We start from the raw sequence: 144,179 nt of genomic DNA on the forward strand, positions 1-144,179 counted from the left end.
CTTTACTAGTAGGTAGGCACCTTTATTTGGGCTTGCTCTTAAACCTCTTCTAGTTGGTTAAAGTTTGCTCTGAGTTCTTCACCATTTCTTCCTTTTCGAGGTTAGCATAAATGTATATGAACTTTCAATTATTGAATTAATTTCTATTGTTTGTAATTAAGGTCTGAGGTAAACCTAGTGAAAAATAATGCTCTCTAAAAAAAACTTTGAATGTTTTACCTTTGTTCTTTGTCAAGGGTTCAGATCAACCACTTTGTGAAATAGCCAATGGACATAATCAAAAAAGCTTTTTCTAAATTGAAGCTGCTGGAAAGAATGCAAGGATGCCCATTCCCCATTGAGTATAAGTCCATAAACTACTAATAAAATTGAAGGAAGTTGTAGTCTAGTATAGCACATTGGCATGCCATTGACATTGGTCACACTTGTAGACAAGCCTCATTGTGCCTTCCTTCATAGTGGGTAAAAAATAGCCTTGCCACAGATGCCTTCATATATCTCCCTGCGGATGTAGTCTCCCTCCTTAGGCCTTAAACATCTCAAGTAGGGCAGTGTGAAAGATTTTCTATATTATTTGTCATCTATCAATACCTACCTTGTTGACTTGCATACAACCTTTTGATCTTCGACTTTGTTCACAGGCAGGTGATCATGGTGTAAGTACTTTAGTACAAGATCCATCTAGCTTGGATAGGCTCATATTAGACAGATAATTCAATTCGATGCTCTTATGTTGGGGTAGGTAAAATCTTCCACTTAAACCTACATGATGACTTTACCCAAGTTTTGTTGGGTTTCACCTTATTCTTTATACCCTCTTTTTAGACTCCAAAACTTGAAAACATAACTAAATTAACTTCAGATTTGTTAAAACCTAAAATTTCCTTTTTTTCGACATAATCCACATGTCAAATGCTTGACTAAATTAGACTAATAAACTTATCCTCTAGTTCACTAGAATATTGATATCAACATCTAACACTACACAGGCTTTAGTACCCTTATCAAACACAATCCTTAGACATAGAAAACTAAAACTTAGTTGTACATTAAATTTCATGACCAAACTTCAAAGATCTAACGATCATACCAACTTTCTTTTTAACAGTCACAATCTATGTTCAAACCTTGACTTCACAAAATCAAATCTAGCACATCCATTGCCTCAAGGATAATAAGACATGATCAACACCCCAATGCTTACCCACCAAATTGCATCCTATGATTCTCTCATTTGACCCACTTTCAAGCCAAGATTCTATTTTAACAAATCTCATTAATTAAATCATATCAGTCATAAATCTTCACCATTGAAGCCTTATTTAACCAATAAGACCTCACCACCATGATCAAAGACCCAAAAAAATAGTATGTCAAATTTCAAATCTAATTCACTCATTTGACCATTAAACTAAAAAGATTTTGTTTCGATGCATTAGATTAAATTTCCCCTTCCTATGTTCCATTTTAAGATCTCAAGAGGGTGAGGAGTGATGTTAGACCTCCACTTGACCCCCAATTTACTTGGACTAGTAAAAACCCAAAAACCCATAGATACCCCATACTTAAAGGTAGAAAAAGACATAATGACATTTATAGTTGACCTATATTTACATTTTGTACCATTGAAAGCCCCAAATTCGAATAAGAAATGCCTAGAATGCCCTAAACTGCCATTGGATACACAAAACCCCTTGAAATCAACCCTAAATTGAGGAGAAATGTTGCATTTTTAAGGAAAGTTGACTGAAAACTCACCATTTGAAAATTTCTTACCTTTTTCATGAAAATGCTTTCTTGAAACCCAAACCTTGTAATTGGATGCGTTTTAGATCTGTTTCCTCTTATCTCTTCAGAAGAACCCAAATCGAGCCCAAAAGGAGAGGGAGATGAGTAGGAAGCATTTTTGAACCATTGGAGAGATTTCATTTTCATTTCTTACAAGAAACTCCTAAGTCTTGAACCCTTAAGCTTCCAATCTTCCCCAAAAGTCAAGGCTACATCTAAGAAGTTTCTTAACTTTTTTTTTTTGTAATTTGTTTTAGTTCATTCCATATTTTATTTATGCTTGAAGAATGAGGTAGAGAAGCAAGGGATTTGGAGAAAGTAGTACCCAACTCCTGATAACATCACCTCAAACTAAGTCTAAAGGAAGTTTGGAATCTTCTCCTAATGTTTTGGTGTTTTGACCTCTTTTTTCTTGAAGCTAATCCTTGGAATAATATGCCTGAACAACTCTTATATTGGGCTACTATAGTAGCTTGAAGAGAGGAGTGCTTAACACCTTTCTTCTCCTAATCCATTTGGATCTAATTTTGAAGTTGAAATGGGAGCCCATTTCCTCTAAAATAAAATAAAATTTTGAAGTTGAAATGAGGGTTCATTTTCTCTAAAATGGGTAGTGATTTTTTTTCTTGAGCTAGCCATGACTCATGAGCTTCTAGAGATCGCATTGATTGAGACATAAACCTACTCAACACTGCAACTTGGCTTGTAAATCTTTGTACTTCCTTGATTAACCTCAAAGGTTCCATTGAGGATTACTCGAACCTTCTTGTGGTTAGGCTCTATACTTCACCATGCTACCATGAAGTCAAGGAATTTTCCTAAGGTCACCCCAAAAGCATACTTTTTGGCATTTATCCTCATCCTATATCTCCATAGGATGTTGAAGGCTTCATCGAGATTAGCCATGTACAAGTAGGCTCTTGCAAGCTCTTTACAAATGCCTTGATGTTGTGACTGGTCTATTCTTTGAAGACCATGTTAATTAACTAACCTTTGGTATGTAGTTGTAGCACTCTTCAACTCAAATGGCATGACCTTGTAATAGTAGAATCCGTACTCCTTATTGTCTTAATGCATTTGGTTTTGGTTGTAGTCAGAGAAGGCATCCATAAAACTCATTTGTGGTCAAATTTTTGGTTTATGGATCTATTGTGACAACCATGTGATTGCAGAGGGTATGATTGTTATTACTCTTCTTTTTCAAGTTGCTCACAAAGAACTACTAACAGTATATATATTGAACCTTCAGTTTTGCAAGCCAACAAGGCCCAATGACCTTAACCTCTATGCACGGAGATGGTGATATGATTTTGGGGTTCTTTGCGACTTTAGAATGAGACCAACAAGATAAGGGGGGAAGAAGAAGGTAAGATGCACCTTCAAGGCAATGAAACTCAAGCTACATTCAATCTTTAAAAGTTGTTATAAAGCTCAACTTAGCTTATATAATGTTGAGAGAAATAAGATATTATAATTTTGGTGCCTAAAATTTACTACCAAAGTGACTAAACAAAAGGGTAGTTAGAATAATTAAACACTCATAAGACAAAAATGGAAATTAGCAGCTAATGGAATTTGACGTGCTATTGATTCTAGGGAGAATGACCGATCAGCCCATATCAGAATTTTATAGCCCCATAGTATAGGGGGAATGCATCTTGATCGTGAATTGATGCCAAATTCATGGGCAAGATGTGGTTTATAAGGGGGAGAGGGCTAGTAGTAGGGAGGGCTGGAATTCAGAATTCTGCATCGGGTGTACCCGTACTTCTCCGTTGATTCTATGACTGTTACGTACTAGAAACTAACTTCAGAACCTTGGTAGTTGGCAAGTAAGTATGTTGACCTAAACATTAAATCTTGTTAGGTGTAATGATGAGCTGTCATAGGGTCCTAGTGAGCCAGTTAGTGCGATGAGTAGGTTGTGTTCATTGCAACCTAAGCATGTGTCATGTGATCGAATGACAATGTGATTTCATAGCTTAATCTGATGTGTCTTGTCTCATCATTCATTACTTGTTTCACGCTTGAATCTTGTCCATGTCACATTTTAGCAAATCTTCTCATCATCGCTAGATGCTTCATTGCATATGGTCTCATTGCAGCCAGGTTCCTTCTCATCACAGTTGTGGGAGCCTCGTGCTGCATGACTCATCCAATGAGAACCAAAATTTTGAATTTGGGAGCTAAGGTCCATTGCGGAAAGGTGTTGGCACCCTATAAACATTGATCATTTAATTCGGCCTTCTACTTTGTTGGGCTTTGAGTTCAAGTTTCTACTAATTTGGGGCTATAAATGACACTAAGGTGGCATTTGATCACACTTTTCAGACCTTTAAATTTTGAAAATGTTGTTTTTAAGACGCCAAAGATGTTTATCACTGTATCTGAATTTGGGTTTGAAAATTATTTTCAAATATAAAATAATAAGACCTAGGCCAGCCACTAAATGCGTTCAGATGCATTTTAAACCTGGCAAAAAGTCCAAAATACCCTTTAATTAAATACATGCTTGTGTTTCTCCCTCCCACCATTCATCTTCTCCACTTGACACACTAGCGAACCAGTGACGATGAGTGACTCCGGCCTTCTCTCTCTCTCTCTCTTTCTCTCTCTCCCTCTCTCTCTCTCACTCTCTTTTTCTTCTTCTTCTTCCTCTGTGGTCTTGCAACTTCCATCATTCGTTTTTCATTTTCGATTGCCACTGCAACTCTTGACATCCGTTGCAACTCTCTACAGCGGCAGTCTCTCACCGCTACAACTCTCAACAACGGCAATCTCTCACAGTTGCAACTCTCAACAGTGGCAATCTTTTGCCGCTGTAACTCTTAACAGTCATTGAAACTCTCAACAGTAAAGACAACGTGGGATCGTAGGCAGGCAAAACCGGAATTGTCACTTCAACTTTAACAACAGTAGTTTAATAGAGTACTGATGACTATTGAGAATCCATCTTCATTGTTGTTGTAGTTACACTATTTACCGTATTCATCTTTCTTCTTCACTGAATATATTTTATTTGTATTAATTATTTTAGTTTTTATTAATTATTAAATACTTTAATAGTTTTAAGATATTATTTTTCTAATCATTAAATATTTTTGCATTGCTTCATGGACTTTATTACTATTTTCATTATTATTTTAACTTTTAATAATTTATTTTTAATTTATAAATTTATATGTATTTTCAATTTTTTCTTATTTTAATAAATTATTTTTTTATGAAATAGTACAAATTGAATCCCTAATTCCCTACCCTCCATTGGGAATGAGTTGGGCGACATGGGATCTCCTGCCCATGAGAACTCTACCCACATTTACTCACAACACACTACCCCGTGAATTGGGAATATCTTCCCCTGCAGAGGATGAGATATTCTCCATATGTGGCTGCAATGTTATGTGGGCAAATGTGGGCAGAGTTCTCATGGAAAGTAAGTGTAAAGCTTGTTCAAACAACCATCATAGCCTTGTGATGAAGGATGATTTGACCCGACCTATGAAATGATGACATGTGGACCTGACTCAGTGCGAGCAACAACTCAACATCATAGCCTGGAAACGACTAAGTAACGAGCCTATAGAGCAGCTTGCTATATCATAGCTCGCTGAAGGGAGAGCTCGCTACAACACGAGCTCCGGGTTCCCCGAGCTACCCCGAAGGGGATATTCCGAGGCTACTTCAGCTCGGGAGCTAAGGAAACCAGCTCGCTCCAACATCTAAGCAGATAAGTCATCCCAAGAGACTAACCTTAATAAGGGTAACCCCGAAGTATTCTCAAGCTCCCTACAAAGTAGCTCGCGAGTGAGCGGCGCGGACGTTTCTCGGGAAGCTTCTACTTGACAAACCGTACTGATCAGTCTGCGCCACGTCTCTAGACTAATGGCGCAGTCCCTGTCCTTTCAACAGTCTGCACCCACGTCTCTCAGCAGGCGGAGGCGTGCATGCCCCTTTTAAGACGTGTCACTCATCCAAGCAAGAGGTACGTTACAACGATCACCTGCGCAGCCCTGGTAGGTAACGGCTGCGGCAGGGACCCAGTGGCGGTTACACCCGATTTGACAGTAGCTCCCCTATAAAAGCCTCTGAGGCAAAGGAGAAGGACACTCTCAGACTTTTGAATACTTCTACACTCTCATACCCTCAACTTGAGTCTTTACTTGCTCGCGAGCTCATCTCTCGAGCAAAGTGATAAAGCGTGACCTACACTCTTAGCTTCTACACTCTCTCTTTTCTCCTTCTCCAACGTTCTGACTTAAGCTTTGGAGTATTCCCACCAGGTAAATCCCCGAGACTCCTTCTTTCCATCTTCTCAGGTGTCGTCCGTTGCCAACAAGAAGCCAGTCAACAGCCAGCTAGGAGTGCCCGGATCGTGCTGCATCATTTGGCGTTGTCTGTGGGAAACACTTCTAAAAGCCTTCCTCCAAGCTTTTACAACACTTCTCTTCAAAAAAAACTTAGCATTCTTCATGGCTTCTTCCAACAATGTCGGACATGGCAATAGCCAGAACGCTAGCAGGGAGCAACCCAAGCTTCCTACTGTCTGCATTGGACAATTTACCATCCCCCTCACCGTGGACGGAGTCCCCAGTCTGAATGTGCCTTTTACGGTGGCACCTGCCATTGCTCCGCTCCCTTCTATTGTAGGAGCGATCCCTACTGAACCCTCGGTTGTGCCCCCAGTGGCCAACCCGAACCAACTAGAGGACTTGGTGCAATGCATGCGGGCCATGCAGGCTCAAATGCATCAGTTCCAACAGTTTCAACTCTACCAACAACAAGTGTTGCACCAGGTCTCCCAGTACCAGTACCAGCAACAGTTTTCCTCTCTACCTTAGGTCCAGGTGTTGCTTTCGCCTTGGCACCCACCCACAAAGTACGCCAAACCAACCCGCCGGAGTGAGCGGCCTCGTCGGGAAGAAGCCTCTCAGGTCTAGGATCCAGTGAAGAGCCACGCCTCTTCCCATGGCAAGAAAGAGAGGCCGGCCGCCATCTCGAAACCCGCCTCGCAACCTGTGGGCGGGTCAGGGGCCTCTCATCCAACAAAGCCCGTGTCACCATAACCTTTGCAGTTCGAGCTCCCGTTAGCAGACAATCCGTTTGAGGTCCTAGCAGTGGGCTACAGACAGGGCCCTTCGGTCCAGATCCATCGCTAGCAGTCCGAGCCCATTGAGCTCGGCAACACCGAGGCATCGAGCACCAACGTCGAACCAACAAAGCAACAGCGAAGGCGTCGGTGAGCTCACCAAACTGCTTCCAGAGCCTCTCCCGAGCTCAAAGGAAAGGAGGAGGTGTGCTCGGCTGAAGTAAAAACTACCCCCCTCCTCTCGGTTCCTTCCCCATTATCTCTAAAACTCCTTGTTGTCCCCATGCCAAAGGATTTCAAGCTCCCTCCTCTAGACAAGTACGATGGGTCATTCGATCCAAACGACCATGTGGACGCCTTCCAGTCCCAGATGCATCTGGCCAGAGCTAGCGAGTCCTGCATGTGCGTGGCCTTCTCCACCACCTTCAAGGGAGTCGCCCGCACCTGGTACCGAAACCTCACGCCCGACTCATTAAGAAGTTGGGCGCAATTTGTGCAAATTTTCACTTCTCACTTCGTCACCAGCAAGAGGTGCCCGCGAACCCAATAGAGCCTCCTTAGCATAGTGCAGAAAGAGGGGGAGTCCATCCGGAGCTACATCAAGCGGTTCAATGATGCTTGTTTGCAGATACCTGACCTGGACCCTGCGGTTCGCCTCACAGCAGGCAAGCGAGGTATCACCCATAAGGAGTTCAAGTGGCACGTAGTTGTCAATCAACCCAAAACCGTAACCGAGTTCTTTAAGCTCGCGGATAGTTTATTGGGACGGGGGAGGAGATCAACCAGAAGGGCGAACAGGCGCCAGAAAAAAGAAAGAGGGAACTGGAACCCCCGTCTCAAGGCGACAATATGAAGAGGAAGGACATAGCTCGGGGGGCGAGGCCAGTCCAACCCTCCCGAGCCTTAGTAGTAGGAAGGGACTACACGCCCCTCAATACAAAACGGGCCAAGATCCTCATGGCGATCGAGGATGCCCCATATGTGAAGTGGCCACCTCGACTGAAGGCCGACCCTAGCACCCGGAACAAAAATTTGTATTGTAGTTTTCATAAAGATCACGGTCATAGTACCGAGAGTTGTAAAACCTCTGCGATGAGATAGAAGAACTCATCCGTCGCGGATATTTACAAAATTTTGTACAAAATAATAATAGTAATAATAATAATAATAAAGCAGGTCAACAGGGGGAGCAAGGCAGAGACGGCCCCGAATCCATCCGACAAGCGGAGCAACTGCAAAAGCGGCCCCCCTGAAGAGAGACCAGTTCGGGGAATCATCCACGTCATAGTCGAAGGATCGATTGTCGCGGGTTGCACTTCAGACCAGCTTGCGCGTCAGCTCGTGAATCCAGTAGGGAAGAGCAGAACCCTCCAAAACGGCCTAGGAAAGAAGACTCCATCTTCTTCACAGAGAACGATGCGCAAGGGGTGCACTACCGTCACGACGACGTGCTCGTCATAAAGATGAGGGTCCACTACCTTCTCTCTCGGCCTCCACCATGTTGTCGAAGTTCCGAGTTCGGTTCAAAAGAGTGGACTCCAAGTCCCAAACCTGTTGGCGAAGAAGCTCCCTCTCCGTCGCCACCCATGACGACTCCTCCCTGTAGCGTACGCTCTCTTTAGAGAGCTTGGCAATCTGCGCCTCCTGGTCTCGGACGAGCAGCTCTTGGGACTCGCTCTCCTTACGAGTGTGAAGGAGCTCGCCCTGAGTTCAGTCGAGCTCGCCCTGATGCTTTTGAATGTTGACCTTCTGGTTACGAGCGTCACAGGAGTGGACATGCGTTTGGAGGGCCATGGGCTGTATGGCGGTGTTTACCTGCCAACAAGAGACTAGAGTCAAAAGATAGCAAAAAAGGAAGGACGGACGAAGGAGAAAAGAAAGACCACTTACCACCATACAGTGAAAGGCGGCAAGCGCGACAAGATCCCCAGGCTCCATCGCTCCCCACTTAGCAACCTCCTCGTTGCAGATCGCTCTTTGGCTCCTCCGATGAGCCACAACGAAGTCGTTTATGCCCTCCCAGTTCCCCACTGGGAGCCGCAGATAGGGAAATGACCGAGGACCCGGGGGGAGTTCCTCTTGCTGCGGGAGCTCACCCTCCTCGAGGCTGGCCCCGCTGGCACCTTCTTCGGATGGGGGTGGTGGAACTTCGGGCGGTGGAGAGGTGAAGCCTGACTCAGCAGACCCGAACTCAGTACCCCCGGAGGGAGTAGTCTGGTCGGGGCGCGACCTCTTCACTTTGCGCCTCTGGTTGTTTGAAAGAAGACGGCGTGAGTCGACACCAGACATGATGGTTGCCAAGAAGAAACCATAAGGTATTAGTTCGGTAAGAACAAAGTATATGTATATACACAACATTATGACAAGGTACTATGCGACCTAAAGAGGCAACCTACCCGGGCTCAGGCCGGCCTACACGAGCTTCTCCTCGGTCAAGTAACCCGAACAGAGAAAGCCAACTGATGCCTAGGATAGCATTGTTTTTTGAGTATCAGGGTCCAACTCGACCCCGGAGTCCTGGATGGCGCCCCTCCAAGAAGTAGGGAAAGGCTACCCTTCAGGGTTGCGGACCAAAAAATAATCCCGCTTCCAGGCGGGAATTTTATTCGGAAGCTCGTATAAGAGCTTGTAGCCTCGACGGGGAGAGAAGTAGTAGAGACGCTTCTCCGGTGGAGCCCCGGGAGTGGCATTTTTTATACAGAGGATAGCAGAAAAAATGTCGAGGTTCAAAGGAAGACAGTATTCACAGCACAAGGGTATAGTCCCAACCATGTTCCGAATGGCGTTGGGATGAAGCTGATCGATAGTGACGTTGAAGTGGTTTAGCACCTCCACTATCAAGGGGTGCAGGGGGAGACACAGGCCAGCCTCGAGCTGCTCCTGATAGATAACTATCTTGTTGGGACCATGCTCCCACGAAAAGTTACCGGTGGGAAGGCAGTAAACAAGGTCCCCGGGGAGGTGGAAATAGCTGATTAAAGACCTAAGCTTCCCCTTGATCATAGAGGAAGAGCCGAAAGTATCGGGTTCCCTTCCCCGGGAAGTGGAGGCTCCGTCGTCGGAGGTTTCCCGGGCCCCCGGGACCTGTTCCCAAGCTCCCCCTGAACTCGGGGGAGCATCATCATCCTGGCCACCGCACCGGTGGCGACTATGGTACGAGTACCCAGACATGACTAATAGTAATCGAGACTCACCGAAAAGGGCAAGACGAAGTGAGGGACTCGAGTAGACTTGACAGATGCACGACCTCAGAATCCGAAGACAGCAAGATGGCGTGAGAGAAAATGAGACCCAAAGGGCCCTCCTATTTATAGTCTTCCACGCCTTCGAATCAACGACCCAGATTAAGGCAGATCCAACGGTTCGCAAGTGTACTGTCCGCACACCTCCTGAAACCGAAAAGCGATTGGCTGCACGTCTCCCATGATTGAGGTAATGATGGCTGCACGACATCCGGAGTTAAGAGCCACTCCAGCACGTTTCCGGAATCCGGAAAGTCAGAAAATCTCCTAATTCCCACGAATGCATTTAATGTGCGCAATCAATCAAGTTTGAATCTCGGTCAAATCAGTCCATCATACTTCATGAACTCCTTGCGCTAAGGCAATGCTCTCAGCTCAAGGAGTGGGGGGCAATTGATGGAGGATGATTTGACCCAACCTATGAAATGATGACATGTGGACCTGACTCAGCGCGGGCAACAACTCAACATCATAGCTTGGCAACGACTAAGTAACGAGCCTATACAGCAGCTCGCTGAAGGGAGAGCTCGCTACAACACGAGCTCCGGGTTCCCCGAGCTACCCCGAAGGGGATATTCCGAGGCTACTGCATCTCGGGAGCTAGGGAAACCTGCTCACTCCAGCATCTAAGCAGATAAGTCATCCCAAGAGACTAACCTTAATAAGGGTAACCCCGAAGTATTCTCATGCTCGCTACAAAGTAGCTCGTGAGTGAGCGGCGCAGACATTTCTCGGGAAGCTTCTACCTGACAAACCATACCGATCAGTCTACACCACGTCTCTGGACTAACTGCGCAGTTCCTGTCCTTTCGACAGTCTGCACCCACGTCTCTCAGCAGGCGGAGGCGTGTCTACCCCTTTTAAGACGTGTCACTCATCCAAGCAAGAGGTACGTTACAACGATCACCTGCGCAGCCCTGGCAGGTAACGGCTGCGGTAGGGACCCAGTGGCGGTTACACCCGATTTGATAGTAGCTCCCCTATAAAAGCCTCTGAGGCAAAGGAGAAGGACGCTCCCAGACTTTTGAATACTTCCACACTCTCATACCCTCAACCTGAGTCTTTACTTGCTCGCGAGCTCATCTCTCGAGCAAAGTGATAAAGCGTGACCTATACTCTTAGCTTCTGCACTCTCTTTTTTCTCCTTCTCCAACGTTATGACTTAAGTTTCGGAGTATTCCCACTGGGTAAATCCCCGGGAATTATTTTTTTCCATTTTCTCTGGTGCCGTACATTGCCAACAAAGAGCCAGTCAGCAACCAGTTAGGAGTGCTCGGATTGTATCGTATCACCTTGCATTGGGAATATCTCCACATGAAATAAAATACAGAAGTACGGAGATATTCCCGATACAAAGTTGTGAAGGCTGTTCGAACATTGTTCAAACGGGCCTTGCACTGACTGAAGCCGATCTCCCCGAATTGGGCGGTGTAGGGGGACTTTGTGGCAGGGACAGATATTGCATTCATCGTTGATACACATCAATTTGCCTTTGATTTGTAAATGTAAGTTAATGCAAATCTATTTGCATTGACAAATGGACCTAAAACTAGTGAGCGAGAGCTAGTTTCACAACTTTCACTATCATTGATAAAGAATCAGTCTGTGGTGATTTGTCAATTTAAATTAATTCAAATCAATTTGGATTGACAAATAGTGGGCCTAAAACGAGAGCGAGACAGAGAGAGAGAGAGAGAGAGCAGCTTTTTCTTCTTGTCCAAGTTCCAAGTTTGTTCCTACTTCAACAGAATAATGTATTCCTTGATAAGCCGCCCCTTTTTTTATACCTGGGATCAGAGAAACTGCTGCGTTTGTTGATTTGTCTGGGTTGTTGAATTAAAGTTTTTGAACGTATTTTATTTGTTTAGCCAAAGAAAATCCACAACCCTAAAACGACTGGTCTGTTGTCTTACTGCTCCAGACGAATTCTGACCCGCCAGCAGTTTCTATCTTCAGCCACGTAAAGAATTCTTGACGGTCAAATAAGGTTGGCTCTGCTTATTGGGCCATATCTGCACACGACGTAGTCACCAAAATATAAGCGTTTCAGACTCTCTCTCTTCTCTCCTCCATCATGGCTCGTTCTTGGTTTCTTCATTACTATTTCTCTCGCTCCGGCCATCTCTCAGACCCATTCAGACGCCTTATCTTCATACCAACATGGTTAGCTTTTCTAACTTCTCTTTTCATTATTGTCTACATCTCTTCGACCTCAAAGCTTTTCATGCATCACCACCACCATGATCATCTTCTGCTCAAATCATCAATTGGGTCTTCGAGAATCTCTCAACAAAGTGCCTTTGATATGCCCCCTAAATCGGTTGGGGTCAGTGCATGGACCTACATTCATGAAGATCGAGACCCACCAGTCTGGAACCACACTACTGTTCGTCAAGGAATTGAGATTCGTCAGCCTGTGGAGAGTCATCAATCCAGTGATTCAAATGGTATGTGGATTTCATGATCTTGCTTTTCGCCGGTGTGTCTTACTGAGGATTCTGGACTTCAGACAGAGAGTCATCACTCTTACTGAGGATTCTGGACTTCAAATTGTCATACTCTTTATTCCATTGAATTAAAATCTACCGAATTGAATTCCATGAATTCAAAACTTTTTTATTGCTAGCTGTAGACTGTAGTGCTGTCTTCCTGTCATCACCTACTACAAGCGGCAGTTCTAGCCCGGCTTGGCCTGGTCATCAGCAGGAATTCAGTTCAGGGCTGCACTGGACCTGGTCTTTCAGATTTAATTTCTTGCGCTAGATTTCTCAGTCCTCATTCATATAGCTTTTGCTCCATTTGTGTATGTATGTATATATGTTTATGTATTTATGTATATACGTACATATACATATAAGAATGTAAACATATATGAGCATATTTGTAAATGATTACATAGGAGATGTACCCAATTAACTTAGTTATTACTGAGCCTTGATGACATACCTGGGCCAGCCTAGCTTAGCCTAGGCTTTACAGGTAAGCCAGATCATGGTTTTGAAAACTGGACCAAAAATGGAGCTGCTGGGTCAACTGATCCACTGTCCGATCCAATCCGATTTTCAAAACAATGAGCCAGATCATATAAACAGGACCCATATGGCTGTTGCCACCAACTATTTGAAAAAATTAATTAAGGCTCAGTTTGAAAGGACTACAAATGCAAATATGTAGAGTGCAAAACCTTGTATTTTGTATTATTTTGTTTGCATTTGTACCATACATATTTGCATTTGTACTCCTTTCAAACTAAGCTTAAGATTCCTTTTTAAGCTTGTAGACTTGTGCTTTTAAAACCCAAAAGCACAAAACATTAAAAATTGTGCTTTGGGATTTGTGCTGTGGGGGCTTATGAGTGTTCTTGCTGTAGATTATAACATTTTTAAAAGCAATTTCTATCAAAGCCCAAAAACACTTTTTACTCAAATCTAGTTTTCCAAAAATCAGAGATTTTAATCTTAATAACAAGAATATTGGAAATTCTTCAGGAAACCAAGTGAAGGACGAGGTTTTCCATGGGAAAGACATCTTTCTGCAAGACTACAAAGAGATGAATAGAAGCTTTAAGATATATGTTTATCCCCACAGAAAGGATGATCCCTTTGCAAACGCCCTCTTGCCAGTGCATTCAGAACCAGGGGGAAATTACGCCAGTGAAGCCTACTTCAAGAAGGCTCTTATGAAGAGCCACTTCATCACAAAGGACCCTTCAGAGGCAGATCTCTTCTATATGCCCTTCTCTATTGCAGCACTGCGACATGACAAGAGAGTGAATGTTGGAGGAATCCCAGATTTTGTGAAAGCTTACATTTATGATATCAGCCATGCTTATCCCTACTGGAATCGCAGTGGAGGGGCTGACCATTTTTATGTTGCTTGCCATTCCATTGGAAGCACAGCCACCAGGAAAGCAGAAGAAGTGAAGCTGAAAGCTATTCAGGTTGTTTGCTCTTCAAGCTATTTCCTAACTGCTTATGTTTCTCACAAGGATGCATCAGTGCCACAGATTTGGCCAAGACATGGTGATCCACCCAACCTTTCTGCATCAAATAGGTATTTCTTATTTCTCTCTTTCAATTACCATCTATTGTGCAATAGGCTCAGTTTGTTTGCAGTGTGGAATTCATTTGTGCTGGTGTAAATGCATGGGAGTGCAAATAGGATGTGGGTAGACTATGGTTTATTTTTGCTTCAGATTTGATTTTGTCTTATTTGTTTGGGAGAAGTAAAATAGGAGGTGATGTAGTTCTCCACTGTATAGGAAAAAAACAGTGGTAGGATGTGAAGGGATGAGAGATCCATCGTATGGATGGCCGAACCCTGTAGGTAGGTTGGGCGAAATTTCAAAAATTTCTCTCCCATGTGGGAATCACATTTCCTATTTTAGAAAACTGCATTTCTAAGGATCAATCTTGAACCTAAACCAAACCAGATCTGAAACCAAAAGGTAGGAAAGAGATATACCTGATAAGGAGTAGTAGTAACTCTCAACAAACGTGTTCATGCGCAAGGAGATTACCAAAGACTGCTCCCACTGAAAATGACACAGCGTAGGGTGGAACAGAATCAGCAACATGGCTCTTCAGCAAGAACTTGATTCTTCACCAAGAATCTGATGGAAGGCGAGTAAGCACGACTTCAGATCACCTTTTCTACCAAAATATTATATCAAGAATGCTTCTTGATTTCTCCTACAGGTGGAGATCGAACTGGCAATGGCGGCAATAGCAGGAGAAGGCAAGAGCAGAAGATGGTGTTAGTCCAACTATATGCTGTCTTCTCTCTTGTATCAGTAAAACTAAAGGGTGATTTTGGGGTTCGCCCTCCTCCTCTATTTATTGCCTTAAAGAGAGGTTCTCCTAATCCCATTAGAAGTTTTCTAATCCAAATCTTGTATTTGGATATTGACTCTCTTTAAGAGATAAGGATAATCCCTTATCTTATTTGCAGAAAAAGATCAGCCATCGTAATCTAATTAGGAATTTTCAGTTCTAAATCTTTATTTGGATCTGGACTCTCTGAGTGGATAGGGACAATCCCTTATCCTATCTGCTGATCTAAATCCTAGAACCACCCCTCTTTAATTAATCTAATTAAGCCAGTTCGAATTGGGCTTTAGGCCCATTAAGTCCATGTGCTCACTTATCCTCCAAACTGTTACCCAATTGGATATTCTTGTATAGCGTGGGACCCAAATATTGATCTACACATCAGCCACATGGGTTCAGCTCAACCTCTGTTACAAGGCCTGGCCGAATTCATTGTAGGAGACAGTGAATCCCTGAGTCCATCACCATGGGCTCTTAATGGGCCCAACATTTACACTAAATGGTCATTGGGTCAAACCCCCTTATAAAACCCAAGAACTGTGGGCAGATGCAAGATTAGCCCATCATATATTACCCTCAATAGTCTTACACTTAACCTCTCAGCCCATAATGATCAAACACTACCCGACAAGAGAGGACCTCTCCCTCGGCTGCAAGGTACAGTGCTGCACTTTCTATATAAATACATTTTGCAAAACAAATTTCAACGTTTGAAATCAACTGCCGATAGTTTTGGTTTCCATCAGAGAGAGTGCATCCCCGACTATTCTCTTTGTCCGACAAAAGGGCTGATCCTGTCACTATGATCACCCACTCAGATGAATTCTCGGACTGTCCCAACATACCTAGGTTTTGATCCTGTCTAAGGATCTCATTGATTGGCATATCAAAGACAATCCAATCCAACACCTAGTGCAGTATCATAATCGAGTCTAGGGGTCAGGTGTAACATTCCAGTTTTGCCCATCTATCTCCAAGGTCCAGGGCAATACTGAAATTCTGGTTCGGTTCAGGGTTTCAAGAAAACCCACACTGCATGTACCTCAGGTCTCACCCTGGCAGCTGAGACAAGCCACCCCAACCAACTTTGCAGCACATCAGTTTCAGCCTTAGCTGGATAAATCTCCCTAGATCTATCCAACGACTGTGAAGATTCTAAACTAACACGAGTCTCATGTGTCCAGTTTAAGGGTATTACACAGAAATACACCATGATAACATGAATCAAATATGTACTTTATTCATTTACATTAAATATCATAATGTACATCATTCTGATTGGAGCTAAGGGCATGCATTGTTTAACAGGATGAGGGTTATTTGTTTGGGAGGGAAGAAGCAAGTTGGTGTGGCCCCAACCTTACGTGAGTGCAAATTGAAGTAGGAAGAAGGTGGTGCAAAATTTGCACTGTTAATGAGTGCAAATGAGACAGAAAGTACGGATTTTGTATTAGGTAAGGGTGCAAATCTTGGTTACAAACAAATGAATGCAAAATTCAACCAGGTGCAAAATTTGTATTTGGTTTGGATTTGAACTGCAAATTGTAATGTGAATTTCATTTGTGCTGATATAAGCATGGGGGTGCGAATAGGCTGAGTGTAAATTGTGATTTGGTTTTTCTTCAATTTTGACTTAATAGGAAGTGGATGAGGGTTAATAGCGGTAGGATGAGGGTTATTTGTTTTGGAGTGAGGAAGCAAGCTGATGTGGTCCCCACCTTTTATCAGTGCAAATTGAAGTAGGAAGAAAGTGGTACAAAGTTTGCATTGTCGTTAGTAAGTGTAAATGAGACGAAAAGTACAAATTTTGTATTAGGTAAGGGTGCAAATCATGGTTTCAAACAAATGATTGCAAAGCTCAATCGGATGCAAAATTTGTATCTGGTTTAGATTTGCACTGAAAATTGTAGTGTGAATTTCATTTGTGCTAATATAAGCTTGGAGGTGCAAAAAGGCTGAGTGTAAATTGTGATTTGCTTTTGCTTCAATTTTGACTTTGTCGGATTGTGAGAATTAAAATGGTGTGGTCCCACCATATAAGAATGAGAGTGGAAGTAAGAAGAGGGTTATTTGCTTGGAAGTGAGGTACGAAGAAAAATGAAATGATCCCCACTCTATATGAGAAAGAATTGAGGTAAAGGAAAGGTGATGCAAATTTCGGCATGCATCAATTTTGTAAAAGCAAAATATGTACTGACAATAAGTGCAAATGAAAAAAATGTACAAATTTTTATCAAAGGTTGGAATGCAAATCATAGTAATAAAACAAATGATGCAAAACTGAACTGATTTCAGAGATTTGCACCGTAAATAAACAAAGCTTTTAAGTATTTGAATTATTGCAACATGCAATATGACATTTGATAACTTCCACCCCTAGATATTGACAACAGCAGCCAGTCTAGAAGATTGACTAAATTGTCTTAAGTATATCTAAATTTCCCCTTGGAAAATTATGCATTTGACTCAAACTTATGGCCCTCGTTATAGTCTGACTGTTAGGAATGTTAACTGCTATAATCCACATATTTTCGGATCATGAGGCATGCCATGTAGACTTGTAGGAGACGGGATCTGCTCTTCACACAGGGCGCCTCACACCCACCTCATAGGTGCATCCCATCGTGTATTGGGAATATTTCTTGTACTTATGTGTTATTATTTACGGGAGATGTTCTCAATGCACGGTGGGATGTGCCCGTGAGGCACCCTGTGTGAGGAGCAGATCTAGAGGGATTTTGAAGTTGATCTGGACCATTAATCATCATATGCCCCACCTTTGTATTATTGGGTCTTACACACTAAGGTCCGTTTGGTTTGTGGGAATAGGGGTTTGGAATTGGAATTGGAATGTGCTATTCTTATTCCAACTGTTTGGTTGGGAGGAATCGAAATTCCATTCCCATTCTTGCTGGAATGGCATTCTCCCATTTGAGGGAATGGCTATTCCCTGCCCCTCCCTTGGGAATGAAATCCCATTCCTAGTGATTCCAATTCCCATTTCTATTCCTGTCTGAACCAAACAAACTATGGGAATAGACTATTTTGATTCCGATTCTAAAGGATTTTGATTTCGACTACGAGTCAAATGGACCCTAAAGTTTTTTATTGTTGTTGAAACTTCCTTTGAAGTTTGGTAATTGCAAATTTGCAATCACCTCGAACTTTCTAACACAACTGCAAGTAGACCCTTTTTGTTAGAATCCTCTAACAAGAGGCATAAAAATATCCAAAATACCCATGCATTTACTTATTGAGTCTCGTTTTATAGAAAAAATACAAACTTTATAAACAACAAAATAAATGAGTTTAAAGTTGTAGCTTTACCTTTGAGCAATTGATAAGAAGGGCAAGTTTGGCAACTAAATCAATTTTGGAAAAGTGATTGGAAGAGTTTGGGGTAACAATTGATATGAAGAGAAAATTAATTTGGAAACTAAATCAATTTTGGAAAAAGATTGAAAGAGTTTAGGGTAAAAATTGGTATGAAGAGAAAATTTGGGAAATAAACATTTTGGTCAAAAGTAACTACATTGGTATTTTGGGCATTTTTATGCCTCTTATTAGAGGATTATAACAAAGGGGGTCTACTTGCAAATGTGTTAAAAATTCAGGGGAGATTATTACAGTTACCATACTTCAAGGAATGTTTCAACAATGGTCAGAAACTTCAGGGGAGGTTTCAGCAATTTACCCAACAAATCGAACTCAATCACCTATGGATATCAAATCAAACTCAATCACCTATATTGTTATCAATTTGGATTTGAATATTTAAGGGATGAGATATCCATCGTATGGACGCCCGAATCTTGCGGAATAGAATGGGCGAATTTCAAAAATTTCTCTCCATCCTATTAGGAATCGTATTCCTTATTTTAGAAAAATCATATTTTTCAAGGATCAATCTTGAACCAAGAACCGAACCAAATCTGAACAGAAGTAGTAGGAGAGGGATATACTTGATACGGAGAAACAATATCTCCCAATGGAGGTGTTCACGCCCAAGGAAGGAACCAAAAACTGCTCCCACTGAAGATGGCGTAGTGTAGGGTGGAGCTGAGTCATCAGTGTTCTTCCCAAGGACCCGATCCTTCGCAAGAATCAATTGGACGACACGTGAGCACAACTTCCTATCAGTCTCTTCACAAGCAACTGATATCAAGATCCAATCTTGATTTCTCCCACTTAACTGGAGATCGAATTGGCAGGTGAGGCGGCAGCAAGAAGGAGGCGACAAGAAAGAATTTCACAGGGTTGCTAAATCCTTCTTTCTGTGATTTCAACTCTGGAGAGGATGTGAATATGAGTCTTCTAAAGGCTACTGCCCCCTCCTCCTTTTATAAGCTTAAAAGGATCAACTCCTAATCCCATTAAGAGTTGCTGATCCAAATCATATTTGGATCAGAATTCCCCTTAAGTGATAAGGGTAAATCCTTATCTTATCTACAGATTAGATCATCCCTCTTCTAATCCTGTTAGGAGGTTACATTCAGATCTAGACTCTCTGAGTGGATAGGGTTAAGACCCAATCCTATCTGCTAATGTGCTTTAGGCCCAATAAGGTCATGTGCTCACTTAACCTTCCAAACACCTGCCCAGTTGGGCTTCCTTGTATGGCGTGGGACCCAAACATTGATCTACACAACAACCACATGGGTTCAGCCTAGCCTTTGCTACAAGGCCTGGCCGAATACACTGTTATGGACAGTGCACCCCCTGAAACCCATCACATGGGCTCTATGGGCCCAACACTTACCCTAAGTGGTCTCTGGGCCAAGCTACCTTGTAACACCCAGGGACTATGGGCAGATGCAAGATTAGCCCATCAGGTATTACCCTCAATGGTCTTACACTTAACCTCTCAACCCATAATGATCAAACACTGCCCGACAAGAGATGACCTTTCCCTCGGCTGCAACGAACAGTGTTGCACTCTCTACTCACATGGATCCCAGGAATTAAAACATTTTTCAAACGTTTAGAAACCGTAATATATATATATATACTCTTATATCTCATATAAAATATATTTTGCAAAACAAATCTCAACGATTGAAATCGGCTACCGGTAGTCTTGGTTTCCATCAGAGAGAGTGCATCCCCGATCATTGCTTTTATCCGACAAAGGGGCTGATCCTGTCACTATGATCACCCACTTAGATGATTTCTCAGACTGTCTCAACATACCTAGGTTTTGACCCCGCTAAGGATCTCACTGATTAGCATATCAAAGATAGTCAAATCCAACACTTAGTGCAGTATCATAATCGAGTCTAGGGGTCAGGTGTAACTTTCCAGTTTTGCCCATCAATCTCCAACGTCCTGGGCAATGCTGGAAATCTGGTCCGGTTCAAAGATTTAATTAATCCTACACTGCATGTACCTCGGGTCTCACCCTGGTGGTAGAGACAGGTCACCCCAACCGATTTGACGGCGCATTAGTGTTAGCCTTGTCAGGATAGGTCTCTTCAAACCGACCCACTAGCTGTGAACGTTCTAAACCAATACAAGTTTTGTAAGTGTCCGATTTAAGGTTATTACACAGAAACATACCACAGGAACATGAATCAAATATGTACTTTATTCATTTACAATAAATGTCATAAGTACATCAAAGTGATTGGAGCTAAGGGCATACAAAACTGTCTAACAAATATACCCATATTTGAATTTAACCTACTTTGTTTGAAATTAAGGCCTTAGAGGTGTAAATTGGGCCAGGTTAGGTCAGTTTAGATCAATCCTATCACAACCCGAGGTTGGGTTTTGAAACCCTACGCCTAATCAAAACTTAAACCCCTCAACCCAAATCCAATCTAACCCAACTGAACTCAATGGTGAAGTCAGATTGGATTAGTCTTAGGTTGTGAAAGAATGGTAGGATCCATCGTATGGACGCCAAAAAGGTTGTGGAATGGGTGGGCGAATTTTCAAAAATTTCCTACATTTCTTCCAATTGGGAATCACATTCCCTTATTTTAGAATCAAATATTCAAGGATCTACTCGAACCAAACCAGACCAGATCTGAACCAAAGATCAGGGGAAGGGTTATACCTGATACGGAGAATCAAAATCTCCCAACATCGGTGTTCACGTCCAAAGAAAGATTCAAGATCTGCTCCCGCTGAAGATGGCATAGCGATTGTGGAGCAGAACCAACAGTGTACGTCTCACGTACCGAACTCTTCACAAGAACTCGTTGGAGGCTTAGAGCACCGAACCAAATCAGCATTTCAGTAAAGACTGATATCAAGAACATTTTTCTTGATTTTCCCTTCAATGGAGTTTGAATTATACAGCAAGGTGGCGGCGGTTAGAGGAGATCCCTAAGGCTGAAAAAGGCGTGAATGTTGTTTTCAGCTTAGGGGAAGTGAGATCCTATTTTAGATTGTAGAGAGTGTTATTGCAAAACCCTACGTTGAATTCTTGTAATTCTCTGTTAGGGTTTTCTCCTTTCTTAGTGATTAAGAAACCTCCTAATCTCATTAGGAGTTATCCCAATCCAAATCTGTATTTGGATACGGGATAATCTTAATCCTATCTGCAAATTAGATAAGCCCATTCTTGATCTCATAAGGAGGTTAATCCTATCTATAGATTCACCCCCCTTAAGTGGGTGATCATATCAGCCCAGTTCGAAATGGGCTTTTAGGCCCAATAAGTAATTAGTGCTCAATAAGTTTCCAAACTGTTGCCCAGTTGGGCTTCTTTATATGGCGTGGGACCCAAGCATTGATCTCCACATCAGCCACATGGGTTCGGCCCAGCCTTTGTTACAAGGCTTAGCCAAATTCACTAGAAAACCCAGTAAACCCCTTGAGCCCATCACATGGACCCAATGGGTTCAACACTTACACTAAGTGGTCCCTGGGCCAAGCCATCTTATAAAAACCTAGGGGACTGTGGGCAGATGCAAGATTAGCCCATCAGGTATTATCTTAAATGGCCTTACACTTAACCTCTCAGCCCATAATGATCAAGCACTGCCCAACAAGAGAGGACCTCTCCCTCGGTTGCAAGGAACAGTGCTGCATTCTCTACTCACATGGATCTCGGGAATTAAAACCATTTGCAAACATTTTGAAACCGTACATAAATATATATCATATATATAAATTTTTCAAAACAAAATTCCAACGATTGAAATCAACTGCCGGCACTTTGGTTTCCATCAGAGAGGGTGCATCCCCGATCATTACCTTTGTCCGACAAAGGGGCTGATCCCGTCACTATGATCACCCACTCAGATGAATTCTCAAACAGTCCCAACATACCCAGGTTTTGACCCCGACTAAGGATCTCACTGATTGGCATATCAAAGACAGTCCAATCTGACATCTAGCGCAACACCATAATCGGGTCTTAGGGTCAGGTGTAACTTTCCAGTTTTGCCCATGTATATCCAAGGTCCAGGGCAATACTGGAAATCTGGTCCGGTTCAAGGGTTCAAGTAATCCTACACTGCGTGTGCCTTGGGTCTCACCCTGGTGGCTGAGACAAGCCACCCCAACAGTTGGCAGCACACCAGTGTCAGCCTTGGCAGGATAAATCTCCACAGACTTATCCAACGACTGTGAACATTTAAAATTAACACAAGTCTCATTAAGTGTCCAGTTTTAGGGTATTACACAGAAGCATACCACACAACATGAATCAAACATGTACTTTATTTATTTACATTAAATATCAAAAGTACATCAAAATTGATTGGAGCTACGGGCATACAAAACTGTCTAACAGGTTGGACCCAACCCAACCTTTTTCCATAAAATCTCTCAAATTCTTTTAGGTGATGTTTGGCATTGATGATGATTTCTCTTTGCTGATTATCCAGAAATGACCAATTTCTGGAATTAGTGATTTTTTAAAAATTGTTGTTTTGGTATCATTTATGCCATGTAAGCTGATTTTTGAGAAATTGGCTTTTAGTCTATTTGGTACTGATTTTCAAGGGTCGATTATTTTTGTATTATCAAAGTTATTATTCAATTTCATATCATCCTCAGAAAATCGGGATTAATTAAAAATAAGGAAATCACCAAAAAAAGGTGATCCCTGAAAGGGACTGATTTCAATGATCGAATTTTTGGCTGATTTCTAGGAAATCATCATCTATGCCAAACATCATCTTATTGATGACTAACCTCCCCCCCCCAATACACGACTGGGATGTGCTATGGGACGTTGTGGGGCACCTCCTTGTGGGGGTACTGATGTAAACTCCTTTCTTCCAAATTTCTCTGATATTAACAAACTCCTCATTCTCTTCCATTTGTTTGAGAAATAAATGTAGGAAAAAGCTGGCCTTTTTTGCTGGAGCCATGAATTCACGGGTACGTAAAGAGGTTCTGAAAACATGGAAAGACGACTCTGAGATTTTTGTCAACTCTGGACGCCTCAAGACTCCATACTCGGATGCACTACTGGGGAGCAAGTTCTGCCTCCATCTCAAGGGCTTCGAAGTGAACACTGCACGTATAGGAGATGCCATGTTCTATGGTTGTGTTCCTGTGATTATTGCAGACTACTATGATCTACCCTTCACAGACATACTGGATTGGAAGAGCTTCTCACTCGTTGTTCCCTCCTTGGATATTCCTTTGCTCAAGAGAATCCTTACTGGGATAAGCTCCGACCAGTATTCAGCATTACAAAGGAATGTAATAGCAGCGAGGCAGCATTTCAAATGGCACCCTTTTCCGGTAGACTATGATGCATTCCACATGGTGATGTATGAGTTGTGGCTGCGACGAGGATCTATTAAGGTCCCTTTGCATGGATAGGGTACCCTAAACTGCTGTAAAATTTTGATTTGTATGATATGCTTAATAGAGTGTAAAATCTTGTATTTTGTACTATTTTGTATGCATTTGCATTGTACATATTTGTATTTGTACTCCTTCCAAACTGAGCCTAAAAAAAAATTGCGACAAGAGCCTTGTGATAATATCAATTGGGCCAAGTGGTGTGTTAATCTTTATTACATTTTATTAAGGGAAAATTTTCGATTAGTACCCTGTACTTTGTGCCTAGTGTCACTTTGGTCCCCCAAACTTTAAAATGCGACAATTCAGTACCCGAACTTTCAAAATGTAACAATCTACTACCTGCCATTAATCAGGAGTTAACCTGTCGTTAAGCGACATTTGAAAATGACATAATTGCCCTTTGAGTGTCATTTGATTTTCTTTATCAACCATCTAAACGTTGGCAAAAAAATTAATAGCTCAAAATCCTTGCTTCTTCCATTCAAGAAAGTTGGGGTTACGTTTAAGTGGACATTCTAGTGATCCCAACTTTCTTGAATAAAAGAGGCAAGGATTTGAGACTATTAATTTTTTTTTTGTCAATGTTTGGATAGTTGATAAAGAAAATGAGATGACGCTCAAAGGGCATTTATGTCTTTTTAAAATGTCACTTAACGACTGATTAACAGCTAGTTAGTGGCAAGCACTGGATTGTCACATTTTGAAAGTTCGGGTACTGAATTATCGCATTTTAAAGTTTGGGGACCAAAATGACATTTAGATAGGAGTCTTGGGACATTTCTAATAGGACCAAGCTATCCATCTTAGCATTATTCTTGATCGAGTAATGTGTGATCTAATAAATTAAAAAAACAAAAATCTAGAAGGGATTAATGAGAGGGAGATTTGCTTTTTTATTAAGTTAAATTAAAAAATATATATATATTTTATTGATTTTAATTAAATTACATTTTTATTAATTTGTACCAATTTTAACTTATAAAATACTTTTTGCTTATGTTAGCAATTGTTTGTTGTTTTTAATTATGTTAATTTTTTATTAATTATGTAAATTTTAATTAAAACAAATTAATTTTACTAATTTTAGAGTAAGTTAATAAAACTAATTATTATTTAATTTATTTTAATTAATAAGTTAATTGAGTAAAGTAAGTTGTTGATTTTTAATTTTCCCTTATTTGCATTTTCTATTAATTTTTCATTTTTAATATTTTATCAAAGAATATTACTTTTAATCTATTAAACAATATTTGTTATTTTTAGTGAATCTATTTTTCTTATTTTATTAAGTTACTTTTAATCTATTAAACAATATCCATTTTAGAAAAAATGTCCTTATTTTATCACTTTTTCCAATTAATTAACAAAGTTGTTAATAATTTTGTTTCTGTTATCTTCCCTTACTTTTCTGTTTTTTTTTTTTTCTTTTACATTTTCTAACTAATAAAATTATTTTTAGTGACATCTCTTATTTACTCTTTTTATTTTCAAAGTTGCATAACCGGTTGAACCGATCAAACTAGATCAGTCTAGCTCAATAAGAATTGATAATTGAAGCTAGCAGGTTAGACGGTTTTTAGGTATTCAAATAACAAACCCATGAACTTGATGTTCTTGATATGTCGCGATTTTTAGGCCTGGTTCATTTGTTCTTGTTTCTTTTTCTCCTAGGAAATTAGGAAATTATAGGCAAAGCTGGGGAAGCAACTTAATCAATTTGATCTACCACTCAATACTTGAAAAACTTAATCGTGCCGCACCAAAGCTATAAGACACAGGGTAGAAAATTGGTAGTTAAATTTTTGCATAATTTATAAAGAAAATTTTAGTGAATTTTTTAAAAAATATATATATAATAGAAAAATGTTTATTCAAAACTTAATTAATATTTTAACAATACATGTTAATTAATAGTGTTTTTAATATTAATTTTCAAGACATATTTTCTAAAAGTTTATATAGCAGATTTGATAGACTGAACTAGATCAATCATAGGGAAGGAAATTTTCTCCATTGAACCGATTTCTTGCCCCACCCTAAATAGGGTGGATTTTCCCTAGGAATGGCAATGGGACGAGCTTGGGGTACGGCACCCCATCCCCCATCCCTACTTCATAGCCAAAATCCCCTACTCCATCCCCAAGATCGTCTTGCCTTGTCCCTGGTGGATGGCAGGTTCAGGGTGAGACACCCCTCCTCTTGGAGACAAGGAATACCAAACTTTTCCTTGCCCCAAGGCAATCACTTAAACAAGATTATTGGATCCTAGTGTTTTGGAAATTTAAGAGAATTCAAGGGTAATTTAGAAATTAATATTAAACTTAGGGATGTTTTAATAATTTATCACCAAGTTTGAGGAATTATATGCAAACCTTGTCCTTGTCCTATTCCCGATTTGAGGTAAGGATATTTTCCTTGTCCCCGTTTAAGATCAGGGAAAACCTACCCCATTTAGGGTGGGGCAACGCCCCCGTTTTATAGGGAAAGTTGCCATACATAATTTTCCTTGATCTTATATAGAGATAGGGTGGGGACTGGGGTGAGCAATCAGTTTATTTGGTTAAAAATCGAACCGACTAAACTGAAATTTAAAGGCCAAACTAAAAAATAAAAACCAAAACTAAATTACAGAAAAATTGAAATAACCGATACCAAATTTGGTTATTTCGGTTAAAACCAAATTCTCTCTATATAAATTATAACATTTATTATATATTATATATAATAATAGAAAGTTTGGTTAAATTGGTTAACCGAATTTCTAATTATAAAAACCGAAACTAAATTGGTCAACACACATGTTCACTGTGGGTCCCCACAAACCATAGAATCCGGGAAATGGGAAAAATTGCCAATGTTAATGATTAGTCAGTGTGAACACTTTTTGTTTTCACTTGTTTTGTTTCCAAAAAAGATCATGTTTTTGAAACCATCAAAATTATGTATTTTCTAAAACAAAAACTGATGTTGGTTGCCTCAAAGTAGGGAAAATTTGGAGATTCCCTAACGGTGACCTACCCCGAACCTACCCTGCCATTGGGGATGGGGTAGGGTATTTTATATACAAGGAAGGGATGGGGAGGGGGTGCTCCGCCCCATTTGCATTCTTAAATCAATCAAAATCTGTTCAAATTGTTAGCTAAAAATTTATATTTTCTTGACTTATCTTCTTGTTATAGTTTTTGCCAGATTTCAACATCAATACAAATAGTGATGTGCGGGGCCCAAACATGCCATGGAGAGAGAGAGGTTTTATAATGACAATATTAAAACATTATTTATAATTATAAAAAGATTTTTAATTAATTATTAAATTTTATTAATTTACTTTTATTATTTGTCTTATTATATTATCTATTTTTTCTCTTGTTAATTAGTATTTTAGATATTTTTGCTCATATATATTATTTTAATATTTGTTTTAATAACTTAAATTGTTTCAAAAAAGTCTTATTTAAACATTAATATATATATATATATATATATATATATATATATATATATTTATATATATATAACACCAATCTTACTAAACAAAGTAAGTTGCGGCCCCAAAAGGGGGCGGCCATGGCCACAACTTATGGTGGCATTGGCTATTCTGCTTGTAGCAGGCAATGGAGGATTAATTTCTGCTGAATATGGGTCATCATCACCACCTTATGTCTACAAGTCACCACCACCCCCTTCTCCTTCACCACCACCACATCTCCACCACCACCGGTTAAATCGCCTCCACCACCTTATCACTATGAGTCTCCTCCACCACCAGTTAAATCTCCGTCTCCACCAGTCTACTATTACAAATCTCCACCACCACCACCACCAACTTACCACTACAAATCTCCACCACCTCCTCCCCCAGAATATCATTACAAATCTCCACCCCCATCACCACCTTACCACTACAAATCTCCACCACCTCCTCCCCCAGAATACTATTATAAATCTCCACCCCCACCACCACCTTACCACTACAAATCTCCATCACCTTACCATTACAAATCTCCACCACCTCCTCCCCCAGAATATTACTATAAATCTCCACCCCCACCACCACCCTACCACTACAAATCACCACCTCCTCCTCCACCAGAATACTACTACAAATCTCCACCACCTTATCACTACAAATCTCCACCACCTCCCCCACCAAAATACTACAAGTCCCCACCACCACCACCACCTTATCACTACAAATCACCACCTCCTCCTCCACGAGAATACTACAACAAATCTCCACCACCACCACCACCTTATCACTACAAATCACCACCTCCTCCTCCACCAGAATACTACTACAAATCTCCACCACCACCCCCACCAAAATATTACTACAAATCCCCACCACCACCTCCACCAACTTATTACTACAAATCTCCACCTCCACCACCTTCCTACCACTACAAATCGCCTCCTCCTCCACCAAAATACTACTACAAATCCCCACCCCCACCACCACCCTATTACTACAAGTCTCCACCTCCTCCCCCACCAAAATACTACTATAAATCCCCACCCCCGCCACTACCTTACTACTACAAATCTCCACCACCACCTCCACCAAAATACTACTACAAATTTCCACCACCACCTTCACATCCATCTCCATCACCTTAACAAATCCCCACCACCACCATACCATCCGACACCATACCACTACACTTCGCCACCGCCACCAAAGCCTCACCCTTACCCTCATCACCACCCACTCATTGTCAAGGTTGTTGGAAAAGTCTACTGCGAGAAGTGCCATGATTGGGCATACCCCGCCAAATCTCACGGCAAGAAACACCTCAAAGGTTGGATTCTATTAAAATTTATAGAGTTTTATCTATTCTCATTATTAACAAATATCATGCAATTAATTCTCTTCTACAAAAGCAAAGAGTTATTTTTGCTATTTTTCTTGCAAGGATAAAGCCATTTATACTTCTTTTCTAAAATAGAATACTTTTTTCTCTTTTCTTATTCTTAATAATGTTATCTATACATGGTTTCCACCAGATGAAACACCAAGTAAAATTAGAACTTATGACTTCTTCGACAATGAGTTAATTAGAATGTATGATGTGGAGCAGGTGCAATTGTGCAAGTAACATGCAAAAATGGTGACAAAGACATAGTTGCATATGGGAAAACCAAGAGCGATGGTAAATACAGCATTACGGTCAAGGATTATGACTATAAGAAATATGGAGCCAAAGAATGCAAGGCCAAATTGTTCTCAGCCCCCAAATATTCAACTTGTAGCATTCCAACTGACCTACACAATGGAAAGAAGGGAGCATCGCTCAAGGTGAAATCCAAGACTCATTATGAGGTTGTGCTCAAGGCCAAGCCATTTGCTTATGCACCCAAGACCCCTTCTAAGGAGTGTGAGAAGCCCAAGCATCCTCCTCATCACTACCACAAGTCTCCCCCATCACCAACACCAACTTACTACTACAAATCACCTCCTCCTCCAGTTTACCACTACAAATCACCACCCCCACCACCGCCAACTTACTACTACAAGTCACCCCCTCCTCCTCCACCAGTTTATAAATACAAGTCCCCACCACCACCATCACCTACATACCACTACAAATCACCACCACCACCCCCACCAACTTATCACTATAGCTCTCCCCCTCCCCCAGTTTACCATTACAAATCGCCTCCTCCTCCTCCACCAGTTTATAAATACAATTCCCCACCACCACCACCACCTACATACCACTACAAATCACCACCACCACCCCCACCAACTTATCACTATAGCTCTCCTCCTCCCCCAGTTTACCATTACAAATCACCTCCTCCTCCTCCACCAGTTTATAAATACAAGTCCCCACCACCACCACCATCTACATACCACTACAAATCACCACCACCACCCCCACCAACTTATCACTATAGCTCTCCCCCTCCCCCAGTTTACCATTACAAATCACCACCCCCACCCCCACCAACTTATCACTATAGCTCTCCCCCTCCCCCAGTTTACCATTACAAATCGCCTCCTCCTCCTCCACCAGTTTATAAATACAATTCCCCACCACCACTACCACCTACATACCACTACAAATCACCACCATCACCCCCACCAACTTATCACTATAGCTCTCCTCCTCCCCCAGTTTACCATTACAAATCACCTCCTCCTCCTCCACCAGTTTATAAATACAAGTCCCCACCACCACCACCATCTACATACCACTACAAATCACCACCACCACCCCCACCAACTTATCACTATAGCTCTCCCCCTCCCCCAGTTTACCATTACAAATCACCACCTCCTCCTCCACCAGTTTATAAATACAAGTCTCCACCACCACCACCACCTACATACCACTACAAATCACCACCACCACCCCCACCAACTTATCACTATAGCTCTCCCCCTCCCCCAGTTTACCATTACAAATCACCACCTCCTCCTCCACCAGTTTATAAATACAAGTCTCCACCACCACCACCACCTACATACCACTACAAATCACCACCACCACCCCCACCAACTTATCACTATAGCTCTCTCCCTCCCCCAGTTTATCATTACAAATCACCACCTCCTCCTCCACCCACCTATGAATACAAGTCTCCACCACCACCACCTCCTACCTACCATTATAAGTCACCACCTCCACCCCCACCAACTTACCACTATAGTTCTCCTCCACCTCCAGTTTATGAGTACAAGTCACCACCTCCTCCGCCACCAGTTTACAAATACAAGTCACCACCACCACCACCACCAACCTACCATTACAAATCTCCTCCTCCACCACCACCACCTACCTACCACTACAAGTCCCCTCCACCACCACCACCAACTTACCACTACAGTTCACCCCCTCCTCCAGTTTACCAATACAAGTCACCACCTCCTCCTCCACCCGTCTACAAATACAAGTCTCCACCACCACCTCCACCAACCTACCACTACAGTTCTCCCCCTCCACCAGTTTATGAATACAAGTCACCTCCTCCTCCCCCACCCACTTATGAGTACAAGTCTCCTCCACCACCACCACCTACCTACCTCTACAAGTCACCACCTCCACCTCATCCAACGTACCACTACAGTTCTCCCCCTCCTCCAGTTTACCAATACAAGTCACCTCCTCCTCCCCCACCCACTTATGAGTACAAATCCCCACCACCACCACCACCACCTGTATACACATATTCATCCCCACCTCCTCCAGTTCACTATTAAGTCTAAAAGGTTTTCTTCTCCAATCATGTAAGTATGAATACGACCTAATATTATTATTAATACTAATAGTTGATATTTAAATTGTTATTTATATCAATAACACCATCATGCAACTTTGTTAATTATTTGCAGGTTTTAGTTTGAAAATTGGAATAAAGAAAGAGCTCGTAAACGAGAGATTCATGAGAATTGCAAACCTCTCTATTTCCGGCTATTTTGCTTCTTCCACTTCTTTGGGAGCCATTTTACATGTTTTGTTGTTAGCATATTCTAGTAGAAGTGGCTTTAAAAATGGAAATGGGTTAAGTGGATGTAGGAGCAAATAGGAAGAGATAAGATTTGGATGTGGTTTCTAGGGCTACCTGGTTTTGTTTCTTCAAGTTTAGTGCATTTTTTTCTATTGTTCTATGTATTCATTATGGGGAATAAGCTCTTAAATATAGGGCATTTGTCTCTCACAAGCTATTATTCATTTTGCATGTAAAATGTTTCTAATAAAAGAAAACAGTTTACGTCTCTCTCTCTCTATGGTGTGTGTTGTGTGTGTGTGGACCTGTGTGGACATCATTATCTTATATAATTACCTGAAAGTCGAAAGAATATTATTCAAGGAACAAATCAAGATACTAATTTGCAATCTCTCTGCGTAGGCAGCTGACAATATATCCTTTCCATGTGTTTCGTGCTTGTGACAATAAGAGTAAAGGTATCTTGCACCTTGTCAGCAAAAACAAGGTGGAGACTGAAGAGATATTAAATATGGATGAAGGAATGATGACTCCTGGATTTCCAGACTAATTGATTGTACTGTTAGATTGGCATTTAGGAAAGAAAATGAAAAGATGTTCACAGTTCAGCTATACTGTTATGGATACACCGCCCAGTTTCCACAATAGGGTCTGCTTGCAAGGGAAAACAGGGTTTTCTCCCTGTGGACCGACCCGTGACGAGATCCTACGTGCGGGCCCATAATATATACATTTATCAAATGAAAATTCTATCTCAAAGTTTTTAGGACAACTATATATATATATATATATATATATATATATATATATATATATATAACACCAATCTTAATAAACAAAGTAAAGTAAGATCAAAGAATTAGCACAACTGAATATATATCTATATATATATATATAGGCCTACTCTCATACAAATTAGTGGTATGAGCAACGTTTGGGAGTACTTACTAAGTGGTGGACCAAAGCGGGTCAGAAACACAATCAGCGCTTTTTCAAAACGTGCTTATTAAAAGGCCCAAAATTTGGACTTCCTCAAACAGGCTTAATTCTGTTGAAAAAGCATATTGGGGCCTTTCTACCAAACGCCCGTAAGTGATTTTTTGTTGCTTTTGAAATCTTTTAATCACTTTTCCCAAATTGGATGGATTTGGTCCAACCCAATCCAGTCTAATGTGAGTCCACTTTATAAATGGACTGAACCTAATCCAATACAAACCAAATCCAATCCAAATGAAATATAAACACTTTTCTAAAAGTATTTTGATATAAATATTTTTATAAAAGTGCTTTTACAAAAGCATTTTATTGAAAGTACTTTGGCAAAAAGTACTTCCATAGACTTATAAAAGTACTTTTGTAGAAGTGCTTTGTAAAAGTACTTTTACAAAAGTACTTTCATATAAGTGTTTTTATAAAAGTACTTCTATAAAAAATTTTTTTGTAAAACTACTTCGTAAAAGTTATTTTGTAAAAGTGATTTCATAAAAGTGCTTTTGTGTAAAAGTACTTTTGTAAAAATGCTTTTATTAAAGTGATTTTGTAAAACTGCTTTTATAAAACTACTTCTGTAAAAGTGCTTTCATAAAAGTAGTTTTGTAAAAATGCTTTCGTAAAAGTATTTTTATAAAAATATTTTCGTAAAAGTACTTTCATAAAAGTGATTGTATGCTGTTTTTAGTTTTGATTGATTTCAAATTGGACAAGGGTTTGGCCTCATGATCAGATTATTGGAAATTTGGTTTAGGTCTAATTCAAATCAATAAGTTCATGGACCAATTTATTTTGGATTGGTCTAATCCAATAATTATAATGGATCGTCCAAATTCGATTTGATAAGTTTTGGATAAGATTGAATCCAAACCAAAACTAGTCGATTGACACCCTAATTCTAGGGTAGAGGTGGCATCTTGTCCAATCACAAAGCTAGCTTCTAATTGGGTTTGGCTCGTTTGAGAAGTCAGAAACACTTTAGTTGGGCTTTTGTTCCAATGAGCTTTACTTATATAATATCCTTTTCTTGTAATTATTCATAAAATCTTGTTTGATGCATTTTGTTCCTTTTTAAATTTTATGACCATGGTACACTCTTGCAATGGTTACCACATCGATGTTTACAAATACATACAAGGTTTTGCACTCTATATATTTGTATTTGTACTCCTTCCAAACTAACCACATATTTGGCAAGTTGACTGTAATGTATTTTACCCATTATATGTGCATATATCATATATGTTTTTTAGATGTTGTTCATTGTGTCCATTTGAAAATATTTCTCGAGACACAGGCTCAATTTGGAAGAGGTACAAATACAAATATGTAGAGTACTAAACCTTGTATTTTGTATATTATTTTTTATTCATTTGCACTTACATATTTGTATTTATACTCCTTCCAAACTGAGCCATACATTTTAGCGTTTGCTCCTTAATAAAAGACAATTTTTATATCAATAAAAACAAAGTTTGTTAATGTATTAAAGTTTGTTAATGTATTATCAATGAGATAAGACAAATTAAAATGTATCATCATGTGAATAAAAAATTCAATATTGAATTAATCTACAATTGTCCCATCTTATATATATATATATATATATATATATATATATATATATTGTTTGGTTTATTGTTGACTTGGCCCTAGGTGCCACATGTCATTTCTAAGGCTGCCTTAGCATTTCGGCCACGTCGGCACCACATTATTGGATAAGCATGACTAAGATAGGAAAGCCTCATGCGGATAAGGAGGATAGCTCCACCGGGGATTAGGTCTTATCCCAAAGACCTTAGTAGACAACCTCATCCCGATAAACCGGAAGCCTCATTTGAACAGGACACGGATCTTCGGTTATAAGTAGGTAACCTCCACTCAAGGTAAGGGACTTTTGACTCTTTAACACCCACTGTTAATTTGTTCAGACCAACATTGCTCTCAACTGCTCGGCCTGACTACCCACTGTTCTCAACTAACTTGAGCGTTAGAGTACCTACCTAGGGAATCACCCCTCGGGCCTTTGATCTTTTTCTTGGTTTCAGATCTTGTTGTGCGGGTTTGTCCTTCCACCTCGGCCTCGTCTAGTTGGCAGGACAATTTGATTGCACCCTCGGTTTGGAACAGCTCGGATCAGACAACATCATATAGGGGTGTCAATCGACTAGTTTTGGTTTGGATCCAATATGATCCAAACCTTATCAAATCGAATTTGGACAGTCTATTATAATTATTGGATTGGGCCAATCCAAAATAAATTGGTCCATATTCTTATTGATTTGAGTTAGACCTAAACCAAATTTCCAATAATCCGATCATGAGGCCAAACCCTTGTCCAATTTGAAATCAATCAAAACTGAAAACAACATAAAATCACTTTTATGAAAGTACTTTTATGAAAGCACTTTTACGAAAACATTTTTATAAAAGCACTTTTATAAAAGTAATTTTATTAAAAGTATTTTTACGAAAGCACTTTTATAAAAATATTTTTATGAAAGCACTTTTACAGAAGTAGTTTTGTAAAAGCACTTTTTACAAAATCACTTTAATAAAAGCACTTTTACAAACAAAAGTGCTTTTACGAAAGCACTTTTACAAAAGCACTTCTATGAAATCACTTTTACAAAATAACTTTACGGAAGTACTTTTACGAAAAAATTTTATAGAAGTACTTTATAAAAGCACTTTTATGGAAGCACTTTTATGAAAGAACTTTTATGAAAGCACTTTTACAAAAGTACTTTTATAAAGACACATACAAAAATACTTTTAAGAAAGTACTTTTACAAAAGCACTTCTACAAAAGTACTTTTATAAAAGTCTATGAAAGTACTTTTATAAAAGTCTATGAAAGTACTTTTTATCGAAGTACTTTCAATAAAGTGCTTTTGTAAAAGCACTTTTATGAAAATATTTTTTATCAAAGTACTTATACAAGAGTGTTTTTCAATGCTAAATGTGTTTTTATATAATTTTTTATATTTCATTCGGTTTAGATTGGATCCAATCCAATCCATTTACATTTTAATGGATTGGATTGGGTCCAATCCGATCCGATCCAATGTAAGTGGACTCACATTGGATTAGATCGGGTTGGACCAAATAATATAATAATCTTCATATATTTGCATAAAATATCTGCAATTTTGTATAAAATAAATATTAAAAGCTAAACAAAAAGTGTTCAGGTAGTGCCCTAATTGGTCGAAGTTTCCACATGGGCACCTCCGTGACCGATGTTCTTATACTACGTCAGCACACCGCTCACCTACAAGTGTGGATAACTATGTCACCGAAGACCTTGAATAAAAGCGGAGTCTTGTACGAATAAGGATAAGTATTGCCTTCCAAGGATAAGCATCCTCATCGGGAAGGTGGAGCTCCCTATGGGCGACCTCTTCTCAATAACCCCGCAAGGAAAGTATCTAAATACAACTTGGATACTTAATTATTTAAAGGCGTCTCCTACGAAGGTAAAAGATCTTCAACCCGACCGACTCTATCACCCCATTACTTAGTATTGATTTGAGTGCGAAAGTGATTTCCCGGGAACCTCATCCTCAGTCTTTCTCTTCTGTTTACAAATCTCTTCGATGCACAACCACATCCCTCCACCTCGGCTTTATTCAATTAATAGAATTATCTGTTACGTGTTCAATTTGATACACCTCCGATCGAACAATTCTTAGATAATTTACCATATATCTTCCTTTATTTTTATTTGTACTTTCTTATAGCCTTTAATGCCTATTAACAACATACTAGCAATTCGTGCAATGTACCCACAAATTTAACTAGTTTCTTTATTTCATAATCATTAGATTGATTATATTCATTTATATTTATGGTAATATGTTGCCTCTGAAGCATGTTCGACACATTTAGTACCATTGTGGGGCCTTTAACCCTTTATATAGATTGTAGACCCCTCTCCAATAAACTATCCCATAGAGGATTGTTCTAACCTAAATATCCAATTGAAGCGAATGGGGAATGGGATGAAGTACAATTTTAGAAAAACAAATTTACTTTTGATAATAAAAGAGGAAATTGTCCGGTTCACAGTAAATGATAGGGCCATATGAAAAGTTTTGTACTTTCCAATGAAGTGATTTTAACATCCACATTGAATCACATGGTTTCCCCCTTTCCAATGAAGTGGAATGGCAATGGCACGGGTGGGGACGGAGACGGGGAGCCACTCTTTCAACCCCATCCCAGTCCCCACGGACCCCACCACTGGGTTTAAGGTTTTCTACATCCCCATCCCCACAGGGACTTCCCATCTTCGCCATTTTTTATGTCAAGTTCATTTTATTTTATTTTATTTTTTGTTTCTATTTCATTTCAATTTTTTAAAAATAATAAATTATAATTTACAGTTCTATCAAAATAGATTCAAATATATCGAACATATTGACCCATATTATATATATATATATATATACTTTTACACTGGTCCCCACAAACTACAGAATTGGAGAAATAGGAAAATTTGCCATTGTTAATGATTAGTCAGTGCATTATTTGACTTACTCGTGACCAAATACCTTTCCTGTCTCTAAGATATATACCGGAAATTGAATATAGTGTTTACTTTGAGGAGAATTTCCACCAACATTTTATTATTGACAACAGTTAATTATCCATCTCTATCTATGTCATATTTGTTGTCATGATGATAAAAATAAATTTCCTATTTTAGGCTGTGTTTGGTTTGAAGGAAAAAATAGGGAAAGGAAAGGAAAGGAAAAGTAGAAAAATCTTTATAGATCTTGTATGAGTTTCCCTACCTATCCCTTCCTTTCCCTACCTTTTCCTTCAGACCAAACATAGCCTTAAAATTTGCCACTAGAATGTTGTTAGAAATTTGTATGTACAAAATGGTTCAATGTAATAATGCCAATGGGTCAGATTTAGCATGCATTAAACCTTAATCCTAACCTGACCTTGGGTCCGGTCAATGAGAATTTTCCACTTAACATGATGCATTGAAATTCCTTTTCAAACGGTACAAGAAGTAGTCCAGCTCTCCCAAAAGAAATCTTTAGGCTGTGTTTGGTTGCAGAGCAAATTTATTTGTACTAGTGCAAATGCATGGGAGTGTAAATATAGAAAATGCAAATTATTGTTTAATTTTGTTTTGGATTTTACTTTATTCTGATTTATGTCTTAATTTATTCCATTTATACTTCAATCAAACAAAATAAGCTAAAAATTGAAACAAAAATGGTCAAAATTTACACTCAAATCATTTTTACTGCCATGATTTTGCACCAGTGCAAATTTATTTCCATTGCAACCAAACACAGCCCTAACAACATTGCATCCAACAACACATAAAGAATATTTCATGAACATTTATGTTAAATTTATGAGGAGATGTTTTTATGTGGCTATATGCTTATGCTTTCAGAGTGTTTGCAAAGTTTTCTTTTTTTAAGAGATCCCGTCATTACAAGTTAGAGTAAAGCTAGAGATTACTCTCCTTGATTTTTTAGAAATTGGATATTAGAAAGGAATGATTAATTAAGGGATGTTCAACAATGTGAACACTTTTTGTTTTCATTTGTTTTGTTTCCAAAAAAGATCATGTTTTTGAAACCGTCAAAATCAATTATGTGTTTTCTAAAACAAAAACTGATTTTGTCTCATCACATTTGAAAACAAAAAACACATATACAACCAAGAACATGTTTTTATGTTTTTGTTTTGAGAAACAATCTATTTTCAAACCAAAAGGTTTTGACTTATTTTTAAAACCAGAAACGAGAAGAACACACTGGTTATAAAACTGATTACAAAGTATCATTATATAGACCCAATCCTGGAATCTTCACAAACCTTGCCTTATGCTTGTCCAAACTCGAATGGGTTGTTTAAATATCTTGGGTCATTCCATTGAGCCTTAAGCCTACATCCACATATTCATGATTCCCTAGATCAAGTTATGTCAAAGAGTCCTTCTAGATCTAGAGCCATCAGTGGATCGGGTCAGGTTTTGGGACAGCATGTATCAACCCCATTTTATTAGGGAAAATCCTGATAGGTATCTTGTACTTTAGGTTGAATGCCAATTTAGTACCCAAACTTTAAAATGTAACGATATAATTCTCAAACTTTTGTTTTGCAACAATCTAGTACCTATGTTAGTAGACTGCACGTGATCACATGTGCGATTTAAGATTTTTAAAAATATCAAAATTACCCTTACTTCAAGCTCTAGCAAACCTCCCAGCACTGGACAGCAAGGCGAAGATGACGACGACAACGATGACGAGGAAAGCCTGACACCGTGTACGCTGGCCAGAGCAAGTCGAAGGAAATCGACACTATGTTTGGGCATATTTTCGACTTCTTGTTCGCCACGCAGGACGCTTCGACGTCATCGTTGCTCTGGGCTTTGACGCTCTTGGACTCGCATCCGGATGTACTCGTGAAGGCCCGAGCAAAGGCACAGAATGACACCCTGAACCACCTGGTGCTATTCATCGCCATGTTCACGTCCATCAGCAAGATACCTGCCCCAGATTGAAAAGGTTTGGAGGGGAAGAACTAGTCCTTCTAATTGCAGAAGAGCCATTGTAGGACTTCAAAAGGTTTGGCAAGATACCTGCCCCAGATTGAAAAGTTTTGCAATTGATTTCCCTGAACCCTTTAGACGGAGAAGAAACGAATCTATTAGGGAGACCGGGCTTGCTTCTGTTGTAATATTGATTCCGATGTTGAGCCACAACAACAAGCGTCTCCAACTAGAATAGGTTTTCTTTCACAAGCTAGGTCACCTTCCGTGCACTTAGCTTCTAATAGCTCTGTAACAAATCTTGTCTATTGCTGCATAGATGGTAAGGCGAGATGATAGAACTTGAAATTGATATTAAACCATGAAAAATGTTCTATTTTTGATTCAAATGGCAGGATAGCTCCAACAGATGATGGATATTATTCTCAATGGTTGTCCTGTCACACCTGAAGGGCTGAAACATATCTTGATCCCACTATTAAGCCACAGAACTAAATCTGAACGACCGAACCAGTCTAGATCGAGCTAGATCTTATCCAGATGGAGCTTAAAAGCACCGATCAAGAACAAAACCTCATCGAAATCTGCATAAACAGAAAACTATCTCATAAACCGATACCGAAAGAAATCTAAAGGCGACACCATCAGCAAACAAAAGGGGAAATTCTTAAAAACACACTTACATGTGAAGAACCAGAAACCCTAGTAGATGATGGCAAAAGCCAGATGAAACCTTCATAACTTTACCAGAGAATAGAGTAGAAACGACTGAAAATATATTAGAATGTCTGTAAATTAAAACAAGGTGGACCTAGATGATACTGTAATGATGATACATCGATCGGCTAGCACGATTTATACTCCCCAAGCTTTGATTCTCTCTTAGAATGCTATGAAAGCTCCGCTTCTGAGCTTTGTGCAGATCTGAAATGACTCACATCCGCACTTTTGTCTTTTTGTATGCCACTTAACAGCTGGTTAATATAGGTACTAAATCTCACGAAATGAAAGTTTGCGTATTAGATTGTCCAAACTCATACTCAACCTAAAGTACAGAGTACCTATTGAGAATTTTCCCTTAATAATGAAAGTTTGCGTATTAGATTGTCCAAACTCATACTCAACCTAAAGTACAGAGTACCTATTGAGAATTTTCCCTTAATATTGGATTTGCAAGCTGAGCTTTAGGCTTGACTTTACACCATATCAAGTTAAGGCTTTAGGTTAGGCCCATTCAAATTTTGGCAAAAGGCAAGTTTAAGCCCGTACCATGAACTGGTCTATTAATAATCGGGATAATATCCTATACTCAAAACCAAACCATTGACCCATTTGACCTGAACAATAGTTTTGGTCATTTTTTTGTTTTAATTATTTGTTATTTTTATTCAAAAAATCGCAATGAATCATGCACTCAGACCAAAGCGGTTTTGGTTTTGGATCGACTTTTAAAACATTGCAAAAACCTTCAGTTAGGTTGTGATTTGTTGGCCTTAGCAGCTCAGCTCACCCTAGGAATGGCAACGGGGCAGGGATCATATTCCCCGTCCCCGATTATGAAATTAACCCCGTCCCTATCCTTGATTCCCGTCAGGGATAAAATTTGTCCTCCATCCTCGATCCCCAATGGGAATGGGTTCCCCGCGGGACCCGAATCCCCGAATTTTCTTTAGATAACAATATTTATTTGAAAAATAAATTTACTTAAAATAAATAAAAATTATAAATTATAAATTATAAATAAAATTTTAAATATGTTTTGATATATACAATATAAATAATATAATAATATATATTTAATATATATATATATATATATAATATTTAATATATATAGATAATCAAAATCGGGGCAGGGTTGGGACCTCAATCCCCATCCCCGACCCGATGGGGTCGGATAAGTCGGATCCCAGCCGGGGATGGGGAAATTGCCATCCCTAGCTCACCCTGCTTGAAAGCCCAACCCATTTCCTCCCCCATATTGGGCCTGGTCCAAGCCCATTTAAACCCTATTTTTTCCCTTGGGCCGTTGTTCCTCAATACTGGACTACCGGTGGCTGGAGTGGGGGCTACATCGACACCGACACCATCTTTCACATATGCTTGTGGTCTGGAGGGTGGAGCTCACATAACATAACTCACTACGTGTCAGATGGCTGTTCCTCGAGTAATACACTTGCTGAGTACCGCTGAAAATCAGTTTGATCAGACGATACTTAAGTCATCGTTGTCGCTGAGGGGTCCAATCGTTGGTGGGTCCCACTTCCTTTTAGAGTCATGGGCCCACGATGAAAGATTCTATTCTGATGGTCGACACATCTCTTCCGTCACCTAGATCTTCTATAAAACGCGGAAGCGTGCAGCGTCAAATTTGTCAATTTACTCAACTCCGGGCTCCAGCAAGCACGTGATAGTCGTGCATGCAATCCCTGTCAGAGCCAGTCAGCCAGAGGATCGACAAGGAGAGGCTCGGAGAGGCTCGGACCCAGACTCGGAGGACGGGTGAGTCGGGTGATTTACTGAGCCCGGACCGATCCGACCTGGTATGAGTTCCGAGTTGATTCAACTTGCTTCAACTACAATTTTTTATAGTTATAAACCAGTTCGGCCATCACGATAGATGGATCAGCGATCAGGCGGTCCCTGTGTCTCGAACGCTAATCGTTTACAGTTAAAAAACTCAAATCGTGTTCTTCTGTAAAAAACAAACACTGTTCATGGAGTGAACTGTCTGCAGATCTCACCACCCGCTTACTGTAAACTCTTCAAATACATGTTCTGTTCACCATTAGATGAAGTTTTACAATGAAGTTTCATTTTTCAATTCAAAACACACTTGAAATGCGATTTCAGAAGATGTTTTTCCATCGCAGGCATGCTTCTTCAACGATTTTGAATTCTATTTTGTTTTTCTTCTGAAATTAGTGCTGCTGCTCTGTTCATTGTTCTTCCCAGATCTGATTTGTGTGAATATTTCTTTTTGGCAAACGAGATTTTATCAGATTGATATAGGATTGTTATCGATTTCTAATCTTGTTTCTTGTTTAAGATCGGGATTTGATATTTCATCAGTAGTTAGGTGCTTTTATGCTCTATAAATGATGTTCATGGTTGTAGTTGCTTTGTTCTTTTTTATTTTTAGATGCAGATATTGGATTTGTATGTAGTGGTGGTTTTGGGAATCGTCTTGCCGTGAATGAATTAAGATGATATTCAAATCGAAGATTAAGTGGGCTGCACTTGTGGGACTCATCTTGTCTTTGTTGTCGTTGTTGGTGCACCTTCTCCTTGCCAACTACTCTACTGCAGATTTAATACAGTATACTGCAATATCGAGCCTTGGCGAGGATTTTACCCCTAAATTTGGGAGACAGGTAAAATTTCTCATTGTGGGGACTTTGATTCTTTTGCTCCCTCTCCAGTATTTTCTATGGTTGATTTTTGCATTGTTGTTTTGTTATTCTTCTGTCAGCCATTTGTTTATTTACATTTAGTTTTTTGTGTTTTTGGTTCATAACACCATGTTACAGAGTCTTAGATACAGAAACTTATGGGGAATTGTGAAGCCTCTGGAGTCTTTGCAACCGTATGCCAATCCGAGAAGCAGATATCCTGGTATTACTTGCTCAAACGTCAAAAATACTACTCTTTTTATTTTACTATTCTTTTCCTCTCTTGTGGCTTCTTAATCTAATCTAATCTAATCGGGAAAAGGCATGAAGTAGTGACAGCTTAGTCATTTTCTGACATCCCTGAATATAGTGGCTTGTGGCTTAGGGCCAGGTATGATATCCCTTAAGTTTCATTAGGATGGTGACATTGGAAATCTTTTAGTACCATTCTATTAAATAATCATATTTGTGCCATTTAGAATGATGATACATATTGTACCATATAACAGAAAATAGAAATCAGTGTCTATATATATATAATTCCTAGACTAGGTCATATTTTTGGAAAATTGTTTTGTTTTTTTGTTTTTGATCAATAACAGAATCAATACCATTAATTAAGAAGAAAATTAGTACAATTGAAGAGAAAGAAGGGGGAAGGGATAAACTCTCTTAGCCCCTCCCCAATTGAAGATATTATTACAAAGCAGCCCAAAATAAGCTATTCTTTTCCACCCTTTGTTTAGCAAGTGTATCTGCAAAGGCATTTGCATCTCTGAAACCATGATAGTAGTTTACTAATAATTGGAGGTGGATAAGAGGATCTTTCTTGTCTGGTAAGTGTAAGCAGATCCAAAACTTGGGGTAGCACATTGGGCAGCATGGCCTTGTTAGTTTCTCTATCTTAATGCATATTGATCATCTGGATTTGGATCGATCATTGAAATCAATTGTTGATGGCATGTCTGATCGGTCGTTGTCTTGCTGAAATTATATTTAGAAGATTGAAAGAAAGAGAATTTAGGTTACGGAAGGATTAAGAGGAGGCTCACAGGGAGGTTTCTAATTGGAGGGATGTTCAGGACAAAGATGGGCCTGTTCTTCTTTGGTATAAGGACAAGAAGGGTTGCATTTACTTCTCAACTAACAATATTACCTTTCTACAAATTCATTGAAAACCTCAAGCAAACCATCTTTCACAACTTCCTAACAATCCTGGTAGAAAGCCGTAGTAAAACCATTTCGCCCCGAGGCTTTAAATCTATCCATTGAGAAAACTGCCTTCCTTATTTTCTCTTCTCCAAAAATTCTTTCCAGCCAATGTGCTACCTTAGTTTCCACTTGAGGCCACTCAATTCCTTCCACACGTATTCAATCATTCAAGGGCCTCCTAAAAATTGATTTGAAATGATCCACAAAAGTCCTAACAATCTCATCTTGATTGGTTATTTCTTGCCTTCTACCTCCAATCTAGCTGCATAGTTTTTCCTCCTCCTCCTCCTCCCATTTCCCAAGGTATGAAAGAATTTTGTGTTACCATCTCCTTCTTTTATCCACTTGCATTTAGATTTTTGTCTCTAACTAATCTCTTTCTTTAGTAAGACTTCTTCCATCTCTTACTTAACCCTACATCTCAATTCTCTTTCCTCCACTGCAAGGGTCCCCTAGGCTTCCTTCTCATCTAGATCCTCTATTTTGGACAATAGATTGAAATTTTGTTCCTCTATTCTTCCAATGTGATCCCTATTCCATTCCTTGATTTTCTCTCTCAACCTATTTAATTTCTTATGAAATCTCACCCCTTTCCAATTCACCCCTCTTAAATCCTCCTACCACCAAGCCTTCACTTTCCACACAAAATTTGGATGTGTGAGCCACATGTTTTCAAATCTAAAAGGGGTAGGGCCACTTAGAAAGGTTTCTGGACCTAACTTAATAGGACAATAATATGAGGTGACTCTAGGTAAATCTCTACACACTAGGTTTCCTCCATGTGATTCCCGATCTTCATTAAAAAGAAATCTGTCCAGTTTTGAGCAATGTGGAACTTCTTGAAAGTTGGACCAGGTAAAGTGGGCTTGCAATAGGGTAAGTTCCTTCACTTCAGAAGATTCTATAAATTCATTGAACCTTCTCATACTAGTGGTCACCTGTTGGTTGGGGTTGATTTGTTTGACCATAAGCTCAAAATCCAGATGGAACTCTCTCCTGTATAAAGTGTTTATTTACCTGAATGTTTTTCCCCTTATTTTTTTATAAGTAACTGCAACTTTCATTAAACTAAATCAAAGTGTAAACAAATGAGCTGACTGATTTCAGCACCACAAAGATGGATTGATTTAATTCAGCAAAACAATAGAATGTAGGAGGAAGGATTGAGCAAGAAAGGAAAATTAGTATGGAGAGTGTTGCCTTTGGCAAATTTTTGGACTGTGTGGATGGAAAGAAATGCCAGAATTTTTGAAGATATTGGGAAAACAGAAGAGGCATTGTACAGGAATTGTGGGATAGAATTCATTCTTGGGTTGCAGTGCACAGATATACCATACAGCTCTTTTTTGAATGCTGATTTGCTACTTTGTAATGTTTAATCAATACATTTTGTACAGGTGGAGGTAGTAATGGAAAAGCTTCCTTCTGTGTGGGTGTGTAAATTTCTTGTTATTAATACAATACTTTACCTGTTTTCAAAAAAATAAATGGCAATTTTCCTTTTGCTCCATCGATGAATTAGATTTTAGATTTGTAGTCCATTTTCATTGATCCTAGTTAAGGTTTTCAGGGAGAGAATCCAGGAAAGAAAAGAATAAGATATTTTACCATTTTCATTGTCCAGAAACTAATATATGGATTGGGATTAAATGGGATAGAGAAAAATATAGCTTGTATGATATCTCATTTAGAGTCTGGAAACTTTTCATGATTTCTGTTTTAGATTTCTTTATTATCATCCTTCCAATCTTTTACAGTTTCCAGTAGTAGCATATTAATATCCTCCATCCTACAACTTAATTTTGATGTATCTCTTACTTTGGTTGTTACAGCTCCAAATGAGCAGAGCAATGGTTTCATTTATGCTAAAATTTATGGTGGATTTGAGAAGATAAGATCTTCAGTATGACCCTTTTCTCATGTTAAAAGTTTTTATTTGATGCAATTTCTATTGGGAGGTTGTAACATGTTTCTTGATTTGCTAGATCTGTGATCTTGTCACCATATCCAGGCTTCTAAATGCTACTCTTGTCATTCCTGAAATTCAGGAAAGCACTCACTCTAAAGGCATCAGGTTTCTCTTGCTAGCTTTTGTAATTGTTCTTGAATGATTAGTTTGTTTTCCCTTTTTATGGCACTAAAATATGGTTGTTTTTTCATATTATACAGTTCTAAATTCAACAGCTTTTCTTATCTTTACAATGAGGAGCAGTTTGTAGCAGCACTCTCAAATGATGTGGTTATTGTGAAGAGCTTACCAGACAGTTTGAAAGAGGCAAGGAAAAGAAAAGAGATCCCTACATTTAAGCTCAAAAGTTCAGCTTCTCCTAATTTCTACATCAATGAAGTCTTGCCCAAGCTAAAGAAAGCAAGGGTTGTTGGATTGGTGCTTGCTAATGGAGGGTGCCTACAGGTAATGCAGCATTCTCAGACTTTGAAAAAAATTTCTTCTGAGTTCTGACAATGTATGAAGAGATTTCCTCTGTCATAGGGCCAACATATCAATCATTTTTCTTATTTAGGACTTCGAATGGATCTATCTTCTTGCTTATCTTCGAATTGGAATTAAGTACTATTATTTATCTTCTTTAAGGCTTTAAATGGTTCTATCTTCTTCTTGCTTAGCTTAGTATAATTGAACAAGTACTAGCTGGAAAGCTCTCTTCTGTAAAAGCACAAGTGTTCTTGTCAGTTGTCACCTGGGTAGACTGTTTTTCTATTGAATTGACAAGGATGGCCTAGCAATAAGTGGCAAGCTTTCGTATCAACTACATAACACATTACTTCATCCTTATGTTGATTTAAAAGAAGGCAATCACCCAATGTTGGTACAAACTATCTGTGGTCTTGTGAGGGTGATATAGACCTAACATTTGGCATTTTTTTGGCAACAAAGTGGTACCCTTAGACTTGAACCTGTATTCTCATGCTTCTCAGTCTGACGTTTTACCATTGCACCAAGCAATGGCTCTATTTATAGTCTAAACCTGAGAGCTCAAATTTCCCTTTACACACTAATTTCAACCATGGTTTAAAGTATCGATACGATACGCCCCGTATCAGGCGTATCGTATCGTATCTTTTGAAAAAGATACGCTAACCCCACCTTTTTTTAATAAGAAAAAACTTATTTTTAGCTTACCAAAAACAAAAATTTGAAAAAAAAACTAAAAAAACACACATGAGAGTTTCGTGTGTTTCTAAGTACCGATACGATACTGCTGATACGCGTATCGTATCGATACTTTGAACCTTGATTTCAACTATTAAACTAACCCAGAACAACTTTTAACTACTTTAAGACTAGACAAACTCGTAAGTTGGGAAACTTAAGTAACGACTCTTAACTTTTAAACAACTCTAAATACCCATTATTAACTTACAATAGAGACATTATAAATTACTAAAACTAGTAAATCACAATTTTACTATCAATTATAATTTTATGAATTACTATAAATAGTAAACCTGAAGGTTACAGTAAATAGTATGTTTGATTTTTACTAAGAACAGCAAATTTCCGAAAGAACTAAAAATCCTATTCCCAAGGCACTTATAAATAGAAATTAAATTAAAAAAACACTAAGAAATACCAATATCCTAGCACCCAAAAATTCTGAAATTGTAAGTGTGTTCAGACCTAATAAATTCGTAAAAGGTGAGGAAAAAAATACTAGAAACGGTCTTGGAAAAAGTGAGAACAAGAGAGAAAAAGAAAAGAATTAGGGTTGGAGAGTAGAAGAGATTGAACCAACTGATCTCAACTACCACACTTCTTTTATTACAATGATAACCCTCTTAAATAATAAAGAAATAAAAGTAAAAAGAAACTAAAAGTTAAAGCTACCACTTAAATATGGTAATCCTATTTCTTCTAACAAATCAAGTACATATTTCCTTTGTGAAAGAGAGATTCTCACTTAAATCTTGCTACTTCAATGTCGAGAAAATACCTCAAGTGTCCCAATTCCTTGGTTAGAAACTATTGTTGCAGGAGCTGTTTCAACTCCTTGATTCCACATGTATCACTTCTTGTAATAATGATATCAGCAATGTAGATGGCTAGGACAATCTTACCAAAAGATATGTTTCTACTGAAAATAGAGTTATTGACACTACACTATCATAGTCCAAACTGATGTACCACACTATCAAACTAACCAAACGAGGCTCATGGTGACTATTTTAGCTCATAAATTGCCTTCTTTAACTTGCATACTTTTCCTATCTCCCCTTGAGCAACATATCCAGGAGGTTGCTCAATATACCCTTCCTCTTGAAGATCACCATGAAGGAAGGCATTCTTCACATCTAACTGAAACAAAGGCCAATCAAACTGGGCAGCCAAAGAAACAACAACATGAGCATACCCCAATTTAGCATTGGGAGAGAAGGTATCAATGTAAAAAAACTCCATATGTCTAGGTATACCCTTTTGCACTAACGACACCTTGTTTCTTTCCACACTACCCTTTGCTAGATGCTTAACTATATAAACCCACTGACAATTTATTGTCCTCTTCTCAAGAGGGAGAGTGAGATCCCAAGTATGATTTTATACTCAAGAGCATGAAATTCTTCTTCCATGGCATTCTTCCAAATTGGTGAGGCAAGAGCTTCTTGAACAAAGGAGACAAGAGACAAACTTCTAATAGGAAGGAGATAGACGGGCAAAAGACAAATAATGTGAAATTGGATGATCAATACAAGAGCGTTTACCTTTTCTAAATCAGAAGGATCAACCAATGGAGAAACTGACAATGGCACATTAGAAACTAGAGTTGGAGTAATAGACTCCTCGTGGTCCTTTAGTATACACTTTAATATTGTGAGTGGGTGGTCATGTAGGAGGCTCAATAATAGTAGTTGGTAGGGAAATCTTTGTAGTATGAACAAGGAGAGGAAGTGGAGGAGATGAAGAGGACTCAATTGTAGAAAAGTAGGGAACACTTTCTAAAAAGGAAACACTAGGAAGAACAAGGAACCAACAAAGAGTGGGACTATAACACTTGTAACCTTTCTTGGTTCGAGAATAGTCTAGAAAGATACACTTAAGAGCACGATGATCAAGTTTATCAAGCCTAGGGCGACACTGGGGCGCCTAGTCGCCTAGTCGCCTAGGCGATAAAAATTTTATAATATAAAAATCTGACTTTTGGCTAGTTTCCTAGTTTTATATACCATTCAACATGTATGTTAATTGAAAAAATAGCAATTCTCTTTATTAAGAACATTAAATTTCCTCTAAAAATGTGGCAAATCATCACATCTAAAAGATAAAAATCTTTTACATATATTAATTTCGTTATTTTAAAAAATAATACTACTATAATAAGTATTTAATAGAGAAAATTCATATTAATTAGCAACTAAAGATGGTTATCAACTTTATATGATAAATATTCAAGATGGAAAGTAAAATAGAAAAAGAAAACAAGGATGGGGTTTCTGTTTTATTTAATTAGAGAGAGAGAGAAAAGAAAAATAACTTTATTATTCTATTCTTTCTTTCCTCTTTCTTTCTTCTTTCTTTTCTTTTTGTTTCTTTGTTTCTTTGTTTCTTTGTTTCTTTTTCTCTTCTCAAAACCCTTTGATCTTTTAAATTTCAATAGTAAAACATTAAAACAAAGTATAATTGATATATATAGCATATAATAAAATGTATAACACATACATTAATAAGATACAACAATATAAACGATATTATAAAAGGCGCCCACCTTGTCATTTTTGTCGTCTAGGCAGGCGCCTAGTTGCCTAGAAGGACGCCTAGTTGCTAAAAGTCAAGGCGTTTGGGCGAGGCGCCCAGCCAAGGGCGCCTAGTCACCTAGGCGATGCCTAGGTGACGCCTTGACAACTATGGGCCAAGCCTATCAACAAAGCAAACACACCCAAAAACATGAGAATGAAGAGGGAATGAGGATACGGAAGGAAAAAGGAGAGGGAAAGGATACTCACCATTTAGGATTGAAGAAGGCATATGATTTATAAGAAAACAAAACATAAGGACACCTTCACAAAACAAGTATATATTGTGATAGGAATTGGGTGATTGGAGAGAATGAAGAGATCATTGGAGAAGGTTCCTAAAGGTCCAAATGGGGCTAGGCTACTTGTAAGCGGAGTTGAGCAAAGATTTTCAATCTAATGTAAGGGGATTAGCCTAGGTAGCATTGTGGACTAACAATTGCGACAAGACCAACCGGGTCCGACCAACTGAACCTGGGTCAATTTGGCTCATTTTACTAATTAAAGATAAGTGTTGACTATTTCAGCACAATTAATGAATATTCTAGAAACCAAGAAAGCATTACTGAATAATAATAAACATGAACATTCTAGAAATAAATCCAACTAAGCAAGGAAATAAATATGTGGTTAATAAGATAATTCTAGAAAGATATTTAACCACATGTTTTAAATTTGTGTAAAGAACATTCTAGAACAAGAGGGTAAAATAGGGAAAACACAAATAAAGAAATTTCTGGAATGTGCACCCAAAAACTATAAATAGGTGCTTCCCATCCATTTCAAGGGGTTCTTGGAACCCTTCTTGCCTCATCACCTTGATGTCAGCCGTCCACCATTTTTACCATCTTATAATCAGAATTCCTGCTTTGGTGAACTACATTGGCTTGATCCCTTGCCGAAGGCTATGGAGACAGCCCCTCCGGGGGTCCGACCACTTGCTTCTACTTCATTTCTTCCCGTTTCCGGTTCAGCCAATTCCTCAGACCTTGGGGCACAGACCACCTAACGTCCTAGGCCTTACACCGTCTATCAATGTCCTCGAACCCTAGGAGGGATGAACTACACAACGCATGACTTATTCAAGATGGAACTTTTAGGTGGGTTCCAAGCACTAGTAATTCATTTGCTTCCCAAGAACAACGACACCCATGCTGCAAGAAGAAGATTCTTGATGGTATTGAAGTAGATTTTGAGGAAAATTGGCTGGGAAGTGAAGAAGAAAGCGGTTCAGACTTTGAGAGCTCTTCTAGCATTGGAAGAGTGGATCTAAGTAGGAAGGACCTGTACATAGTGATGCATGGGTCTCCTGTTGTTACATTCATTGATGATTGTACACAGTTTACTTGGATATATTTTTTGAGAAATAAGTCTGATGTTTTTCCACATTTAAATTCTTCTTAACTAAGATCAAAAATCAATTTGATGCTAGTATTGGAGTCCTCCATTTAGACTCGGGGGGGGGGGGATGCTTTCATGGAGACTTTCAAACCTTCTTGAGAGACAATGGAAGGAGTGGTGGAGTGCATGAACAGACAAAGTTTGAGTATTTTTCGGACCTTGCTTCATGACTCACATGCTCCTACTTCCTTCTGGTGGAGGCAGCCAGCACTGTTGTGTACCTTATCAACATTCTCCCTTCTTTTGTTTTGTAGCACAATGCTTCTCCCTTTCAGAGCTTATTCCATTGCTCACCTGATCTCTTTGTTCTTCATGTTTTTGGCTGTGTGTGCTTTGTGCACCTCCCACCTAATGAGTGCACAAAACTCACTTCATATTCAGCAATGTGTGCCTTTGTTGGGTATAGAGCTATAGTCCTAATCATAAGGGTTTTCTCTGTTATGACCCTCGTTCCCGTTGAATTCGTGTCTCGCAAAATTTTCTTGAGAATATTTCTTTCTTTGCTCATATTGCACCTCCCACCTAATGAGTGCACAAAACTCACTTCATATTCAGCAATGTGTGCCTTTGTTGGGTATAGAGCTATAGTCCTAATCATAAGGGTTTTCTCTGTTATGACCCTCGTTCCCGTTGAATTCGTGTCTCGCAAAATTTTCTTGAGAATATTTCTTTCTTTGCTCATATTGTTAAACTTCCTACTACTTTTATTTTGGTGCTACATTCATTTGACTCTACAGGTTCATCCGATACAACCCCTTTTGTTTTAGAACTACTTCTTGTCTTTTACAAGAAGAGGCTGGCTGTTCCAGCACCTATAGCTCTCTGCCCCCTTCATCACCAGATGCAGGTTCATCATCTACAGATACCAGTTCCTCCTCTCCTCGTGATTTTGTAAGTACACACACACCTGTTATTGATCTTCCACCATCCTCTGATCCTCCATTACACTATTCTTCTCATGCTTCTCGGCCTCCTAACTGCTATGATTTTCCTTAAAACCTTAGTTCTCTTTCAGTTGTTTTGTCAACTACAGATATTCTCAGATCTCATCAGTAGGCTATGGCAGTCCTGCATTGGAAGGAAGCTAGCTACAAGACCTTATTGGTAATGACACTTGGGAGTTGGGATATTTTCCTGCCCCACTGGATGACTCTCTTGTTGGTTGCAGATTGGTGTATTTTGTGAAGCTTAATTTTGATGGGAGCTTTGCCAGATATAAGGCTTGGTTGGTGGCGGAGGGGTACAATCAAGAGTACAACATAGGCTATGAGGAGGCATTTGCTCCTGTAGCTAAAATGGCTGTTTGCCTCCTTTTGGACATATCTGCATGTAGACATTGGGACATCCATCAGATGGATGTCAAGAATGCCTTCTTACATGGGGACCTTAAGGAGACAGTCTACATGAAGCCACCTCTAGGATACATGGTTCCCCCATGGTATGTTGCCTCAAGAAGTCTTTGTATGGTCCCAAACAAGCCTCTAGGGCTTGGTTTGAGAAATTTCGTACTATGATTACAAATGCGGGATTCACCCAAAATTCCCAACTATTCCTTCTTTATTCTAAAAAGATTCCAAGGAATCACCGTGTTGCTTATTTATGTGGATGACATTCTCATTATCGATGGTGACAGTGATGGTATTTCCTCTTTGAAACAACTCTTCTTAGTCAGTCCTTTAAGATGAAAGATCTTGGTCATCTTACCTATTTCTTGGGATTGGGAGTCAGCCCATACATCTCATGGGTACTTTGTTAATCAACACAAACATGTTATGGACCTTGTGAAATCTGCTAATTTGAGTGATGACAAGCATGTTGACACTCCACTTGTGATGAATTTGAAGCTCTCCAAAGATGATAGGGAAATTCTTGTTGATGCCACTCTTTATCGATAACTTGTAGGTAGTTTTATCTACCTTACCATGACGTGCCTAGATATTTCCTATGCCGTACAAGTTGTTAGTCTATTTGTTTCTTCTCTTTAGCAAGCACATATGACTGCAGTTCTCTGTATTAACAGATATGTTTGTGGAACTCTATCACATGGACTATTCTTTCCTGCATCCACATCTCTTAGCTTATCAGCCTCTGCAAATGCTTATTAGGCAGGATGCCCAAACACTAGACGCTCTATTACTGGTTGGTGTGTCTTTTTGGAGACTCCCTCATATCTTGGAAATGTAAGAAGCAATACATTGTCTCAAAATCTTTTACCGAGATTGAGTATAGAGCTATGTCTTCAGTCTACAGTGAAATTATATGGCTCAGGGCCCTTTCATATGATCTTGGCTTTCCATTATTCTATCCAGTTCCTATCTATGCAAACAATGCTAGTGTCATCAAGATTGCCTCTAACCCTGTTTTTCATGAGAGAACCAAGCATATAGAGGTTGAGTGCCACTTTATTAGAGATCAGTTTTCTGTTAGACATATCTCCTTGCCTCACGTATCTTTTGCCCTATAGCTTGTAGATCTCTTCACAAAAGCTATGATGCATGCTCGCCATCAATTTCTAGTTGACAAACTGATGCTTGTTCCTTGGCATCAGTTTGAGCGGGGGGGGGGGGGTAGAGATTGAAGATTTCAATCTTATATATTCTTTCTTTGGGCGTTTGTTCTACTGAACACACCCTTTCATATTTTGTTTCACTCTGGTTTGGACTAAGTTGACAAAAAATCTGAGCTTTTGGAACTCAATGTTGGAGAGATTCTAAAAACAACTAGCCTGTTGGAAAAAAAAAAAGATATCTCTCTTGGGTGGTAGGATTACGCTAATCAGATCTACTTTAGTGAATCTCCCAGCTTACTTTTTGTCAGTGTTCAAGGCTCTGGGTAGTAGTGTGGTTAAGAGGTTAGAGAAGATGATTAGGTTTATTTATTTTTTATTTTTTGTGAGAGCTAGGGGAAGGTAAGAGGGATCATAGGGTTAAATGGGATTTAGTGTATGTAGTCATTCATGGAGAGAGAGAGAGAGACGAGAGAGAGAAAGAGAAGAAGAGGAAGATATGATTGAGAGACAAAAACCTACACCTACTGGCTGCCTCAGTTTAGTTATTTATATTGAATTAATATAAAGGGAATGGGAGATTACAAGTATGCCCCTGGCGGCACTCCCTAGAAACAAACTAATAAGAAAGAAAGAAAATAACTGAGTGACAACATCTTAACACTAACAACAACTATAAAATAACAATTAAATAATCCTCACAACACTCCCCCTCAAGTTGGGCTGAATATGTCTATCATGCTCATCTTGTCACATAACTCATTGTGCCGCGAGTATGGAAGCCCTTCTGTGAGGACATCAGCGAGTTGTTCCTTGGAGTTGACATAAGGGATGCAAATTTCCCTTTTTTCCAATTTTTCCCTTATGAAGTGTTTGTCCACCTCAATGTGCTTGATCCTCTCATGTAGGACAGGGTTGCTGGCGATGTTTATGGCTGCCTTGTTGTCACAGTAAAGAGACATAGGATTGTGAACAACAACTCCAAGCTCCCCTAGAAGATTTTTTAGCCAGAGAACTTCAGCCACCCCATGTGCCATAGCTCTATATTCAGCTTCAGCACTTGACCTTGCTACCACACTTTGTTTCTTGCTTTTCCAGGTCACTAGGTTTCCTCCCACAAATGTGCAATACCCACTCGTGGACTTTCTGTCATCCATAGCACCTGCTCAATCAACATCTGTAAAGGCTTCCACCTTTAGGTGATTATGTTTATTGAATAGTAGACCTGTTCTGGGATACTTTTTCAAGTATCTAAGAACTCTCTCTATTGCCTCCATGTGTGGTTTCTTAGGAAAGTGCATGAATTGGCTTAGAACCCCAACTGAAAAGGCAATGTCTGGACGGGTCATGGACAAATAGATCAGCTTTCCCACTAACCTTTGGAACTGTTTCACATCTTTCAGAGCTTCACCATCACATTCACCCAGCTTGTGGTCAACATCCATGGGAGTACCTGCTGGCCTTGCACCTAATTTGCCTGTGTCTTGTAATAGATCAAGGGTGTATTTCCTTTCAGAAATGAAGATACCCCTTTCTGAGTGGGCGACTTCAATTCCAAGGAAATACTTTAGGGGACCTAAATCTTTCACTTCAAATTTAGAACTCCAATTTCAATTTTTGCATTTATGAACTCCAATTTCTTGTAATGATGATATCATCCACATACACTATCAATACAACAACCTGTTCCTGACATCTCTTCACAACGAGTGTATGATCAGACTGACATTGTTTGAAGCCTACCTGCTGAACTGCCATGTGAAACTTACTGAACCAAGCTCTGGGAGATTGTTTTAAACCATAAAGAGACTTTCTCAGCTTGAACACCTTATTTTCACTTCCCTTGGCACAGAATCCAGGGGGTTGAACCATGTATACTTCCTTCTCTAGGTCACCATTTAAAAAAAATTCTTTATGTCCAGTTGATGCAATTCCCAGTCAAGGTTAGCAGCTAATGACAAGAGAACCTTAATTGAGTTCATCTTAGCTACTGGAGCAAAAGTCTCATCATAGTCAACCCTGTACACTTGAGTGTACCCTTTGGCTACTAATCTTGCTTTGTACCTTTCAACTGCCCCGTCTACCTTGTGTTTAACTGTAAACACCCACTTACACCCCACGGGGTCTTTCCCCTTTGGAAGATCCACCAATTCCCAAGTTTGATTTTTATGAAGAGCATTAATCTCCTCCTTCATGGCATCTGTCCATTCGGGGCATTTTAAGGCTTCTGCAACATTTCTGGGAACAGGGATGCAATCAACTGTGGATAGAAAGGCTCGGTATGAGGGGGAAATGTGATCATAGGAGACATACTAGGTAATGGGGTGTTTGGTAGTGCATGACCTGACTCCCTTTCTTTGAGCAATAGGAATGTCAAGGTCATCCACAGTAGGAGTAGGGGTATCAGTAGGTGCAACAGGGATTGGACTTACCTCTTGGGAGTCTAACGGTATCGGTTGCTCAATGTTTGGCTGCTCCACATCTCTATCACATTGCTGATCTCTACGGTGTGTACGTTGGAAGACACGAAAGGGAGCAAGGTCCGGAATAGAAGGAAGAGAGACTTGGCGGACCTGAACCTGCTTCTCCTCTTCCACACTACTACTCTCCCCCTGAGGAGAAGCAGGGAAGAGTGGCTCAGACTCAAAGAAGGACACATCCATAGACACAAAAAACTTATGACTAACGGGATCAAAGCACCAATACCCTTTTTGAGAGGAGGGATACCCCAGGAAGATACAAGGAATGGACCGAGGGTCTAACTTACCTTGAGACGGAGATAGATCATGGACAAAGGCACGACAACCAAAAACTCTCATGGGAATGGAAAATAAAGGAGACTGAGGGAACAACAACTGATGAGGGGCCATGTAATTCAGCACTCTGGAGGGCATGCGATTGATGACATAAGCAGCTGCAAGTATAGCATCCATCCAAAACCTTTTTGGAACATTCATGTGTAACATCATCTTGCAAGCACCTCAAGGAGGTGTCTGTTTTTTTTCTCTGCAACACCATTTTGTTGTGGTGTTCTAGCGCATGAGTTCCTATGAATAGATCCGTGGGAGACAAAGAACTCATTGAGCTCCCCATGGAAGTATTCTTTTGCATTGTCGAATTGGAAGATCTGTATTTTAACATGGAATTGCGTAAATACCATCATCTGGAAGTCTTTCACAATCTTTAGAACTTCGTCTCTACTACGCATATGAATTACCCATGTATAGCGAGAGTAATCATCGATCAATGTGATAAAGTACTTATATCGCCCTCAGAGATTACATTAGTAGGCCCCAAACATCAGAATACACAACATGAAAAGGAACATTTGATCTTTTATTACTTGAGTGAAAAGTTGTTCTACATTGTTTGCTCAACTGACACGTTTGACACTGGAATTCTGACACTGAACACGACTTAAATAAAACCGGAAACACAGACTTTATTATTTCAAAAGAAACATGACCTAAACGACTATGCCATAAAAAAATTTGACTCTTATTTGACTGGCTATGTGACTCTGAGGATGACACCGAGAGACCAGCTTTGTTGTCGAGAATGTAGAGACCATCCACTAGGCTCCCTCTACCAATTGTCCTCCCAGAAGTTAGATCCTAAAAAACACATGAACCAGGAAAAAAGGTTACACTACAGTTTAAAGAGCTTGTGATACTACTAATTTAAAGCAAATTTATAGGAAGTTGAGGGACATGCAATACACAATTTAGGTTAAGGACATGGGGAAGAGATATTGATCCTTATCCTGCAATGGAGGAGAATGATCCAGCTGCAAGCCTCACTTTATCCCTTCCTGACAAAAGGCTATAAGTCTGAAACAAGTTCGGCTTACCGGTCATGTGGTTAGAGGCCCCTGAGTCAATGATCCAAGGGGAACCCGTGGGAGTGACATGGAATGCAAAAGCCGCATTACCTGACGTAGATGCAAATGAAGTAGGAGTACCAGTGACTAAACTATCCATCTGTCGCAAAGCCCTACGATATGACTCCAAGTGGTCTCTGAAGGAATTCATTATATCTTCCTTGGGGTCAGAATTAGTAAGGTGGTCCCAGGTAGTACCGGCAACCTGAGTATCTTGGGTTGCCACATGTGCTGCATTATGTGCTGTGTTCATCTTCTTCTGACCTTGCCCTTTACCCTGTTCTTGGTTCTTCACTGCCCACTTGGGTTTCCCGTGAATGTCCCAACATGTGTCACGTGTATGCCGTGAGCGCCGACAGTGGGTACTGTTGGTTCGGCTGTCTTAATTTGTATGTTTATCTTTGTTGGGTCTTAAGTCATTAGTTATTGGGCCTTAGTTACTGGGCCTAATCTTATTTAGTGTTTATTTTGACTAGGTGTCCCATCACTAATCAGGGGCATTCTGGTCTATTTATGTAACATTATGTAATGTTCTTATATATAATAGATTAGGGCTGGCTGAGAAAAATTCTGTTGCCCATCTCATATCTTCTTCTTCTTCTTCTTTCATTCGATAGCTCTATTTCAGCAAACATGGTATTAGAGCGCTAATCTTTCGACTGGTTACAGCAGCCGCCTCTTCTACTCGCAGTTAACTCTCTCACTTCTTTTTTTTTTTGGTTGCTGCAAAGAAACCCTAGGGTTGGTCGTAGAACACAGCTGGACCTACATCTAGGGTTTCCCTTGGTTGTAGGGCCCAAGGGGAGTTAGACCCAAAGGCTGATGCCCTAATAGACGCAGTACAACAGACTGTAGCCATTCGGCTAAGATAGATCTGTGTAGAACAGATCTAGGCAGAAGGACTAATCTCAGCAGTCCTAGAACTGTTCGTGGGTGAGGTTATAACCTGCGATAGTAGTGCTTAGCACATAGTAGAAGCCAACACAGCAAGTTGCAGGCTGCGGCAGCAGTGATTAGAACACAGCAGAAGGTAGCACAACAGATTATAATCTGTGACAGCAGTAATTAGGGCACAGTGTGCAGTGTAGTACTCGGTGTTTCAGCTCTGTGTCGGGTTCTCATGACTGAGTTTACAGTGCAGCAAGTTCCGTAAGTGTGAAACAGTTCACTATATATTGTGTTTACAGTCTTGACATTTACGAGTAAGAGAAGATGTCTTCCATATTCAGGGAAGTGTCTTCTAGAGATGTTAGGGCTTGTGGGAGATCTCCTAATTTGGAGAATCCAAATCTGCACAGCCTATAGATCACAAGTGTGTTGTTGGATGAGTACAACTTCAGAGAATGGTCTGTCTCAGCCATGCTTTTCATCACATCCCGGGAACTCACTGATTACTTGGACGGGCAGAAGAAGGAACCCGAAGTGGGGAGTGCTGAATATGCAACTTGGCGCAAGGAGAATGCTACAGTTGTCTTGGCTACTTGCCTCAATGACTCCAAGAGTAGCTAGGACTGTTCAACATTTCTCCACGGCTGCCAAGATATGGGAAAAAGTTTCTAAAACCTATGGGCAGAAAAAGATTAATGCCAGAATTTACAGACTGAATCAAGACATTGCTGCCTTGAGGCAAGGAGATATGAGTGTTGCAACATATTTTGCTACACTAGAAGGACTATGGGAAGAGTTAGATCACCACCTTATTATTGATTGGGAGAATGCCAGAGACAAGGAAAAGCATGACAAACAAGTTGAAGAGGGTAGAGCATTTAAGTTTCTAGCTGGCCTAGATCCTATATATGAGAGCATAAGGTCCCAAATTCTGGGAAGGGATGAAATGCCAGACTTACATCATGTTTACTACCTTGTGAGGAATGAAGAGGTGAGAAGAAAAGAGATGCAGGTTGATACTCAAACTAAACTAGCTGAACAGTCTGTGGAACATTCGGCCCTAATCTCTACAAATCAAAGGGGAAACAGGCACTCTGACAAGAGACATCTGAAGTGCACCCACTATGGAGGGGAAAGGCATGTGAAAGAGACCTGTTGGGTTCTCCATCTGCATCTGAAGCCAGCTGCATTGAGGAAAGATAAGAAGCATCAGAAGGGTCAATCTGCAAGTGTGAATCTGGCTACGGGTCGAAGTGATGATGGTTCAAAGCACTCATCCACAGTTACTTCCTTTTCCATGGGATAGACTACTAATTCCCCTGGAACCGGGTCCTTGGGTTTTACTGCCGATGAGGTAGAGGTACTTAGCCGGGTCCTAGCCCGTCTAAGGACCAATTCTCTTCCATCCACCTCCCTTGCCAGATTAGGTATTGTCTCTGCCTTTAGTGCATCTAGTACTATTGATCCTGCCTCTTGGATTATTGATTCTGGTGCAACTGACCACATGACACACATGTCTTCTCTATTTTCTTCCTATCATTTAATGTCTGGCCAAGATAAAATGAGGGTTGCTGATGGTTCTCTCTCTACCATCTTTGGGAAAGGAGTGGTTGACCTAAGCAAGGACCTCTCACTCAAATCTGTCTTGCATGTTCCCAATCTTTCTTCAAATCTCTTATCTGTTTCAAAGCTTACCAAAAATTTGAATTGTAGCATAACCTTTTTTCCTACTCATTGTGTCTTTCAGGACAAATTGACAAAGAGAACGATTGGGAGCGGTCATGAGTGTGGAGGTCTCTACTACCTTGATGCAGACATCAGCTCGGTCTTACAAACATCTGCTACTAGTAGTCAGTCAAATGTGGAGTCAATAGCTAGGTTACATCTGTGGCATGCTAGACTAGGTCATTTACCGTTTTCATCATTGGAAGTGTTGTTTCCAGAATTATTCAAAGGTGTTTCAAGTCAAGAGTTAGTTTGTGAAGTCTGTCAACTATCAAAGCAATGTAGAACTGTTTATTCAAATTCGAGTAATGACATTCAAGCTCCTTTTGACTTGGTCCACTCTGATGTTTGGGGCCCCTCTCCCATTATTTCTGTTGATGGCTTTCGATACTTTATCAGTTTTATTGATCACTCTTCTCGATGCACATGGATCTACTTATTAAAAGCATGAGAAGAAGTGCCGCAGGTAACCATGACATTTTGCAAAATGATTGAAACACAATTTGGCACGAAGATCAAACAATTCAGGTTAGATAATGCTGCAGAATACTTTGAAAGGTCCTTGAATCTGTTTATGGAGGATGCTGGAATGATTCATCAGTCATCTTGTGCTAGTACCCCCCAACAGAATGGGGTTGCTGAACGCAAGAATAGGCACCTATTGGAGACTACTCGAGCCTTACTGTTTCAGCACAAAGTTCCAAAAAACTATTGGTCTCAAGCAATCCTTACTGCATCATATCTGATAAATCGAATGCCATCCAAGGTATTGGGGATAAAAACTCTTTTCTCTGTTCTTTGCCCTCATCTTCCTGACTTTTCTCTTTCACCGAGAGTCTTTGGTTGTGTATGCTTTATACATGTCAAGGATCCGAAGAAGACCAAATTGGATCCTAGGGCTACAAAGGGAATCTTTTTGGGGTACTCCCCTACTCAGAAGGGATACAAGTGTTATGATCCAGTCACCAAGAAAAAATGTCACAAAGGATGTGGTATTCTTTGAGTCTCAATCCTATTTTCATTCTTCCCAGAATCCTCTTTAGGGGGAGACTAGTGGGATGGAAGAGGATTCTTCTGTTCCCCCATTCTTTGTGCCTCTCTCTACCTCAGGCCTTCCATCTTCTCCTCCTAATCCACCTAGTTGTGGTATCCCGGGTGAATCTAGTGAGGCTCCCATTGTACCAACTACTACTAGTGATGTTGCAAATATTACTGAAGACTCCAACAGGCTGTAAAGAGATATCAGAATCACCTACAACAGAAGGAAGAAGGGCCCTCTAATTCATGACAGCAACCAATTGGACTCGGATCAACCTGTCTCAGAAACTCAAGGTAATCCTATCAGTTCCTCTGACTTGGATCTTCCTATTGCCCTTCGTAAGTCTACTCGTTCTTGTACTATCAGACACCCCATTGCTGATTTTGTGTCTTACTCACATTTGTCTCCTCGTTATTGTTCTTTTGTATCTACTCTCTCTTCTGTGCATGTTCCTACCAGGTATTCTGAGGCAATATCTGACCCAAAATGGAAAGAGGCTATGGACGAAGAAATGAAGGCCTTAATGAAAGCAGGGACTTGGGAATTAGTGGATCTACCAGAAGGGAAAGGCACTGTTGGATGCAAGTGGGTGCTCACTGTGAAGCATAGGGAGGACGGGTCCATTGAAAGGTACAAGGCTAGACTGGTAGCAAAAGGGTTTACTCAAAAAGAAGGGATTGACTACAAAGAAACCTTTGCTCCGGTGGCAAAACTCAACACAATCCGAGTTCTATTATCATTAGCTGCAAATTTCTCATGGGAGCTACATCAGTTGGACGTGAAGAATGCTTTCTTGAATGGCGACCTGCATGAAGAGGTGTTCATCGATCCTCCACCAGGTTATGGGTTTGGCAAGAAGGTATGTAGACTGAGAAAAGCCCTATACGGCCTTAAGCAGTCCCCTCGAGCTTGGTTTGAGAAGCTATGTGGGGCCATGAAGAAAGGGGGTTACACTCAAAGTGGGGCAGATCATACTCTATTCATAAGGAAGAGAAATGGCAAACTTACAACACTTATTGTCTATGTGGATGATATGATAATTATAGGGGATGATCAGGAAGAGATTAAAAGACTAAAGGAGGTCTTGGCTGCTGAATTTGAGATCAAAGACCTGGGCCAACTGAGATACTTTATTGGGATTGAAGTTGCAAGATCCAAAGAGGGCATCTATATATGTCAGCGGAAATACATCCTTGATCTTCTTCAAGAGACAGGCATGATGGGGTGTAGGCCAGCAGATACTCCAATAAAACAGAATCATGGTCTATAGGAGTCAGTAGGAGAGGACTACCTTGATAAGGAAAGATACCAAAAGCTAGTGGGGAAGTTGATTTACCTGTCTCTCACTCGCCCTGACATTGCTTATGCTGTACATGTTGTCAGTCAGTTCATGCACACTCCTAAAATCCCTCACATGAAAGCTGTGGAAAGGATCCTCAGATATTTGAAGTCTTGCCCGGGGAAAGGGATTCTGTTCAGGAAAAACAGTAAAATTGAAGTTGAAGGATATATTGATGCAGATTGGGCTGGCTCTGTTGGGGACAAGAAGTCTACTTCTGGGTACTGCACCTTTGTTGGAGGAAATTTAGTTACATGGAGTAAAAAACAGAATGTGGTTGCTAGATCTAGTGCAGAGGCCGAATATTGAGCTATGGCTCATAGTGTTGCTGAACTTTTATGGCTTAAGATCCTGCTTGGTGAACTTGGAATAAAGATTGAGTGTCCTCTCAGGTTGTACTGTGACAACAAGGCTGCCATCAACATTGCAAATAACCCAGTGCAACATGATAGAACGAAACATATTGAGATAGACCGTCACTTTGTCAGAGAAAGAATTGTCTCAGGAGAACTCTGCATCCCTTATACTCCCTCCGAGATGCAGATTGCAGATGTTCTGACTAAAGGGCTAGCTACAATGAAATTCGTGGACTTACTTGGCAAGCTAAACATGATTGACATCCATGCTTAGCTTGAGGGGGAGTGTTGGTTCAGCTGTCTTAATTTGTATGTTTATCTTTGTTGGGTCTTAAGTCATTAGTTATTGGGCCTAATCTTATTTAGTGTTTATTTTGACTAGGTGTCCCATCACTAATCAGGAGCATTCTGGTCTATTTATGTAACATTATGTAATGTTTTTATATATAATAGATTAGGGCTGGCTGAGAAAAATTCTGCTGCCCATCTCATATCTTCTTCTTCTTCTCCTCTCATTCGACAGCTCTATTTCAGCAAACAGGTACAAAACAACTTGTCTTTATAATCAACCTTCTTGGTGTCACTTTTCTTCCCCATGTTGTTATTACTCATTGCAGCCAAAGCAACTTGTTGCTCCCCTTCGGTTGTAACCATCACACTCCGCCTATTTCCGATTGAACAAGGGCATATACCTCGTGAACGGATGACAACTCTTTGCTTCCTAAGATCTGAACTCTCAAGGGTTCATAGGCAGGGTTCAGTCCCAACAAGAAGGCAAACACACGCTGCTGAGATACCAGCTTCCTGTAGGCCTTAGCATCGTCATCATGTTTCCACTCTATAGCCTGATAATGATTCAATTCTTTCCATATGGAGGTAAGGGCTGAATAATAGGAAGACAAACTACGATTTCTCTGTTTACAGGTTGAGGATTCAGCTTGCAACTGGTAAACCTTGGCATAATGCCTTTGCTCAGAATAGGTAGTTTTGGCCTGTTCCCAAATCTCACTAGCGGTGTCTGCCCACATAAAGTTCTTCTTCACATCAGGTTCCATGGCTGCAAGGAGCCAAGACATGGGTATTGGTATGGCTATACCATTTATTATGCTTGTATCATGCTTTTTAAAGCTAAGTATCACTTTTTTTGATCAATAACTCGCAGATTTTATTGAAAGTATAGATAAAAAACATAGGTACAAGAATAGGGAGATAAACACTCTTATCTCACCTATCAGAACAACAAAACAAGAGAACAATTACAAGATGTCTCAAAACAAAGAATCCCTATATACCCCTTGTTTAGCTAATCCATCAGCAAAGGAGATAGCATTTCTCTTAACCCAATTCAACTTCACCTCAATTTTCTTTGTTAACCAGTTGAATTTCCTCATCTCATTGCTGTAGTTCCAAAAGTTAGCAGAATCATTTCGCAGCCAGTCCACTACCAGTTTAGAATTGCCTTCTATGACTAAATTAGTGATATTAAGATCAATTGCCCTTTGAGTTCATTCAATAACGGCTGAAATCTCATCTTTAAGAGAATCACCCACTCTAATTGGCCCCGAAAAAAGAGCAATTATCACTCCCGCCTCATTTCTTAAGACACCCCCAATACCTGATAGACCCGGATTACCCATGCTACTTCCATCAAAATTAAGTTTAACAAAATCACTAGGAGGAGGAGTCCAAGAAGGTAAGGATGTGTCTTTGATTGGAGCTGAACTTGCAATTTCCTTCCAATTTCCGAGAAAATCATCCACTGAAAAGTCTTTAAAAAGAACTAAAGACTTCAGCCAATGAACCGCTCTGATCTGAATCAGCTCCAAAATTTCTGGCAATCTTCTTTCCCTATCTGAGAAAATTCTCCTGTTTCTTTCTTCCCAAATGGTCCAGCAAACAGCAGCCTTGAGACATCTCCACATAACTCTTTCTCTTTTTTTTCGACCAACTAAACAGGGAAGGAGCAAAAAGGCTTTGTACATCTGGTGGAGGAGACCAACTGCGTCCAAACAAAGATGAACACCACTCCCAAATGTTATTCGTTACAGAGTAGGAAATCAGTAAATAGCAACTAGTCTCACCTTTAGCCTTGCATAGAACATACCAGTGGGGAGATAAACAGCTCGTAGGCCTTTTTCTCTGAAGGAGACCACAAGTGTTAACTTTATCCAGGATTGCTTCCCAACAAAAGCTCCCAACCTTTGGAGGAATCGGTTTGCACCAGACTTCCTTTACCGGAAAAGGCTGCCCTAACGGACCCATTGGATGAACTAAGGCTTTGAAATAAGATGCACAAGAAAAAAATCCAAAGGCTGTTAAAGTCCAGACCCTTCTATCTGATTTAGAGGGATCTAAGAAAACACCTTCTAGAATATTGAGAAGAGACAAAGTACTATTCAGTTCTGACTCTCTAACTGCTCTTCTAAGACCCAAGTTCCACTCAAAACCTGAGGAAGCTTGTGAGGGCACCAAGAAACTGAATATAGGCATATTTTTCAGATTAGACAAGGCAAACAGAGAAAGGAACTGATCCTTCAAAGGAGAATCCCCAACCCAAACTAATTCCCAAAATTTAATGAGGTTACCGGAGTGCAAATCGTACCTCGTCCATGGAGTGAAGAGAGGCAAGGAAGCTTGAATAGCTTTCCAAGGAGAAGCTCTTGTAGTCCTAGCCAAGATTCCAACATCCCATCCATTGCTTGCGAGCCCATGAATTGTATCATCCGCAATTGGACATTTGCTCAAATAGTTGTATGCTAAATTTCAAATTCCTAAACCATCTGCAATCACCTTCTTCACAAAAGAGGATTGTATCATCCGCAAATTGTAGATGAGTTAGGGGAACCCCATCCTTACCAACTCTCCAACCTTTTATTAGATTCCTCGAGTCTGCTCTAGAGACTAGTCTTCCCAAAACATCTGCTATCAAAGTAAACAAAATCGGAGATAGGGGATCTCCTTGCCTTAAACCTCTTTGTTTGTTGGAACACAACAGCCGAAGAAGAAGAAGAGAAGAAGAAGAGGAGAAAGTTTGAGAATGGTGGCTCTAAACCTTTCAGCCGACCCTACTATCTTATATATATGTTTATCACACAGTGTTACATAAATGGACTAGAATGCCCCTGATTAGTGATGGGACACCTAGACAAATAAAACATTAAACAAGTTTAGGCCCAATAATTAATGACTTAAGACCCAACAATGACTAACATATACATTAAATCAGCCGAACCAACACTCCCCCTCAAGCTAAGCATGGATGTCAGTCATGTTTAGCTTGCCAAGTAAGTCCAAGAATTTCGTTGAAGCTAGTCCTTTTGTTAGCACATCTGCAATCTGCATCTCAGAAGGAGTATAAGGAATGTAGAGTTCCCCTGAGATATTCTTTCTCTAACGAAGTGTCGGTCAATCTCAATATGTTTCGTCCTATCATGTTGCACTGGGTTATTTGCAATGTTGATGGCAGCCTTGTTGTCACAGTACAACCTGAGAGGACACTCGATCTTTATCCCAAGCTCACTAAGAAGGGTCCTAAGCCACAGAAGTTCAGCAACACCATGAGCCATAGCTCGATATTCAGCCTCTGCACTTGATCTAGCAACCACATTCTGCTTTTTACTCCGCCATGTAACCAGATTCCCTCCAACAAACGTGCAATACCCAGAAGTTGACTTCTTGTCCCCAATAGAACCGGCCCAATCGGCATCAGTATACGCTTCAATTTCAATTTTATTGTGTTTTCTGAACAAAATTCTTTTTCCTGGGCAAGTTTTCAAGTACCTAAGAATCCTTTCCACTGTTCTCATATGAGGGATCTTTGGAGAGTGCATGAACTGGCTGACAACATGTACAACATAAGCAATATCTGGTCGAGTGAGAGACAGATATATCAATTTTCCTACCAGCTTTTGGTATCTCTCTTTATCAAGGTAGTCCTCTCCTACTGATTCCTGTAGACCATGGTTCTGTTCTATTGGAGTATCTGCTGGCCTACACCCCATCATACCTATCTCTTCTAGGAGGTCAAGGACATACTTCCGCTGACATATATAGATGCCCTCTTTTGACCTAGCAACTTCAATCCCAAGGAAGTATCTCAGATGGCCCAAGTCTTTGATCTCAAACTCAGAAGCCAAGAACTCCTTTAATCTTTTTATCTCTTCCAGATCAACCCCAGTAATCACCATATCATCCACATAGACAATGAGTGCTGTAAGTTTGCTATTTTGTTTCCTTATGAACAAGGTATGATCTGCCCCACTTTGAGTGTACCCCACTTTCTTCATAGCCCCACAAAGCTTCTCAAACCAAGCCCGAGGAGACTACTTAAGACCATATAATGCTTTCCTCAGTTTACACACTTTGCTATCAAAAACATAGCCTGGTGGAGGATCCATGAATACCTCTTCATGTAGATCGCCATTTAGGAAATCATTCTTCACATCTAGCTGATGTAGCTCCCATGAGAAGTTTGTAGCTAATGACAATAAAACCCGGATTGTGTTGAGCTTCGCTACTGGAGCAAAGGTTTCTTTGTAGTCAATCCCTTCCTTTTGAGTAAACCCCTTTGCCACAAGTTTGGCGTTGTACCTTTCAATGGACCTGTCCTCCCTATGCTTTACAGTGAACACCCACTTGCATCCGACAGTGCTCTTCCCTTTTGGTAGATCCACTAATTCCCAAGTCCTTGCTTTCATTAAGGCTTTCATTTATTCATTCATAGCCTCTTTCCATCTTGGGTCAGACATTGCCTCTGAGTACCTAGTAGGGACATGCATGGAGGAGAGAGCAGACACAAAGGAATAATAATGAGGAGATAAACGTGAGTAAGAAACAAATTCAGCAATGGGGTGTCGGATAGTACAAGAACGGGTAGACTTACGAAGAGCAATAGGGAGATCCAAATCAGAAGTATGTGATAAGATTACCTGGAGTTGCTGAGACAGGTTGATTCGAGTCCGATTGGTTGCTGCCAGAGTTAGAGGGCCCTTTTTCCTTCTGTTGTAGGTGATTTTTATATCTTTTTGTTGCCTACTGGAGTCCTCAGTAACATCTGCAACATCAAGAGTGGTAACAGGCACAATGGGAGCCTCACTAGGTTCACCCGGGATGCTACAACTAGGAGGATCAGGAAGAGAAGATGGAAGGCCCGAGGCAGAAAGAGGCACAAAAAAGGAGGGGGAAGAAGAATCCTCTTCCATCCCACTAGTCTCCCCCTGAAGAGGATTATGGGAAGAAAGAAAATAGGATTGAGACTCAAAAAATACTTCTTTTGCGACATATTTCTTCTTGGTGATGGGATCATAGCACTTGTAACCCTTCTTTGTAGGAGAGTACCCTAGAAAGATTCCTTTCGTAGCCCTAGGATCCAGCTTGGTTTTCTTTGGATCCTTTACATGTATAAAACATACACAACCAAAGACTCTAGGTGGAAGAGGAAAGTCTGGAAGATTAGGACAGAGGACAGAGAAAGGAGTTTTCATACCCAACACCTTGGATGGCATCCGATTTATCGGATATGATGTGGTAAGGACTGCTTGAGACTAGTAGTGCTTGGGAACCTTGTGCTGAAATAGTAAGGCTCGAGCAGTCTCCAATAGGTGTCTATTCTTGCGCTCAGCAACCCCATTATGTTGAGGGGTACTAGCACAAGATGACTGATGTAGCATGCCAGCATCCTCCAGGAACAGGTTCAAGGATCTTTCAAAATATTCAGCAGCATTGTCTGACCGGAATTGCCTAATCTTCTTGTCAAATTGTGTTTCAATCATTTTACAAAATGCCATGGTTATCCGTGGCACTTCATCACGTCCTTTTAACAAGTAGATCCATGTGCATCGTGAGTAGTGGTCAATAAAAATGATAAAGTAACGAAAGCCATCAACAGAAACAAGAGGTGAAGGGCCCCAAACATTAGAATGAACCAAATCAAAAGGAGCTTGAATTTCATTACTAGAAACTGGATAAACAGTTCTACATTGTTTTAACAACTGACACACTTCACAAACTAAACTTTGACTTGAAATACCCTTGAATAATTCAGGAAACAACCCTTCTAATGATGAAAAAGGTAAATGACCTAGCCTAGCATGCCACAAATGTAACCTAGCTATTGACTCCACATTATTCTGACTACTAGCAGCAGATGTCTATAAGGCCGAACTGATGTCTGCATCAAAATAGTAGAGGCCTCATACTCATGACAAAAGGTTATGCTTCAGTTCAAATTTTGACTATTGCTCCCAATCGTTCTCTTCATCAATCTGTCCTGAAAGACACAATGAGTAGGAAAAAAGGTTATGCTACAGTTCAAATTCTTAGTAAGCTTTGAAACAGATAAGAGATTGGAAGTAAGATTGCGAACATGCAGAACAGATTTAAGAGAGAGGTCCTTGCTTAGGTCAACCACCCCTTTCCCAGAGATGGTGGAGAGAGAACCGTCAACAACTCTCATCTTATCTTGACCAGACAATAAGTGATAGGAAGAAAATAAAGAGGGCATGTGTCATGTGGTCAGTTGCACCGGAATCAATAATCCAAGAAGTAGAGTCAATAGAACTAGTTGCACTAAAAGCAGAGACAATACCTGATCTGGCAAGGGAGGTGGAAGCAAGAGAATTAGTCCTTAGACGGGTTAAAGCCTGTCTAAGGACCTCTACCTCATCAGAAGTGAAACCCAAGGACCCGGATACGGAGGAATTAGCAGTCTGTCCCATGGGAGAAGAAACAACTGTTGATGTTTTCTTTGTGCTATCATCACTGTGACTAGTAACAAGGTTCCCACTTGCTGTTTGACCCTTCTGGTGTTTCTTGTCTTTCCTCAAGGCAGCTGGTTTCAGATGAGGATAAAGAACCCAACTCGTCTCTTTTACATGCCTTTCACCTCCACAATGAGTGCACTTAAGATGCCTCTTGTCTGAATACTTGTTCCCCTTTTGATTTGAAGAAATCATGGCTGAATGTTCAATAGGTTGTTCAGCTGGCTGTATTTGAGTGTCAACTTGCATCTCTTTCCTCCTAACCTCTTCATTCCTTACTAGATAATAAACATGATGTAAATCTGGCATTTCATACCTTCCCAAAATTTGAGACTTTATGCTCTCATACATTGGGTCTAAACCAGCCAAGAACTTAAAGGCTCTACCCTCTTCAATTTGTTTATCATGCCTCTCCTTGTCTTTGGCATTCTCCCAATCACGAATAAGGTGGTGATCAAGCTCTTCCCACAGTCCTAGGGTTGCAAAATACGTTGCAACTGTCATATCTCCTTGTCTCAAGGCAGCAATGTCTTGGTTTAGCCTATAAATTCTAGCATTGTTCTTTCTCTGTCCATAAGTTTTAGACACTTTCTCCCAAATCTTAGCAGCAGTGGAAAAGTGTTGAACAGTCCTGGCTACTCTTGGACTGTTACGAGTCATTGAAGCAAGCATCCAGGACATAACAGTAGCATTCTCCTTACGCCAAACTGCGTACTCCACACTACCCACTTCAGGTTCCTTCTTCTGCCCATCTAAATAACCCGTGAGTTCCCGGGAAGTAATGAAGAGCATGGCAGAAACAGACCATTATCTGAAATTATATTCATCCAACAACACACTGGTGATCTGCAAACTGTGCAGATTTGGATTCTCCAGATTAGGAGACCTCCCACCAGATCTATTATCCCTGGAAGACACTTCCCCCGATATTGAAGACATCTCCTCCCTCTTACAATGATCACAATTGCAAACTCAGTACAAAGAATACTGTTTCAGACTTACCGAGGTTGTTACAGTCCTGAGAACTCGTAACAGATCTGAAACCAAGAGCAACCCACCGCTGCACTGTGCTGACTTCTGCTGGGCTTTGACTTCTGCTGTTGTAGACTGTAATCACCCCTACGACCTGTACTAGGACTGCCGAAATCAGTCCTACCACCTAGATCTGTTCCACACAGATCTCTCTTAGCAGCCGAATGGCTACTACCTGCTGTAAGGAGTCTAGTAGGGCATCAGCTTCTGGGACAAACTCCCCTTGGGCCCTACAACCAAGGGAAACCCTAGATACAGATCTTGCTGTGTTCTACGGTCAACCTAGGGTTTCTTCACAGCGACCAAGATAGAGAAGAAAAAAGAAGGAATAGATAAGAGTAGAAAAGGTGGCGGCGGCTGTAACCAGGAGATGGATTAATGCTCTGATACCATGTTTGCTGGAACACAGCAGCTGAAGAAGAAGAGAAGAAGAAGAGGAGAAAGTTTGAGAATGGCGGCTCTAAACCTTTCAGCCGACCCTACTATCTTATATATATGTTTATCACATAGTGTTACATAAATGGACTAGAATGCCCCTGATTAGTGATGGGACACCTAGACAATTAAAACATTAAACAAGTTTAGGCTCAATAACTAATGACTTAAGACCCAGCAATGACTAACATATACATTAAATCAGCCGAACCAACACTCTTAGAGCTGGGAAGAAATCCACCACTGTCCCATTCATCAAAATGGAGTAATGACAAGTCCTAACACACCCCAACACCCACTTACACCATCTCTCTCTAAACCCATAGTTTAGCATTACCTGAAGCAAAAATGACCAATCCACTAAATCATACACCTTTTCCAGGTCCAGTTTACATGCCACACCTTTCTTTTCCAATCTTTTGAAGTCCTCCACACTTTCATTTGCTATTAGAATTTGGTTAATAATCTGTCTTCCCTTGACAAAAGCTCCTTGGTTAGGTTCAATGATATTGGGGAGGACTTTCCTGATTCTATAGGCCATCACTTTTGCTATGATCTTATAAAGACTATTCACCAAACTGATCGGCCTAAAATCTCTTGGCTGAATGGCTTCACTCTTCTTGAGAATTAAGGCCACAAAGGTGGAGTTCAAGCCAGGATTAATTACACCCCTTCTATAGAATTCCTCAAATACTCCCATGGTGTCCTCCTTTAGTATATCCCAACAATCCTGGTAGAAGGCCAATGTGAACCCATCTGGACCTGGAGCTTTTGTGCGGTCCATAGAGAAAACTACCTCTTGGATTTCTTCCAACTCAAATTTTCTTTCTAACCAATGTCTCACCTCAAAATTCAATGTAGGCCATTCAACATCTTCAATCCACACTCGGATTTAGAGGCTTCTTAAAAATTGACCTAAAATGATTTGCAAAAGCCTCTACTATTTCATTTTGATGAACTAAGGTGGCACCCTCCACCTCTAGCTTGGAAATGAAATTTTTTCTTCTTTTCCCATTTGCTAGGGCGTGAAAATATTTTGTGTTCCTATCGCCCTCCTTGATCTGCTTACACCTTGATTTTTGCTTCCAGCTAATCTCCTCTTTGATCAAGATATCCTCCAACTGCTTTCTTAAATTCCATCTTAGTTCCCTATCTCTTTTCTCTATACTCCCATCTTCTTCTTTTCGACCAATCTCCTCAATTTGGTCCACAATAATATTCTTCCTCTCCTCTATCCTCCCAAACTCAACCATATTCCATTCCTTAAGTCTCTCTTTCAAGTATTGAAGCTTCCTATGGAACCTCATTCCTTTCTACTCCACTCTGGGGTTACTCTCCCTCCACCAACCCTTAATCTTTTGAACAAAATCCGGGTGTGTTAGCCACATTTTTTCAAACCGGAACTGAGTAGGGCCTGCACTCCTTAGTGTCTCATCACTGATCACTATTGGCCATTGGTCTGATGTTACCCTTGGGAATGCTCTCGACATCAATCCACCCCAATGTTCTTCCCAATCTAAAGAAAACAAAAATCTGTCCAATTTGGAACAAACTGGGTTAGCTTGGAGGTTGGACCAAGTGAACTTACTATGCATTAAAGGGATCTCTTTGAGCTGGAGGGTGTCCACCAAACTATTAAAGCTCCTTATACTAGTTGTCACCCTTTGTCTAGAATTGTTAATTTCATTCATGAACCGAATTACATTAAAATCTCCTCCAGTACACCATGGTCCCTCCCACAGCCCTCTAATATCCCCCAATTCTTCCCATAATTTTCTCCTTTCCCTATAATCGTTAGTCCCATATACATTCATGAGCACCCATTCAGACCCATCCTCAACTTGTTTAAACTTTACAGAGACTGCAAAATTTCCAATGAGCTCCTCAGTCCCCTCTAACACCTCATTCTTCCACATGGTACCTATTCCTCCTGACGATCCCCATGATGGAGCAGCTTCCCAACTAATACCCCTAGCCTTCCATATGCTTCTAGCCCATCTTCTATCAAGGTCTTTTCTTTTCAACTTTTGAATAAGCGCTATATCTGGGTTCAGCTTCCTAATGACCTCTCTCACTGTTGCGCTTTTTCTCGCACTTCCTAAACCTTGCTTAGGAGAGACCCCTTCTAGACCTTTCTACTTATGCCCTTTTCTTCTTTCCCCTCTTCCCCCTAGAGTTTTGTCCCCCTCAACATCTCTCCTCAGTCTCTCCACTTCCGTTAGCTTTCGCTTCCGAACCTTACTTTTCTCCTTCTGTTTCTGTAAGAAGACTTTCAAACCGTTGGGGTCCTTGAGTTTACAACCTAGTTTCCCCACAAAATCCGCCACCAAATCCTTCATATTCCTTCTTTTTTCCCCTTCGGAACCATTCTTGGTTGGGGTCGGTACTTTTTCTTTATCCCTGTTTGTTTCTGCCTCTTTTAAAACCTCCCTTTCAAAGTCGTCCAAAAAACTCATAATGATCTCCCAGATTCTTTTATCTCTCTCTTCTTGTTCTTCTAAGTCTTCACCTCTTTTAGTTCCCTTCACTACCCTTCTCCTTGAGCACTCCACACTATGTTTCTCATAGGCTCTCGGCTTTGTGTCTGAAAGGAATCTGGCACCAAGGACACAGAGCAAACATCAGTACTAAAAACCGAATTGATAGGGTTACCTGAGTTGTGATTTTGAGGAGGAACTGGTATCTGATGGGAACAGACTAGCAGCCTTCCAGCTTTAGAAGAGAGGTGTTCAACTATCCCCCTATTTTGAGTCCTAGTTGATAATAAACCCGGCCACTTGTCAACACCTTGATCCCTTCCCACGACTTGTTTATCCCGAACTGGTACATTCTCTTCTTGCCTCAGCCTGAATTGATTCCTTACTAAAAACCTGTTGTGGAATATTTGGTAGAGGTGTTTCTGTGTCTAGATTTTGATTAGCCTCCCCTGCCATCATGGAGTGCATATTCTCTTCTTCTGGAACTGGTCTAACATCTGAAGCCGGAACTGATACATTCCTTCCTCTGTCATCAGCTTCATGAAACAGCAACTGAAGTAACGATGCCTCAACTTCTTGGTTCTGAACTTCTGCTTCCCCTGAACTCTCCAGACTACAATCATCATCTGATTCATCCTCACCCTCTTCCACATCTTCTACGCAGTTCACGCAACCTTCATCTTCCTCCTCTCTTTCGTCTGCATGGTGCCTTTCATACCTAGGTCTTTGTCCTCACTGGACGAAGAGGTCGCACTGACACCAGGGATCTCCTTTTGAGAAATCCAATGTAAGGGCTCCTTCTGCGAACCTGAAGCTACAATCCGTGGTGGAACTTGATCGCAGTGCCCTGAGGAAGACGATGATAGATCCTTGGAACTGTCTATAGGCTTCTTCCCCATAACTCGACCCATGTGAGAAATTAAGTTATCATGTGATTCGGTTTTTTCCTGGCTCAGCCTAACCAATGTATTGGGTCGGTCTAACAATAAGGCACTTGTAACCTGGGCCAGCTCGGACCTTAGACAGCTGCTTCCCATAATCTTCGCCATGTCAACATAAGTGGCTTTCCCCCTTTTGACTTCCTTTAGTTTAAACCGATTTGAATTAATTTCCAAATCAGGTTTAAATGCTTTTTGATTTTTTAATTTTGGCTGTTGAGATGTCTTAGAGAGGACATGTACTCCAAACATCCACATCATCGTCTTCAAGCTTGGCTCCCTCCTCCCACCAGGACACTTCGACTTCTGAAAGTACTCAAGCTCTGTTCCACATCCCATCTGAGAGGATGTTGATCGATCAAGGCACTTCATCAGGCTTCAGTCCTGCGATTTTGATTTTTGCAGGAGATAAGACTGACAGATTGCAATCCACCATCGCTCCTCCCAACGCTTAAACTATTTGCTCGATGGACTTTTCGTTCCAGAGGTGAAACGGAAGTCCCACAAGTTTAATAAAAAAGCTTCCTCCTGGGACGATTTTTTCATTGCACAGAGGGGTCCAGTTTTGTATTTGGATTAATCACTTGCCTGAAGCTACGGTTGTGAACCCCACCTTTCTGTTTCCAATTTCTAAGATAGCTTTTCTATTTTCGAATGGGATAATTGTTGCAGAATCTTCCACTCCTAGTTTCTCCACAACTAAGTCACAAATTCTTCTCCAATCTGGTTTTTCTTCCTTCACTGTTACCACCAATCGATTTTCCCAATCCCCCCTATCTACTGGCACCAACAGTTTTCGAACTGATTTTTGCCAGTGTAATGGCATAGGGTCAGGTTTCTGCAACTGGCACTGTGATAATCCGACCCCCTCCATCTCCTCGCTCCTTGTTTCCGTTCTCCCCTCAGACTCTTTCTGCCCTTTACTCCCTCCAAGTCCTCCATTGATAACGACAGGGCATGCCTTGTCGGACTCAATCAAGAAAAGCTGTAACTTCTTGGTTAAAGTCTTCCACCCTATTTGCTTTTTTCCCTCCGTCACACAGACGCTCTGTTTTCTATTTGCATCGAAAGATTCCAAAATAGTAATATACCATCCTTTCAAGTTCCTTTTTATTTCTGCTTTGTATTTTTTCCCATCGACTATCATAGTGTTCTTCCACCCATCTTTCTTTAGGGAGAAAATCACACCATCTACGAAGCCTTTAAGCAATAGTATTGTCTCCTCTGCCAAAACGATCATAGATCTTCCTCCTCTAATCTTCAAGATATTCTTACCTGCCAACCTCCCTTGTTCAAACAGCAACACTTTCGCTTCAATGGCAACCTCGGTTCTCCAATGCTTTATCTTCTGAAACTCTTCCATTGCTCAATCCTTGGATGTCTGAACATCCTTAACAAAGAATTTCCATTTTCATTAATTTTAGAGAGGAAATACATATAAAGCTAAGTATCACTTCCCAATACTAATATCTTGTCAAATTTAATTAAACTTCTAATATATACAGATTTTTTATAGCATTATATGTTACAACATAGCATTTTAAATAATTCATCAATAAAAAACATAGCATTTTAAATATTTTAATTGTTGTATATAAAGTATATTCTAGAGGTGTCAATGCAATATATGATGTCATATCAGGTAAGTGTTGTGACTGATACCAGTATGCTTGGCATGTACAGGTACCTAGGTATCATAGGCTAGAAAACCGGTAAAAGTAGGAAGGAAAAATCTAGCAGCAAACTTGGCTCATGAGAGGAAAAGTGGAAAACATTAGTCTTGTGATGTTCATAGCAATGATTTAACTTTACATTAGATTGTTAAGAAAGCCTAGTATATTTTTCATATGATAGAGGTAGTAACATGAATATATCTATATATACATTATACACAGACATAATGTTAATAGCTTATTAGAATCTACCATCTTGTGCATATCACAGAGCTAGTAACATAATTTGATGTTCTAGGAATTGCTTTATCTTACACTTCATGTCCACGCTGAAGCTTGACATCCATATCTATTTTCATAGATTATAGGTTACAAGTGATTTAATTTGGGTCTTAATATTATAACTGTGAGTGCATACATCATCGTTCTGTTCTTTCTTTTTTTTCCTTCTTTCATGTTTTTTTTTTTTAATTATTTTTTTTCCTGATCAGTAGAATCAATCATTGTTGATTAGTCATCTTCCTTGATTGAAATTATATAATATGACATTCTAGATCTTTTATTGTCCTAACATATTTATTTTCCTAAAATGTGGAGTTATTTTCTTCATCAGTTATCTGGGACTTCAAAACCACTGGGGAGTAACTAATTTTCTTCCAATTTATAAAAAAGAAGAGGCTATAAAATTTGTTCCCAGCTATTGCTTGTTGTCTATAAAGCTGGGTCTGCTAGTGCATGCTTCTTTTTCTGACTTGGTAAGATGCAACAAGCAGTAGTTTGAGCACTAATGTGTGAAAGCTGTTGAGCTAATTGGTATTATGTTTTACTTTTTGATAATTCATTAATCAAAAATTAGGACTGTTACAAGCATCTCAGAGAGGCATGAGATGCAGCCTCACTATTAAGACTTTAAGAAGAGATTACGTCCAACTAGAGAAAGAAACTATAAGCAATTACAAAGCAGCCTAAAATAAAGAATCCCTGTTAACCCCTTGTTTTGCAAGAGACTCAGCCATCTCATTTGCTGATCTTCTTACCTTCGGGTTGTTAGAGAAACATAGGTGGATTTACTGTAGACTTATACTGATCATTAAGAGCAACATTTCAGAATTCAGTCTACAATACCTGATGGCTTCACAATTTACCTATTCTACAGAAAATTGATTGAGATGAAAATGTCTGATTAGGAGTGGACAGACAAGGCATTGGTAAAATATTCAGATAAAAATTCTATACAGCATAGTTAAACATAGTAAAGAAATTTAGGTACATTGTCAATAAGTACATTTATATGATTTCTAGAATAGTGAAAATTCAAACTGGAAAGAAGAAATTGATGCTAGCCTGAGAATTTAAGGGACCAGTGGCTCAGCCCTCTTGCATCCTTGGAGAAATTTTTATAGTTGATTGAGTCTCTTGGTAACAATACACATCATCATCATCATCATCTAAGCCTTATCCCAGCTATGTGGGGTTAGCTACATGAATCCTGTTTCACCATTCTTTTCTGTTCAGTTCCATATCCATTGTTAAATAACGAGTGCTAAGTCATTTCTTACTACTTCAACTCATGTCCCTTGTCGTCTGCTCCTAGCCTTTCTAGTCCCTTCAACTTACAATAGACCACTACATCTTACTAAACCATTTTATTCTACTTTCTCTCATTTTATCACCTATTGAAGCTACTCCTAGGTTCCTTTAAGTGACTTCAGTTCTGAATATTGTCATTGTACAATAAAGGCTATAAACAAAGTCATATTTTTAATAGGTGCAATGTGTTTTATTTATCAAAAACGGAGGATGAAATGTGTTTCTATGTTGAAATCTTGAGAACATCGGAACTGATTGAAAATGTGGGCACTTTCTCCTGTTGATACATGGTGCGAATAAAAAATAATTCCTAGCAAGAGAAAGTTATAATTGAGTCACTTGATAATGATATACAAAATGTGAAAGTTAAAAATAGTGTAAATTCCAAAAGCCATCCTGAATATTGTCATTGCACAAAAGGCTTGTAAAGAAAAGCATTATCTCTAATAGGTGCAGTGTGTTTCTATGTTGTAAAAGTCTTGAGTACATTGTAGCTACTGTTAAGAGAACCAACCCAAAGGTAAAACCATTTTTCTTCTGGATCACAGGTCACCGGTTCAACAGGCTGGGTCGAACTAGTCAACCGGTTGACTTGTCATCCTATATATAATTATATAATATACATATATACATGTATAATTGTATTCTGCATATAATATATGTATTTTTTATTTTAATTTTAATTTTTTATACTAAAAATTAAGATTCAAGGCCAGGAAAGGCATTTTTTGGCAAAAATTGGGGCAGGGTGCCTTTGGTTCCCTGGTTTTATGAAACTGGGACTGGCTCACTGGTTCCTTAGTTGTAACGACTGGTTGGCTGGTTATGGCCAGGTTTTTTTCAGCACAGGTTTGGAGCCTGATTGAACCTGCCAGTGGATCAGTTCACAATTTTCTGGTTGGACCAGCTGGTCTGGTCCGGTTCTCTAACAACTGATTGGAACTGATTGATAATGTGAGTACACATTCTTGTGACGAGTATGGTTTGTAAAATAAATGAAATTTGGTGAAATTTTCCTGAAATCACCTCATTTTTCTAGGGTTGCCCATATGTTAGCTATATTTCAAATTTCCTTGATAGACTATACATTTCAGGTTTAGTATTTTGGAATATCATTGAGAACTTTCTAAAATTTCGTTAAAATCATCATAATTTTTTAAAATCTTTTCCTAAGAGAACAAAAATGTAATTTGTTATTGGACAATTAGCTTATTGTTTTAATATGATTTTCTTTCTAAGTCACTATAATTCAAATGAAAAAGAAAAGGCGCACAACTACAACAAAGGATTCTCAATCTAATCAAAACATATAACAACAAAAAAGAAAAAAAAAGTCAAAATGGCAAATAAATGACGGAAATCTTCTCTTATTTGATTTGTATAGTTTTTTGCTATGGTTTGTTGAGCCCTAAATGTGTAATTATACTTCTATTGATTTCTTGAATGCTTATTAGCTAATTCAATGTTTTTAGAAAATTCCGTTGATTTTTTAGATTTTCCAAATGTCTTAGCAAAATCAGTGAAATATCCCCGAAATTTTCCCAACTCTACATGGCAAAATGTCGATCAGTATTGAAATTGCAACCATGAAGATGTGTTACATTGAGTAAAACAATGTGTCTCCTATAGATACATCATTCTATTTTCATGGTCTTTTGGTTTTGAATTGATTTTGACTTTATTTGCTTTATGTCATAAAATGAAACTCGTAAGAAACCTGTTTTTTTCTACTATATGATATTTATTGATGACCTGCTGGCTGATATTGGAAGTAAATGAATCCTGTTATGGTTACCCTTTATTATCATCATCATTCTCATTTATGATTAAATGGTTATTTGTATTCTTAGTGTTTGTTAGTATGTCTAGTCATCAAATAATGATTAAAGTGCAATATTCCCTCTAATATGCATATCTTCTTTTCAGTCTATCCTACCTCCTTCCATGTCCGATTATCAAAGACTTAGGTGCAGGGTGGCCTTCCATGCACTGCATTTTCGCCCAGAAATTCAGGCACTAGGGCATCGGATGGTTCAGAGGTAAGTATTTCATTTAGAATGATATCCTGAACATCCTGATGAACTTACCAAGGCTAACCTTGTATTTGTTAATTTCTCTTTATCATAATCTTTAATGTTTTTTTGATAAATTAATAAAAGAGAGAAAGACAACCTGTAAAAGAAGTTTTGATCCCTTCAATATACTAAGCAGTTAGATGACGTGGCATTCAATAAACGGAGGGCCCAAAATGGCCCTTTTTCAGTGCACCCACATCTAACTTTTCTCCAATTACAAAATATCCTGAAAGCTATGATACTCAGATACCTGTATGTGTCATGTACTTGTATTGGACATGATATGCAGCCAATAAGAAACCAGATTATGCATGAACAATTCTATATATACTCTAGAGCATTAACTTAAAATATGCAAAATGGTATATTTTAGAAAATCATGGTATGAAGGAATCTGTTTATGTTAGAGATTTAATTAAACTTGGCAAGACATAAGTTTTGAGAAATGATGTTTAGCTTGAAAAACTAGATATAAAACCATTGTGTTCATATTATGTGGGATTCCTATATCCTTGTCTAGGATTTTTTTTTGGTTTGAAATGGGGAGTCAAATCCCTGTTTCCTATATCTGTTTCCATGTTGGTATGCGTATTAGGGATTACTGCCTGAAGTATTATAATTTTCCTGCCCCTCATAGGAAAACTTATCTCACCCTTTTGAATGTTTTTCTTTTAATCATGGTATCATGTATATAAGGAATAGGTTTCCTAGTTGATTTGTTTACTGAACTTCCCCTAAATGACCCAGAAATCTTCCACATGGCAATTTATTTTTAGGCTCAAAAGGATTCTCATGTTCCTTTTCCAGTCCTTTATTTATAGAAAAATTTTGCCCAAGAGAACATGCAAGATGTTCGCAACAAAGCTTCCTTTGCTGATAGTGTTCAAATTAAAAATAAAAAGACACTGATGGCAACAATGTGACTGGCCAAAGCTTCAATAAAAGGTTGGATATAGGCTTGATACAGACTTTGGAACAAACCACATGGCTAATCTGGTGGTTTCCCTACCTGATGGGCAGTCTGGATCAGCCATGGGATCTCTCTACATGGCAGAGACAGAGTTGCGTTGTGCTGGGAAGCTCCCTACGTGATTAGATAACCTTTTTCAATATTTTTATATGCATTTTGCATATTTTGTTTAGAAAGCTCCCTACTTGACCTGGTTAGAAAACCTTTTTTTCAAATTTCTCTGTGTTATGCAAATTATGTTTAGATGTCTGAATTCTTTCTTTTTTTTTTTTTTGATCAGCAAGAAGATTGAAAATTATATTAAAATAAGAAACTGGATATTACAATGATGTTTAGATGTCTGAATTCCCTTTCTTTGATCACCCATAGGGACTCATTCCAATCCCAACAAAGTTACAAAATTACAATAGTGCCCAGAAGAACTGTTGCCTATATACCCCTTAATTTGCTAAAGTGTTGGCCATCCCATTCTGTCCTTCTAACCCATTTGAAAGTTATGTTCAGCTCCTGTGTGATGCTCTCTATTTCTCTAAACTCATGTTTATAGATCCATGGCACAAGTTGCTTACTCCTGGTGCAAGAAATGATCATCTTTGAATCTCCCTCTACCTCAAAGTGCTGAAATCTTGATTGCTTAGCAATTCTTAAACCTTGTAGTAGTGCCATTAGTTCAACCTTTAGTGAATCTCCCAACCCCAAAGGTCCTGAAAGCATAACCAAAACTTTTCCTGTACAATCTGTAAATACTCTTCCAGTACCTACCATTCCCATGCTTCCCATGGAGCTCCCATCAAAATTTAGCTTTATTTTATTAGCCGTTGGGGATAATCATTCCATAAATACCTTTTCCTTTTCTTTAGAAGAAGCTGCCACTTTAGTTTATGCCCTTAGGATATCATTCACTAAGAATTCTTTAAATAGATCAAGTGTCTTTGTCCAATATGCTGTTCTGATTTATATGGGTTGAAACAATTCCTCTTTCAATCTACTTTTTTCATTAAATATCCTCCCATTCCTTTCCTCCCAAACAGTCCACACTACTGGAGCCTGAATTGTTTTCCATATAATTCTTTCTCTCTTTCTTGGATGCCTTAGGAAACTTGGGCTGAAAAGGCATACTACATCCTACAGTGAAGTCCACCTGCAACCAAGAAGAGAACAATAGAGGCCCTAAATACAAAGTACAAAGGGGCAAGAAAGCAATAAATGAGATAAGGATTCACCACTTGCAAGGCAAAGGAAGCACATGTAAGGTGATATACATTTGTTTGACCTTCTTTTTAAAGCATATCACTAGTGTTTACCTTTCCAAGAAAGACTTCCCAACACAAAGCCTGGATTTTAGGTGGGATAGGCTTGCTCCAAATCTTTTTCACAGGGAAATTCTCACCCACATTGTTGGGTTGCAAAAGTATTATGGAAGGAAGCACAAGTGAAACCTCATTAGGTGTGCCAGACCACATTTTAGTGTCCTCCATTGACTGATCCAGAAGGGTTAATTGAAATTTGTTCAATAGTTGAATAAGTGCTTCACACTCATTATCCTTCAGTCCCCTTCTAAAACCAAAATCCCAATTTACCCTTGAAGGAGAGAAGGTAACAGGTCTTGATATAGGCTGCTGTTTATAGTTAGACAATGAGAAAAGGCTTGGAAAAGCAAATTGAAAAGGGGTTTCAGCCAGCCAGAGGTCTTCGCAGAACAGTACTAGGGTCCCACATCCCACATCATATCTAATGAAATTAATGAAACCTGGGTCTTCTATATTGATTTCCAAGGAGATAGTGCTGTTGAGTAAGAAACTACTTTTGCATCCCATCTATTATTCAGTGTCCTGTGAATGCTTGCAATTACCTCATGCCAAAGCCTGTCACTCTCCAAAGAAAATCTCCATAATCATTTCACTAAGAGTGTAGTATTCCTACAAATTAGTTTCCCTATTCCAAGTCCTCCTTGCTCCTTAGGTTTGCTAACAGTGATTTAAAAGGCACGCCTCAGGTGCGCCTAGGCGCACAGGCGAGGGGCATTTTAGGGTAGGCGCCTCGCCCAGGGCCTAGGCGCAGCCCATTCAAAAGGCACACGCCTGGTGCGCCTTGCGCCTTAGCCCAGGCGTGCGCCTTTTGAAAATTTGCCGCTTTTTCCATTTTTTTGAGTCTGGCCGCTGGGCTGGGGGCTCCGCCCCCGGACCCCCGTGCCACACCCCTCAAGGCCAGCCCAAACAAGGCCACTGGAGCTTCAAGAATCCCCTATTTGGTAATGTTTTCCATTCATTCATCCTAATAAAATATCTTCTTAAAAGCAAATAAAACTATAAAATTATTATTATTTGTATGAAAACTAAGAATTTAAGACCCTAACATGGCCTTGTTTGGGCTTGCCTCGAGGGGCGTGGCACAAAGGTGGCTCGTAGAATTAGGAATGTAATATGTCACATTAGCTACTTGATGCAATTGAGAAAAAAAAAGAGATTGTGGGTTTTATATGCTTGAAAATGTTTTATATGTTTGATTTCATTTTTAAATTCTCATTTGAATATGCTTTACATATTATATTTATGTATTTTAATTTTAGATAATAGGTTTTTTAAAACATTTATCTTAAAACTTAAGTTTATATTTTTATTGATATTATGTTTTATAATTTTTGAACTTTTTGCATTTATTTTTGATTTTTTAGCTTTTTTTTTTAATTTTGCGCCTTGCCTCAAAAAGGCACGTACCTCGCCTTGCGCTTTTAAAACACTTACTTGCTCCCACTTCACCAAATGGTCCCTCTTCTCATCCCTTGGTTCCCAAAGGAAATCCCTCATAATTTTCTCTAGCTGACCCATAACTCTAGCTGGAATCCTAAAGGTGGAAAGATGATAGATGGGTAGGTTAGCTAAAGTTGCCTTAATCAAAGTTATCCTTCCTCCCACTGAAATGTTAATGCTTTTCCCAAAGTGCTAGCCTTTTAGTGCATCTCTCTACTACTAGTTTCCAAGAATCCTCTAATCGCAGGTTTCCCTTTAATGGGAGCCCAAGTTAATCCAAAGGCCAATTCCTTACCTCACACTCTAGAATCTCTACCAGCACTCAGTTCTTCCTCCTGCATATAAACCCATACTACACAACTCTTTCCCAAGTTCACCCCCATATTGGGTACTGACTCAAAAGTAGTTATGAGTTCCTTTAAATTCATCAAGTCATTTTGATTACCTCCTTCACATAGCAAGATTATATCATCTGCAAACTGCAAGTGGTAGACTGTCACCTCATTCTTGCCTACCCTCCAGCCTCTAAATACCTTATACTGATCAGCCTTGACAATCATCTTGCTTAAGACATCTGCTACTAAAGTGAAGAGGAAAGGGGATAAAGGATCTCCCTATCTCAACCATTGTTTAGTTGGAAAAAAGTCCCTATCCATTTCATTTAGCTAAATTGAATAGTGCACTAAACTTAAACACCCCTTAATCCACATTCTCCACTTGTCACCTAACTCGACCCTTTCTAAGATTTCAAGGAGGAAAGACCAATTCACTAGATCATAGGCCTTCTCTAAATCTGGTTTGCAAACTAAACCTTTTCCCCTTCTCATTCTCTTCTTTGTGCACATTCATTTGCTACCACTATTTGATCGATGATCTATCTCCCTTCAATGAAAGCTCCTTGGAACATTGAGATTACCAAAGGCAATATCTTTTTAAATCTTCTAACCCAGACCTTTTCAATTACCTTGTAAACATGGTTTGCAATATCAATGGTATTTGGTAAAATATCCCCGATATATCCCCATTTGCCAAGTTGTGATGCAAAATCTTCTGAAAATCTTTTTTCCAAATATCTCCAATATATTAACGATATTTCAGATTTCATCGATAGATTGTATTTTTAAAGTTTAAAATTTAAAATATTACTTAAAACTTTTAAAATTTTAAAATATTACTTAAAATTTTTCAATATTTCATTAAAATTATCATATTTTTTAAAAATATTTTCCTAAAAGAACCAACAAGGAATTAGTGATTGGATAATTGGCTTACTACTTTGATAATATTCACTTACTAAGTCACTATAATTCAAAAGAAAAAGAAAATGGATATAACTACAAAAGAGTATTCTCAATATAATCAAAACATATAGTAACAATAGAGACAAAAGTTAAAATTGCAAAAAATTGGCATATATAAAGAAGAGAAGATGGCTAAGACCAAAAGGGAGACAATTGCTTAAGTTTTTCCTATTTGCTTTATATAAGTCTTTGTTATGGTTTTTTGGAGCTTTAAATTTTCACTTGTGCCTCATTCTTTAAGGCCGTTACTCAACCAATTGACCTTTCTGGTTTGTCCTTCCCTGTTAAAGAAGTCTGGTGTCAGCCTATCCCTTCTAAGGTTCGGAGATTTTGTTGGGAAGCTTTTCTGGAAAGAATCAACATAGGTGATTTGTTTCAAAGAAAGAGACCTAATAGATGTTTATCTCCTCATTGATGTGTTCTTTGTAAGGCTGATGGTGAATCTGGTTACCACTTATTAATTTCCTGCCAATTTGCAAAATGTATTTGGGAATGGTTGTTTGGGTGCTGATGGAATCCCCCTCTGAATGTGCAAAGCTTATTTACCTCTTCTTCCTTCAGCTGGCCAATGAAAAGAGGAAGGATTTTGTGGAGATGTGTTAGGGCCACTATAAGCTGGTTTATTTGGGAGGAAAGAAACTCAATAATATTTTTCAGACAAGGAGAGAAGCCTAGAAAGTGTGATGGAAGTGATCCACATAAGGGTAATACATTGGCTGAAATCATTGGAGTTTGCAGACTTCTCAGTGGATGGTTTGCTAAGAAACTGGAAGGAAATTGCGAAGTCAGTCCCAACTAAGTTGACTTTAAGTCCATTATGGAATCCTCCCCCCATGGCTTCATTAAGCTGAATTTCAACGATAGCAGTTTGGGAAATCCAAGGCCTTTTGGCATTGGGGAAGTTCTAAGGAATGAACAAGGGAATATAATAGCCATGTTTTCTGGTCCAATTGGAGTGGGAGACTCCCTTAGGGCTGAGGTAATGGCAGCTGTGGAAGGGATAAAAAGAGTTAGGGACCTAAATACCAATAAGCTGGTCATAGAAGGAGATTCTGAGATAGTAGAGGGTTGGTTAAAGGAAAATAAGATTGGGCTCTAGAACTACAACAATGAGAAGAGAAAGATTAAGTGGTTGACAAAGGACATTGACAAAGGACACCCCTCGCTGATGGACTAGCTAGGCAAGGGGTGCATGGGGATTCTATTTTCTGGGCTCATTTGTTACTGTTCTTCTCTTTCTTTTGAATGTTTTTTTTTCTGATCCCTTGGGGAATTAAGCTATTTATCTCCCCTTCTTTGTATTTTAACCTCTTATTTTAATGAAATGCTTCCTGTTATTGATAAAAAAAAGTGATGTCTTGAAGGTTTATTGACTAATTTAATGTTTCTAGAAAACTTTCTTGACCTTTTAGATTTTCCAAATATCTTAGTGGAATTAGAAAAATATCTCTGAAATTTCTCCAACTCTACATGGCAAAATGTTTATTGATATCAATATTACGAACCATACTTGTAAAGGCTTCTGCTATGAAAGTTGAGTTTGCACCTTGAGAAATTTCCCCTTGAAAAAGTGCATTGAAAACTTCCATTAGATTATCTTTTATGATCTCTCAACATTCATGATAAAAATTCATGGAAAATCCATCCAGCCTCGGGGCTTTGGATCTTTCCATCGAAAACACTGCCTCTTAGAGCTCCTCAAGTGTAAACATATTTTCCAGATTTGCAACAATGTCTTCGGGCACTTAGTCCCAAGCCATTTCTGAGAAAATTGATCTCCTCGCCCCTGAGGTGGCAATGAAGCCTTTGAAATGGTCCACTGAAATTTTAACTATTTCCTCCTCGTTACCTCCTGACTATCCACTTCAATGCTAGGTATTTGATTCTTTCTCCTCTTGGCACTAGCTAGAGAATGGAAATATTTTGCGTTTCCATCTCCCTCCACAAGCCATTTACATCTAGACTTTTGTCTCCAAGAAATTTCCTCTTTTCTTATCAATTTTTCCAGTTCAATTTTTGCTTCCATCTTTTATCCCTTTCCTCCCCACTAATCTCTCCCGTAGCTTTCTTACTATCCAACTCCGCAATCCTTGAGGAGATTCTCTTCTTTGTTTCCTCCATCCTCCCAAACTACTCTTTGTTCTTGGCCTTAATTTTCTCTTTCAACTTTTTTAAGGACCTAGAGAAACTTAACCCTTTCTTGTACCACTACCCCTAGCTTCTTTCCACCAACTCTTAGGTATTTCCACAAATGTGGGATCTTCCAACCACATGTTAGTGAATCTGAAAGGCAAAGGATGACCGTAGGACAGCTCTTGAGTTAGGCTAATAGGACAGTGATCAGAAGTTACCCTAGACAAGGCTTGAGAGACTAGACTTTCCAACATCTCTTCCCAATCTACTAAAAGAAGGAACCTATCCAGTTTAGATCAAGTCGAGGGCTCCTGAAAGTTTGACTAGGTATACTCTACTTGTAATAGTGGTAGCTCCTTTAATTTAAAGATATCCACAATAGCATTGAAATTCTTCATGCTTATAGTTATTCTTTGAAGTGAACCTTATCACATTAAAATCACCTCCTAAACACCAAGGCCCCTCCTCCCACACATCTCTAACTGCCCCCAACTCTTCCGAAAAAAGATCCCTGTCTCTATAGGAATTTGGCCCATAAGCATTTGTCAAAGCCTACTCCTTGCTATCATTGGATCTGCTAAATTTTATTGAAATAGAAAATTGTCCCACCAATTCTTCCAAACATTCCAACCCATTTTTCCAAATGGTAAGGATTCCTCCAGATGCACCCCAAGAAGGTGCAAATGACCAACTCGAGCCCCTGATTCCTCAACTGCTTTTGATCCATCTCCGATCAACCTATAAAAATTTGTTTCTTGAATCAAAATCAAATCCAGCTTCTCCTTCCTAAGAGTATCCCTTATTAATCTCCTCTTGGTGGCACTCCTTAATCCACTCACATTCCAACTGATCAACTTCATTCTAAATTCTTTTGGAAGACCAAACTTGTCTTAAACAGAAAAGATATGAAAAAATTGAGTGTATACCTTGAGAATTAGTGTTTCTTGGATTGAACACAAAGGAGCTATACTTCAATGCAAGGCCTTGGTAGTTTCTAATGAAAAAAAAGACCCTTACCCAATATTGGTTCCATCTATTTGGAGTTTGTAGGGGCAGACTGGATAAGAATCTTTATTTTGGCATGTTTTTGGTCCTGAGGTCAAGCTGATATAGGGCATCCCAAAATCCTAGAATAATCTTCAACCTGCTCTAATGCAAGTTTATTCCAACCAAGCAGCCTTTTCCCATATTGATCCAAAGATTGAAAAACCTTCAAAATAGCTTATTAGCAAACTAAGATTGTGAACCACCTCTATACTAATGCCTTCAAAGAAAATGATGATATATCATCTGCAAACTATAAGTGAGAAATGCCACTCTCACACCTCTGATGAGTCCTCTCTTATCAGCTCTAGTGATTAGTTGACTGAACTCATCACTCATCAGCCACTAGTGTAAAGAGAAATAAGGAGGTTCTACTCCGCTCCTGAGAAGATATTTTATTGGAATGAATGAATGAACAACATTAGAAAATGGGAGGTTCTTGGATAATGGTTAAGGCCTGGATAATGGTTAAGGAATCTGAGCAGACAACAACATCTTTTCAGTGAAACTTCTTAGCTTCTATCAGGCCTTGCTAGATTGCAAAAAGTTCAGCTTCCTAAATGGAAGCAGAAGAATGTGCAGAATTCTGTTGTCCACCTAAAACAACATTAACATCCAGATTAGTCGATAACCAGATACAGCTATAAGAAAATTGATTAGAAGAAAGAATACCCCCCCTCCCCCCCATCCGAGAATAGAATCCGAGAAACAGAAGGTTTAACATATAATGCCAGGTTAAAGAATCTGCGTTTGTAGCAGAAGGGAGGGGGCTACCATTAGTAACATCACATTCTCAAATAAAATCTGAATATGATTTGAATCACTCAACAGAAATATTATGTTGTTTAGAACATTTCTCATTCTGTGCATACCAAATATATTAGCAAGAAAATGCAGCATGTTATCTTGGTCCCATGTTTCTTGGCCTGTAGAGAATGGTAGCTTTAATCAATTGCAGCTTAGTATACATATATTTATTTCTAGCTGCAGCTAGTCTTCTACTAATCAATAGCAGCTTTTGCTATTTTCTTCAGGTTACGAGCTTGGGGACAACCTTACTTAGCTTTTCATCCCGGCTTAACAAGAGAAGCCTTAGCATATCATGGCTGTGCAGAGCTTTTTCAGGTTATTTTTAAGGCTTTTTGTCCTTTTTATGATATTGTTACTGCTTGAAGCTCTTGATATTTTGTTGCATCTTTTTCAAGTGTTTTCTCTGAGCATGTCTGTGGTTTGCTGTCTCTGAAATCTGGGTTGGACACATGAAGAGTGAACAAGGTAGGTATGCTTTGAAAGAACAGACAGAGGAAGGGAGAAGGATAGAAGAGCAGATAATAAAAACCTAAAAATTTTAAGTGTTGTAAATGGAATGAATAAAGTAGGGAGAGTTTCACAAAGGGGCTAAAGTCCCATTTTTCTATATTACTATTCCTTGATGAACATGATGGCATAGACACAAGGTCTGTGGGGTGGCTTTGAACCCATTGCAGAAGTGCAACTTGATTGGAATATTTTATTTCAAGGTTGCAAGTAAACATATTTGTACTATTAGGTCATATGTGATGAAACAACAAGATTTGGTCCCTACAGTTTCTCAGCTCTAACTCCTACTGGATTTTGTAATAGGGATGCCTTTAGCCTATATGAATATCCCATCACACCCTTTTCTAATTCTAGTTATGGGCATGTGCACTAAATATACCATGCCTTTGAGTGCTGGATTGAACATGTCAAGAGTGAAATAAAAGTAGGTGTTTTTTGATAGAACAGGGAGGAGAATGGTGAAGGATAGGAAAGGAAATACTTTAAAATTATTAGGGTTGCAAATGAAATGAAAATAGTCAGAAAAGGTGACTGAAGGGTGCAACTACCACTTTTATCTATAGGTAATTAATTTACTGTACATTTTTCTATAATTCTTTCTTTCTCTGGGTTTTTCTTCTCTTTTTCTTTCTTTGGTCATGTATTGATTAATTAAAAGGTATATGAGATGGAAAGCTGTAAGTTAGCAGCTTTTGTTTACTAGTTGGTGGGTATTTTTGTGGTGCAGTTTTACTTGAAAAGGATGTGCAATTGACACTAAATCTTCTTTTTTTTTTTTTGAAAATTGACACTAAATCTTCTTTTTCTTTATTTCTTTTACTATTTTCCATGACTCTTTGTAATATATGCTTGTCTAGGATGTGCACAGTGAGCTTATACAGTACCGAAGAACACAGATGATCAAACAAGGAATAGTTAATGAAGAATTGAACATTGATTCCCACCTGCGAAAAATAAATGGTTCATGCCCTCTCATGCCAGAAGAGGTACACTAAGGATAATAGTTTTATTTTCTGTTATTGGTAATGTTAATTGTCAAATTGCTGATCCATTTCTCTTTGATTGAACATGTTTTTGTGGATTATATTTCGAATATCCCCAAGGTTTTAATAGTTCCATTCAAGTCAGGTTACCGTATGTTCTGTTTAAGATCTTGCCAAAATTGTAAAATGGAAACTTTTAGAAACTGAGGTGGAAGTCTGTATTTTAGAATATAGAAAAATTAGAACCTTGTTTTTATTTTCTTTTTTCCCTTAAAAGAATGGTATTTACTTATTGGTCAAACATGCAAGGATATGTCCTTGTGTATAGGACATGTCTTATGCTAGGTCCCCTTATCCTTTTTCTTCTTATTTTCCTCTTCAAAAGAATGTGGTTGTTGGAGTAAGAGAACTCATTTAATTATACTGAAAGCAGGTTTTTTTCTCCCTTGTATTTCTATTCGATGGTTATGGAGATCCTCTGGCTTAGATGTTGTTATTGGGATTGTTGCAGGTTGGTCTTCTCCTTCGAGCAATGGGCTATCCGCCTAATACCATAATATACCTTGCTGGTTCTGAAACATTTGGGGGGCAACGGGTTCTGATCCCTCTACGTGCCATGTATGCTAACTTGGTTGACCGCACATCCTTGTGCAGCAAACAAGAGTTGTCCAACTTATTTGGCCCGGAGGGCCCTCTTCCTTCAGATACATTTCAGTTTCCTCCAGCCAAAAATGAAGAGCAACTTAAAAAAGAATGGAAGAAGGCAGGTCCTCGACCTCGTCCTCTTCCTCCACCTCCAGATAGACCTATTTATCGGCATGAGAAGGAAGGTTGGTATGGCTGGGTTGCTGAGACAGACACTGAACCTGACCCTTCACTCATGGATCTGAGAATGAAAGCACACAGGTTACTCTGGGATGCTCTTGATTATATTGTTTCAGTAGAAGCAGATGCATTCTTTCCAGGTTTTAACAATGGCGGTAGCAGATGGCCGGATTTTTCAAGCCTTGTCATGGGCCATCGACTGTATGAGATGGCATCTGCAAGAACATATCGGCCAGACAGGTAAGATGAGCATAAATATAGATTTTGAATTGGTTAGTTGTTCTACTGGAAAGATGGAAATGTTTTCTTGTAGTAAATAAGAAGAAAATTTATTCATAGAAATGAGTACAAAGGATAAACTATGAGTGATGAGAAATCACCAAAAAAAACAGAAGAGGCAACAAAAACAAAATTACAATTTCAAAGCACTCTCCCCCCCCCCCCCCCCCAAATAAAAAAAAACTCAATAGTTACACTCTAAAACCCAGAGCCAAAAGATTCCTTTCCATCCCCTGCAAATTTTGGGAGAATCAGGACCAATTCCAGAATCCTATTGCTAATGATTGAAGCAAGCCAGTCATGGCCTCTATGCTTGTCTTCACAGCTCCAAATCGTCTTTGCTTTTCTATTTCCATTTAAAGCTGGCCAGCAGGAAAAAAATTTCCTGTTTATCTTGGATTCCGCATCAATTTTAAGCACTGAGAAAAAGTAACCCCATATAATCTTTGCATAACAGCAAGCAAAACCAAGGTGAATATACAATAAAAGAAAGTATTTAGCTTACAAACTTTGTTTTGCAAACATATAGTCAGGCTGTATGCTGGATAAGCTAGGATAGAGAATTACAGCCTTTTTTTTTTTTTTTGCAAAGAAAGAATTCAAGCTTGACTGCTCATTCTTTCCTTTGTGGTTGACTAGAGATAAAGATAGATGAACAAAGCTTTAAAATAACTTTGTAGTTGACTAGTTGGTCAACTAATTGATGATAAGTTGATGTTTTGATAACACTAGTAACAGAAAATTGTTTGGTTATCTGACCTGGATTTTTAATTGGGCAGTATTTATTATCCAGTATAAAGAGAATAGCTCTCTTTTTTCTTGAACCTCTAATTTTGGTTGGACTGAATTTGGCCAATTGATGTATGTTAATTTCTGTTCTTTCTGTCTTTTACATTATGGAACATGGACCTTCTGGAAAGAATTAACACAAATGACCTACTTCAGAAGAAGAGACCCAACTCTTGTTTACCTCCTAATAGATGTACTCTCTATAAAGCTGATGGGGAAACTGGTTACCACCTTATGGTTACTTGTTCGGTTGCTAAATCAGTTTGGGAGTGGGAATTTTCCCTTTTTGGGTGCGTTTGGATACCCCCTGGGAGTGACCAAAGCTTGTTCTCTCCCTCCTTTTTCAGATGGCCGAAGAAGAGAGGGAAGATTATGTGGAGAAGCATCAGGGCTGCAGTGTGTTGGACTCTATGGGAAGAAAGAAACTCACGAATATTTTCAGATAAGGAAAGAACCATCGGAAACTTATTAGATCTAATTCTGTTAAGGGTGGCACATTGGTTGAAAACTATGGAACTGTTCTCAGATTATTCTGTGGCTGATTTGGTGAGAAATTGGAAGGAGATAGCTTCCTCTGCCCTCTGTAAGAGGGGCTGTAGTCCTTTGTGGTCCCCTCCTTCTGGGTTCATAAAACTGAATTTTGATGGCAGCTGTTTAAGGAACCCAGGACCTTCTAGGATTGGGGGAGTATTCAGGAATGAGGTGGGGGCTATTATTGCTATGTTTTCAGGCCCAATTGGAGAAGGAGACTCTCTTAGGGCTGAGATCCTCGCAGCCCTAAAAGGCATCCAAAGAGCAAGGGAGCTGAACATTAGATGTTTGTTCCTTGAAGGTGACTTGGAGGTGGTGATTAGGTGGCTAAAAGGGGGAGACAGCGGCTTATGGAGTTATAACAATGAGAAGGATAAATTTAAATGGCTGAGTAGGGATATGGTGGTTCATTACAATTGGGTGAAGAGGACTGCTAATTCCTTTGCTGATGGGTTAGCAAAGCAAGGGGTGAATAGGGATTCAATTTTTTGGGCTAATTTTTTATTTTTTTCCTTGTACTCTTTGATGGGGAGTTAAGTCTTTTTACCTCCCCTTTGTACCTAAGCTTCACATAGTTTCATATCTTTAATAAAGTTTCTTGTTATTGATCAAAAAAAAAAAAAAAACATGGACCTTCTGTTTAACTTACGTTGATGGCCAGAATACCTTGGATATACAAGGCCTAACTAGTATTTTCTCAAGATGGTAAGAAAGAAAGAAAGATGCATACTACCATCCCCCTTCCTGGAAAGTTGTGTTTTGCTTTGTTTGTTGACTTGCCATTTATTTAATTCTTTAATGAGCATTTCAGTCATCTACTCAAGTTATCTTGTTTACTGTAATATTATCTTTAGGGTCATTTACTTATAACCCCTTATAGATTAACCTATTTACTAAAACCTAACCTCTAGTTTGTGTTTTAATAAAACACCCTCTATACTGGTTATCCATCACCGTTGTAAATCTAAGATTCGTCATTTGGCCTCTAAAGTGAGTGAAAAATGTAAAAGGGCATGGTCTCATAATTTTTTTCCAAAAATACCCCTAAGAAGTCTCACATCCATAGTCATGAGTCATTTTCTCTTATGCAAACACTATGCTTTTGTTGCTTTGTTCATTCTCTCTTAGTCCTTATCCATCTCTCTAAGGTCCTATTCATTTTTCGGGTAAATGAGGGGGGGGGGGGGGGAGTTGGTCGATGAGAAAGTGGTTCCTGTTGACCAACAATCCCATATTCTTTTTTCAGTAAAACGGTCATTGTCTAAAGTATCTAGGAAACAAAAGAACATGGATAAATGCACATACCCAAGTAAATGACCAAATGAAAAACTAACTAGGCCTAAAAGAGTCTCTTACAAGTTCTACTTGAATGTTGCCATGAATTGGAGATGCATACCTTTAGTTCCTCAGCCATGCTATTGAGTTGTTGTGCTCGGTCTTTCTCCTGCTAGTCTATTTTTTCTTTTTTGTCTCCTTTTCCCTTTTTTATTTTTCTCAAGTTCATGGAAACAACTTGATAGCTTCTGATGGCTACTTTGGTATTTTTGCTAGTTCATTGTTGAAACTTGAAAGTAGAGGTGGATTATCCTACTCCATTTGGAATAATTTGGATCTTCATGCTTCAACTTAGCTTCCTTACTGGTAATAAACCTGAGCTTACCTCTTCCTCCGATTGTAAGCTTAGCTGATTGAGACCATTCAAGAAAACTCGTTCCATCAAGTTTTACAATAGTTATCTGCCCTCTAGCATTGTCGTTACTTCCCAGGAGGACATAGGTAGGTACTTGCACATCTTTGTGTGAGTCCATTGATCACAACCCCTCTAAAAACACTTTTCTCACCAACACCGTAGTATCCCAACACTAGCTGAACACCCAAACACCTTTCCCTGAAGGTTAAATATGTGCTACAACAATAAAACAAGGGAAAAGAAGGTGTTGTAGGACTCCAAAAAATCTAAGACTACTTGTAGTCTCAAAAATTTACCATGAATCAAACGCAAGTGGATTTAATAGCAACCAACCTACCATGTGAGCATGCAAGCCTTAAACTCCAGATTTGGATTTTTTTGCCAATTTTCATCTGAAAAATCCAAGAAAAATGTAAAGCGGCTTCAATCCTCCATGAAAGCTATATCAAAATTCCTCTAAAAACGACGCACATCAACAGGCATCGAAACCACAAATGGACACGCCAACTGTACGGGCTACTGATGTGAACCAGCGGTGTGCTGATGTCAGCAGGTTCGTCTCTGAGTCACAACTAGTGGATGATGTTCTCCTTGATCTCTCGATGCTCTGTTACCAAGTTGAAGTATTCAGAAATAAGAAAAATAAAAGAGGAAGAAGAAAGTGTGGTTTTCTACTAGAGGTGCTCAGAAAGTGTGGTTTTGGGGATAAATGGTGCAAGTGGATAGGTGGTTGTCTGACGTCTTGCCATTACTCAGTTTTAGTAAATGTAGTAAAGGATTTTTTCCCTACATGTAGGCGCTTGAGACAAGGTGATCCATTGTCCCCTTTCCTTTTCACATTGGTTGTTGATTTTTTTAGTAGACTTTTGTCAATAGCAGACAGGGGTGGTTTAATAAGAGGATGGAGATTTAGGAAGAAATCAAGTTTCGGTTACCCATCTTCAGTTTGCAGATGATATCATAATCTTTTGTGAGGGATGTGATTTGTTGAGGGCAAGGAATCTGAGAAATCTAATAACCCTCTTTGAGAATGTCTCAAACCTAAAAATAAATCTTGAGAAGAGCTGTGTGGGGCTAAATGTAGAGGGAAGGGAGTTGGAGTAGAATGTCCTATTTCTGCTTGGCCCTTGACCTATCTAGGACTTCCCCTAGGTGCAAATCCAAAGGAAAGTTGGTTTCGGATCCTGGTGGTAGAGAAGTTTGAAAAACGGCTAGTGACCTGGAAAAAGAACTATATCTCTCTAGGGTGTAGAATAACTTTGATTAGGGCTACATTCGCAAACTTACCCATTTACTTTTTGTCTGTTTTTTTGATACTTGTTAGGGAAGCCAAGAAGATAGAAAAGTTGATGAGGGATTTTTTGTGGGATCCAGGTGCAAAGAAAAAGGATCATTTGATTAGATGGGAGGTAGTGAGTCGAAGCAAGGAAGAAGGGGGCTTAGGGTTAGGGAACCTAGTAAATAAGAATGAAGCTCTTTTGGGCAGGTGGTTATGGAGGTGGCCTCTGGAAAGAGAGAGATTGTGGCATGAGGTGGTGGCTAGTATCCATGGTTGTTCTGAATTTGGTTGGGATGCCGGGGTATCTCAACGGGTCACACTCATTACACCTTGGAAGGCGATTTTTGGCATCCTCCCAAAATTTCTTAAGTTCGTAAGGTATGATGTCTGCAATGGTAATTCTATGCTTTTTTGGGAAGATGTTTGGGTGGGCAAGCAACCATTAAAAGACCTCTATCCCTCCCTTTTTTCTATTTTCCTCTATAAAAAGGAGCCTGTTTCAAGGTTTCTTTCTCCCCCCATTCTCCCATTGTCTCTAAATTGGGATTTTGGGTTCCGTAGAGGGTTGAGGGATTAGGAATCGGTTTCTACCTCTAAGCTCTTACTTTTACTTGATTCTGTTTGTTTGGACCCTTCTAAACCAGATAGAAGAATTTGGTCTTTCACCTCGAGTGGCTCCTTCTCTTGTTTTTCCTTCTTTAAGTCCCTTTACTCTACTCCTTCCCCTTTGTTGTTCCCAGTTAAAGAAGTCTGGTCAAGGCCAATTCCACCTAAAATTGTTGGTTTTTGTTGGGAAGTGTATTATGGTAAAATTAATACTGTGGACAATGTACAAAAAAAGAGACCTTATTCATGCTTGTCCCCCAATTGGTGCATTTTATGTAAAGTGCAGAATGAGGACTGTAATCACCTACTGATTTCTTGCTCTCTTACAGTAAATATTTGGAATTGGGTTTTTATGTTGTTTGGGTACAGGTGGAACCTGCCTCCTGAAGTAAATCTGCTTTTTGATCCGTCTTTTTTTGGTTGGCCAACAAAGAGAGGGAAAGTAATGTGGAAATGTATTAGGGCAGCCCTCTTATGGACCATTTGGGAGGAAAGAAATGCCAGAATTTTCCAGGAGGAGAGAAGCATTGCTGAAATAAAGGGATTGTATATTGAGAAGGGAAATCCTTTGGCTAAAAACTACTGATCTCTTTGCGGATTACCCTAGTGATGACCTTCGAAGGAGTTGGGCAGCAGTGGCCTCCACATCATCCAAGAAAAATAGAACACAAGCAAGTTGGTTACCCCCTCTAGAAGGAGTTGTAAAGTTGAACTTTGATGGGAGCAGTCAAGGCAATCCAGGACCTTCGGGTATAGGAGGGATCTTGAGGAATAAGGATGGCAACATTCTATCCTTATTCTCAGGTCCAATGGGTTATTGAGACTCTACAAGGGCTGAGATATTATTAGTGGTACAAGGACTACAGATTTCCAACCAACTTGGAGTGACTAATTTGATAGTTGAAGGAGACTCTAAGGTGATAGTGGGATGGATGTCGAACCCAGAAACTGTTGTTTGGGGATATAGGGACATCATCAAAAAAGTCAAATGGCTTACGAGAACCATGTCAGTTAGCTTTCAGTGGGTTAATAGATCGGCAAATGCTTTGGCAGATTCTTTAGCTAAACAAGGGGCTTCAAGGTATTCTCTGTTTTTGGCTATTTTGTAACTGCAATCTGAAAAGAGTTGGGTTTGGAACCACCTTTAAGGGGAGGTAACACCTCGTGCCTCCTCTTAGGGTGCTTCATGCTTGTACTATTTCTATCTCTATTTAATAAAATACCATTCATTCATCAAAAAGAAGAAGAAGAAGAAGAAGAGGTTCTGTCGAGAGTCTATGGTTTATTACTGTTCACAACCTAAAATATTTTTTGTTAACATATTGAAAAAAATTACAAATGGGCCCTTGAATAGGTGCCCAAATAGAAAAAAAACATGAAAGGACATAAATGCCCTTACACTCTCAACAAGTAAATTGTTTTCAGTTTTCAGATTCAAAAGGTGTTCTAATGAGTGCCCAGAAAGCATACCAATACCAGTTATTGAGAATGGAAGAACACACTTTCTTCAAGATTGAGGAGCCCTACAATTTCTTTTCTGAATATCAAATTCCAACACACTAATAGTTAGCTTGATCAGTGGAACTAAATCTATAGAACCAAGATTAGGAAACAAAGAATGAAAATTTAAACTTAAAGAGAAAAAGGCTTTGGAAATTTTGTAAAATGGCGCAGTGTTAAAATCCCCATCTTACAAAACAAAAGTTATAGATTTGCAGAGCTCGATAGACAAAGGAGCAATATAAGCTGGAGATTCAGAGGAATCACAATCACACACACACACACATACGTGCACAGAGGGGGGAGGGAAAGACTTTAGTTTGATTGAGGCAATTTATAGGGATAAGGGTGTGGAGGAATCAAAGAGCATTGTCTAATTGACGCAATTTATAGGGATGAGGGTGTGGAGGAATCAAAGAGCATTGTCTAATTGACCCAATTTATAGGGATGAGGTTGTGGAGGAATCAAAGAGCATTGTCTAATTGACCCAATTTATAGGGATGAGGTTGTGGAGGAATCAAAGAGCACCATTTTGAGTGTATCCTCAGATAAGAGGTTCTTCATTGATGAGAAGGCTGTTAGTGAAGATTTGGAAAGGGCTGTTTTCACCATAAATTAAGTGATTTATTAGGGGCAATGTCGATATTCCATTTTTTTTATTAATTTGGTCAAAAACATAATTTTCCACTTCCATCTAAGAAAACCAGCAATAAGTAAATTGGTTGCAAACTATAGGGGTGTTTTAATAAAACACAAACTAGGGGGTAGGTGTTAGTAAATGCACAAAACTATAGGTTATCCTTATTTTTATTATAAAATATTGTAACAATGATATCAGAGCTTTTCTTCTTTATTATTATATTCTAATTGTTAGTATTGATCTTTTAATAACTTTCCGAGTGTCTTTTCTAATACTGTTTTCCTTGTTCTTGTGAACAGAAAAGTTATTGCTGAACTGTTTAATAGTACTCATGATCAACTATACCATCCAAAGCGTAATTGGACGCTTGCAATGAGGGAACATCTGAACAAAAGCTTGGGAGAGGATGGCCTCATAAGGGAATTCCGCCTGTCAAAACCAACTTTGTTTCTTGCTCACCCGCTTCCAGAATGTTCATGTAGAACTCCAGGATCTGCTGAGATTCCAATTGCGGTAAGGGGAAGTGATGGCCAATTATTGTATGGAGGTGAAGATGAATGCCCCAAATGGATGCAGCATGGTCTAGAAATGGCTTCCCTGAAGACCTCCAGTGCACAAGAAGGCAGAAACGATGAAACTAAGTCATCAGAAGATGAAATAGATTTGGATGAGCCAGAATCCGATGAAAGTGGCAGCAGAATGGATGCATCTCCACCTCCAGAACAAGATGAGGAAATGGATCCTGATGATTAGAAACAGATGAGTATACATAATTCTTTCTGGCTCAGCTCATTGAATTGGCAATCAGTTACCAGCAACCTCATCATCATCATCGAGATTTTTACTTGGGGGTGGCAGATGCCACTAGGATGAAGCTGGGGCTATTAGTGTTAAATTTTTGAAGGCAAGAAGGATCAACATTCTTTCTTCAGAATTAGGGGGTGCTGCAAAGCTTACTGCAGATGGACAAGATGATTTCTTCAGTGATAGCTTCATCTTCTGTTTGAGGTGCATTATGCAGGAGAATTACAAATTTTTTACCACCTTTCATCTTCCGTTTGAGGTGCATTCTTCAGTGATAGCCTCTTCAACGATCCTTGTCATTTTTTTCCCTTTTCTTTCTCTTACATATACGGCAGACAGACTTGTACAATTTTTTGAGTTTACATGGCAAGATCTGTAAGTGACACCAATATTGGCAATTGTTCCTTATACATGTCAGGCTTCATGATATGATTTGTGATGATTTCTCAATATATATAATTCTGTCCAAGGGAATGCTTGCTGCCAGTCCATCCGATTACAGTCAACATTGACACGCACGATACACAAAAATTGTACATTGTGTGTTTATAAGGTTTGATACTTCATTTTTCTTTTTTCTTTTTCTTTTTCTTTTGTTAATTTTTCAGAGGATTTCTTTATGTTTAAATAGAAAGAAACTCCCTAAATCTCTCTAAACAGCATTCAGTAGGTTCAAAATCCGATACGTATCAAACCCAAGGTTCAAAATATTGATATGCCCGATACGCCGGTAGAGGCGTATTGGGCAGTATCAGTAGATTTTCTTTAGTTTTTTTTTTCAAATCTGGTTCGGAGGGGCTGATTTAAGGAGGTCCGTTCACCCCCTGAACCGATCAAAACCTTGATACACCCTTTGTAGGGGCATATCGGAAAACTTCCGATACTATCAGCTGATACAGGCTGATATGTATCGATATTTTGAACTTTGGGTGGAAAATTTGGGATTTTGAACCTTGGGTGGAAAGTTTGAGATACATATGGATGCCATTAATCTTACAAATACTTCAATAATACAAAATTGTGCAGTTCAATTTGCTACGCAGAGTGCTAACCAGCTGGTTGTAGTGGAGACTTGGGTTGGGGGTCTTTAAGAAGTCATCACAGCCTTTGTTAGCTGGTTCGCTCCGGCACCACCGACTTTGGGAGGGGGGCTAGGCCAGATCTTAAGGTCTGGTGGTGGTGACCAATTGAATGCTTGAGGAGCAGCTGCCTGATTAGAAGAGATAACCGAATTCCTTGTAAGTTTCAGGTCTACCAAGTCATTAAATTGAGACTGCACAGCAGTGAAATATACAATTAAGTTGAAGGCTCTTTCTTATTAGGACTATGTTTCGCATGATTAGTAAGGCTGATGCAAAAATGATAGTTGACAACCATGAACACCATGAAAGCTTTCTTTCTTCAAAAAAGAAAGAGGGAGTATCGAGCCACCATGAAAGCATATTGATTCAGTTTACCTGATACTTAAGGCTATCTTTGCTTAAAATTTTGCTCCAAAGAATCATTATACAAAAGAGTGTCGACCTAAAACTCGGTTTACAGGGTAACCGAAACTCTAAATAAGTTAGAAGTAGGTGATTTTAATTGTTTGATCGTTGTTAGTTGATGTTACCTATCACCTGTCAGATTATCAAATAAAAAAATATTTCGATTGTAAGCACGCAAAATGTGCGTATTTAGAACATCAATGCTTTGAATCTTGTAAGATGAATTTCTGAGTCCAACAGTTTGGATAATTTTCATAAAATCAAGTGATTCATGGAATCACAAAAATTATCAGAGATTCTCTAAAAGCATGGCAAACACCACATGAAAACTGAAAACTATATTGTTGCACACTTCATTGCTTAATATTCTGTATCCCTGTTAAGTACTGCAAGCAAGTTTTTTTTTTTTTTTTTTGCCGAGTAAAGATCTATAAATTAACCTTCTGAAAACCTGTACATCCATACCATCATGCGGGAATTGAAACAGTAAACTCATATATCCTCCTGGTACACTGGACTATATCATTTACACGTCTACCTACATTTAAGATATGACAACTTACAAATATTGAACACTTGGTCCCTATGGGTGCAATTGGAAACGATGCAAATAGAGTGTAAATCCCGGTTCAAGGTAAATTTGCACTTTGGTTCATTTTTTCCTGTGTTTGGCAATATTGCATGTATGCATTGACAAATGAGAGAAAATATATTTTTCAATGCATATTTACCTTGATAATAAGATGTAAAAGTATATCAATAAAAAAGAAGTAAATTTGCATTTTTTGATAAAAAAAGGCATATGTTTTATTGGAATTCGTGTTTGCATCCATTACAGCTAAAAGTCCATTTGATAAAAAGGTAAATTTGTCCATGCAAAACTAACCCAGCTTTACAATTTATATGGACCGTTCTACACTCTACATATTTACATTCACACTTATTTGCTTCGTTTCCAAACGCAGCCTATATAATTTCTCCTTCCAAGAGCAAGGAATGAGTGAATCACAGAGAACATTTAAGTGAGAGATGTTCCTCTTGTTTGCTTCTTTTATACCCAGCAAAACAGCACTCCGTTCTGCCTCAGAGGGAGTTTGAGCTGTTATTCTAGATGCCTCTGCTGCTATCACCGCACCATGTGGATTTAGAAGAAGAAAAGCCGTTGACATAGAGTGTATATGTATATGTGGTAGTGTCCTGAATTATGGAAGTTGTTTTATGTGAACACTCTGGAACATCATCTGTTGTGATTAAATGATTTGAAATCTCACAAAAAACCCAGCTTGGGTCCTGAATGATGTTATTGTCGATTCTTTTATTTCTAACATCCCATATTGAATGCATGGCAATAGCAATCCATTGCAAGAGATCAGCTTAAATCTCTTTTTGGATCCAATTGATGCTGATTGAAATTAATGTTCAGTGCAAACCAAACAGCTGAAGCATAATTACATGTAAAAAATAAATGGTGAGCAGTTTCCAGCTGCATCCCTCCCACATAGGTTGTATATTTTGTCTTCCTTTTTCATAAATTTTAATCGGTCCTTCGTTGGCACTCCCCAAAACAGCTTCCACATAAACAATTGATACCTGAAGGGAATCTTGATTTTCCAAATACTCATGGTAGAAGAAGAAGATGAAGGCTGTTGTTTTAGGAAGCTTTGATATGCAGATTTTACTATGTATAGGTGGGAATTGGAGTGCTTTCATAGAAAGAGATCATACTGAAACTGTGAGAAAACATGTATTTGAAGAATATGATCTAGCATCTGTTATTCAAACATTACTTGATCAATTTTACATTCCATGACCCATTTGACAATAACAAGTCTTTTACTTTCAAAATGCTCTTGCTTGACAATTGGAAAATCAGAAAACAATGTGGGAATACATGGATCATAAAGAACATTGATGCAGCTACCATCTTTTAACCTGCCATGAGAGATGAGTTTTTAAGAGTTGAGCTACCTTCAGCACTTGTTTCCAGCAAGTAGAGTGATAAGGTCTTGGTTTTTGCTTGAAAATAAACCCTGATTTGAGGTATTTTGTTCTTATCATAGTAGCCCACAAAGAATTTGGCTCCTTTAGTAGTCTCTAACTTGCTTCCCAAAGAGAGCTAACTAGATTCATTTCCCATAACCTCCTAATTCCAAGTCCCCCATTTTTTTTTTTTTGTTTTACATATCTTGCTCCACCCAATAGTGTGCATTCCCTTCCTTGCCTTGTGGTCCACTTTCCACCAAAGATTCCTTTGTAGGCATTCTATCTCAAAGCTGGTCCTTAACCATTCTTGTCCTTCCTGCCTGTGATAGGAGACTAGATTTCCACATTGAAATTTCACTTTTTTAATTTATCCACCAACTCCTTTGTAGGCTTGCATTTTTCTTCTGTAAACCCATAATTTAGGCCCCAAATATTTTTCATTTGAACTCAGTTCTTTCATCCCCAATAAGTGAGTGATGAACTTTCTCTCTTCCTCCTGTGCATGTTAGCACTGAAGAGAAGTTGTAAATTTGTTCACCTGTCATGGATTGGAACTCAAGAAAAAGCTCTTGTAGTTCCTTCAACATCTGAGGTTCCGCTTTGTAGAATAATAAACAATGCAAATAATAGGTGATTTATTGAGGGTGAAGACCTTGCTAACTGAAGGGTTACCAATGCGGGTTTCAATTAGACAGCCACTTTTCTGGAAGTCCCATTTTCTTCATGACATTTAAAAGGAACCTTCGATTCAACCGATTGGAAGAATTGGATTACCATCTCATAAATGTCATCAGCATCAATGTGCCAATACTTTTGATAAAAGAAGGGTGTCAATCCATCTGGACCCAGTGAAGTGGGGTTTTATATTTTTCACCACTTGCCAAACCTCTTCTCTAGATGGTGTAAATCCACTTATTTGTTGAACTAATTGTCTAAATGCTATTGAGAGTTCGTTTTATGCTTAATTTCTTCCCCTAAGAAATTTGCAATCTGGTGAAAATATTTGGTGTTCCTATCTCTTTTTTTAGCCAAAGGGAAAATTCTTGATCAGTATCCTGTATTTTGGCTCAAATGACAATTTGGTCCTCAAATTTTACAATGCAACAATCCAGTACTCAAACTTTCAAAATGTGATAATCCAATACTTGCCATTAACCAGTCCTTTAATCAGCCATTAAGTGATATTTAAAAAGTCAAAAATGCCCTTTCAATGCCATCTGATTCTCTTTATCAACCATCCATACATTGGCAAAAAACTGAACAGTCCCAAATCCTAGCCTCTTCTATTCAAAAAAGTTGGTGACTGTTTACAAGAATCTAGAATTCGGGACTGTTCATTTTATTGTCAATGTTTGGATGGTTGATAAAGAGAATTAGATGACATTCTTAGGGCATTTTTGACTCTTCAAATGTCACTTAACAGCTGATTAATGGACTGGTTAAGGGCAGGTAATGGATTGTCACATTTTGAAAGTTCGGGTACTGGACTGTCACATTTTAAAAGTTTGGATATTGAATTATCGCATTTTAAAGTTCAGGGACCAAATTATCACTCGAGCCGAAGTACAAAGTACTAATCAGGTATTGTATTCCTTGCGAAGTGAGGACTGTTGTGACTGTATGTCCAAAACCTCACTTTTTTTCTCCAATTGTTGTAGCTTGCTTTATATATCTCCCTCAATTTATCTTGTATGTACCCAAACGATTCCTAATTCCATAGCTTGAAAGCTTCTTAAATTTACAATTTTTTAAGTTTGTGATTACTCTTTGCTTATATTTCCTTTAATAGATTTCTCCCATTTCCCTTTAATGATTTGTTCACACTCATCGTGCTCTGTCCATATGGGCTGGAAATGGAATTGAGTTGGTCCTGAAAATGTCTTGGCTTTTATATTGAGAAGTGAATGGTCTGAGTGAAACGTGTGATTAATTACGGTATTTTCGTCAGGAAATTTTGTAACCACAGTTGAGAGGCCAGACATCCGTCGAGTCTCTCTCGCACCATTGCCACAGATTGTTTGTTTGACCAGAGGGCCCTCTACTATTTATTTCAATTATTTGGAAGTCCTCTATAAGTCTATTTAGAGGTGCAAATCGCACGGCCCAGCATGATTTGACCCGGCCTGGCACAACGGACTGTGGGGCTGTGCCAGGCATAGCATGATTGTATGGGTCATGTCGGGCCTGAGGTTTTAAGTCCATGGACCTGGATGGCACGGTATGACCGAGCGGGCCATGATCATGGCCCGCATCCCGGCACGGTCCAGCCCGTGGCCCGTCGTAGCACGACTCGATACGTTCCATATATATTTATATATATTATATGTATATAATATAATATGTATATTTTGTATATATATAATAATTATATAATATATTAATATATATACAATTTTTTATATTATTTCATTTTATTATTATATATATAAACAATTGTGTACATCAAAATTCATATAAAATAAAATTTTAAGATCCTTTTTGATTTTTTTATCTATTTTTTTAATTTATGTAAAAATTTTCATTACTTTTTTCAAAATTTTTAAAAAATATGGCTTGGCCCGGCCTGGCCCAAGACTTGGCCCATGGACCAGCCAGGCCTGCAGCATGGCACAGGTCTGCGTGGGCCATGCCAAGCCAACCCTCCAAAGCATCCCAAGGGAGGGAAGTATGGCCCGGCTCGGCCTGCAGACCAGAATGGTAACCCACACTTTACACGGGCCACACATGAGCCGTGTCATGCCGGCCAAACATGGCCCGATTTACACCTCTAAGTCTATTGAAACTATGAGAGCGGAGGAAGATTTCCATCTATCACCTTCATAGTCTTGTTCGGAGATAATATCATTTAGATCCCCACATAAGACTCATCTAGCTGCCCTCAATTGGTGGACTTCTCTCAGAGACACAATAATCTTTTCTTTTGGATCGTTGTGGATGCCCATACACTAAGTAGAGGTACCACACCTCATCATTTGACACATTTGTAATTTCACAGTGGATTACTCTGCTATTATTCTTCAAGACAATGGAGATTGCAATATCTTGTTTCCAACAACAAAACAAACCACCCCATTGATCTTGTGCCTCATGGAAGGTGAAGTATTGACACTACAACTTTTTTTCTATGTGCATACTGTTTGCTGCATTTAATTCTGTTTCAGCCAGAAACAGTAAATCTGGGTTTTCCTTGATACAAAGATGTTTTAGAAATACAGTTAGAGCCATCTAGCTTTACCAAGAGAAGTTGAGAGAGATTAAATCCATTGAACCAAGGACTAAGAAATATAGGATACTGATGCTATGCAATTCGGGCACTCCTAGCTGGCAGCTGACTGGCTCCTAACTGGCGACGGACGGTATTTGAGAAGAAGACGGTGAAGGATTCCCAGAGGGCTTGCTCGGTGGGAATACTCCGATGCTTAAGTTAAAACGCTGAAAAAAGCAATAAAGAGTGCAAAGAAGGCTAAGAGTGCAGGTCGCGCTAGATCACTGAGTGTTCGAGATTAGCTCGAGATAGAGCTCAAATATGTTCAAGATGTAAGATATAAGATATCTTTTCCCTTTCGACCATGGGGCTCTTAAATATGAGCGTTCTTGTCAAATCAGGCGTAACCGCCACTGAACCTCTGTCACAACCGTTATCTGCCAGGGCTGTGCAGGTGACCGTTGCAGAGTATTACCCAATCGGATGAATGACACGTCCCAGAAGGATAGACATGCCACCATCTATTGAGAGACGTGGGTGCAGTTTGTCGGGCTGGCAGGGACTGTGCCACCAGTCAGGAGACGTGGTGCAGTCTGACGGGTACAGTCTTGTCAGATAGAAGCTTCCTAAAAACATCGCGTCGCTTAGTAGCGGACTGCCTTGTAGCGAGCTACCCTGTTGCGAGCTACCTTGTAGCTAGCTCCTAGGGGTACTTCAAGGTGATTCCTCTTGAGGTTGCCTTTGGGGCGGTTTCTCTCCTTGAGTATCGGAGTGAGCTGGTTATCCTAGCTCGCGAGCTGGGATAGACTTGTCTTGGAGTATTCCCTTTCAGTACGTCGGGGGTCCTCGAGCTCGCGTTGTAGCGAGCTCACCCTGTGGCAAGCTGTGACGTAGCGAATTGTCCTGCGAGCTCGTTACTTAGTCGCAGTCAGGCCACTGTGCTGAGTTGTTACTTGTGCTGAGTCATGTCCACGTGTCACCAACTCAAGGGGTCGGGTCAAATCACCCTCCATCAATTGCCCCCCACTCCTCGGGCTAAGGGTGCTACTTTAGCGTGAGAAGTTCATGAAGTGTGACGGGTGGATTTGACCTGAAGCTCAAACTTGATTGACTGCTCACATTAAATGTGCGCGCAAAAGTCAAGGGGTCTCTGGACTTTTCGAATGCCAAAAAGCACGCCGAAGCGACTCTTAACTCCGGAAGTCGTGTAGCCATCATTACCTTAATCATGGGAGACGTGCAACCAGTCACGTTTCGGTTTCAGAAGACATTCAGTCAGCTTGACTACGAACCGTCAGATCTGTCTTAATCTGAGCCATCGATTTGAGGGCACAGTGGCTATAAATAGGAGGGCCCCAGGCCTCACTTTTTCTTATGCTAACTTGCCTTGCTTTCGGATTCTGAGGTCGCGTCTTCATCCAACTGCCCGAGCTCTTCTTCTGTTCACACCGTCTTTTCGGTTCATCTCTTTCCTGGTGTGTCTCATCATTTTGTTAGTATGTTTGGGTATTCATACCACGTCTTTTCCCGGGGTGACGACCAAGATGGCACCCCCTCGACACACAGGGGGAGCTTGGGGGCAGGCCCCGGAAGCTTGGGAGGCTTCTGGTGAGACTGCTTCTACCTCTCGGGGCAGGGAGCCAGATAGCTTTTGTCCTTCCTCCATGTCGATGGAGAGACTTAGGACCTTGGTTCTCCAATTTAACCTCCCTAGAGACCTTGTCTATAGTCTCCCTTCCAGCAACTATCCCTGGGAGCATGGTCCTGATAGATAGTGATCTTCCAGGAGCATCTCATCGCCGGCCTCTGTCTTCCTCTGCATCCTCTGATAGTGGAGGTTTTGAATCACTTCAACGTTACTGTTGACCATCTTCACCCCAACTCCATCCGAAATGTAGTTGGGACTATCTCTTTATTTTATGAGTATTGTCTTCCCCTTAACCTTGACATCCTCTCCACCATTCTTTGCATCAAGAATGCTTCCCCCAAAGCACCTCTAGAAAGGCGTTCCTACTATTTTTCTCCCCACCACGGCTTCAAGCTCTTATACGAGCTGCCGAACAGTATCCCGGTCTGGAAGTGGGACTATTTTGTAGTTCGCAACTCCAAAGGGTGGCCCTTCCCAACTCACTGGAGGGCCCCATCTAGGATTCGGGAGTTGACTTGGATCCCAAAGTTCGGGAAACGCTGCGGTCCTGGGCAGCAGTTGGCTTTCATTGGTCGGACGACTTGACCAAGGAGAAGCTCATGCAGGCCGGCCTGAACCCAGGTAGGTTGCCTTTTAGGTCGCGTAGTGCCTTGTAAATTTTTTTTTTACAGGACTAATACCTTGTGATTTTTTGGCAGTCGTCATGTCTGGTGTAGAAGCACGCTGCCTTCTGTCCAACAACCAGAAGCGTATGGCAAAGAGGTTGCGTCCTGACTGAGCTTCCACTTCTGGGGATGCTGAGTTCGAGTCTGCTGACCCGACCTTCGCTTCTCCACCACCTGAGGTTCCACCGGTCCCATTCGAGGGAGTTGCCTCCGTCTGGGCCATCTCGCCCCTTCCCCTTCCGGTAGTTCCCTACCGAGAACTGGGAGGGTGTTAGTGACTACATCATGGCTGCGCAAAAGAGCCAAAGGGTGGTCTACCATGAGGAGGTTGCCTGCTGGGGAGAGATGGACCCCAAAGAGCTCACCAGGCTAGCCTTTGCTCACTGCATGGTGGTAAGTGCCCTTTCTCTTCCTTCTCTTCCTTTTCTCTCCTTTTCTCTTTGCAGACCTTAGTCTCTTGTTGGCAGGTGAACTCCGCCATCCACGCCATGGCCCTCTAGACCAACATCCACTTCGGTGATGCTCGTACTTAGAGGTCAACCGTGCAGAAGCTCCAAGGCGAGCTCGACCAAGCCCGAGGTGAAGTCCTTCAGGCTCGAAAGGGGAGGTCAACCGGGACCAGGAAGCGCAGATCGCCCGGCTATCTGAGGAGAGTGCTCGCTACTGGGAGGAGTCATCGAGGGTGGCAGCGGAGAGGGAGCTTCTTCGTCAGCAGGTTTGAGACTTGGAGTCCACGCTTTAGGACCGAACTCGGAACTTCGACACCATGGTGGAGGCCGAGTGGGCTAAGGCGGTGTGGGACTTCAAGTTCTCCCAGGAGTACCACGACCTCCAGGTGGAGTATGGCTCGAGCTCCTACCGCTTTGGATTCAAACTCTGTCGCTGGCTGGTCCGAAAGAAGTTCTCCGGGCTCAGCCTCGACGGCATAACAATGAAGGGTTTGGACCTTGAGACGGCGGACCTAGCGGAGGAGGAGGAGCCTGACTCTCCGGAGGATGATGACGAGGTGGAGGCGGTGGATCCTTGAGTCTGGTTGCCCTTCTATTTTTCTTCTCTGAATGGATTCTGGTGGTTCTCGGGTGTCAGAACCCGGTTTTAAATCTCTTTCTTGGGCAGTTGGGCCCTATTCTGCTTTTGTTGAACTCTTCCCGGGCTGTTAAGCCTAGTGCTTTATTTATATAAATTAGTAATGGAATTTTTATCTTTTTATGCTAAGTATGGTGTGCTCTTTACTTTCTACCAAAGCGATTTTATCACTCGAACTGTCAGAGCTACATACCCGAAGTAGGATTTTTCGGTAGTTGTTACCTCGAGCTATTCCTTGATTGAGGTATTTTTATAGTATACCCTGAAGTAGTTATCATAAATGCCCGAACTGTATGTTCACAGGTCGTTCCTCGTTGGGTTCAACTGGTATACCAAGACGAACTACGCTCCATAGGGTTCACCCCCGAGCTGCCCACGCCTCTGGTACCAATACTTAGCCTTTGTCGCTGAAGTGGTTAGGTCTTTCACAGTGCCGAGGTCTTAGTTAGCTCGGCGTTTCAGCCCTTAGGCTGAGGGAGTGACTTATAGTCCACTCTTGGAGTTTGCCCATGCCATGGAGGCGACTGGGTCTTATCGCGCCGAGGTTTGCGTTAGCTCGGCATTTTGGCCCTTAGGCTCTGAGAGTGACTCGTGGTCTACTCAGTAGTTCGCCCATGCCATAGAGGTGACTAGGTCTTATCACACCGAGGTCTACGTTAGCTCGGCATTTTGGCCCTTAGGCTCTGAGAGTGACTCGTGGTCTACTCAGTAGTTATAAGTAATATTGCTTTAAGTTGACAATATTCAATGCTCGAGGTACTTGTTTCCCTTCTAGGGTTTCAAGCTCGTATGTTCCTTCGTCGAGCACCCGTTTTACTCGGTAGGGTCCTTCCCAATTAGGCCCGAGCTTGCCAACACCGGGCTCAGGTATCATAACTTTACGAAGGACCAGGTTGCCGACGCAAAGGTTCCACTTCTTGACCCTGGCGTTATAGTACCGAGCTACTCTTTGCTGGTAGGCCGCGGTCCTGATATATGTGACGTCCCTTACTTCGTCGAGTAGGTTGAGGTTGGTTCGTAGCTCATCTTCATTTGCCTTGTCGTCATACGCTTCTAGTCGTAGCGAGGGAACCTCGATCTCGGCTGGGATGACTGCTTCTGTGTCGTAGGTGAGGTTGAAGGGGGTCTCTCCTATGGGGGTCTTCACTGTAGTTCGACAAGCACATAGAACGCTGGGTAGCTCGTCTGCCCATAGTCCTTTAGCTCGGTCTAACCGTGCCTTCAGTCCATGGAGGATAGCTCTATCGAATTCCCATGTCTTGGCACCAGCTCTGGAATTTAATGTCTTCGAACTGCTTACCGTTATCAGAAATCAGTACTCGAGGTAACCCGAAGTGGCACACTATATTTTTCCAAAAGAAGTTCTGTACGTTTCGAGCTGTGATTGTTACGAGAGGTTCAACTTCTACCCACTTGGTGAAATAATCAATTGCTACCACTAAGAACTTCCTTTGGCCTGTCGCTGGTGGAAACGGTCTGAGTATATCGATGCCCCATTGTGTGAAAGGCCATGGGCTGGTGAGATACTTGGGGTCGGCAGCGGGCTGATGGTGGATATTGGCATGCTTCTGGAACTTGTCACACTTTCTGACGAGCTCAATAGCATCTGTTTTCATTGTTGGCCAGTAGTACTCCTGTCGTAGCGCTTTTTGGGCAAGGGCCCTGCCTCCCAAGTGTCCGCCGCATAGGCCCTCGTGAGTGTCGCAAAGCACAAGCTCGGCTTCAGAGGGTCGCAAGCAGTTCAGGTAGGGGAGCGTGTAGGATCTTCGGTATTGCCGTTTGTCTATCATGACGTATTTGGCCGCCTGACGCATTACCCTTCTGGCGGCATTGCGATCTGTAGGAAGGGTCCCATGTAGCAGGAAGCTCGCAAGCGGATCAATCCAGCTCGGCTCTGCTTGAGCGACAGGAGCGACCTCCTCTGCCCACCCCCCTTGAGAATACTAGGCCGAGGCAGGTTCTCTATGTACACGGTTCTCATGGTATTATCACTGGTGCTAGCTAACCAAGACAGGGCATCGGCCTCAGTGTTCTCTGACCTCAGGATTTGCCTGATGAAGTGTGATTGGAAGTTGAGCAGAGCCTCTCTTACTTTGGCTAAGTAGGCAATCATAGTTGGTTCGCGAGCTTCGTATTCGCCTGTGACTTGATTGACCATGAGTTGGGAATTGCTGCAGATGACGATGTGCTTGGCTTTCACTTCTTTGGCTAGAGCCAACCTGGCTATTAACGCCTCGTACTCCGCTTCATTGTTGGATGCCGCGAACTCGAAGTATAGTGCGTACTCCAGTTTTGTGCCACTTGGGCCGTATAGAACGATTCTGGCTCCGCTGCCCTGCTGGTTTGAGGAGCCATCTACGTGAAGGATCTAGGGCTCCTCATCCCTGTTATCTAAACTGGTACGCTTCTTACTTGAAAATCTAGATGTTTTTGCATGGTCCACGGTGGAAATGCCCAGGATGAGGAGCCCTGGATCCTTCACATAGATGGCTCCTCAAACCAGCAGGGCAGTGGAGCCAGAATCGTTCTATACGGCCCAAGTGGCACAAAATTGGAGTACACACTATGCTTCGAGTTCGCGGCGTCCAACAATGAAGCAGTGTACGAGGCGTTAATAGCCGGGCTGGCTCTAGCCAAAGAAGTGAAATCCATGCATATCCCATAGACAACGCCAAGTGATGCTGCGCAATCCGGGCACTCCTAGCTGGCAGCTGACTGGCTCCTAGCTAGCGACAAACGGTACCTGAGAAGAAGACGGTGAAGGATTCCCGGGGGGCTTGCCCGGTGGGAATACTCCAATGCTTAAGTTAGAATGCTGGAAAAAGCAATAAAGAGTGCAAAGAAGGCTAAGAGTGCAGGTCGCGCTAGATCACTGAGTGTTCGAGATTAGCTCGAGATAGAGCTCAAATATGTTCAAGATGTAAGATATAAGATACCTTTTCCCCTTCGACCATGGGGCTCTTAAATATGAGCGTTCTTGTCAAATCGAGCATAACCTCCACTGAACTTTTGTCACAGTCGTTATCTGCCAGGGCTGTGCAGGTGACTGTTGCAGAGTATTACCCAATCGGATGAATGACACGTCCCAGAAGGACAGACATGCCACCATCTGTCGAGAGACATAGTGCAGTCTGTCGGGCTGGCAGGGATTGCGCCGCCAGTTAGGAGACGTGGTGCAGTCTGATGGGTATGGTGTTGTCAGATAGAAGCTTCCTGAAAACGTCGCGTCGCTTAGTAGCGGGCTACCTTGTAGCGAGCTACCCTGTTGCGAGCTACCTTGTAGCAAGCTCCTAGGGTCTCTTGAGGTTGCCTTTAGGGCGGTTTCTCTGCCTGAGTATCAGAGCGAGCTGGTTATCCTAGCTCGCGAGCTGGGATAGACTTGTCTTGGAGTTTTCCCTTTCAGTACGTCGGGGGTCCTCGAGCTCGCGCTGTAGCGAGCTCACCCTGTGGCGAGCTGTGACGTAGCGAGCTGCCCTGCGAGCTTGTTACTTAGTCGCGGTCAGGCCATTGTGCTAAGTTGTTACTTGTGCTGAGTCATGTCCACGTGTCACCATCTCAAGGGATCGGGTCAAATCACCCTCCCTTAGATACCTTACCAGCTTATAAGTTGCAACAAACTTGAAGTTTTAAATGAGATGATGGAGCTAAAGTAGAACTTGATACTAGAAAAGCCTCAGAAATGGAATTGAGAAGAGAGACGAAAGAAAAAAAAAACTCAAAAGAGAAGCTCGCCACTCTAATGAATCCACCAAAGAGATGAGGGAAGATTAGTAAATTAAAAGAACTCCTAACAATGAATTACTATGACAATTACTTACAATTAGACTTGTTCATGGGCCGGGTGGCCCGACGGGCCGGCCCGGCCCGGCCCGACCCCCGGACGGGCTTGGACATTTTTATAGGCCCGCGGGCTTAAATTCGGGCCAAAAAGCCCGGCCCGCAATAAATTCGAGCCGGGCTCGGGTTTTGTCAAAATAGCCCAGCCCGAGCCCGGCCCGACCCAACCTAATATTAAACTTAAAATTATTTATGTGATTATGTCCATTTGAATAATTTTTTTTGATTTAAGAATGTAAAATTGTGTTTTAAAATATAAAAGAAAGGGAAAAATACCATCTCGTAGGCCCATTGTTCATTTAAATAGAAAAAAAATACTTATCTGAAATTTTAATTCTAATTTGAATAGGGAAAATTGTTTTTTTTTTCAATTTGGTCGGGCTTCGGGCTCGGGCTCGGGCTTCGGGCTTTTTACCAGGGCCGGGCTCGGGCCCAAGTTATAGGCCCGTTGGTCGGGCTGGGCTCGGGCTCGGGCCTAGTATATTTTCATTAGTGACAAGTAAAAGCCCGGCCCGAGCCCGGCCCAACCCGACCCATGAACAGGTCTACTTACAATTAACAAGATTCATGAACTATTGTAGAGAAGTTGGATTTAAAAAAGAGAAGCTTGCCACTCGGAATTGATGCATTTTTTGAACCCTGCGACAACACAACACCCTTCTAGAAAAACTCCGCATCCAGTTATGTTGTTTGAGGCACTGGAAAGTATATTTCGACAGCATTTCAACTAAATATGAGAAAAGTAGAACTTTGATGTGATATACTCAAGGTTCAAAATATCAATACGTCTGATATATTTGATATGTCGGTAGAGGTGTATTGGGCTGTATCAGTAATTTTTTTTTTTTTAAATTTGGTTCAAAGGGGCCTGTTTGAGGTCCGGGTCCATCCACCCCCTAAACTGGTCAAAACCCTGATACACCCGATACGATACTTAATACTTTGAACTTTGGATATACTTACAAAATTAAACAAAAAATTCCATGCATTTTCTAGGTAAGTTTTGAATTCAAATTTCCGGTTCTTTGGACACTAGTGCCAAGCCCCCTTACTTGAAGAAGACCTGTCCTTGAGTCAATGCTTTTCTTAGCATGATAAGGAGAAAAATCTGAAGCATTATGGTTACAATACACTATAGTCTTTGGGTAGTTGAATTCAGTTTGAATGGTCCATCAGTTCTATATAGGCAAAATTAAGTTTAGCACAATGTCTAGGAGGAAAGCATTCCCTAGAAAGAAGAACCCACACTAAGAGTGTGTTTGGTTCTGTGGACATTTATTCAATAAACGCTATCACATAGGCGCCACTTTAACAGTTTACCTCTTTTGTTCTTTCGTACTCATCGAGAATGACAAAAATGAGCTTTGATTTTTGTGCACGCCTATCATTTGGGGAAGCTGTCTTTTAAAGCTTCCACAAACAGTTAGGCATTTTTTCACTAATACGCTGATGTGGAGCCTAGTGACGCCTAATTGTCATAAACGATTGCAATTATTACCTTTCTCGGTTTTGCAAGTAAATAAAGTACAAACGTTGAATGAAAAAACATAAATGGAACCAAATACATTAAAAATCTCATTGAATTCTGTAGTCTACTTATGATTATTTGCTTATTGCTGGTACTTCTTATTTGTTTCTCAATACATCATTGAATTTGTTCATGGAACTTCTTGATGGATTTCTCACATTCCTCTACTTCTCCACTGAAGTGTTGAGTAGTAGGATGCAAAACCAAACTTAGAAAGCCGAGGAGCTTATAACTATAGACAGCTTCAAAAAGAATTGCATCCAGTGGTTTGATTATAGGTGAATTTAACTTGTAAGATGAGATCCTGCTATTGAATGTTTCAACCCACCATGCTTTTTAAAAGGTTTCCCAAACTTCGGTTAACAACCTGGCCATCTATTTGTGGATGGCAAGTGGAACTAAATTGAAGCTTAATTCCTTCAGGATGACAATTGGAACTAAATTACACACAATATTTTCTAGCATTTATTAAGTTTGTACATATTTTTCTTTTAGGATTATATTAGTGCCATTCGACCAATAGATCTCATACTGTGGTAAAAGAAAGTCACAACTCAAAATATACTGTGTGCATACAGTTTTGATATGGGCTTCATATTTGTATATGCGAGATGAGAGTTTCACAAATGATTCACAAGTTTTCTTGTAAGCACTTAATATATAGATGGTGTCAAAATTTCCCTACCACTCAAGGTAATTTCTTTACTATTTTTATATTTCTTACAAAGACAAATACTTAATGTATGGTTTTGTAAAACAATAAAGTATTACTAATGCTATTTTGACGAGAACGATACCATATGTCAGATTTTAGAAAGCAAAGACCTCTAAGAGGCATGAAGGAAGAGTTTAACTTTAGACATTTAAGCTTGCATAACTATATGAGTTGCTTTGCATGTTGAAAGTAAGATTCTCTATTTTGAAGGTCATACCATCATTTTCTTTGAGGATATAATAAAGGATAGTGATAATTGTTTGTGAGGTTACATAATTTTATCTGAGATTATTAGAGATAGTATTGATTATGAACTTTTTAATGAATATGGAAATGGGAATCTTAAGATAAAATTGTTGGAAAGGTTAGAGTCCATTTTATGGATAGTTAAATCATGCGAGATGGCTGAGTGAAATTTTAAAAATTTTCTAACCTATCTAAGAATCGATTTCCTAATGTTTTAAAAAACTGTGTTTTTTCGGATCGATCTTGCATTGAACTGGACCAGATTTGAAACCAAATCAAAAAGGGATATTATACTTGATACAGATACCACAAGTGCAGATCCTAAGGTGAAAGTTCACGCCCAATATCAGTACCAAAACTAGCCTCCAACTAAAGATGGCACAGCGTACAAGAGAATTTGGTTCAGTAACACTGTTTTCAGCAAAACTACTATCCAACTTGCTTGGATCGAATGGGATGTGTGAGCTTAATTTCCTTAATGTTTTTCTTGCAAACACTTAGAGGAAAAACTGATAAAATTCAGTTTTTGAAAAGCCTTGATCATGATAGGATTTCTGGGAGAGAAGAGAGAAGAAGAGAGAGAAAGAGAGTGAAGAGAACAAGTCCGATTTACCCTCTTCCTCTTAACCCCCTTATATGGAACATTCTCCTAATCTAATTGGACATTATCCAAATCTGATTTAGATATTGAATCTTTTAAGAGATAAGCATCATCCTCTTAAGAGGATAGGTGCTCCATACCTAGAACCATGCCTAGTTTTGACCCAAATCATGTGACAACTTAACTAATCTAATTAGTAATGGGCCTTTGGCCCATTTTCTTCAAAGGATCACGTCCCTAGGTGTTGTATGGCCACTTTGGGCTTAATATTATATGGCGTGGGACCTCACAATGACATCACACAAGTCCACATGGGCTCAGCCTACCCCTGAAAAAGACTAGGCCAAATTTACTACTCAAGGCAGTGAACCCCTGACTTAAACAACATTGGTTTAGTTTGGGCCTAACATTTACACCTAAATGATCATTGGATTCAGCCACATTATGAAGACCCAAAAATAATGAACTCTTGTGAGACAAAGCCCATTCGATAATCAACCCTATAATGGTTTCTTACACTTAATCTCTTCTTCCATAATAATCAAAATACTGCTTGACAGGGAAGGACCTTTCCCCTAGCTTTAAGGTGCAGTGCCACACTCTCTGCTTAGATGGATCCCAGGATTAAAACTTTTTGCAAACCCTTTTTCATAAAATAGTAGTATATAACATATAAATACTTTTTGCAAAACCCGATTTCAAACACAGGTGAATCCACTACTGACAGTTTAGATTTTCATCAGAGAGAGTGCAAATCCTGATATTCACTTTGTCCGACAAAGGGGCCGATCCTATCACTATGATCACCCATTAAGGTGAATTCTTGGACTGCCCCAACATATCCAGGTATTTGGCCCTTGATGGATCTCACTGATTGGTATATCAAAGACAACATAGCCCAACACCTAGTGTAGTACCACAATCAAGTATGAGGTTATGTGTAATTTTCCTGTTTTGCTCATCTATCTCCAAGGTCCATGGCATACTTGTAATTTTGCATTTCATTTGATGAATTCTTCTTGGATTTGTTGATTTTGGATTCACCTTATGGACTCAATTTTTCCAATCCTAGCTTCATTGACTTCAAACTCACAACCTGCATCAACAACAAACTCATTATGTAGTATGCATGTCACATTGGATTAAGTATTGCAACCTTGTGTACTTTAGGTAGTAAGTATTTAGATGTGAGTATAATCATTCTAAAGGATTGCAAGAGGAAGAAAGTAACTTATGCTGTCGAGCTTCAAAGAATTTCACCATTTTAGTAGCTTGCAAAGAAGAAAGTGTTTCTTGGGATCCTAGGAAAGACTTATCTAAGTAAATGCACTTACCTAGGTAAGTGTTTCCTAGGAAAGACTTACTCAGGTAAGTGCATTTACCCATGTTCTTTTATTTTCTAGGTAAATAAGGCAATGACCATTTTGGCCATGAAAATCCATTATTAAAAGGGGCATTTTTATCTCATTCATGTGTTGGCAACTTTCCCCCCATGTGGAAAAGTTATTTACCCACCTACGAGATGGGTATCACTTACATGGATAAGAAACTTTCCCTAGCCCCCACATAAATCTAAAAAAAGAACATAGGTTTCTGGGTAATGAGAATTAAAATCCCATTGACCAAATTTCCCCTCTTAAAATCCAAAAAAAGAATGCCCCCTAAAGGGTACGTTCTTCATCAGTATCATGGAAGTATGATTACTGCTCTTGTCTTGACATCTCAGCATTCTGAAGAAGGAAGTGTCTCTCAACTGTGGTTTAAGAGTCAAATTTGACCATTTTGGGTCTTTCTTATTATTAGCTCATTGCATAGATGAAGGGTTTAAAGGATTGTCTTCCCCCCGTAGATTGGATCTTAGGAGGTGTCCTTAAGTTTCCCTAAACTTAATTTGGTACTTATTATGGTTAAATCTAACTAAGTTTGAAAATCAATTGATGATGTGTGATTTGGCAACTCCCTGCTAGCTGATGACTCAAAAGCCGAGCTAGAGAATTCCTTGCTGGAAGGTGACTCTGTTGCCGAGCTAAGTAAGGCCAAGCTAGAAGGTAGCTCAATTGTCGAGCTAAATTAATGGCGAACTGTGTAGTTTTCCCAAGAAACCTTTAGGGAAACAGTATTAGAGTGCTCGGGTTGCTTTACTCGAGGTGGGAACTTCGATGCTCATGTCAGCGAATTGAGATTTTTAAGAGAGATAAAAGTGAGAGAGATAGAGTGTTGCGAGAACCAAATTGCGCATACCTTTTGAGGTTGGAAATGAGATCTTTATATATGCATAAAGAACCAAGAGCTTCTTATAACGCGTCTGAGATCCTAGGAAACCGCGTCCGCCATGTTCAGAGGAGAGGGATAGAGTCTGTTCAATCAACTCTGATGCGGACGATATGGAAAAACGGGTGTAATGGTTGAGCGTCGTGGTCCCGGAGATGTTGGAAACAATAATTTGCTTAAGGAAGAGGTTGGCGAGCACGTCTTGCAAGTTGCCACCTGGACCTCAATCAAGTTAGCAAGTCCTCGAGGAGGTCGCTCCTCACGCCAAGGTCCCTTAGACCAGTAACGACGAGGTACTACAGGCCAGCCCTAGATGAGGTGTTGCTAGCCACTCTGTCGAGGTGTGTATGAGGTTGCCAATTGGGTCTCCATTAGGTCGCCAGGTCGGTGGAGGTAGGTCACCAGGTGGGACTCCATCATTTTGGCTAAGGTAAGTCATCGCCTATGTAGTGTCGGGGTGTCATCCAATTGTTCTAAGATGCCACGTGTCATGATGTCAGTGGAGGGCCAAATCTTCCCTCATCAATTGCACCCACTCCCGAGTTGAGGTCAACTCGGCGAAGGGAGTAGCTTGCAACTGGTTATTTGGCCCAGAATGACCAATTTGATGAGCTCATAAGCATCGGTCAAGTTTGCTCCCCAAGTCAGAAGAATCTAAGGGTTGAATGCGGCATTATGTAGGAATTCACCATCTTGACTATCGGGGCACAGGAGCGAACTCATCTTCTCGAAGAGAGGTGGAGCAGGCACTCCGAGGACATCTACCATACTAGGGATGCAACCATCAAGGAGTTTTGCAATTCAGCCAAACACCTCAAGAGCGAAGTTCATCATGCCATCCTCAAGAAGGACTTCAAACTGTGTGACTGCTTCCTCGGGTCACTCTACTTATGTAGACCTCAACGCAATGTCTGCTAAGGTGCTAAAAGCAAACTAGTCTTCCTTTCCTCCATTTCTCCTTTTTCTTTATCAGGTCAGCGGTGAGATACCGACGTCCTTTGAAATCGATTTAAGTGTAATAGCGGCACAGTAAAAAATCTGCTGAGCTAGATAGATGGGGGCCGAACTGCATAGGTTGGCCTACCTATTGCCGACGCGTTTCGAGGTCGGCTTTGGGGGCCTTGATGCTGAAAGCAGTTTATTTTCCCCTTAGAGTTTGGTTTGACTAGGTCGCCAAAGAGATTACTAATAATTTTGTCCATCAAAACGATGTCGAGCTATCAAACAAACAATGTATCCCCAGGTCAGCGTAGGGGGCCTTAGCTAGAAACGGTTTGGCTTCCCCTTAATAGATTTTTGCCAGCGTGTGTGTACTGCGAGTCGGCTCGTCCAAGTTGCCAAAGCAGGTCTCATTCAGGTTGCCAAAATTTTAATAGGTCAATTTGCTCTTAACACCTCGCCTTACAGACACCTCTTCACCTCGGCAGGGCTAACCTACGAGGGTGGTTCGATAGTCTCCTGGCCATCAACTTCCACGGGGACCATGAAAGGCTCGACCTATAGGGTGGCCTCACATTCTATTGGCCGTCAACTCCCACGAGAACCATGGAGGGCTCGACCTACAGGGGTGGTCTCACATTTTATTGGTGAACTCTCATAGAAAGCTTGTAGGGCTCGACCCATGGGGCGGCCCCACAGTCAAGGCTGGAAGATTCTGTCCGGGCAAGACTGCTGGAACTTGTCTGGGCTGATCTTTCTAATTCACCCCCTTGTGATAGCATCGCCGATACGTGCATCATTGTTGGCATTAAACGACGGGTCGGTGCCATGACTACACTGCGTCAGCCCTCGGAGATGCTAGTCATCTACTCGTACGATAAGCCACAGGGAGCTCAACCTACGGGGACAACTCTACCAACTGTAGGTCGCCAACTCGCATGGAAGCCTTGGAAGGCTCGACCCGCAAGGGTGACTGCACAATCCATTGGCCACCAACTCCTATGGGAGCTGCAAAGGGCTTGATCTGTAGAGGTGACCCCACGAATAGGGCTGATGAAGATCATTTGGTCAGATTACCATTGAATGCGAATTTAAAATGAGAATTGAGAACCTGACTTTTAAGTAACGGTTCCCACAGACGACACCAATTGATGATGCACGATCTGGTAGCTCTCACTTGGCGAGTGACTCAGATACCGAGCTGGAGATTTCCTTGTCGAAGAGTGACTCAGAAGCTGAGCTAAGTAGGGCTGAGCTAGAGATAGCTCGGGTGTCGGGCTAGGTAGTGGCGAGTTATGCGGTTTTACCAGTAAACCTACAAAGGAATAGTATTAAAATGCCTGAGCTGTTTTACCTGGGGTGGGCACTCCGATGCTTAAGTCAGGAATTTGGGAGTTTTATAGAGTATTGAAATGCCAGAAGCTTAGAGCATGCGGGAGTTGAATCACGTGTACCTTTTCTCAGGAGAATGATGCCTTTATATAGGTGTGAGGGACTAGAGGCCCCTTGTAACGGGTCCGAGATTCCCGGGGAGCTGCTTCCGCTATGTTGGGAGAGAATATCTCTATTAGTTATGTAATCCACACAAGGTCTAAGGTCTGTTCGATCGACTCTAATGCGGATGATGCGGGTAGGCGGGCTTAATGGTCGAGTTGTTACCCCTGAGAACTCGGTCTTGATAATGGATCTATAGAATAGGTTGGTGAGCATGTCTCGTAGGCCGCCACTTGTACCCTGGTTAGCTCGGCCGATCTTTAGAAGAGGTGCTACTAGCCACTCTACCGAGGTGATCTATTTACTCAATGCTGAGGTGTCGTCTAGTTATTTGGTTCTGCCACATGTTGTGATGTTATTTGAAGTACCAAATTACCCCTCATCATGGATATTTTTCAAACGAATGACGAGCTTTAAATTTAGTGTCAAGAGACAACTCCTTTGCATTTGGACTAGTAATAGAATTGGCTTTGGCTCATGAGACAACCCATGGTAATATGGGGACGTCACTTGGAATTTGGACTTTGATAATGTAATATTTTAGGTTTAAAGGGTCCACCCTCGAGGGAGTGATTATACCCTCCCTAAGTTTAAATTTTGAGCTAACAATTTGGGTGATCAAGGTACGACCCTTGACTTATAAAAAGACATCCACAAGGCATAGCTCTATTTGAATTTTCTGTCCGTTGAACCCACATTAAATGCCCTAACTTAAAATGGTAAAATGAGAATTAAATGCTCCATCTTTGGGCAATGGTAAAATTATAGAGACTGAGTATATTTAAACCTAATTGAATCAATTAGAAAATGGTTTTTTAAGAGGGTGATAGATTTTAGAACTTGAAATGTTAAAATCCTTAAGAAGATCAAAATGGGGGGAAAAACAAAAAGAGCAAGTGAGAGCTGTGAGCTAAACTTTTAAAATCTTTTGAATCTCCATCTACCCCGAGTTGTGCATATTATGAGTTGAATAGTTTGCTATTGCACTGTTTTATTTGACCAAAGAGGGCTTTATTGTTGAGCTTGCACTGTAGAATCTCAAGAACTCTGTCTATGAGACCAAGTGTGTTATTGTGTATAACGAGAAGACAGTAGGCATATTAGACATTAAAGCATGCATTGATATTTATATATAGTTGTGGTCGGCTGGGAGAGGAATAGACTCACTAGTTCGATAGATTTTTCTCCTCTCCTTCTTTTCTTCTTTCTTTTTCTAAATAGATAATATCTGAATCATCAAAACATGGTATCAGAGCCTTAAACAAGAGGAAACAAGGCTGTGATCTCAAGTTCTTGGACTTGCGATCAATTCTTTTCCTTTTTTTCTCTCCTTTTCTGGGCTGCGATCTGGGTTACAGGTAATATAAGGTTGTGGCAACTTATTCTGGTAATTCCAAGATTGCTGCAATCTCAGCAAAAGGTGTTAGAAAGGTGCAGTAACCCTAGTTTGGTGTTTCTAAGATGAATTCAAATCAGCCCTCCACAAGATTGTCCCCCACAACGTCCCACAGCACATCCCTGCCATGTATTATGAACATCTCCCAATGATAATAGCAGAAATGATAATATCATCTTTGGGAGATGTTCTCAATACACTGCGGGATATGATGTAGGACGTTGTGGGGGGGCAATCTTGTGGGGGCCTGATTTGATCTCTTCTAAGACTGCTGTCACCATGAGTGACAACCCTAGTGGTGGTGTGGTGGTGTTCGTGGTGGTTTAAAACCTCTACTGAGCAATTTCAAGAAGGGTTTTTCTAGTTGATTAACATGTTTGGTGATTATTGAATATTTAACATTCACCTTTCATACACACATCCACCCAATTAAAACAGAATTGTCATGTTAGATCTATGGCAATTATTGCATATCCAACCAGTAATAAATGTTAATTAATTGATATTGTTATTTATTTATATGTGTGTTCTTATTCTATTTCTATTACACCATATTGGTTATTTATAAGAAAATAAATAACCATTAGATCTTTTAGAAAACCCAATTCACCCCCTCTTAAGTTGTTAGACTGGGTTTCACATGTCTACTACTTCTACTGGAAAGTCCTCTTAGGTGGATATCCATCCTACCTAGGAAGAGCTGACTTGCCACTTCCAACTTTTTGCTCATTTGGAGGCTAATAACAACGTTTCCTCTCCCTCTAGTGGTGTGACAGCCTCTTCCTCCTTTTCCCACTTAGATAACCTTACTTCCAAAAATGCCTCTTAGATCATTGATTCAGGAACCTTCGATCATATGACTGGTGTGCCTATACTTTTTTCATCCTATTCCCCTTTATCTGGTAAGGACAAGGTTAGAATTGAAAATGGGTTTCTCTCTTTTATCTCTAGAGATCTCTGAAAAGTGAGATACTCATTTGGATTCTAATCTTACCCTTTCATATGTTATTCAAGTACCTATTTTCATTACCAACATAGCGAGGATGATTAAATGTGGTCTTAAAGATGATTGTATCTATTTTCTGGATTCTTCATTAATTTTAGGGGTTTTTATAGTTCAATCCACTCCTAAGATTTCTAAGGGTGGACTGAATTCTGACGGTGGATTGATGCCAAATCCACGAGCAGGATGCGGTTTATAAGGAGCTACTAGTAAACTAGGAGGGGCTGCAATTTCAGATTTCTGATGTGGATTGCAGTCCACTTATCCATTAATTTTAACCATCTACATTACAATCTAGCAGTCAATGTCGTAATAAATGTAGAATCCACGTGAGGCCTTCTATAATTTATTATCTTAAATTTTCAGCCCTAGAGTCCTTTTTCTTGAGTTGTTTAAGTTTGTGTCTATGTTCAATCTTCACAGTGAAGTTTGTGAATATTCCAAGCATTATAGAACAAAGTTTTATCCTAACTATAAAAGAAGTTTGGTTTCTTTTAATATTATTCATGTTGATGTGGAACTCTTCTTGTTATTGCCATGGGATGCATTTGATATTTTATTACTTTTGTATCTAACTGCATTAGACCTACCTAGTTGGATGTGATTTAATTGTAAACAATTTTTATTATATGATTCTTACTCAATTTGATAAGTTCATCAAAATCTTTAAAATAGATAAAGGCAACGAGTTTCTAAAGAAGATATAAATGCATTCTTAGCCAAGAAAGGCGTCATTCATCAAAGTTAATGTAGCTAAACCCCTCAACAGAACGGTGTGGTTAAAAAGGAAAAATAAACATTTGATGGAAGTGACTAGTGTATTGTTGTACACTGATTGTGCATAATTTGGATGCTCCCTCATGTACTGTGATTCAGACTCTGTTTGGGTGTCAATCCAGTTGGCCGAGCTGAATCATAGGCTGCTGAGCTGACGCCAATATGCACAAGCTGAAGTGTGATGCAAACAACAGAAAGAGATGAGAGTGCTCGGGTATCTTTTACCTGGGGAGGGCACTCTGATGCTTAAGTCAGTGATGAAGGGATGAGAGATCCATCATATGGATGGCTGAACCCTGTAGGAAGGTTGGGCAAAATTTCAAAAATTCCTCTCTCTCCCATGTGGGAGTCACATTCCCTATTTTAGAAAACTGCATTTTCAATGATCAATCTTGAAACCAAACCGGACCAAATCTGAAACCGAAAGGTAGGAGAGGGATATACCTGATACGGAGTAACAGTAACTCCCAATGAAGGTGTTCACGCCCAAGGAGAAAACCAAAGACTGCTCCCACTAAAGATGATACAGTGTGAGGTCGAGCAGAATCAGCAGGATGGCTCTTCAGCAAGAACCAAATTCTTCAGCAAGAATGTGATGAAGGGCTGGTGAGCACGACTTCAGATTACCTTTTCTACCAAAAGGTAATGATGATGCACAATCTGGCCGGTCTTAGCTGTCAATGATCTCGCCTCTGAATTGAGTAACAGGGACCTGAAACGGAAGGAGAAGAGAAGCTCCGGGGAGAACCCGGCGTAAGGGCTCCGAAGCTCAAGTTAGAATCCTTCAAAGGCAAGATAAACCAGATAGCGCAAAAGTTAGCATACCTCGTTCCTGGGGGGTAGGAGCCTTTTATAACCACCTCGCGCACTCACTTCCAGGCTTCCGTCAGGTCGGGCATGATTACTTCTGAACTCCTGCCAGTTCGGATGTCATTTCCTCTGGCCGGACAGAACCGCCACTGTTCCTTTTGTCGGAGCCGCCTCTGCGGATAGTGACGACGGTTGCAGGTGGCGGTAGCAGGAAGCCGTTTGAAGTGCGGCTGTCAGGCGTCAGATCCCAAATCAGTCAGGTGCGTCGCCCTTGGATACGGACGTCCTTGGTGTCGGGTACGTTTGGTCAGCCTGGAGTTTCGGAAGCGAAGTGTTGGAGTGGCGAGCGAGGTGTCTTGAGTTCGGTTTGGAGTGTTCCAAGCTGCCATGGGCCAGCTCGGGTCAGCTTTGTGAGGCTTGGGGCCCAGTATAGTTCGTGCTCCTTGCAGGGAGCTCGGGTTCTCCGTAGGGAGCTCGCTCTTAATAGGGAGCTCGGACTCCCAGTAGGGAGCTTGTTCTTAATAGGGAGCTCGGACTTAGGGAGCTCGAGTTTCTTACTTGGGGAGCTCGGAACCTTAACAGGGAGCTCGCTCTTACCAGGGAGCTCAGGCTCCTAGTAGGGAGCTCGGACTCTTGGTAGGGAGCTCGGACTCAGTATAGCAGTCTGGAGTTTGGGCTCGTTAGTGAGCTTGGACTTGCTTCCGATGTTTGCTTCGGGCACTACCGTCCCGAAGTGCTTGCCTTTGCCACGTGTCGGGCGATTGCGAGGTCGGGCCAAATTTCCCTTCATCAATTGCCCCCCACTCCCTGCGACAACGGTCCTGTCTTGGCGCGGGGAGTTCGTAAGGTAGCAGGAGACGTGACGGCAGTCATTCGAGAGTTGGGCCGCAGACGCTTTTATTGCGAGGAGACGTGCGCCGACACCCCGTCAGTTTCGAGAAGTTGCGTGCTGACACCCGTCCTTTGACAGGATGTGCGCGACGCTCCATCAGTTTCAGAAAGACGTGCGCTGATTGGTCTCGGAAGACGTGCGGTTTAGCGTGGCTGTGGGCCGTTGGATTGGCTTCGATCTGGGCCGTCGCTTTCCGGTCGCTGTGGATATAAATAGCGCGCGGGGGGGGCCCCCGTCCTTGCTACTGTTGTACATCTTGAGCTCGCGCCTAAGTTTCAGCTCGCGTCCAGGTTTTTCAGCTCGCGTCCCAGGTTCCTTGTTCGAGCTTTCGCGGTCTGCCTCAGTCTTCTTCCCGGGTGAGTGCTTTTGGAATCCCGTTCCGTTTCCCGATGTCTAGTTTGGAGGGTTCAGACTGTTCAAGCGGGTCTGATGTAGGTTCTACGAACCAGTTTGCGTCCCCCGGTAGTTCAAGTGAGCCCGATGTAGGTCCTGAGGAAAGGGTCAGGCCTACAGCCCGAGGTGCTTCCGGTAGGTTGGCGTCCACCTCCCGTCGTGGCCGGGTTGTAAATCAGTTCGGCCCTTCGACTATGACGCCTGAGGAACTTCAATCCCTCGTAGACTACTACGACTTGCCCGGGGAGCACGGTTACTTCATCCCTACGGGCAGCTTCCCTTGGGAACATGGTCCTAATGAGATCGTGATTTTTCGGGAATAGCGTGCTGCGGTGCTGCGACTGCCCTTTCATCCTCTTCTTGTCGAGGTTCTAAACCACTTCAAGGAGAGGACTCAGATCTTCTCTCAAGGCATCGAGGACGCGAAGAAGAAAGTTGTCAGTGATTACATTGCTTCGCCGGATTTCGATGATCTGATGGTGGACTCCTACAGGAGGGGTTTCAAGCTAAGCCGGTGGATGATCCGGAATACGTACCCCGACCTCGATACCAGCGCCATATCCACTTCGTGCATTACTCAAGAGATGGCTAATGCTACGGCTGCCGAACCGGACTCCGAGGGAGAGGCAGGTCCTTCGGGCGTTGTCGAAGTGGCTTTTGATAATGATGAAGTGGCCCCTGGCTTGTAATGGCTTTTTTTTTCGAATGTACACATCTATTCTGAAATGAAATGGCTTTTTGTTCATGTACTGGTTGTCCTGTCTTCGAGCTGTTTTTTGCCGAACTGACTATTTCGGTCCTTCAGTTCGTTTTCTGACATGAAATGGCTTCAGGGTACTTGCCTTGGTGGCCTATAGGTAGTACCTTCTTAAGTTGACAACGTTCCATGCTCGGGGTACTTATTTTCCTTCTAGGGTTCCGAGCTCATATGCTCCCCCACCGAGTGCTTTCATTACTCTGTTGGGTCCTTCCCAGTTTGGTCCAAGTTTCCTACGCCGGGTTCGGGCACCTTGACCTTACGGAGAACCAGGTCGCCGACGCGGAAGTTCCTCTTCTTTACTCGCGCGTTGTAGTACCGAGCTACCTTTTGTTGGTAGGCCACAGTTCGGATGTGCGCGAGGTCTCTCACTTCGTCCAGTAGGTCGAGGTTGGTGTGTAACTCACCCTCATTTGTCTGTTCGTCGTACGCTTCTAGTCGCAATGTAGGCACTTCGATTTCCACCGGGATCACTGCTTCGGTGCCATAGGCGAGGTTAAAGGGGGTCTCACCTGTGGCGGTTTTTTCCGTGGTTCGGTGTTCCCATAGAACACTTGGTAGTTCGTCTGCCCACAAACCTTTGGCTCGGTCCAATCGCACTTTCAATCCGCGGAGGATGGCTCTATTCATTACTTCTGTTTGGCCATTTGCCTGCGGGTGTGCGACCGATGTGAAGTTCTGACTAATTCCCATACTTCGGCACCATTCTTGGAACTTGATATCTTCGAACTATTTACCGTTGTCGGAGATCAGTACCCGAGGTAGCCCGAAGCGACATACAATGTTCTTCCAAAAGAAGTTTTGTATGTTTCGGGCTGTAACTATTGCCAGGGGTTCAGCTTCTATCCACTTTGTGAAGTAATCTACTGCCACCACTAGGAATTTTCTCCCGCCTGTTGCTAGTGGGAATGGCCCCAGGAGGTCGATGCCCCATTGGGCGAAGGGCCATGGGCTGGTGAGGTATTTGAGGTCGGCAGCGGGCTGATGGTGGATGCTGGCATGCTTCTAGCACTTGTCACATTTTCTGACGAGCTCGATTGCCTCTGTCTTCATCGTTGGCCAGTAGTATCCTTGTCGAAGTGCTTTTTGGGCGAGGGCTCCGCTCCCTAGGTGTCCGCCGCACAAGCCTTCATGGGTGTCGCGGAGTACCAACTCGGCTTCGGCCGGGCGTAAGCATCGCAGGTAGGGGAGCATGTAGGATCGTCGGTACAACCGTTCGTCTATCATGACGTATTTGGCTGCCTGGCGCTGCACCCTCTTGGCTGCGTTGCGGTCCGTGGGGAGGGTTCCGTCTAGCAGGAAGCTCGTGAGTGGGTCAATCCAGCTCGGCTCTGCTTCAGTGACAGGAGCGACCTCTTCTGCCCCATCGAGAATGCTGGGCCGAGGTAAGTCCTCTACGTACATGGTTCTCCTGGCGTTGTGGCTCGTGCTCGCTAGTCGGGACAGGGCGTCGGCCTCAGCGTTCTCTGACCTCGGGATTTGCTTGATGAAGTGTGACTGGAAGTTGAGTAGAGCTTCCTTTACTTTTGCCAAGTACGCAATCATAGTGAGCTCGCGTGCTTCGTACTCGCCTGTAACTTGGTTGATTACGAGCTGGGAATCACTGCAGATAACCATGTGCTTTGCTCTGACCTTGTGCGCTAGGTTTAGCCCGGCTATCTATGCCTCGTACTCCGCCTCGTTGTTGGATGCCACGAACTCAAAGCGTAGTGCGTATTCCAGTTTTGTTCCGCTCGGGCCGCGTAGCACTACTCCAGCCCCACTGCCTTGTTGGTTCGAGGAGCCATCTACATGAAGGATCCAGGGCTCCTCATCCCAGTTCGCGCTTGGTCTAACCAGGAGGGATGCCACACTGGCTGCTACTTCACGGGGTTCGGACTCGTTTAGCTTGGGAGCTCCGAGTTCGCCCAAACTGGGGATCTCGGGCTCGACCGGCTCAGGGGCGTCGAGGCTAAACGTGCATTCTGCGATAAAATCTGCCAAGGCTTGGGCCTTAATGGCAGTTCTTGGCTTGTACTGGAGATCATACTCGTTGAGTTCGATGGCCCACTTCGTCAGCCGGCCGGAAACCTCGGGTTTGAGTAAAACTTGTCTCAGAGGTTTGTCGGTCAGGACGATGACGGTGTGAGCCTGGAAGTACGGGCGGAGTTTCCGTGCTGCTACCACCAGAGCATACGCTAGCTTTTCTATCTGCGGGTACCTTGTCTCTGCTCCCTGCAAGATTTTACTAACATAATATATGGGTCATTGGACCCGGTCTGCTTCCATTACTAGTACCGAACTGACCACCTCGTCGCTAGCCGAGAGGTACAGTTCTAAGACTTCGCCTTCCTCGGGCCGAGCTAAGGTTGGCACACTGGCGAGGTAGCCTTTTAGCTCGTCAAACGCGAGCTGACAGTCTTGGGTCCATTCAAACCCTTTGCCTTTGATTGCTTTGAAGAAGGGTAGGCAGCGATCTGCCGACTTGGACATGAAGCGGCATAGAGCGGCTATGCGGTCGTTTAGCCTCTAGACTTCTTTTATTTTCTGAGGTGGTCTCATATCTAGGATGGCTTTTATTTTGTCCGGGTTGGCCTCGATGCCGCGTCGATTGACAACGTAGCCCAGGAATTTAACCAAGGTGACGCCAAAGACACATTTGTTGGGGTTCAATTTCATGTTATACTGACGCAGGATTTGGAAGACAGAATCTAAGTCTTGTATTAATTCTTGTGAAAACTGTGTTTTGACGACCATGTCGTCTACATAGCATTCTATCTTTGTGCCGATTAGGGGCCGAAACAGCCTATTTACAAGTCTTTGGAAGGTCGCCCCGGCGTTTTTTAACCCGAAGGGCATGACCTTGTAACAGTATAGACCGAACTCGGTTATGAAGCTGGTTTTTTCCTCGTCGGATTGGTCCATCCGGATTTGGTTGTAGCCTGAGTAGGCATCCAGGAAGCTTAGCAATTCATGTCCCAAGGTGGCGTCCACTAGGCGGTCGATCCTAGGAAGGGGGAAGCAGTCTTTCGGGCAAGCTCGGTTCAGGTCGGTGTAGTCGACGCACATGCGCCACTTGCCGTTCGCCTTTTTCACCAGCACCGGGTTGGCCACCCAGCTCGGGTAATGGACTTCCCTTATGAAGTCTGCCGCGAGGAGCTTCTTGACTTCCTCGTCGACCGCTTTCCAGCGCTCTGGGGCTAAGTTCCGTTTCTTCTGTCTAACGGGTCTGACTAAAGGGTCAGTATTAAGTTTGTGAGTTATAAGACCAGGGTCAATACCGGAAATATCGGCCGCGGACCATGCAAAAATATCTAAATTTTGGAGTAAAAAACTTACCAGTTTGGTCCGTAGGGGTTCTTTGACAGAAGCACCGATTTGGAGTGCGCGAGCTGGGTCCGTAGGCGAGGTCGGGATCGCGACTGTTTCTTCTGTGGGCGAGGCTCGTTCTTCGCCTTGCTCCGCGGGCCGCTCCAGATTGAGGTCACCGGCCGCCTTGGTCTTTCCCTTTAGGGCGGCAACGTAGCACTTGCGGGACTCGAGCTGGTCGCCCCGCACTACCCCCACACCGAAGTCCGTAGGGAATTTCATGGCCAAATAGTAGGTGGAGACCACGGCCCGCAGGATATGCGTGATTGGCCGCCCTATTATGGCATTGTATGGGGAGGGGTTCGCGACCACCAGGAAGTCGTGGTTGAGTCTGACCGCACAAGGCCACGTGCCGACTTCCACAGGCACCGTTATTTTTCCAAGGGGCCTGACTTCCTCTCTGCTGAAGCCCACCAGGGGAGTGCTTGCGGGCCTTAGTTTGCTCCTCGGCAGCTGTAGTCGGTCGAACGCCGATTTGAAGAGGATGTCCGCCGAGCTGCCTGAATCTACGAGCCCGCACCTAACCTCGAAGTCGCTAATCCTTAGTTTAATGACAAGCGTATCATCGTGGGGGTAGCGAACTCCTCGCGCGTCGTCTTCGGTGAAGAGAATTGGCTCTTCGGTCTTTGGTCTTTTCGGAGGGTTCCGCTCCCCGAGGACTGCTTCGCGAACTGAAGTCCGGGCCGCCGCCGATGTGCACCCCGCTACCACCGAACCTCCCACAATTACATGGATGGTTCCCCGAACTGGCCTTTCTGCCGGAGGCTGTCGCTGCATCGGTTCGGCAGGCCTGCTGCTAGTTTCGGGGGCGTCCTTTAAGTGCTCGCCTGGCTGATCTGCTTTATTGCTATTATTGCTGGGCTGTACAAAGTTTCTTAAGTATCCGTGACGGATGAGCCCCTCTATCTCGTCTCGGAGGTTATTGCACTGTTCGGTACTGTGACCATGGTCCCTATGGAAACTACAATACAAATTCTTGTTTCTTTCGTTCGGATTTCCCTTTAGGCGAGGTGGCCATTTCACGTTTGGGGCGTCCTTGATCGTCATTAGGATCTCGGTCCGCCTCGTGTTCAGTGGCGTGTAATCCGTCCGAACTAGCAGGGGAGCTCGGAACGACTGGTTCGGTTTTGGGTCCCGGGCCAGGTTTTTTCGGTCGGCCGAGCTACAGGGCTCGCCGTCCCTCTTTCTTTTCTCGCTTCCGCCCTTGGTTCTTTGGTTGATTTCCTCCTCAGCCCTCATGAACTTGTCCGCGAGCTTGAGGAACTCGGCCACGGTTGTTGGACAGTTTTGTATGCCCTTAGCTTCAATCAGAATGATGTACTTTATGAGTTTATTGTAAATGAATAAAGATACATATTTGATTCATGTTCCCTTGGTATGTTTCTGTGTAATACCCTTAAACTAGACACTTAATGAGACTCGTGTTAGTTTAGAATGTTCACAGCCGGTGGGTCGGTCTGAGGAGACCTATCCTGACAAGGCTGACACTGTGGTGCCACCAAGTTGGTTGGGGTAGCCTGTCTCAGCTGCCAGGGTGAGACCCTAGGCACATACAGTGTAGGATTAATTGAATCTTTGAACTGGACCAGATTTCCAGTATTGCCCTGGACCTTGGAGATTGATGGGAAAAACTGGAAAGTTACACCCGACCCCTAGACTCGATTATGATACTACACTAGGTGTCGGGTTGGGCTGTCTTTGATGTACCAATCAGTGAGATCCTTAGCGGGGGTCAAAACCTGGGTATGTTGGGACAGTCCGAGAATTCATCTGAGTGGGTGATCATAGTGACAGGATCAGCCCCTTTGTCGGACAAAGGTAATGATCGGGGATGCACTCTCACCGATGGAAACCAAGACTTCCGGCAGCCGATTTCAACCGTTGAGATTTGTTTTGCAAAATATATTTTATATAAGATATAAAAGTATATATATATGGTTTCTAAATTGTTTGCAAGAAGGTTTTAATTCCCGGGATCCATATAAGTGGAGAGTGCAACACTGTTCCTTGCAGCCGAGGGAGAGGTCCTCTCTTGTCGGGCAGTGTATGATCATTATGGGCTGAGAGGTTAAGTGTAAGACCATTGAGGATAATGCCTGATGGGCTAATCTTGCATCTGCCCACAGTCCCTGGGTGTTACAAGGTGGCTTGGCCCAGGGACCACTTAGTGTAAGTGTTGGGCCCATAGAGCTCATTTGATGGGTTTCAGGGGGTACACTGTCTTCAGTAGTGCATTCGGCCAGGCCTTGTAACAAAGGCTGGGCTGAACCCATGTGGCTGATGTGTAGATCAATGCTTGGGTCCCACGCCATACAAGGAAGCCCAACTAGGCAGCAATTTGGAAGGTTTTTTTAGTACATAACCTTAATGGGCCTTAAGCCCATTTCGAACTGGGCTGATTTGATCAGTCATTTAAAGGAGGTGAATTCTGAAGTGGGTCAGCTAAAAGGATTGGGCTTAGACCCTATCCACTCAGAGAGTCCAAGATCTAAATAAGATTTAGATCTGAAAACCTCCTAATTAGATTAGGAGACAGCTGATCTGATTTGCAGATAAGATAAGGATTATCCCTTATCACTAAGGGACTTCTAACCCAAATATGATTTGGATTAGCAACTCCTAATCTGATTAGGAGCTGATCCCTTTGAGATTATAAAAGAGGAAGGGGGCGGCAGCCTTTTACATCATCAACAGCATTCTTCTCTTAAAGAAAGAGAGATTGAGAGATTTCCTGCATACTGCGAATTCTCTTCTGCCACCACCTTCCTGCCATTGCCATTCCTTCAGTTCGATCTCCAGTTCTTGGGAGCAATCAAGATTGGATCTTGATTTCAATCTTTTGGGGAAAGATTGATTGGAGCTGTACTCACAAGCCGTCCAGTTGATTTTTGCGAAGGGTCAAGTTCTTTTGAAGAACATTGCTGATTCTGCTCCATCCTTCACTGCGCCATCTTCAGTGGGAGCAGATTTTGGATCCTTCCTTGGGCGTGAACACCTCCATTGGGAGATAGTATTTCTCCGTATCAGGTATAATCCTCTCCCACTCCTTTTGGTTCAGATCTAGTTCAGTTTATGGTTCAAGATTGATCCTTGAAAATATGATTTTCTAAATAGGGAATACGATTCCCAGTTGAAGGGAGAGATAAAATTTTTGAAATTCGCCCCTTATTCCGCAATCTTTGGGCGTCCATAGGATGGATCTCTCGTCCCTTCAGTGGTATCAGAGCCAGGTTCAAATCTTGAACCAGTTTGTTTCAGATCTGAACCTGCGCAAATGGGCAGAAGGTGTTCTACCCGATTTGCGCAGATATGGGTTTTGGGAAATTTTGTTCCCAAAATTAATGGGCGAATAATCTGAAATTAATTTTATATAAATCTGATTATTATTTAGAATTGTTCTTTATGATTTTCTTGATTTATGGGCTGTTCGTACAAGAGGAGATCGAAATCTTGGTTTGCGCAGGGAACCTGCAAGATTTGTAGTTTCTTGATTTATTTATTACATTTGGTCTGTAAATAATTTTTTTTTTTATTTTCTAGACTCAATGTATAGGTATTCGATCTGTTGTAATTATTAATAGAAATAGGATTTCTATTTATTTTAATTATGGATCGAAGATGGCGGCACAGAAAGGGAGATTTCGCAGAGAAGAAGATTTCACAGATGGGAGAATCGCTATCTGCGATTTGCAGTTTGTGAAACTGCATTCTGTGATCTAACCTCTGTTTTGCAGGATGGATTGTGCGAACAGCCCTGAATTACTGATTGTTGCTTTTCTTTTATCAGTAATTAATTTCAGATTATTTTCTTGAATTAAAGATTTAATTAAAAATCAAACCCTAGACCCATTCGAACCAAGATTGGTTCAAACTGTTTGGACTGAATCTAGGGTTTAATCAAGGCTGAAAGTCAGCCCTAATTTTCCCACTAATGGGCCTAAGGATTGATATTTAATTAAATGGTTAATTCAGCCCAACTTGTAAAAGCCCAGTTTTAAATAGTTAAAACTGCTATAAGCCCACTTAACCCTTAAAGCTATATGGGTTGAACCGTTCGGCCCATATACCTAGATAATGTTAATGGTTAATATTATGGATTTAAAATGGGCTTCAAATGGGCTTTACAGATAATTAATTGATTGGATCAATTTATCCCTGCATGTGATGTACGGATGTGTGATGTGCTACGTACATGGGCCATAAGTGCTTGGCCCATGCTCAATCGACAGTAGCTCTTTCGCACACCATGGCTGAATGCACATCATTGCCATGGTGTCCCTTTTGGTCATTGGATGACCTCCCTCGGTGGTGGGCCCCACACCTCATCATGAGGTCTCGTGCGGAACCCTAGCCGATTTAGGCCCACCAAAATCTGGCTTTATGAAAGTCAGTGGGAGCCACTTTGGTTTGACCTAAAGATAAAACTAGGGCGTAATTATCTGTTCCCTCTAGATAATATGAGTGCATGTGATAGTGAGATTCATATGATGAACTCTCTAAAGGCCTTCCATCATTAGCACGAAGATGGGTCCTTCAGTAATGAGGAAACGCACCAGAAAATGGGCTATCCATTTGCTGTTGGGCTTGTCTAAGTGTTTCATAAGATGATAGGGGCGTCATAGACCGATGTGGGAGGGGCTTCACCAGAAAATGGGAACTCTCTCACGGTACCTTGGCGTTCACGAATATGATGGGTAAGCACTCACTGGACAGAAAGGTTTACCTGAAAACGGCTCTGAACCTTGTCTGACAGAGGCCAAAGGGAAATCTCATATGATGAGTGGATATGATCCTTCACAGAAAGGTGGTGGGGTTATGCAGCTGAAACAGTTGGCTTCATGCACCCTATGTGATTTCCCACATTTCCAGAGACAACCCGTAGTCTCCGTCACTGAGAAAGGAGGGAAATCTCAGAGATGAATAAATGGAAATGGATCGTAGATTAAAATCCATATCTATGAAATGAACATGAATCAAATTAGGTCGTGGACTGATGTTTGCTTTTTTATCAGAAAATGGCAAACGGATCATTTGCAAAGCTACTTGATGACAACAAGTTGAAGGGCCCAAACTATGCTGACTGGTATAGGAACCTTATGCTGGTCCTTGCTTCTGAAAAACTTGACAAAGTGGCAAAGAATCCTGCCCCGGAGCGTCCGGGAGATAGGGCTTTTGAGGCCCGAAGGAGAGACTATCAAGAATGGGAGGAGAAAAACTCCCTTGCCCGGTGTTACATCATTGCCTCTTTGGACAATCCGATACAGAGGCAGTTCGATCAGATCGAACTTGCCAAAGACATATTGGACAGTCTCAGGACAATGTATGAAGAGCAGAATCGTTCTACTCGACAAAAGGTCTTGAAACAGTTCATGACCACACAAATGTCCAAGGGTCAACAAGTTCACGACCATTGTCTTCGGATGATGGGATACATCAACGAACTGGAGGCTCTTGGATCCAGGCTGGACCTTGCAACCCAGATAGATGCTATCCTTAACTCTTTGCCTCCTTCCTTTAATCTGTTCATCATGAACTATAACATGAACAAGCTGAATGTCAGCTTACAAGAGCTCAGCAATATGTTGCAAAGAGCTGAAGAACTGATTAAAAAGGATGAGCCTGTAGCCATGCTTGTTGAAGCTGGCAAGACAGGCAAGAGAAAGAGGAAGGCAAAGAAGCCTCAGAAGAAAGCCACTAAAAGCAAGAAGCAGAAGAAAGACAAAGCATCGGATGCCTGTCACTTCTGCAAGAAGACCGGCCACTAGAAAAGGAATTGTCCTGCCTACCTGGAATCCAAGAAAGGTAACTTCGAAACTTGTGTTATAGAAACCAATTTATTGGTAGCTTCTGCGTCCTGGTGTATTGACTCCGGGGCTTCAACTCATGCGTGTAACTCACTGCAGGGGTTCAAGGTAAGCAGAAGGCTGAGTGAAGGAGAAGTCACACTCTACTTGGGGACTACTACAACCGTTGCAGCTGCGGCCATAGGAACCGTGGAATTATATTTTAGAGAAGGAAAAATTGTACTAAAAGATTGTCTTTATGTACAAAATTTAAGAAGAAATTTGATTTCTGTCTCAAAACTGTGTGCAGATGGTTATTTTGTCTTCTTTAGTAATACGATTACTATTAAAAGAAAAAACAGATTCATCGCATACGGGGAACTGGAGAACGGTCTCTATGTTCTACTTCCTTCTCTAGAAACTAACATAACCGAAACTACGTCGGTTGAAAACCCCAAGAAGAGAGCCCGTGATACAGTTAATCCCACGTGTCTGTGGCATTACCGACTTGGCCACATCGGTGTTGACCGAATCACAAGGTTGGTAAAGGATGGTCCTTTGGATTTTCTAGCTGTAGAAGATCTTCCCACCTGTGAGCCTTGCCTACAAGGCAAGATGACGAAACGGCCATTTAGTGGTAAGCCTGAAAGATGTACAGGCACACTTGACCTAATACATACTGATGTATGTGGTCCCCTGAGTGTTAGGACACGAAATCAACACGTGTATTTCATCACCTTCACAGATGGTTTTTCACAATATGGTTACGTGTACCTAATGAGACACAAGTCTAAATCCTTTGAAAAGTTCAAAGAGTTTAGACAAGAGGTCGAGAAACAGTTAGGGAGAGAAATTAAAGCCCTTCGATCCGATCGAGGTGGCGAATATCTCTCTGACGAATTCAGGGACTACTTAAAGGACAATGGGATAGTATCACAATTAGCTCCTCCTGCTACACCACAACTTAACGGTGTTTCAGAGAGGAGGAATAGGACCTTATTAGATATGGTCCGGTCGCTTCTCATACACTCAGAGTTACCCACATCCTTTTGGGGTTATGCATTAGAGACTGCAATTCACGTGCTGAATCGGGTTCCAACCAAATCGGTTTCGAATACTCCATATGAACTTTGGACCGGAAAGAAACCAAGTGTCAGACACTTGAAGATTTGGGGTTGTCCAGCACACGTTAAAAGAACGAGTGCAGACAAGTTGGAATCTAAGACCAGCCGTTGCCTATTTGTAGGCTACCCAAAAGGCTCTGTAGGTTACCTTTTCTATGACCCAAGTGAGCAGAAAGTGTTCTGCAGTCGAAATGCACAATTCTTGGAAACCGACTATATCCTGGACACCCATCGTCAGGAAGTTGTTCTTGATGAGGAGAGCTCAGGAGCAGTGGGAGATGTCCCACAAATTCCAGGTAGTGACCAACTTAGAAGATCCACTCGGGCATCCAGGCCACCAGTCCGTTATGGTTATGATCAGGATAGTTACTTGGTGGAAACCTTGACTAGTGAGGAGGATCCCGTGACTTACGCGGAAGCTATGTTGGACATAGATTCCAAGAAGTGGGTGGAGGCCATGAGGGCAGAGATGGACTCAATGGAGACCAATGGAGTCTGGACTCTAGTAGATCCACCCTCCGGGGTAAAGGCAATCGGTTGCAAATGGATTTACAAGAGGAAGAAGGGCCCCGATGGTAAAGTTGAGACCATCAAGGTTCGTCTGGTGAAGAAAGGGTACACTCAGAAAGAGGGCATCGATTATGAGGAAACCTTTTCGCCTGTGGCCATGCTTAAATCCATTAGGATCCTGCTAGCTGTAGCAGCATACCATGATTATGAGATTTGGCAGATGGATGTCAAAACTGCATTCCTGAATGGAGATCTTACTGAAGATATCTATATGTAGCAGCCGCAAGGCTTCATTGCTGCAGGTCAGGAAAACATGGTATGTAAACTTAACAGATCCATTTATGGGCTTAAGCATGCTTCTAGAAGTTGGAACATCCGTTTTAACTCTGCTGTCAAATCGTTTGATTTCGAGCAGAATCCGGATGAACCCTGTGTCTACAGGAAGTACAGTGGGGATAAGGTTACCTTCTTGGTCCTGTATGTAGATGACATTCTACTCATTGGGAATGATGTAGGAATGTTAACTACGGTGAAAGTATGGCTTTCGCAGCAATTCTCCATGAAAGATCTTGGAGAAGCCTCCTATATACTGGGTCTTCGACTCTATAGAGATAGATCGAAGCGGATAATAGGATTATGCTTACATTGACAAAATAGTCAAAAGATACAGCATGGAAAACTCCAAGAAAGGAAATGTTCCTTTCAGACACGGAGTCACTCTCTCCAAGAAGATGTCTCCCAAGACTTCTGAGGAGATTGATGGCATGAAAGACGTTCCCTATGCCTCTGCCGTAGGGAGCATCATGTATGCCATGCTGTGCACTCGTCCTGACATTGCTCAGGCAGTGAGTGTAGTAAGCAGATTTCAGGCCAACCCAGGGCAGGAGCATTGGACTGCTGTGAAAAACATACTTAAGTACCTTCGAAGGACAAAAGAGTTTTGTTTGGTGTTCGACGGTAGCTCACTACAGATCCAGGGGTTTACAGATGCCGATTTCCAGTCAGACCCAGATGATAGAAAGTCTACATCTGGATATGTTTTCACGATAGGATCGTGTGTTGTTTCCTGAATGTCAGCAAACAGGGGTCCTAAGTAGCAAATTAACAGTCCACAACCCAAGCCGAACACATTGTCGTAGATGAGGTTGCCTTATGAATGAAAGTGTTCATTCCTGAATTTGAAATTCTGCATATCACCCATTCCACTGTTGTGTGACAACAGGAGGTTGATGTTGAGAGGTAGCAGCAGCGGAGAATGTGGCAAACCCATTGACTAAGCCACTGACACAGAAAGTGTTTATGAAACACAAGGAAAGTCTAGGACTCCGGCTAGTACCTGATTGGACCTAAGTGCAAGTGGGAGCTGTTGGACAGTTTTGTATGCCCTTAGCTTCAATCAGAATGATGTACTTTATGAGTTTATTGTAAATGAATAAAGATACATATTTGATTCATGTTCCCTTGGTATGTTTATGTGTAATACCCTTAAACTGGACACTTAATGAGACTCGTGTTAGTTTAGAATGTTCACAGCCGGTGGGTCGGTCTGAGGAGACCTATCCTGACAAGGCTGACACTGTGGTGCCACCAAGTTGGTTGGGGTGGCCTGTCTCAGCTGCCAGGGTGAGACCCTAGGCACATACAGTGTAGGATTAATTGAATCTTTGAACTGGACCAGATTTCCAGTATTGCCCTGGACCTTGGAGATTGATGGGCAAAACTGGAACGTTACACCCGACCCCTAGACTCGATTATGATACTACACTAGGTGTCGGGTTGGGCTGTCTTTGATGTACCAATCAGTGAGATCCTTAGCAGGGGTCAAAACCTGGGTATGTTGGGACAGTTCGAGAATTCATCTGAGTGGGTGATCATAGTGACAGGATCAGCCCCTTTGTCGGACAAAGGTAATGATCGGGGATGCACTCTCACCGATGGAAACCAAGACTGCCGGCAGCCGATTTCAACCGTTGAGATTTGTTTTGCAAAATATATTTTATATAAGATATAAAAGTATATATATATGGTTTCTAAATTGTTTGCAAGAAGGTTTTAATTCCCGGGATCCATATAAGTGGAGAGTGCAACACTGTTCCTTGCAGCCGAGGGAGAGGTCCTCTCTTGTCGGGCAGTGTATGATCATTATGGGCTGAGAGGTTAAGTGTAAGACCATTGAGGATAATGCCTGATGGGCTAATCTTGCATCTGCCCACAGTCCCTGGGTGTTACAAGGTGGCTTGGCCCAGGGACCACTTAGTGTAAGTGTTGGGCCCATAGAGCTCATTTGATGGGTTTCAGGGGGTACACTGTCTTCAGTAGTGCATTCGGCTAGGCCTTGTAACAAAGGCTGGGCTGAACCCATGTGGCTGATGTGTAGATCAATGCTTGGGTCCCACGCCATACAAGGAAGCCCAACTGGGCAGCAATTTGGAAGGTTTTTTGAGTACATAACCTTAATGGGCCTTAAGCCCATTTCGAACTGGGCTGATTTGATCAGTCATTTAAAGGAGGTGAATTCTGAAGTGGGTCAGCTAAAAGGATTGGGCTTAGACCCTATCCACTCAGAGAATCCAAGATCTAAATAAGATTTAGATCTGAAAACCTCCTAATTAGATTAGGAGACAGCTGATCTGATTTGCAGATAAGATAAGGATTATCCCTTATCACTAAGGGACTTCTAACCCAAATATGATTTGGATTAGCAACTCCTAATCTGATTAGGAGCTGATCCCTTTGAGATTATAAAAGGGGAAGGGGGCGGCATCCTTTTACATCATCAACAGCATTCTTCTCTTAAAGAAAGAGAGATTGAGAGATTTCCTGCATACTGCGAATTCTCTCCTGCCGCCACCTTCCTGCCATTGCCATTCCTTCAATTCGATCTCCAGTTCTTGGGAGCAATCAGAATTGGATCTTGATTTCAATCTTTTGGGAAAAGATTGATTGGAGCTGTACTCACAAGCCGCCCAGTTGATTCTTGCGAAGGGTCAAGTTCTTTTGAAGAACATTGCTGATTCTGCTCCATCCTTCACTGCGCCATCATCAGTGGGAGCAGATTTTGGATCCTTCCTTGGGCGTGAACACCTTCATTGGGAGATAGTATTTCTCCGTATCAGGTATAATCCTCTCCCACTCCTTTTGGTTCAGATCTAGTTTAGTTTATGGTTCATGATTGATCCTTGAAAATATGATTTTCTAAATAGGGAATACGATTCCCAGTTGAAGGGAGAGATAAAATTTTTGAAATTCGCCCCTTATTCCGCAATCTTTGGGCGTCCATAGGATGGATCTCTCATCCCTTCAACGGTCGCGGGCTGGTTAGCTACCATGTGCCACTTGAATTCCTTGTGCGTCACCCCTCTTTTTGCTGCGGTGAGCTACACCGCGGGGTCTAACCGCGGTATCTGTAAGCATGCCTCATTGAATGGTTTGATGTAGCCCCGTGTGGGTTCTCCTTCCCTTTGGACTACCCCGAAGATGCTTTCCTCTGCTCTGGGGCACCGTTTGCTGGTGACAAAGTGTGCGGTGAAGACCTGCACGAACTGAGCCCAACACTTTATCGATCCGGGGGCCAGGTTCCTGTACCAAGTGTGGGCTACCCCCTTGAGGGTGGTGGTGAAGGCCACGCACATGCATGACTCGCTGGCTCTGGCGAGGTGCATTTGGGACTAGAAAGCGTCCACGTGGTCGTTGGGGTCGAAGGACCCGTCATACTTGTCTAGGGGCGGGAGCTTGAAATCTCTGGGCAAGGGGACTGCCAGGAGTTCTGATGCGAGAGGGGAAGGAACTGAGAGAATCGGGGCAACTCCTACCTCGTCCGAGCTCGTCTCGCCTTTGCCTCTGAGCTCTGATAGGACGCGGGTGGCGGCTCGTCGACTTCGACGGCGCCTTCGCTGCTGAGTGGGCCTTGTACTAGCGCTGCTGGCCTCCGTGTTGCTGAGCTCGATGGGCCCGGAGTACTGGTAGTCCGCTGCTGCCAGTGCGCCGAATCGGTTCTCCACCAGTGGGGACTCCGGTTTGGAGCCCCGAGGTGCCGATCTCGCGGGCGAGGTCCCCGATCCGCCTACGAGCCACGAGGCGGGGATGACTTTTCTCTCTCTCTGGCCTGGGGACGAGGCCAGGCTATTTGGGGGATTCTGGGGCCTAGAGGCCTTTCCTTGGTGGAGGCGCCCATCCTGCGGAGAGGCCTTGACTGGCTTCGGGGCAGGGTGGCGAGGTGGAAGTAGTGGTTGGTTCGGTGTCAGTTGGGGGAACTGCTGTTGGTAGTGGTATTGGGAGAGGTTGTGCAACACTTGGTGCTGGTGAAGCTGGTGTTGCTGGAACTGTTGCATCTGGGCTTGCATTGCCCGCATGCACTGCATTAGGTCGTCCAACCGATTTTGGCTGGCTGCCAGGGGGACGGCGGTTGGTTCAGTAAAAGTAGTCTCGATGGGAAGAGGGAAGGGGATGTTTGCGGCAGGTAGGCTTACAGGCGCCACTGCTTGTGGCGTAGTCAGATTGGGGATTCCATCCACCGAGAGGGGGATGGTGAACTGCCCAACACACACCACGGGAACTTGGGGTTGTTCCCCGGTGGTGTTTGTCTCTGTGCCGCGTCCGGCGTTGCTGGATGAGGCCATGAGTATTGAGTTTTTCAGAGAAGAAGAAAAGAGTATGAAAGTTTTGGAGGGAGGCCTTTTGAAGCGTTCCCACAGACGGCGCCAATTGATGATGCACAATCTGGCCGGTCTTAGCTGTCAATGATCTCGCCTCTGAACTGAGTAACAGGGACCTGAAACGGAAGGAGAAGAGAAGCTCCGGGGAGAACCCGGCGTAAGGGCTCCGAAGCTCAAGTTAGAATCCTTCAAAGGCAAGATAAACCAGATAGTGCAAAAGTTAGCATACCTCGTTCCTGGGGGGTAGGAGCCTTTTATAACCACCTCGCGCACTCACTTCCAGACTTCCGTCAGATCGGGCATGATTACTTCTGAACTCCTGCCAGTTCGGATGTCATTTCCTCTGGCCGGACAGAACCACCACTGTTCCTTTTGTCGGAGCCGCCTCTATGGCTAGTGACGACGGTTGCAGGTGGCGGTAGCAGGAAGCCATTTGAAGTGCGGCTGTCAGGCGTCAGATCCCAAATCAGTCAGGTGCGTCGCCCTTGGATACGGACGTCCTTGGTGTCGGGTACGTTTGGTCAGCCTGGAGTTTCGGAAGCGAAGTGTTGGAGTGGCGAGCGAGGTGTCTTGAGTTCGGTTTGGAGTGTTCCGAGCTGCCATGGGCCAGCTCGGGTCAGCTTTGTGAGGCTTGGGGCCCAGTATAGTTCGTGCTCCTTGCAGGGAGCTCGGGTTCTCCGTAGGGAACTCGCTCTTAATAGGGAGCTCGGACTCCCAGTAGGGAGCTTGTTCTTAATAGGGAGCTCGGACTTAGGGAGCTCGGGTTTCTTACTTGGGGAGCTCGGAACCTTAACAGGGAGCTCGCTCTTACTAGGGAGCTCGGGCTCCTAGTAGGGAGCTCGGACTCTTGGTAGGGAGCTCAGACTCAGTATAGCGGTCTGGAGTTCGGGCTCGTTAGTGAGCTTGGACTTGCTTCCGATGTTTGCTTCGGGCACTCTACCGTCCCGAAGTGCTTGCCTTTGCCACGTGTCGGGCGATTGTGAGGTCGGGCCAAATTTCCCTTCATCAGGTAATATCGGGAACCTTTTTTGATCACTCCCACTAGTGGAGATCAAACTGGTAGGGCGACAAGAGTAGGAGAGAAGAAGACAGTGCAATCAAACTGTGTTGTCTCTCTCTCTGTAATTCAGTAGTCTATGAGATGGTTTGGAGGTCCTCCCTGCTCTCCTATTTATAGCCTCAAAGAGAGGTTCTCCTAATCCCATTAGGAGTTTCCTAATACAAATCTTTTATTTGGATCTGGACTCTCTTTAAGAGATAAGGATAATTCCTTATCTTATCTGCAAATAAAGATCAACCTTCCTAATTTAATTAGGAGTTTCCTGATCCAAATCTTTATTTGGATCTGGACTCTTTGAGTGGATAGGGATAATCCCTTATCCTATCTACTGATCTAAATCCCAGAACCGTCCTCTTTTAATTAATCTTATTAAGCCAGTTCGAATTGGGCTTTATGCCCATTAAGTCTATCTGCTCACTAGCCCTCAATTTGCTGCCCAGTTGGTTATCCTTGTATGGCGTGGGACCCAAACATTGATCTACACAACAGCCACATGGGTTCAGCCCAGCCTCTGTTACAAGGTCAGGCCGAATTCACTGTAGAAGACAGTGAACCTCTGAGTCCATCTCCATGGGCTCTTAATGGGCCCAACATTTACACTAAATGGTCTTTGGGTCAAGCCATCTTATAAAAACCCAAGGACTGTGGGTGGATGCAAGATTAGCCCATCAGGTATTACCCTCAATGGTCTTACACTTAACCTCTCAGCCCATAATGATCAAAACTACTACCCGACAAGAGAGGACCTCTCCCTTGGCTGCAGGGTATAGTGCTGCACTCTCTACTCACATGGATCCTAGGAATTAAAACTTTTTTCAAACGTTTTGAAACCATAATATATATATGTATATCTATATAGAAATATATTTTGCAAAACAAATTTCAACGGTTGAAATCAACTACCGGCAGTTTAGGTTTTCATCAGAGACAGTGCATCCCCGATCATTCACTTTGTTCGACAAAGGGGTTGATCCTGTCACTATGATCACCCACTCAGATGAATTCTCAGATTGTCCCAGCATACCCAGGTTTTGACCCCCTCTAAGGATATCAATAATTGGCATATCAAAGACAGCCCAATCCGACACCTAGTGTAGTATCATAATCAAGTCTAGGGGTTAGGTGTAACATTCCAGTTTTGCCCATCTATCTCCAAGGTTCAGGGCAATACTGGAATTCTGGTCCGATTCAGGGTTTCAAGAAAACCCACACTGCATGTACCTCTAGTCTCACCCTGGCAGCTAAGACAAGCCACACCAACCATAATAACAACCCTGTCAGCCTTGGCAAAATAAATCTCTCCAGATCTATCCAACGGTTGCGAACACTCTAAACTAACACGAGTCTCATATGTGTCCAGTTTAAG

The 144,179-nt window shown here is 41.3% G+C and overlaps 3 protein-coding genes and 1 long non-coding RNA gene across 8 annotated transcripts; 3 read left to right on the forward strand and 1 right to left on the reverse strand.

Annotated features, from left to right (window-relative positions):
- The first annotated feature begins 12,149 nt into the window (after window positions 1-12,149).
- On the forward strand, window positions 12,150-23,896 carry LOC104590259 (putative glycosyltransferase At5g11130). Its single transcript, XM_010248842.3, has 3 exons — window positions 12,150-12,566; window positions 13,608-14,172; window positions 23,246-23,896. Exons 1-3 carry the CDS (start codon window positions 12,194-12,196, stop codon window positions 23,733-23,735), a joined length of 1,428 nt encoding a protein of 475 aa, XP_010247144.1. The 5' UTR covers window positions 12,150-12,193; the 3' UTR covers window positions 23,736-23,896.
- A 3,364-nt stretch (window positions 23,897-27,260) lies between these two features.
- On the forward strand, window positions 27,261-31,442 carry LOC104590258 (uncharacterized). Its single transcript, XM_088897171.1, has 3 exons — window positions 27,261-28,519; window positions 28,799-30,951; window positions 31,057-31,442. The coding sequence occupies exons 1-2, from the start codon at window positions 27,301-27,303 to the stop codon at window positions 30,922-30,924; spliced, it is 3,345 nt and encodes a 1,114-aa protein (XP_088753297.1). The 5' UTR covers window positions 27,261-27,300; the 3' UTR covers window positions 30,925-30,951; window positions 31,057-31,442.
- A 6,453-nt stretch (window positions 31,443-37,895) lies between these two features.
- On the reverse strand, window positions 37,896-39,988 carry LOC104590257 (uncharacterized). Its single transcript, XR_734092.3, has 2 exons — window positions 39,375-39,988; window positions 37,896-39,275 (listed from the first exon to the last, which is right to left on the reverse strand). It is a non-coding gene; the product is annotated as an uncharacterized LOC104590257 (long non-coding RNA).
- A 1,118-nt stretch (window positions 39,989-41,106) lies between these two features.
- EDA30 (O-fucosyltransferase family protein) lies at window positions 41,107-99,085 on the forward strand. 5 transcript variants are annotated; one of them, XM_010248840.3, is made up of 11 exons: window positions 41,107-41,234; window positions 41,834-42,065; window positions 42,222-42,306; window positions 45,128-45,198; window positions 45,281-45,369; window positions 45,465-45,708; window positions 79,007-79,119; window positions 88,388-88,478; window positions 89,531-89,659; window positions 90,168-90,721; window positions 98,096-99,085. In XM_010248840.3, exons 2-11 carry the CDS (start codon window positions 41,898-41,900, stop codon window positions 98,547-98,549), a joined length of 1,998 nt encoding a protein of 665 aa, XP_010247142.1. In that variant the 5' UTR covers window positions 41,107-41,234; window positions 41,834-41,897; the 3' UTR covers window positions 98,550-99,085. The 5 variants fall into 5 exon arrangements, with proteins under 5 accessions (XP_010247142.1, XP_010247139.1, XP_010247140.1 ...); XM_010248837.3 differs by lacking the exon at window positions 41,107-41,234 and adding an exon at window positions 41,305-41,564; XM_010248838.3 differs by lacking the exon at window positions 41,107-41,234 and adding an exon at window positions 41,310-41,564 and having other exon boundaries at window positions 41,840-42,065.
- The last annotated feature ends 45,094 nt before the right edge of the window (window positions 99,086-144,179 follow it).

This window comes from Nelumbo nucifera, chromosome 2 (assembly GCF_055504915.1).
Source record: "Nelumbo nucifera cultivar China Antique chromosome 2, China Antique-T2T, whole genome shotgun sequence".
Lineage (NCBI taxonomy): Eukaryota > Viridiplantae > Streptophyta > Magnoliopsida > Proteales > Nelumbonaceae > Nelumbo > Nelumbo nucifera.

Coding starts and splice junctions, on each gene's coding strand:
- EDA30 (XM_010248840.3), top strand. CDS start 41,898: ATGATATTCAAATCGAAGATTAAGTGGGCTGCACTTGTGGGACTCATC. Junction 45,370..45,464: donor ACTCACTCTAAAGGCATCAG/GTTTCTCTTGCT, acceptor CATATTATACAG/TTCTAAATTCAACAGCTTTT. Junction 89,660..90,167: donor GCCCTCTCATGCCAGAAGAG/GTACACTAAGGA, acceptor GGATTGTTGCAG/GTTGGTCTTCTCCTTCGAGC.
- LOC104590259 (XM_010248842.3), top strand. CDS start 12,194: ATGGCTCGTTCTTGGTTTCTTCATTACTATTTCTCTCGCTCCGGCCAT. Junction 12,567..13,607: donor TCAATCCAGTGATTCAAATG/GTATGTGGATTT, acceptor GAAATTCTTCAG/GAAACCAAGTGAAGGACGAG. Junction 14,173..23,245: donor AACCTTTCTGCATCAAATAG/GTATTTCTTATT, acceptor AAATAAATGTAG/GAAAAAGCTGGCCTTTTTTG.
- LOC104590258 (XM_088897171.1), top strand. CDS start 27,301: ATGGTGGCATTGGCTATTCTGCTTGTAGCAGGCAATGGAGGATTAATT. Junction 28,520..28,798: donor CGGCAAGAAACACCTCAAAG/GTTGGATTCTAT, acceptor GATGTGGAGCAG/GTGCAATTGTGCAAGTAACA.